At 43.9% G+C, this 144,179-nt stretch overlaps 1 protein-coding gene across 2 annotated transcripts; it reads right to left on the reverse strand.

Moving 5' to 3' along the window:
• Window positions 1-245: 245 nt before the first annotated feature.
• Window positions 246-44,035, reverse strand: RAI2 (retinoic acid induced 2). Of its 2 annotated transcripts, none has more exons than XM_062574317.1 (2): window positions 43,853-44,035; window positions 246-2,970 (listed from the first exon to the last, which is right to left on the reverse strand). In XM_062574317.1, the coding sequence occupies exon 2, from the start codon at window positions 2,863-2,865 to the stop codon at window positions 1,204-1,206; it is 1,662 nt and encodes a 553-aa protein (XP_062430301.1). In that variant the 5' UTR covers window positions 2,866-2,970; window positions 43,853-44,035; the 3' UTR covers window positions 246-1,203. The 2 variants fall into 2 exon arrangements, with proteins under 2 accessions (XP_062430301.1, XP_062430311.1); XM_062574327.1 differs by lacking the exon at window positions 43,853-44,035 and adding an exon at window positions 3,686-3,740.
• Window positions 44,036-144,179: the final 100,144 nt, after the last annotated feature.

Genomic DNA, 144,179 nt, shown 5'->3' on the forward strand with positions numbered 1-144,179 from the left:
CGTTTGTTTGTTTGTTTTAAGACAATACTGGTGCTGTTCTGGTAACATATCCGATGAAATAATAAAAGAAAGCTTTCCCAAGTTCATAGATCTGGCCACAAAAAGGGAGCATCCATCAAAAACCACTCCCTTGCTCTCATGTTTGTTCTTTGAGGGATGTGTTTTTACAAGAAAGCCATGTGAATTTAAAAGCAGACATACAATAATGCATCTCCAGCTTGTTTTCATACACAAGTGCAAAACTGTACCTACCAGAACTTTTATTTTAAGTATACATTCACATTTCTCCATTTATGTGGGTGGCTTGTACACTGTCAAGTAATAGTTACATAGTTCTACTCTTTTATGTGCACTGTTTTCAGCCATCAAAGAAAATTATAAAACTAACAATGAACAACTTCTCCATTTATCTATAGTCAGGCTGGGAAAAATTATGCGATTTTTTTTCCTCCCTCCCCCCTCCTCCCCCGGGGCCACCGAATTCCCCTGACTTTTAGGGTTTTTCTTTTGGAAATAATTGCTAATATTACTTAATATTTTAAAACTGTTTCATATGTGTCTCTAGTAACGCAACTGGCATTAGCTGTGCCCTGGGCTGTACTGCTTGCTGACTCTCAACTTTTACAGATGCTGGCTTAGGCACATCGTTACTGGCGGTTCAGCAGCGCTCTCTGATAGTGCTATTGGACAATATAATTTTTCTTAGCCTGGTGATCTTAACATTTTAGGATCATCACAAATCAGTTGTAGTGCTTTACAGTTTACAGACTTTTGCCAAACCTTTTCCATATAATGAAAACAATTCAGAAATGACAAAAATGCCGCAACCAATGAGCACATACAAACATTTATTTCGAAATTTCCATTCTAACCATTATGAAGAATTACATCATCAAAGCACTTTATGGCAGTGAAAATAGCTCTTACCCTTCGGACGCATCCATTATTCCATTAAAGCTGCAAAATGTGCAATCTGCTTGAAAAATAGGTTGCTTTTTATTCAGTTTTTCATGAAAAGTCAAAATTCGATAACAAAAAAAAAGAAAAAAAGCCCAGCTTATAAGGAATCTACATCTGATCCTCTCCCCCTTCCCCCAAAAATAACTTACAAAGATAGTTTAAAGTTTTAAATGAGTTTAAAACCAAGTGCATCTTTTTATTATTTTTTTTCATAATAATCTTAAAATTCTAAAAACCCATAATTTACTTTCTTGGAAAAAAGGCAGCAAGCCGTTGCTTTTTGATTGGAAGAATATGTATTTCTGGCGAGTTCATTTTCTTTAACTTTACACTCCTGTTTTTTACGGGTTTCCTAAGAGCTTCTGCATTATCCCTAGGCTCCGGCTGGTTCTTCACGTCATAACACTGCAGCACAGAGTCCTGGGGCATGTCCCTTTTGAAGGAAAAGTTTTTAGTGGAGACTCCCGAGAGGCCTTTGATCTTGCCACAGAAAATAGTGGGCACAGCATCTTTGACGGACACTATCACTTTGGCTGTCTGTGACGTGCTTACTATCTCAATATTATTGCCGGCCTTTGGCTCGCAGGCTGTTCGGCCCGCCTGGTCCACCAGCCACTTCTGCTGCTGTCGCAGGAGCTCGGCTGAGCTGTTACCCATGATCCTGCCGTCGACCTTGGCTGAGGTTTCATGTGGTTTGGAAGAGGTGAAGGGGGTTGTCACACTGGAGAGCTTGTCCAGCACGGCACTGTCCAGCATGGAGCCAGAGCAGATGGCACCGGCTGCTTCAGCGTGGCCCCCGCTACTGCCCATCTTGCGGCACGACGCCAACGACAGGTCCAACGCCCCGTCTTCCGGCGGCACCGGCAGGCTGGCCTCGCTGGCCTTGAGCAGGGGCGCCGTCTTCATGGAGAGGTCCAGGGCCTCGTTCTCGTTGCTCATCTTGATGACCGTGTGGCGATTGAGCTGGGAAAACTCACGCTGGTGGATGAAGTCGAAGGGCTTCGATTCCTCTTTCTCCAGGGGGGTCTGGGTGCCTTTGCAGGAATGTGGGGTGAAGAGCGGCGGTTTGGGGTAGTCCGGGGCCACCTTGGCTTCGGCACTGTGAGGCACTGGGATGGGGATGGGGATGGGGATGGGCACCGGGACGGGCAGGGGCACGATCACGGGGTACGGCACCAGCAGAGTGGCCGGCGGGACCAGCGGCGACAGTGGCGAGCTGAAGGCCTGGGGCGGGAGGGATGCGTAGTCGGGGGGCGGCTGGCAGGGGGCAGAGCCCAGGGTGCCCTGCGAAGGAAATAGATCCTGCAGGACGGCGGCGAAGCCAGGCGTCTGAAACACAGGTGGCAGGACGGGCTCCGGGGCTTGGCTGGAAGGCTTCGGATCCAGGAGCTGGGGCTGCCCGACGGGGGTGGAGGAGCCCTGGAAGAGATTGCCATGGAGAGGGTTGGCGGCGCAGGGAGCGCCCGGCGGCAGCACCAGGGGCGAATTCAAATGCTGAAAGACGTGCTGCTCCAGGAGGACGGGCAGCGGGACGGGGCCTTGGGTGGTCATGACGTAGGGCGTGCTGCCGTTGGGCGCCAGCTGCGGCGTGGCACTGCCGGCGACCTGCAGGTGAATGGGCAGCACCACGGGGCTGTCCCCCAGGCAGATGGGCTGCAGCACGGTGGCAGCCACCTTGAGCGCCACCCCGCTCTGCGACTCGGCCGGCGGCGTGAGGATGGACGGAGCCGGCACCGTCACCAGCGGGGAAAGCGCCTTCTTCATCAGGTCCGTCGAGTTGATGTTCCAGGCCTCTGCCGTTATCAGCTGCGCGACCCCGTTTTCGAGTTTGTTGTTGGCGAGCGTGGAAGGTGAGCTGGTAACATCCATGGGCAGGTTTTGGGCATCCTTGTACAGCTCCTCCATTTTGCAGGGCTCGTGAGGCTCCGCAGGCTCCAAGTTTACATTGCTGTCACCAGGACCCGCAGTGGCTCCGTGCTGCCAGAAGCATCTGCACAGACATAATTTGGCCTGCAAAACAGAAACACATTTGAGGCACTGCATAAATCTCCTCCTTAAAATAATATTTGCAATTGCCTTTAAAGACCCTATCACCAAAAAAAACCTGTTAAATGTTTCCACACTTCAGGGTAACGGCTCTATAATACTATACAGTGTATATACATATATGCTGTATATACATACAGCCGTGAGTGTTGTACGAAGAGTTCTGAGGAACTTATATTTAGCCGTAAACACAGATATAATTTAAAAGGACTCGAGAGCTGACTGCAGGCAAAGGGGGGAAAAAAAAACCCTCTCCAGCATGTAGCATAAAACACGGGCTCGGGCAGTCCATTTTACGTTTTTAAACAAAGCTTCACGCAATGACAGTGTATGGCAGAGCCGAGAGACGGTGCGCTGCTTTAACTCAACAAAAGCACAAAAACAAACATTCCTAAAAATAAACCGCTAAGAAATACGTTCCACTGCAGGCAAAGGGTTCTCCGGTCCCCGAAAATAATCACCGGCCCTTTTTTGTCCTTGCAGGCTGCGCTAAAGCCGAGCAGCCCGTCCCCGCGCGCCCTCCCCAGCGCCTCAGGAACCGCCGTTCGCAGGGTAACAAAGGAGCCCGCCGGCGCCGGCGGCACCTTCGGCACCGCCGCTGCTCCGCTCGCCGCGAGAAAAACAGCAAAACGGAACAAAAAACCACCGCCCCCCCCCACCCAGCCCCCCTGACGCTCACCCTGCTCCAGAGCTGGATAAAGACGGGAATATGAGCCAGCCACCTGATTAATGAAAGATACAACGACGAAAAATCAAAGCAACTTTAAATTTACTTTGACAGCCTAATCCTTTATCTTAACTAAGCAAATGTTGGTTTAAAAAAAGAAAGAAAAAGGGCAGAGATCTTTTCCATTCAGCAGCTCCGTGAAATGCTCAGCGTACTTCCTACAATATTCCCCCCCCAACCCCGCCAAAGGCAGCAAATTAATGGTGACGTGCATTCATTTATTTAGCAGGATAAATAATTTCCTCCCCGAGAGCTGCCGTACGCAGAATTTGTCAGGAGGAGCGCCTCGCCGCGTCGCACAAAACGTGCCGCTCCCGAGGTGAGCGGCACATCCTGCGATAACGATCGCCATGGAAACTTGTCCATTTTTAACTCTGTTACCATGGGAAAGCACCCCAAATTTACATTTTTCACCTGCGCGCGGCCGAATGCGCCGGCGGCCGGCGGAAACGCGCCCCTCGCTCAGGCCGGTCGCCGAAATAACCGCGCCGGGGCCGGGAGCGCGGCGCCGAGGCCGAGGCCGCTGCCGTCGCGGCGCTTGCTCGCGCGCCCTGCCTCGCGTGCGCACGCGGCCGCAGGGCCGGCACGGCAACCTGCGACCCAAGGGGGGCATGGGCAGGAAAAAAAAAAAAAAAGAAATAAAGGAACAAAGGCTAAAAAAAAAAAAAAAAGGCCAAGGCAGGGAAGCGGGAAAGCTCAGAGTCTCTCCCGAGACCTGTAAATCCTTGGATTTGGCAGCAAGATGCCACGGCAAGCGCGAGACTACAGAAATGTCGAGAGTTAATAGCTGGGGCTGGTTCGGTACAATTCGAATAATTTATCAGCGCCATTTAATTTTTTGGGGGGGAAAAAAGGATTTTTAAAAGTAAACAGATTAGTCATTTATTTCCCACTCCTGCTGCTGGCCTAAGGAGAATAATTCTTGACTCTTCTCATCTCATGAAATGATCTGAAGGAAATATGCTCCAGTGGGGGCTTGAGGGGTTGCGGTCGCTCCTTTTTCAGCTTTGGCCAAAAGAGAGTACAGGGAGGCAGAGACCCCCCCCCAGCACCGAAAACAGGAAGAAATAAAATCACTTACTCAAAAGGTGACAAGTAATTGAAACAAAAAAAATTTTTTGAGGAATAAAGAGAATAAAGAATAAATGTTTCTAAAAATAAAGACAATGAAGAGACCCCTCAGCAGACTTGAGTTGAAAAAAATAAGCACTGTTATTTCTGTTAATGAACTAAAAAGCCATTTTACACTTATATACCCAAACCTCCCTCTCTTTTAAAAAAAGACACCCATTTTAAAATTTTTCCGTCTCCGCAGCTTACCCTAGTAGCTTCCCTCTGCTAGCTCTCGTAGCACAGGAAAATATTTTGCAAATTAGATTGGCCGGTTTTGACTGTTTTTGTTTGTTTGTTTGGAAAGCGTGAGACCTCCGTGTTTTCCTACAAAATTAATGATCTAGTAGGGACAGGAAATGACCTTCTATTCCCACGATAAACTCGTTTAACGCTGAGAAATAGAAAAATGAAGATGAAAATTACGCTGTGTAAGAGACTTGAGGGATTAGCGTGCTGTATCGACCCACGGACAGACAGACAGACAGCCACAGAAGATGGGAGTATAAAACATAACAAAATCCCCCACTGGTGCTTTAAAAAGCTACTGGGCTGGAGGCAGAGGAAATACCTCCACGAGGGAAAGGCGAGCTCCTCTCTCGTGGGCAGACACCTTGAAGAGATGCCCCGTGGGTTTCTTTTTTTAAGGCATAGCCAAGTGCTGCTTTGCCCGCTGACCGCCACGCATTTCCGGGCCACTTGGCTGGAGGTCCCGCAGCGCCGCGGGAAGGCGGCTGCGCCCCGCCGCCGGCTGGAAGCCATGAAGGGTCGGTGGCTTTTTGTTTTGGTTTCCTCCATCCTTTCCGTCTCGCTAGCGGGAAATAGCACCGGGGCCCCACTTACCTATTTAATATTTAATCTGTTATTTGTTTTAATTGAAGGTAAGTGTACAACACTGAAAAGCCACCTGTTGTGAGTAACGCTGGCTTTCCCACTGGGGTGGTGGTAAGAGTTAACATGGTACTATGCAATGACGTGTGTAACTATACAGGAAACGGTATGTTAGTTATATAGGAGTGCCTCTAAAAGGGAGGTGATAATTTTAGCATTTTTTTTAATGTCCTGCTGATGGCTCTGCAATGAGCCTTTGTCAAATGTGCCTTACCGTGGAGTTGTGTATCTCCACTGTCTCTGACGGTACAAAGTAGGCAACAACCTTCACACCTTGCTTGCTTGTGCGTACCACGGCTTGTATGGCATTACTTACAAAGACTTCAAACTACACTGCATGCACGGGGTCCTGTGCGACCCACGGGCCAAGCTGGCCGCCGCAACGTCGCGCTGGAAACCCCACCGAGACGCATCCAACCTGCTCTGAACGCTCCTGCTGAGACCTGAGTTCCTCTGAAGGCCTTGGAGTCAGGCCTCCCCGCTCAGCGCGGTCTTACCTGCCAAAGCCAGTCTCACCTTTCTGCACGGTTAATAAATAAAACAAGCAGGCAACTATGAGGATGCGTGCTGACCCAGATCAACAATTCGCTTCTCGAATTTCCAGTCAACTCACACATTTAAAATATCTGAGATGACTGACCATTCTGGCTCCTTTTAAGTAGCACCCTCCTCAGATACCAAAGGGAAGAAGAGCAGCCAACTCACTAATAACACTCAAATAACCTTTTCCCCTTTCTTGCACCATTTGCAATGCTGTGTTTGATACTGCCTTGCAAGCCTCGGTGCCAGGCGGTCCCCCGAGGCCTGTGCTCTCCCCCAGGGGTGGCACAGCCGCTCCGGTAGCCTGCGCACAGCAGTGCCAAGGGGTCAGCGGGACCCTCCCAACAACCAGTGCAGGACGGTGACCCCTCCAAAATACAAGCCGATGGAGCTGAGAGACCCAAAGGACACTTACCAAAGCAAGCTGCCTTCCCCCTTGTGGTGGGCTGACAGGTGGACACCGCCTCTGAACATGGGACTGGATGCCACCACAGCCGTGTTTGAAGGGCAGCATGCCAAGAGTTGCACTTCTCAGTCCCTCAGGGCGCACCACTGAAACACCCCAGGCTCTTGCCCTCCCTGCCCACCCCTTGCTCTCCATCATTCCCTTGGGTCAAATATCCAGCAACTAAGGGTTAAGATTTCGGTGGCACCACTCAAAAGGAAGGCGCAACAGGCATCAGGGAGGCAGGCAGCACTTACTTACTCTAGTGCCACCCAAGGCAAGGAGGGAGGGCTACACCCCACATCTTTGCCCCTCGTAGCACTGCACGATGCCCACATTCACCAGGCAACCTACACACCGGCCCCTGCATTACTTTTCATTACGGAAGATGAGACGGATGCTGTTGAAGGGCAGCTAAAATACAAGCATCTCCCTGGACAACCTCAGAAGATGCCACAGGAATAATGACGACCTTAACGCAACAGGTACGCTCTTATTTTCCCAGGCCTACTGCTGCATTATGGATCCTTCCAGAGGCAAACCTATTTGTGTCAAGTCTCCCATCCAGGCTGTTAATCCCTGGGGGGAACCACTAGGAAAGGAAATCATTACAGCAGCACAAAATGGCACGTTATAGATGGTACATTGACAACATGTATACACTGCTTAGGCACAAAGGATGATCGTTCTCAAATGCGCTAGTCTGACTGGCTGATCATGCTTCAGTCTTTTAAATAGTTCAGCTGAGAAATAAAGAGGAGGGCTGCCTACTGCACAGGCTAATCGCCTGCAAAGAGCTGGCTTAGAGTAATATATTTGCTAACTATATTGCTGTTGTCAACAGTCCATAGTTTGCAATCCATGCTGGGGAGGAGAGAACTCACTTTCTTCTCATTTAAAAACAAATCAGGCCAATTTAAAAAAAATCCTGTCACAGAGCCGAAACCAGTGTCTTTACTCCCAAGGGCAATATATACAAGACAGACAATAAATGCTGGGGAAGAAACAGAGCATTTGCCTGATAGATTGCAACCTGCAGTGAATTTTTATACCCAATGTGAAAACCTTACACAAACTACATTTACAGTGGGAACTGTGACGTACCCCACGCTGCAACGGAGGGAGCACGTGCCGCTCATCGTACTGCCCGACGCACTTGCCCTTCCGCCGCTCCACTCGCCACGGTTATCTCCTGTTCTGAAAGCAAGTGCTGCTCACATAGTACGTGATATTACATATAAGTGTGCACTATAAAAAACACGATTACTTTGAAATTATTTGAGATTAATCTGGCTATTCCCGAGCGCTGCCGGCATGCTAGGACAAGCCTTGCAGCGAGTTTCCCAGAGCAACACCTTTCCAATCACGGCGGGTTTTCTACCACGATTTAGTACAAACCCGTCGGAGGAGCAGCAGATTGCTCAGCCTGCAGCAAGCCGCACGTCCGCGCTGAGGCTGAGGTAGGGTACAGAAACATGACGCGCTAAGCCCCGACGTACGAAGGGTGAGTACAGGTTTGCCGGCCGTCATCAGTGCGTTTTGCGAGGCTCCTGCAGTCTCCTCGCAGGCTGCGCTGGCCCGTGGCAGCTTTCCGCTTCACAGTTCCTGCTCCAATAGCGACAACCAGTTACTGCTTTGGAAAATACTCCCAGGCCATTGCCAAAGTACCTTTCTAAACCGCTTCGTGCTTCGGGCAGGGTGCTGAAGTGTCCTGGGGCTGGGAGAGCGGGCGGCCGCGCGCGGGGCGCGTGCCAGGGCCCCCCGGGCGGTCACGGCTGGGAGGCGACGGCCGTGCCGGGGGCACTCCCGGGGACGCCCGCCACTCGCCTGCCGGCCCCGCGACCCCGCCAGCTGCCCGGAGCAGGTCTGAGAAAGGCCGTGTTAAAACAACAGCGGGGAAAAGCCGGGCCTGCTGTAGGGACACCTCCGGCAGCGGCGTCCCCGAGACCGACTACACCTTGACCTCCGTGATGTGCTCACACGTTTAGTTTTCCACTGAGCTCGCAGGAAGAATGTAGGCTCATGCTAGCATTGAAAGACTGCTTAAACTTGAAAAGAAAACTGCGTGATTTTCCTATGGGAAAAAATATTTTAAACCGTTTTTCCTGCCATTAAATATCCCATTTAACTGATTATTTAGTATCGTTTTCAATCAAAACACTGGATTCGCCAGCAAAGAAAAGAAAAATGAGCTGTTTTGAGAACACAGAGCTAAGCAAAACAAACAAGAGAGCCATTGCTTTACAGTAAATTTTAAAAAACATGTATTTTGTTTTCCCAGCAATAGATACACCAATGATAACATGAGGAAAAGGATACCAATTAAATGTAATTGCCAGTCCCACTTCCCCCAAAACCTGAAACAAAAAGCACTCAATGTCAGCCTGATAAAATATTTGCTTCTTTTCCAGTCAAGAGCTTTATTAAACAGTCCTTAAAGCATTTCAGTTCTTACAAAGGATTTCAAAGTTTCGTGTCAGTTAAATGACTTCAAAGCCTCATTAGTTCCACGACAGAGGTTTATTCTCAGCACAGAAACATTCGGCTCACTCATTTCTCCTGACCCATTTCACTGATCCCAGACTCCAAGATATTTTTACTAAAATTCATTTGATCTTTTCCGATATCCAGATGAGAATTTGTATCAATGCTACAAAGGCACTTTGTCCACTGCTCATTCCCTCTCACCTCTGGCTCCTGCGAATCTGTTTTACCCCTTGCTCTAAGGGACAAGAATCCCTCCCAGACCAGTTACCAAGTCTCAGCTGACAGGTTAGTGAGGTGAAGTTAAAACCACTTTATTTTATTTTATATATTTTTTTAAACTGCTACAGCACTTTGGCAGGCAAAATAGCTCACCATGCCCAATTAGACCAATACAGTTTGAACGACCTCATCTGTCTTCTACCTACCCACATGAACAGAGCACTCCTGGGTGCTCCTGGAAGGGTAAAATACCTCCCCCAGTCCAAAACCCATGCACATTGCTGAGATGCCGCTGGCACCATGCAAAAATCGACAGACCCAGCACCTGATCCCAGCCGTTGCTGCGGACCAAGAGCCAGGGTAAACACTGGAAACCTTTTCATACCTCCTCCTCACGACATGCCAGCTCCAGCTAAAAAACACTTTTTCTTGATGAAAACAACACCAGAATAAAGATAACCTCAGTACCGCTGATCGGACTGCCTTTAAGCTTGCCTTACTTTGTAGACCTTCTTTAGACACAAAGGAAGAAAAAGCAAGACCCAGTTTGACTGTATTTCAAAGTCACGGAGGCTAGAATAGCAAATCCTGACACCTCTGTAACTGATCTTAAATCAGTCAGAAGCTAAACTTTCACATAACCTCTCATCGTCCTACTATACCTATCTTCCAGGTTAAATAGGTAAATAACCAGAAGAAAAGCAAAATTAAGCAAGAGATTGCACCTTCCAGCTTGCACCTACAAACATTAATATCTAAGACCACAGACAAGACCATGCACGTGATTACCTATACATACGTGGGCCATCCAGCTTGCCGTGGTAAGCCGCAACGGCCAAGCCCCTCTCCTGCCCGCAGCTTTGAGGCATCAGGCAAGCAGCGGCACTGACAGTGCTACGCTCTCCAGGAAAGGATACGCACACTTCTGGTGCGCCGGACTCCAGCTCCTTCCACATCAGAAAACAGAGCACCAAAAAATTAACTGAATCCAGTTCCAAATGACAAGATGTAGGAACTGAGGACTAAACAGACTTGCCGCTTCTCTTCTCACGTGGGACACGGGCTTCTTGTTTGGAAGTGCAGGCAGACAATAAGACACAGGAGTATCAGGGTGTGATCTGGAGAGCCAAAGGGTAGATTCTTCCCTCCTCGGTGCAAAATGGGGTTACTTAATACTTGCATCCTTCTCCACGGACATTAGTAACCAAATTTCCTTTCAACTTGCCAAATGAAGATGACGTTTTATATTCACAGCCTCAGATTTATTAGACTGACTATCTCGCCCCCATCCCATCACTTTGGTAAACCAAGCTCAACGTTTCATCAGCTACATGACGGCACTAATCCTCAGCAGACAGTACATCCACGTCAAATTTCAAACCTTCCCCGTATAAATACCCCTACATTTTCATCCTTGCAAAATTCATAAGTGGCTGCTGGGATTTTGTCTAACGGAGCAGGAAAAATGTAGGGTTCCTATAACGTGAGGAAAAATACAGCATTTTTTCTTTTAATTTCATATCCTTTCACAAACTCACTTTCATCCTCGTCTACTGTACCGAGCATTTCTTGGTCTCATTTTGAGAGGCAGACAAACGACCTATTCCCTCTGTGGTGCTGTGATGCACGAGATGTCAGCCTTTTGATTGAATTCAAGATAACGTCACGGTGAGATGCAGCATTACAGTGCTGATGGATGTTATGAGAAGACCTCACAAGTTTTCAACATGTTTTCACCCACAGAAACCAATTTTGCCCTCCTAGAAGTCCATATGCTTAACTGTGAAATGTAGATGTCCTCAACCACAAATAATACATAAGTAACAGGAAATGTGAATATCTGTCTCGCTGGACCTAACTGCCCTTGAGTTTCTATCCCCATTCAGTTAATCGGTCCAGGCTACCTATAAAGCCTACACCACGTGCAGATGCACCACAGCCCGCGAGTACTTCCTCTCCAATACTTTTCCCCTTCTGCATCTGACTGTGAGCTCTTCTGGGCAGAGATTGTTTTGGCATGTGATTAGCACAAAGCCGAGACTCCAGCCAGGACTCCAGTTACTGCTGTAATACAAATTAGCTATCAGTTGTGAGTATGGGTATACAGGCACACACACATGCACACACACACACACCTGCAGAGGAGGTACGTAGCTGTTCTCCTTTTCATTCTAGCTGCTTGCTACTAATTGCAGTTTTGTTCCTTCAGTATGCCTGCTCCTACTTTTTTTTATGGGGGGGGGGGTACAATCTACCTTTTTCAGGGTACAAACTCTACGATGTTTCTTTGCTGTCAAAGCATTTACAGGTTTCCTAAGTGTGAACATTATTGTCCAAAATTTAATAAATTGATGCTATATTAATAGAAACCTTCCAGCCAGCTCAAAGGAATTTTCTCCAGCCGGATATCCTGGCTTAGACTGATATGCAGTTCACACTGCACAGAAGTGAACTTATTCTGCACTGTGCTCAGAATATACAATCAAGCAGTAATGCTCTTTGTTACCAGAGATACAGACTCCAACAATTCATAAAAAAGGTTATTTCAGGAAATGTAGGTAGAGCAACTAGCGCTGTGGAAATAGCACTGTTATTGCAGGTAAAAGCAAATACCATTTTCCTGATGCTATGAACCAGTCAACATGAAAACATTTGGCAGATATGTACTGAGAGAGGAAACAAAAACCACGACTACCCACAGTGTTTCATCTAAACCTTTGGAGACCACTGCATTATGAATGCAGTACACCAAATTTTGTTATTATCACTTCCCCTATCTTAATGATGGCTGCATGGTACCAGCACAGAAGTACCCTGCTGAACGATATAGAGTCCCTGACATATTTACTGCAACATTCTTCACAAGCAATTTCCATTGTGATGTGTGCTATTACGTGTTCTGAAAAACTTATGGAAACTGCAGGATATAGAACGACAATTACATCTTTCCCAGATGAGACTACTACATTAATGGATCAGCGTAATCCATCATCATAGATTGCAAGTCCTCTGGGAAATGTCACCAGGCCACTCCAATAAATCTGACTGCTGGATTTTGTATTTGGCTATTCAGTTCAGCCTTAGGAAGGAGTTTAGAAACATGTTCTGCGGTGTGATTATGGCTCAGCTCTCCCAGTTGTTATACATCCATGAAATTCGGGGCTCAGATCTGCATGAAAAGGTTGAAGAGCACAAAGAATTTAAGCCTTATGTTAATTCCATACATTTTCAGTTTTTCAAGGACAGACCACTAAATACATGAATTTTGGTACACAGACTGTAGACCATAAAGCAAGAAAGCTGATTAAACAGCTCCATTCATTTAAGAAAGAAAAAAGAAAAAAAAAATAAAGCAAGAACAAAACTAACAGATAAAAAATACCTATAGGCGGACTGGTGCAGTTCTGACAGAAAAAAAAATTAACTCTGCTCTTTCTTATTCTTCAGGCCACTCCGCACAAGCAGCAGACTGTCTGATATGCAAATGTAAGGTGATGCTCTACTGCAAAAGAGCATCCTTCTCACAGACTCTTCCTTCAGCAAAGCCAAACAAACAACCCACAAATAAAAATCTCCTTGGCTGTACCATGGCCTAGCTTATCCTCCTAATAACAACAGGATAAGACCGGAGGCTGTATTCTCTTGTCTCACACATTAATACAAATACAGGAGCTGTGTAAGAAAAGGCTGAACGGAAGGTCAGTCCCAGAGAAGCCCTTTTGTGAGGCACTTGTGAGCGAGTGGGTATGAGGGCACTTTTGTCTCTCGCACTTTGTGTACACTCCGTTTCAGGCAGCAATGTATTTTCCTGACATGCCATTCTTGTATCTGGAGCTAAGCATTTCCGCGTACAGTACTGGGCGTGGGGAGTTTTAACTGCATTTTGGTGCCCCGGTTTAACCATTTCAAACCTTCTCTTCCCTTAGAAAATGCTGGCCATTACCGGCTGCCTCCTACCCCGAGTTGACTGGAAGAGAAACAGCGACACTGACTTCTTCCCTCGTTCCCGGACATCCGAAGCTAGGGTAGCAAAAGCACAGCCCGTTCCTACCAGGGCACAAACTACTGCAATTCTTACGGCAGCGACTAGCTGCCTATAACCTGAAAGAAACACAGCAGAGCGAGAGAGATTAACAAAACAAAGAGGGAGTAATTTTAATTACATAATAATTGCAGGGAATAAAAAGCGTCTGCAGCCTGTATAAGCCCTAAGAAAGCGTACTCGCTTGTCTTGCCTCAGGCAAATCCATATGTTGGAAGGCATGCTCAGCTATAAAAATCATACCTTTCCTGTAGATAAAAACAGCAGGAGTGCCAGCGAAGTACAAAACACTCGATATTTTTTTAGAGCCGAGTTACAGAAAACAATCGTGCTAACTTAAGAAGTTGCTGTTGGCAAAAGGGGGAGGACTGACGCCACTTGGCCTTGCCCCAAGCCACGCAGTCCCCCCTCCGTACCCTCTGCTCCGACGCATACTGGACCTTTCACTGAGCTACATCAGCTCATTCAGCCCAAACTATCCAAGGCTCTTCTTTGCCTGGGTGATTTCCCTACCAGCCTGAGCACCAGCACCCATCCAGAGCATGCTGTGAAGGGCAAAGCCAGCAGCCGTGGAGGAAGTTTTGGGAAGACCTTTTTGGTGACAGCAACGTGTTAGCCAGGCTCCAGCCACCTTGTGAAGCTTTGCCTTTAGCGGTGCCTCTCTGAAGCAATCAGCATCACCCTCGCTGCCCGCAGTGGGGCTCAGCTCCCGTGCAGGCCTCCCATGAGTGTCCTTCACAGCTCATGATTACAGATGCTCACCTGGCACAGTGGTGGTGAACTGCTCCCTCTGGCAGGGCAGCAAATGCCAGCTGCAGGGCTCTTACTGGTGCCTCTTTGGCTGGTATTATGGCTAAAAGACATCCAAAGTCTGAAATATAAAAGGCACAGCAGGAACAAGCTATTTTGCAACAAGGGTTGCAAAAGAAGCCGAGAGAGCTAAGGAGGCAACCAAGAAAACCTCTGTTTTTACTGCAGGGCTCCCACAAACACAGCCCTGAAGCAGAAGTCTGTGAATGCAGTGAAAGTTGCTGCTCCTACATGTTGATGGATACGTTAATTTGCCAAACCATTGGCTGACCTGAATAAGCATCTGAATAGCAAAAACCAAACCAAGTCAGATAGTTAGCTGTCCCCTGCCTAAGTCGGATAGTTAGCTGTCCCCTGGCTAGCACAAACCCTTTGAGACCCCATCTGAATCTTCCCAAGAAAGGCAGCATGACCCATAGTTGGAGAAATTGAGTAGACCCTTGCTGACCTGGCCTGCTGCAATGGTTACAGTTAAGAAGGCAGGGTACCAAGGCAGTTATGACCAACTGTAAACCATGAGATGAACTTTCTGCTGAGACAGTGAGCATGCTGGAGCCACGGTTAACAAAACTGATAACCAAAATCTTTCCAGTGGGGAATATGGGCCTAGTCCATAATGACTACTCTACATTTTTTTTTTGGCTCCCTCATACACTGACAGCTATGGGGAGATCTCTATTTGGTATACTTCTCAGAAAATACTTTGCACATACTAACTACAGTAATTTTAAAAGCAACACAGCTGGCTGTTGGATGTAGAACTTGCCTTCACTCTGGCAAGGCCACACGGCCAGACCCTCATTTACAAAGTTGACGTGTGTGGCCTTGGATAGCAGGGCCTGGAGACTTCTCAGGTACTTACCTTGCCACCGCCAGGTGGCTTCAATGTTCAGTGTAAATGCTGCTGCAGCACACAGCCAAAGTACAAAAAATCAATAGACTATATTGACTTTTTGTCTGACATTAGCAATTTTATAGCTTAATGCTAACCAGACTATGCAGGAGAGCTTGCTACTACCAAAAATTAATCAAATAGAAAAAAAAAAACTCTAAAGATTCCAAAGTAGCCCAGCATAATAAATGCCTGATAAACCCTTCCCCGTCCTTACAATGATTAAAGTTGAACTTGTATACTGCACCATGCAGGACTTGGTTAAAATAATGATAAGGTTTTGTCTTCCATAGCTTTTCCTCTCCCTTTGCAACTCTGAACAGCTTGAATTTAGCTACAGGGAAATCAGAAAGAAAACTCAAACCCTTAAGTGTTCTTTGAATCCAAGAATCAGGATCCTCAGCTAATGATTTGGTCTGGCACGAACTTTTCCTTATAAACTAGAGGTCAACCACCCAGAGACAGCAGATCAACAGCAGGTTGGAAGCTGCGCCCTGGCTTCGGGCATCAAGTGGGGCCGGGGACTGCAGCAATGCGACAGCTATGGCCCTTGCACCAACCATACAGCCGATGGGGCAGCTCCGCACGCCACGTCTCAGGACATGGGATGCGGGGAGCACACGGCTGACTGTTTTGGTTTAATTGTCTAAACAGGCACTGAGGGATTAGGTCCCATTATGCCTCTCGCTCTAATTACGGGTTGTTTATTATCGGATTGTTCCTGGTAGTGTATATTTCTTCTTTGTGTAAACAGATCTGACATTTTGGTCTAAAAATTCACAAAACTAAAGGAATGGAAATGTCCATGTTTGAGCAAGTTATAGAGTGTGAGAGATGCCATACAGCCCTTTCCACAAACACAGACCTCTGTCCTGCATGGGGACCGTCGGGAGCAGGGTGCCAGCTCCGCAGCGAGCTAGGCACACAAGTGTTAACAGTCACCAACCAACAAAATACCAAGGTCTGGAGGGTTTTTAAAAGCCAGTTATGACTAGGATAATATTTACTACAAAGAGATTTTCGTCAAAGCAGTTTGACTGCGCACACTCCAAAGTTGGAGTAAAGTTGTTATCTGAGTATCCCAGACGCTGCTAATACACACAAAAAAAGGGCAGAAAACTGGGTAAGAGGGGAAAAGCATCCACTTGCAGGCAGAGAAACCCTCAAAGAACACCCGACGAGACTGGGTTCGGATCATGAAGTGAAGCAGTTGACTCCAGTAATTCATCAACCAGGGATAACAGCTTTCTCAGTTAAAATAGCTAGCTGCTCTTTTAGCTCAAGTGCTAGCAGACTGTGTTACGGGGCTGTTGATAACAGCTCTCCTACTGCTGCGCCGGGAGAAGCTGAGAGGAGCGTCAGCTGCCACACGGCAGAACTTGTTTCTATGCCCTGGTCTTGAAGAAGATACCTCAAACGAGTCCCTGAAACGACGAGTACAATCCAGTTTGGCACCGTTCAACCAAAAGTTTTTTGGCCCTAGGATGTGTTTACCTTAATCTGGGTAAACAAAGCAATATGTCCTTGATACAGTCGATGGAAAATGATAGGTGTCACTCAACTGCTGTGACAGTCAGGGTTTCCTCTAGGCATTGGATTTAGATGGATAGCGGGCACCAAGTGGATTGGACTGGGACTGAATCCCACTCACTACGTTAAAATACCTTTAAAGTTGCAAACTCAGGCACTGAGAAGAAAGGAAATGCAATTTCTGTAGTTGCCTATATGATCTTGATTTTATGTGGCTGTATTATGATACATTCTTAAATATACAATTCCTCCTCTTTTTCTAAATGGCCTTTTTTATGCTGCAAAAGGCAAAAAGTTTTTTTTTCCCCCATAGGTATCTTTGTAACTTTAAAATGCCTGCCTCCAAACTAAGTAACACTCTTTACAGGCAGATTTGTATATGCAATTTAAAAGAATTAATTTAGTCTATGAATCTCCTTTTAATGATACAATAGTAAGTTCTACCCCTATAAATCTGTAGAATTTTTTTAGACGATCTCTTGTTGCATCTTACAAAGGCAAGCACACTCTAGTTTTAGTAGTTGAATTTTTAAAATGTGTTTATCTGGGTCACTGCTACTTACAATGTAAGAAGATTTAGTGAATCCAGTTTAGCATCAGTCTGGTGCAAAGGAAAAATTTCTTTAATGAAACCAAGAGAATTATACTGATTGGGGGGGGGGGGAGGATATGATTTTTTTTCACATTTAAGTCTTTAGACTGATTCAAGAGTAAAATGGATATCTCTGTAGATTTCATTTGAAGGGAGTGTAGGGGGTTTTTGGCTTGTCACAAACTACTTAACGTAACTGGCAATTTCAGCTACAGAAAAGAAGTGAGAGCACTGGAAAATCAGGATGATTTTTTAAAGTGATTATATTAAAATCATAAGCCATAAAAGAATTTGATTTCTGATAATGGTGGTCCATTTGACAAGCTGAAGCACAGCTGTTTATATTCCAAATTGCCCAGAGAGACAGTATTTCTTTGCCACGTACTGTTGACTATGGGAAACTCAGGAGAAGGCAACCTGTTCTGCTAGTACTACTCTCATACTTTCATACTTTCCATTAAGAACTAAATAATTTGTAGACAAAAGAAATGAGGGCTATTTAGAAGACAGGAAAAGCACCTAACATAGTCTTTGTGCATTTCTATCGTTCATAGATACTGTTTGGAAAATGCTAAAAAAATTAAGGTGTTTTGGGGGGAAAAAACAAAGAAAAGCTGCCATTGATGCAGGAAATGATGAATGAGGTCGAAAGGCCACTGTGAGATGAAAGTCTACAAGTCTTTGTGACGTGAGACTCGCATCCCTTAGCATCACACTGCCACTCAGGCGATACGGAAATGACTCAGAAGATGAACGTACTTCAAAGATTCACAGATTACTATTTTAGCTGAAGTCAACCCGCTGTGGAGTAGGGACAATCTGCAAGCAGAAGGCTTCCGCTCTGCACCCGCTAGCCACTTCCAGAGGAGTTCAGCCCTCAGAAACAAAAGCTTTCCTCCTCTTTTCCCTTTCCTCTGGTCGAAGAATGAGGGCGGGCAAAGCAATAGCTGTCATTTGCCATTGCTAACCGGCAGTTCCCAGAGGTATGATGCTGCGTGGTGCTTGGAGCTGCCCACGAGGCCCCAAGAGGCCACTGCTGCAAGGGACTTGGGCAGCAATGTGGGATGCTCAGCACCTGCCTTCATCTAGCCCACAATTTCTGCTCCAGAAAGCTAACAATTGCCCTGCAATTACTAGGGTACTGGTGTCACAAAAACATGAGATTACAGGAGTCGTATTACTGTAATCTGTAGCTAATTGTTCCCCAGCTCCAAACAGCAGCAACACAGCGTGGGAAGGGATGAGCATGTAGTTGGTACTTTGATCCTGTTATCAATCTGAGGCTAACAGAGAGTGCAAGAAATGTGAATTATAAAATCTTTCCCATGTCAAAACAAATAGGAAGGATGATAGATTTTCCTCAAATTACCGGGGGGAAGGAAAGGGAAGTCAAAAACTCTAAAAACCCTGAAGTTTTTACTTAAGCTTTTTCATACATGGCAGATGGTTCTTCAGTTGATGAAACGCATCTTTTTTTTTCAGTTCCCCAAATCTATCTACAGCTGATGAACAGTACTCCAGCTATTTACTGCATTTTGTGATCTACAGCTCTAGCTTTTGGCATTCCTATTTGATTACAAGAAGCCAGCTTCTGGCACATTTAGTCATATTGAAGCAGTAGTCAATGGGGCAGTAGAGATCAAGACACTGAATGAGTAATAGACCCTGTATCTGGCCCCTTATTTAGACAGTATTTATTTTATCATACTGTTTTTTTAGAGATTTATCACTTCCTTTACCTTCCTCTAAACACACAGAGGAGAAAATCTGCTTTAAACATGTGATAGGCATAGTTTCCGTCAGGGAGTAAATTTGGGAGTAAAATAAAGAAAAAAAAGAGCTGTTTTTAAGCCAGAGCTGATCATCATGCTGACCAGCGAAAAAAAGTGAACACAAATACTGCTTAATGTATTTATAAGATCAGGCTGCTATGTGATCCTTCAGATGATATGAAATCACTGGAACTCCTTTCCTTAAAAATATGGCTGTAAGAAATAATTAAATAAAGGTTTGGGGTCTGTGCACATAAGCATGACTACTTTTTCCCTCAAGCACCTCAGAAGTCTGCTACTGGTCCTTAAAGAAAAATGTGTTCTGCACTAATATTAGGTCATGCAGGTTGTAAAAGCCCACGTTCAACTTGGTGGGATCTTTGTGCAATAACTTTAGAGACCTGTACTGGATCAATTCCAGAAACGTAGATTCATTTGTAAGTAGCTAAGACACCAGTCCTATTGAGATCAGAAGCAAGTCTCTCAAAAACAAAGCAAGGAGCAGAAAGTGAAGGAAGGAGAAGAGTATACAAAGCCCCTGACATCTGTATTGCAGAACTTCAAGGACCTCTGGGTTGTCTCCAGATCAAAGGACCACTTGATAGCAGTCACTGAACGCCTTCAAGCAGAACAGTACCATTCATCTCATCCTTTGCACATCCTCCCAAGAAAGGTCACTAGGTTGACGCTCTTCATGATTTATTCCTAAGAGTAGCTGTAATGGAAGGAAGTGGTAGCACATGGAGGCCTGGCACTGGTAGAGAGATTTGGGGACCCAGTTGTGGGGACACACATGGCATCTGCCCGAAAAAGAGAAGATGGTGCAGGGTCCAACACATAAACAGATCTAGGCATCAAAGAATCTGAAAAAAATGCATGACTGCTGCAGGAGAAATGGAAGGGAGAATTGAGGAAACAGAGCTGCAGACAGGGGTAAGGTGAGGGATGCTGTAAGGAATAGCTGAAATAGAGAGAGGCAGAAAATTCAGCTGCATCAGGAAGATACACATGGAGCAGCAATAAAAAGGTACTCATTTGTGCAATGTACTTAGCCTGCAAAAGCAAGACCAACTAAGGGATGCCTATTGGTCTTTCTAAAAGAGTAGTCAAATACAGATGAAAAATATCTCTGACCACAACTGAGAAAGTGATGTATCTCCACAGTTTTGAAAAATTACAAAGCTAAAATTACAGAGGCTGAGTTCTCCCTGAGTACAAATATATTGAGGACAACAGTCAAGGCTCTTGAAGAAAAATACGCTAGTTTCTATCTATCGTCACTTCTACATACAAATCTTCTTGTACTTTGTCTTCTAGAAGAGAAATCGCACTGAAGCCATCCGTAAGCAATAACCTGTCTGGATCTGAGCGAAAATCAAGTTCAGATGCATATTGTCATTTACTAAGTCATTAAGAAATTTCTTATCATTGCCTTGAAGCCACAGTTTCCTGTGGCCTACTCAAAACCACTTTGTGCTTCAAATTCTCCAATCAGCAAAATAGTAAAATTGAGTAGAAAATGTGAAGACAGCAAATGTCCCAAGCTTTATGAACAAGGGTTGATGTAATTTAACAGTAGACCTATAGTCTGAGAAACAAAATAACTAAAGCAAACAAAATTAAGTCTAAAAAAAACAAACAAAAACATTCTCAAGCCCAAATTAACATGAACTTGAAACAGCCCAAGAAGAGTCAATACAGATTTACTACTTTGATACAATAAAATTCTTTGGATATTATTGCTTGCTCAGTATAACCATAAAAATTGGAATGGCAAATATTGTACTGTGATTTAGGGACTGAGAGCTTCTCTGATTTCATTGTGCTGGTAAATATAGCAGTTCTGATACCTGCTCTCAGAAAGCTGTTTTCTAAATTCAGATCAATATTCAGATAATCAGAACTGATATTCACCTTCTACAGGAACAACGTGTTTGTATATATCCATGTGTGCTAATGCACATGTGTGCACACCCACCCACACTCCCACTTAAATTCTCTTCTTCCATCTTTAAGGTCATAGGAATATGTGCTAAAAAAACACTGCTGCATCCCAAATCAAGACCTCTGAAATTGCAAGATGCCTAGCCTTTTATGTAAGATCTATTTCTGCTAATTGTAGCCTCCTCTCTCACAAAAATAAATTCAAGCAGAATCGCTCAGTAGAGGTTTAGTTCCACTGCTTGTTATTCCCGATCTATGAAGGTCTAACTCCACAATGGGTTTGCAGTGACGCAATTGACAGATAAATCACTGAAACCCCCAAACATTCAGTCTAACACTTCTGTTAATTCCTTTTTTTTTCTCTCTCTCTCTCTGAGTAGAACACTGTAAATAATTTTTTAACTAATCTTTCCTTTTCGCTCACCGTCCTGCAGGCTTTGCACCAGAAGCACAAAGCAGTGCTCTAACACAGAATTCAGGAACCGGACTCTGTACGTTGTTACCCACAGTGCCCAGGACAGAGGACGTTGACAGGACAGTAAAGGAGGCATGCCAGTACCAGCAAAGGAGAGGAGGGAGAAGTGAGGAGGCACACACGGCCAAAGAGCAACAAGCAACTCCCTCCCCCAGGACACCACTGCAAGGTGGAGCTTCATGTCCCCACTGCCACCTTCACCTTGCATAACTAATCCCTCTTGGCTCTGTCCAAAAATCTTGCCCTCTTTCTTTTTCTCTCTGTTCCCCACATTAGAGTTCCCACTCCAGGGTGGCCATTACATGGGGCCAGGGTCCCAGTGTCTCTGTTTTCTCTGCTCAGCAATACCTCAGAGAACTAAAAGCAGACATAACCATTTAACAAGAAGCAGCACAAAACTGTTTAGGGCTACAGCCAGTGTGACAGCAGTTAACCAGGCCAGCTCTCAGGTGCATGTGGACCTAGGAAGGGAGGTTGACAAAAGAGGCCTTGAGTTACAAGTCTGCAACCCTGCACTGGAATCAGTAACATGCCAAGTATGTAAGAGGAGAGGGGACCACAGTGTACTGTCAATGACATGCTGGCCTATGAGTCATTTGTCTACCTGTCCTCGACAGTAGGCTTGCACAACTCGTGCCCCTGGGAACTGCAGCACTAAGTCTCTAGGGGGACATATCTGGGACATATCTTTTCTCAGCTGAAGGGAAAGGACAGTATCTGGAGAAGGAGTATTGTGTGGATACATTAATGTAAAAAAGATTGAGAGAGGATTATGGAAATTGAGAAAGAAGCTCCAAGGACACACAGCCATACAGTAGAGCAGGCCAAAAGTTAAAGCACCTCTAGGTATGATAAATAAACCAGGCCACATCCGGATTTCTGAAAAGCACTGCAGGAGCTCACAGAGTGATCCTTTACCTTGTCCTCCTCGATCACTGTCACCACAAACAACAACCAGCTCTTATCAGTAGGAACGTCTCTATGAACAAGCGACTTTAGGACACAGTGTCCTTCCCCAGTTCCTTGAACCCTCTAGACAATTTATGACGCTGTCACTCATACATACTCCCTTCTCATTTGCACAGTTCTTTCCTCTAAATTTAATATTTTTATTTTTAAACAAATGTCCTAAAAGCTCTTTTGAGACTGTGATGTTAAGCCATTTTATTGATATTCTGGTTCACTTTTCAAAATATTTGCAGATTATAAGATAAATAGTATTTGCTTTTATCCTTTCTTTGGGAGACAACAGCTTGGTAACTTACACTATCCAGATGAAAATTTACTGTTTTTCATCGGGAAAAGCAGTTCCTCTACAAAATTAGCCTTTGACCCAGTTAGACTTTCATAAGCAAGCAATGAATAAAAAAAAAAAAGAGGAGAGGGATGTTTGCAGTCCTGGTATTGACTTGCACAAACGTTAAAAGGTGTAAGGATAAAAAAAAAAAAAAAATCATCCATATTTTACAGCGTAAAGACCAGGGATGAAAAACTACTGAAAACTTCCCTAATGAAATGTCAAAGCCAACTAGCTTCACTAAGGCTAATCCGCAAATCTTGATGACAGTGCAGATTACCCAGCCTGCTAAACTGGCAAGCATCCAAGGAAGCTCATCTCCCAGGGATTACACCTCCACTGAGGCTCGCCTTAGTCTGAATTATTTGGAAGAACCCCCGAGGAAACAAATTTCAGCTCGCATATTTCATTCCCAGGGCTTTCCCTACACTACTATACTACCAAGTGTTAAAATATCAAGCAACAACAGCGCATATACACACACATACGCAAAGCCCCAAACGTTGACATTGATTATGCAATGGCCAATCACCGACAGATATCAGACAGAAAGCTGTTGACAGATGCTGCAATATAAACCTCCTAAGAACCTTAAGGTTTGGCAAAGAAATCCCTCGTTCTTCATCTACGCTGCCCTAATGCTTGGATCTGAAACGCTCTCAAAATGAAAGATTATTTTTTCCTCACACTGGCAGTCTGTAGAAGATTCTTTTTATAATTCTCTGGGTTGTGCAGCTCCTGAATGTCAGATCCAGCAAATCAAAACATTTTATTGTAATTTCACATTGTTTACTTTTGCAAGCCAGGATCTTGGCAGAGATGAGCGTTTCCTCTAGGGACGAGGAGGATAGGGGCGGGAGGGGGGGGGAAAGGAGGGAGGCATGGAAGGAAGCACATTAATGCAGACTTCCTTATTGTCTGTTTTAATAGGAACACTGGCTGAAATACAAAGGAAAAGCAGCTAAACAGACCTTTGCCACAAATTTAGACACTTTGGAGAATGACTGTGAAGGTGCACCAGGGCCAACCCATGCAGACATCAACAACAGATCGGGGAGCTGGCAGGGCCACAGGAAAGCACCAGTGCCTCCTCACCATCACCTCTTTCTGCCCCCCCCCCCCCCCACACACACACTGTTGCTTCATCAGCAAAATTGGGGAAGACTGTGGGCTCCCCTTTGGGACACAGCAGGCCCAAGGACGGTGGCTGAGGCTGTCCTTGGGCGAGAAGGCAAACTTAGCACCCTGGCTGAGCACTTGGGTGAGCAACTCAAGTTCCGCAACCCCAAGCTGAGGGCAGGTTGCTCACAGAGGAATACAGCACAGCCAGAACGTTTCTTTCACTGAGCTTTACTCTCTTCTTGCTGGCTGAGCACTGGTAAAGGCACAGCATTGCCAGCTGTCAGGAGGCTGTTTCAAGTCTCACACTGTTTTCCTCCAAAAGACCCAGCTCTTGGAGCTTACTGACTACATGGGAGCGGCAGCTCTCCTAGGAAGGAAGAGAAGGAGAGGTTTCTCACACCTAGTCTGCCAGAGAAACTTGAAAGCATCAGCGATTCCAAATACGTTTATTTTTCACTGTGTGGTTTCTAGGGAGATTTGACTCATAATATTCAAATGTTTGGGTTAGCAATATTTAAACTGATGAAACTATTTAACAGCTCTAGGTTGGGGAATCAAGTGTTTGTATTTTAACAAATTACACGGACAACTCTTACATTTATATCGTTTCGTTCTGAACAGGAGCTGCTCTCCCCGTTTGCTGCCATGGGCCTCTGAGCAGTACGTGGGAAATGGATGACGCAAGGAGAATATGCCTGAAAGGGATTTTAGTTATCTAATTTTGCTGCAGATTGTCCGTATCAGGGGCCCAGACCTCCTCACAGTCTTTAAGTGAAGCTTCCTTATGCTGCTTTGGCCTCGACAAAGATTCAGGGCCAGACATCTGAAATGGGTATTATGCCTTTAAGCCATAACCGGACCCGTCCCCGGGGTTGCCCGGCTGTGGGTAGGTAGAAGGGCAAAGGCATGAGACGGCCCTCCGTCGCTGTGTGCTGTCTGGTGAAGCTTGGCAGAACAGAGCCGCAAGCTTTCTGCCAGCCATAACAAATCTCCCTGTCCTTTGGCATCATCTTTTTCTCCCTCTCAAGCTTTGTTTAGGTAGAGAAAGTGGCTCACAAAGACCCTTACACAAACTCATCCCAACAACAATCAAGTTACTATGCAAAATGATTCATTGGTGTTTAAAAATCACACAAACAGGAGCCCTCTCTTATTTTATTACCGACTTTCCACAAGGGCACTGAGGCTGACAATCGCTAATGCTATGTCTGGCACTAACACGCTGTGAATACCTCTCAGCAATAACAACTGATAGCAGAGCTTGGAGCCTACACATCATCCTCCTATTTGTACATAAATTCTTTTTAAAAGGATTTCAGCATCCTCACACTGGTTCTACCCAAGCATTTAGGCTGTTAAAGTCAAGTCAGCCAGACAGAATGGTGCCATACAACTACAAACAACACAGGACAATTTTTTATTACAATACATTGCACTATTATTTCCAAAAGCTCTGACAGTAATACGCAGCGTGTAAAAATATACATGCATCATTAAGAGGTTAGATACTAATTCCTGCAGCTTAATTTTTTCGGAAGGGCCCCAGCCCATTTTTCAATTAAGGCAGGATAATATTATTAATCATAAAAAATTATTGATGTGTAAAATTGTTTCCTTTCTAGCCAGCATTGGCCGGGAAATTTCCGACACCGTGGCTCTGACTTATTCTAACCTAGTCACACTACTGAAGTTGTATCATCCCTTTCAGCAAGGATTAAATCCTGCATCCAACCTCTGCCCACATAGAGAGGCGCAGTCACGGGGAAAACGCGCAGAGGTAGGTGCAGCTCCTGCAGAGGCAGGCCCCTCCGCGGGGCCGCTTGCGGTGCCATCCCCACACCTGCCATGTTTCTACTTCACCGGGCACAGGCTGACAGGAATAAACCTACAGATACAAATAAACTGCATTTGTCCCCAGCTCTCCCTTTTCCCTCACTCCCTTGACTGGTTTCACAGGGCAACCCTGTGCCAGGAGCGTATGTTTTTCATGGGCTCTGGTACAGGCCATGTGTCAGCACCTCCCTAAGGAAAGGGTTGACAAATTTCTCTCCCCTCCATTGTCTTTTAGCGCTAACTTCGGTGCTACAGGGCTCCCCTCGCCTGAGAAAGTCGGTGGTTCTTCGCTTTAATGGTTTTCCCCTTCCTCTGCTACTTGATGGGTCAGTCTGATTCTCACCAACATCACAGGGAACCTCACCTTCAGCTGGGCTACTGAAAGCAGCACGAAGAGAAGAGAAACTGAAAAAAAATCATAAAGCAGAAAGTTCAGACTTATGAAACGTTTCCTTTCCCAGCAGTGAATGGGGGAGACACCCGAGCTCCAGCTCGGCAGGCTCTGGTAAGGCCGCGAGCCAGCTGCTTTTTGCCCTGCCGTCGCTGCACCAGCCCTACCATGCACCACCTCAGCGAGGCCAGGTACATGGCCACACAGCCAGCAGCTTGATGGGATAACAGCCCCCACCCCGTTCCTCTGGCTGCCCAACCTGGGGACCTGCTGCATTGCTCCTGGCCTGAGTGCTCAGGTTTTTCCCTCAGCAGGCTAAAGGCGTGCATTTGGGGGTTTTACTCCTGTACAGAGCACACGCTAGGAGCCACTTGCTTAGATGCAGCCAAAAGCATCTAAGTGAGCAGTATGGTCACCCAGGTCCCTTCCCAGGTGGTGGAGGGACCCCTCCAGGCAAGTTTCTGGGGACAACGGAGTCTCCCCCCGCACCATGGCAAGCTGGCTCCTCGCTGAAGTGCCTGACTTAGTTCAGCGGCACGAATCCAGACCAAACGCCTTGTTTCCAGCCATGTGTCCAACTCGCTTCCCATCTATGGGCACTTTCCCTCCTACACATCGCTATGTTATATATTTCCCGGCTTCTACTGAGATTTCACACTCCCCCGCTTACAGGACCTCCCACGATCAACTCATGGCAGTTATCTCCTTTGCAGCTCAACCTTTGCCCATTGCCTGGAAAACTTTCAGTATCACTCCCGACTTGTGTGCCCCTGCCGTTCATCTCCTCCCTCCCCAGGCTCTCCTAATCCCCTGTCCTGGAAACTGTATCCTCCTAATTTTTTTTCCCATAGTGACCAATCTTCTCACAGCTTCAGATCCTCTTTCTGTTTTTCCCTGCACAATCAGCTGTTCAACACTATTGCAAGTTATCTGCAGCCTTGTGCTGTTAGTTTCCTGACACCACAAGATACTTTCTTATCCAAAGCTGTTTTTGCTTAATGCATAATGACTATATATACATACACCCCCCCACACACACACAAAGCATACACACACACACGGTGTATAAGGGTGGAAGATGGGCATACATATATATAGATAGATAGCTACAGACATAGAAATAAAAGCCCACCTTCCACCATTTTATTAACTTGTATATAAAAAAGGACAAAATGTTTGGTCCATCTTGCAGAATGTCCCCACACCATAGCCATTGCTTCTTGGCAAGTCTGCAGAGGCAAATCAGATAAATAGAAACTGAGTTTCAGTCAAAAAAAATCCCTTCTGACACAAGTCACTCCTATTCACATGACCAGTCTTATTAAGATCAATGAGGACTTGCTAAAGCTGCAGGTCAGCATTTGTGCATGTCTCTTTGCTGAGATATTCAGCATTATTTTTCCTCATGAAAAGGCAAACTAACCCTGTACCACCAAAGCAATAAACATAGTGGGATTAACAGTCAGCAACACAACAAATACCATTTCCAACAGTTCTATATTTAGTAACTACTGATTGACAGCAATTGTTAAAAACAACTGAACTGCAAGAGCGAGATTTTCGTATTATAGATACATACACACGCGTGTGTGTGTGTGTGTGTGTGTGTGTGTGTGTGTGTGTGTGTGTGTATAAATATCACTTCATACAAATCCAAAGTATGCGAGGTTAAAGCTAATAGGCTAGCTTTGTTGAGCATCTCAAAAATCAAATTAACTACAGTCAAATTCATGGCACAACTCAGGGTTCATTTCATTACTATCAGAAAATTCAATCTCTGAAATCTTACAATATTAAGCTAAAGCAATGATCTTTCTGGTAAAATTCTTTCTTTTTTCATTTTAAGGTGAGAAAAAGCTAGTGGGCCCTGTAAAGGTGGGGGTAGGGATTTTTCTGACGGATACTACTGAAACCTTGGCAAACATTCAATCAATTACTTCTATATAAGAAAAAAAAAAGCATCTTTTCAAACAAATGTTTGAAAATACACTAAAATACATTTTGCAGAATAAACTCTGCTTTCTGTATGTATTCCTACATCATGCCTTTTCATGTAAAGATTAAATATACATACACACACACATATATATATATGCATAATCTATATTTAAATTTAAAATACAAATCCATTAGGGAGCTATTTAAATCTACTCATTGCTGTGATAACTAACCATCTTATCTCTGTGTCATACTGTATGTTGAAGAGTCAGAAGTTCAAATAAGATGCCTACATTTAATGCAATGTTTTAATGAATCTGCCTTTTTGGTTTATTTTATAATAAATATTCTTTAACCTTACTACAAGACCTACATGTAGAGTACTCACTGCAATTTCAGCCTTCCTTTTATTCCTTCTCTTCAGGGTTTCCAGCTATGTTTCTCTGCAGGAGTCAAGTGAGGTTTTAATAAGGCAGATGAGGCAGGGCTTCTCAACTGCTTTTGATAGAGGTGAGGTGGTCAGCTCTTTATTGACTTTCTGCAGTACTGCAGCTATGTACCGTACAGACAATCTTGCTTTATGAGCATGCACCAGACAGGAAATGGGCCTGGAAATTTCCAGTCAGTGTTGTTTGATGCACTGTTCAAAAAGCTGCACAACATGCATATAAAGGAAATGAAGGAGAGCCTTTTCTGTTGTTGTTGCTAACCCATCAAACTGCAGTCACTAAACGCATCTAAGAATGACTGTTCAGAAGCCATTTTAAGAATTAACATATTCCAGTAAAATAAAGAAAAACAATATTGATTATTTTGTACATGTCAGAAAGTGCTGCATATCAGAGATCCTTTTTTAATTTTTTTTAAAAGTCTGAAAAATAACATGGAAAGTAGCTGCTAAAGATTTTACAATCCCTTTCTATCTAATCACCCACAGTATATACATGTTGTATACAGTATGCAATTGCACTTGTATACAAATATATTCATAAGGGGATGTGGAAAAAAAAGGAAAGAAATCACAGAACAGCATCATGTACTATTAAGGTTTTATTGATACTAGTACAGAGCAACTGCACTGCTAATTAATGGATACTCACAAACTACACATATCTTTCTAATCAAGTGGCAATAAAAACCATGCAGCATTTTTCACCTACATATATTACTTCTGCTATATTACTTCTGTTTTTTTTCTCCTTTTTTTTTGGGGGGGGGGGGAGGTGGTCTACTGTATATCCTTTCTCCACATTACATGTACCCTGGCAAGATATATTTCTCTGCTTCTAGTTCTAAGCATGGGAATTGGGAGGTGTACATATTCTCTCTCATGGACTGCTCACATAAGGTCAAGCAAGCCACTTTGAGCGAGGTTTGTGATAGCAAACAGGGTCCAAAATATGCAGACAGGAGGTTTTGAAATATCCCCAGAGGTGTGTCCACATATTTGTGCATGAAAATAACTTTTAATACCAGACTTGACATCTCTCTGCGTCTCTTCTTACTCTCTGCCAAATGGGGATAATATCTTTCTGCCTCCAGGGAGCGTAGTGATGGGATGTAGATCAAAGATGGTAAGAAGGTTCAGACACTCTGGTAATGGCAGCCATATAAAAAGCTAAAACAGATTTAGTTACTATGAAAATATCACACATATGTATACACACTTGTGGTTGCTGACTGCATAACAAGTAGAAATCCAAACATCAGCTCACACCTTGAGAAATATTAACTGCAGAACTCCTGTTGTCAAATAATGGAGGAATAAGCTACTTCCCAGCACTTACTGAAGAACTGTATGTGAGTATCAAAGGCTCCATGGTATTTATCATGATTTTACTTCTTTCAGCTAATTGCAAAGCTCTGGGGAATGTGATACTAGAGTTATACACACACAAACACACACATGGACTCAAGAGTCTTTAACACCAGTCTTCCAGCTATTCTGTTACTATCAGAACATACGCCGTTATTTTACAAAGGCCTAACCATATGCTTAAATTCTACTGACCTCAGAGGGTTATAAGGATTTGCTTAACTTTCATTATATGCTTAAGTGTCTTCTCTCAATAGATGTTCTCCTACATAAGATTTAATGTATACTTTAATGTACACTAGTCATTTGTTTTATAGTTACCTGGATAATATGTCTTTCCTTTCTAAGTACTACACTGGGCCACTTATACTGTACGATATTATTTACCAGATATAAATGGAAGGGAACATTAAAAATTGGGGAAGACTTTTCTACTTTTTAAAGTTAGGGATTTGAAGAACATTGACAATGATGGGTAGATGATTTGGTGGCACACTGCTATGTTATTTAAGTGCTCCCAAATTTTTGTCCACTAAATAAACACCAGTGGAAGGCTATATCATAATCTTTAATGGAATGCAATGACATGAAAATAACCCATAGAAGAGAACATTTTCACCCTGTGCTCTGCATTTATATTTGGAATGCAGCTACAGAGAATTGGCGTCATATAAATTAACAGATGTTAACATCTTACAACACATACATTGTTTTAATTTAAAACACTTTGCTGAATTAGGAAGCTAAATGAAAGATAAATGTCCATCTTCTCTTACGAAGAGCTGTCTTGAACAGATCCACTTTTTAACTGTAGTTTCTTCTGTGTCCCACCTGCATGTTCTTATAGCAGTTTGCCTTATTTTTCTGAATGAGATGCTGCTTACCTAGTGGATTCTCACGAACTTCCTCTTCTGATATGAACTGGCGACGGTTTCATTTTAACCCTCTTAACTTGGCAGAATTTGGAGACTGGCCTGGATCTGCTGCAAGTTTGTGCTCTGGGTCTGGTGGGCAATAGATGCTTAGAGTTTCTAAAGATTCATATATAAAATATTGGTTTCATCAAAATTATAGGCAAGCTTCGCTCTTCAGAGCATAACCTCAACAGTCAAAACTATTAATGATTTCTCAAATTTAAGATCTTTTTTCAGCACTTGTTTGAAACACTCCGAGAGAAGGAACAGATTGACATTGTCTTTAGGTCTCTGGTGGTGGCAAAGCATATTATTCTGATTATATTCTGCAGGAGTGCAGTCAAGTACCGTTCCAAGCTGTGGGTCAAAATCTATCCCTAGTCTATGTTCCCAATTCCCACTGGCGTCGATGATGATTTCACCATGGACTGAGAGTAGCAAATGAGTAGAGATATGCTAGCTCCTCAAATAACATGATATGCACAGAATAACTCATTTAAAACTGTTGCACAGATGTCAAAATGTTATTGCTGATTTCTGTCCAGCAGAATGGATGTTTCTTTTCATAGCAGAAGTGTGTCACTCCCAGTAAGGTTAAAGAAAAACTGAGGGACATCTCAGCAAGACAAAAAAACCTATATATGGCATGCTTGTAAATGTAGAATGAAACTCCTGAACGCTGGTTATAGGTCACTCTTTACTCTCCTTATTAGGATTTTCCTGAGGACACACTCATCCATTGCCTCCTTAAAGAATTTCAGAAAAGTACATACAATTTTATATTTAAGTAATTTAATATTTAAGAAATTTAATATTCTATTTAAGTATTTGATCCACAGTAACCAATTCAACACACCGTATATTCTGTAAAAGTCCAACAAAAAGCCTCTAGCTACAGACAACTTAAGGGTCACAACCAAATCTAGATAAAAAATAAGCCTACGTATGTGAGAGTAAGTTGATGTATCCTGCTAGGATTGTTCACCCAGCTGCAGCAAGAGCGTCCCACGGTAGAAGTCAAATTCTTCCTGAAAGAAGGCATTTTCCTATGTCTCCTCTCCCTCTAAATCTGGACTACCTAATCTTTTCACCTGGGCTTACCACCTGGATCACTCGGGGAACCAGTCACCATGACCAACATCTGTCCCCAGCAGCAAGGTGGGACTTCTTTGTGTACATGGGGTGGCATCAATGGAGGCAGCTGACGTAGGAGGTCTTGAAGAAAGGGTGGGGGAAAGACGCAGGAGAGCCACAGGCTGAACAACTTGTCCCAGCAGATCAGAAACTGGCCACCTCTGCCACAAGCCCAAATAGTGAAGATACCCCTTGCTAGCAGAGGTGTCTCTCTGCTAGGGAAGAGTTAGCTAGGAACCGCAATTTTCCACAGGCTTTTTCACATCAGCTGGTCTGTGTGGAAGCAGACCTAGGCTTAATGAGTTCTAATTTGTTTTAAATCCATAGGTTTCTTTTTAATAATTAACCATCCTCATCACTCAGCAAAGTCATTCCTTACCCCTGACTATTTGCTATTAGGAATGAATTCATTGTGAAATATTGTTAAAAGGTGGAAAGCAAGTGACATAATTCAAGTTTTAATTAAAAACGTATATATATCACACAAACCAAGAGCAGGAGAAGGGATCCTAACTGAATAAGCAAAAAGAAAGAAAAGATTTTTTTTTCAGTTATCCATTTTATTCTTCTTACGCTATTTGAATTTTTGCAATTGGTTCCTCTTACTGCATGTACTGTGCCCAGAGTGTATATAACATTTTTCTCTCCGAGATTCCAGGAATACAGAATTTGTCCACATCATTACAGCAAATATTACACATGCTCACACACTAGGGTCCAGGAACTACAATTAACACATTAAGAAATAATAACTGCCAAGGGAGCAACGAAAGATAAACAGCATGTAGCTGATGTAGCAAGAATTCTGGTTGGAAAAGGCCTGTCTCTTGGGTAACAGGCAATAGAGAAAAATCGAAGCACTGTGCAGTCCTGCCCTGCCATTTAGCTAAGAAATCCTGAGAACTGGTTGAACAACTGTTTATACATTAAGTCCTTGAAATTTAATTTCATTAAAAGTATTGCTGGCTTTAAGCTAGATTTTAGTGGAAACTGAAAGCTTGTGTTTACAAAGAAATAACCACTGTGTCCAACTTGAAGGTTTAAATTGATACTGTTTTTGTGATTTAAAAAGTGTCCTGAAATGTAATGTTCTATTTTCTTTTAATAGAAGCCACAAATATTTATTGAATGACTTTTTTTTATCTGCTTGCTGACATCCATTTTGATAATTTGGAATTTTTAGTTAAAGAATTGGAAAGAAATAAGAGTGTCCAAATTTTTCTAAGTGTTTTCAATCAAAAAAAATTTAAGCTTCTGAGCTGTTTAAATTTAAAGCTTCCAGTTTGAAAATGTTTTGTGTAAGTAGTCTGGCAGAAGTGGCAAAACAAAAGATTACAAGAGAATGCCCACCGTTTGGATATTATTCAGATATATATATATATGTATGTATATGTTCACTACTATATATATATATATATATTCATATATATATATATATATATTTTCACTACTGTAACAACAAAAGAAAAAAACGTGGTCCATGCTTCTCCTTTTGGATACCAGCCTGAATTTTGTCACTGCTTTCAGCTAAAACATCAGAAGGCCTTAATACTTTATTTTTCACCAAAATTTGAAGCCAAAGGCAACCACAGCACAAACAAGGTTTACAAAGTGTTTTGTCTCACTTCTTTGCAATCCCATTTCCCACCTTGGGGCTGTAGAGTCACAGAAAATTCAGCAAAAATGCTGTAGTTATAACCCCTTGGCTAAATTCACACAAATCCCTCCAGGGGAAAAGGGAGGCAGAACAGGCCACAAATACGAGGGCAGCGTTAGCAGTTGTGCTAAAACCCACCTTTTGGAGAGAGAATTGAGAATGGAGAGATGCCTGTTATCCATTTGGTGACTCTGGCTCAGTATTTTTGTGAAAGTCACGATCCCGCACACTGCCCTGAAGCATCTCTCATCAGTCAAATAAGACATTTCAGCAAATAACATGGCACTTTGTAAAAACATAATTGTTTTTATTTTCCAATTTTCCATGTTTTGTGTAGAGTGCTGCTGTGTTCAAGTGAACTGAGTAAAAGCATAAACAGTAAGCACCATCTGGAGAACATTCTTCCAGCATGCTGAGAAATAGCAGCCGCCTGTGCTCTACCTGCTATAAATAAATGTCATTAAAAAATGTCCAAAAAATTGTTTGTTCCTATTTGATGGAACTGCAGCCAAATAAATTTTACTTAACCCTGTATTGGGGTGACTACTACCTTTCTAACAAAAAAAAAAAAAAAAAAAAAAAAAGTAAATGTTTGTTTCTCAATCATTTATGTTAATATCAGTATTACTAACAGAGTATCAGTCCCACATATCAACAGCATCAGAGGTTGCAATTTAACTGAGTAACACATGAGTAAGATATTCAAAATCTGATTGCCTTTAAACTGTATCAGATTCACAGCATGGTGATATCCCCAAATCTGCTAGCAAAATGGTTAAAATTATTCTTGCTCTAAACTGACAGTACATCAGTTAGTTAGGAAAAAAATGTTGATTTTTTTCCTACTCTAGCACAAAACCACTCCAATCTTCTCTGCTGCTTTTTTTGAAAAAAAAATAAAAAGAAAATACAGACTAAGTTGGCTGTGGGGTTCTGATGAGGCTATGTGAAGGGTCAATGTTTGCTGTGTTTGTTTAATCACTGCAATTAGAGCTATGCAAATAATGAAATTGTTTGCTCTGGTGGCCAGGCTGAAAAAATTAAAAGGAAATGTTTGGGTTGAGCATTTTAAGAACTATTTTTATTTTCTCTTTTAGTAAAATGAGAAAATAAAAACGTTTTGCTTGTTCTACTCTGAGGACAGTGGCACCTAGAAAAAATAACAAGCTAATCTGAAATGAAAAAAAACATTTTCACACTGAAACAAGATGTTTCAGCATTCTGCATTTTTTCCCTCCTTTTTTTGTTAGAACATTTAGCAAATGTTTTCAGCTCCCTGATCCGGATTCTTAGGAGAGCTTGCTATTTGCTGGAAAGGGGGGGGGGGGGGGGAAAGAGTTTGACCATTTCTTATTCAAATCTCAGACGCATTTTAGGCGTTTGCTTACGGGCAAAGAGTGAGAACTGCAACTTTCTCTCTTTAAGGCATCACTTCCTGTGTTTAGCATTTTTGATGTCAAATGCAGACCCAGAGCTCATGGAATTCAAAGGGAATCTTTCCACTGATTCATTAGGCTCAAGAGTAGCACACTGCTTGCCAAAATGAGCTGGATAGGCATACCAGATAATTACCAAAATAACAGCATTACCTTGTCTCAGTTCTCAACTGCACAGCTATAGCTGACAAATCAAAATTATACTGGCCCAGTTTTGCTGGCCAAAATTTCACCCCAGTGAAACCCATGTGATTTTGAACTGACAGCTAATGAAGCAGATATTTGGCCACTGGTTTTGTAAAGAGGTAGTACTGATCTGAGGAAAGTTACTCAAAAAAAAAAAAAAAGCAACAAGAATAAAAGGACTAAATTCACAGTGACTGTGTTTCAGGGTATTAAAAAAAGGGGGGGGAGGGATGAATTCTGAAGAAATCTGACTCCAGCACCCTGTGCAGTATAGGATGCGAGGTCTCCTCTTGAACACAACATTGCCTTTATCCTGCTAAAAGAGGGTTCAGCTGTTTGCACTGTAATGTTTTCCTTTTTGAAGTGAACACTCCAGCCAGGTTTCAGGTGGAGAGCGAGGTGCAAGCACGTCTCAGGAAGGGAGAATGGCAAAGAGGCTGAAGCTGCCCACAGGCTTGGAAAACCCAACTATCATGGCACTGAGCCCCTCCTAGCCTGCCATTTTAGAAAATGTATCAGTTTTGATCTTTTACAATAGTAACAACTTAAAGTTGTCTTTAAACAGAACCGACTCTGGCATGGTATGGCTGTTCTCAGCATGGCACAGTCTCTGCAGCCTGCAACGTAAGGATGTGCTTTGCTATAAAATTTAGGGCCAAAGAAGTTGTAGGTTGATGCAGGAGGCATCCTCCATCTTCACACTGGCTACTGCCTGGCTGATGAACCACCAACTACCACTGGGAGGAATGACTTGGTTTGAGATTTATTTCTTTTTATTTTTTTGAAACGATGGGTTGGTAAATGTCATGAAGCAATGGGAGTGAATCTGTCTCATGAAATAACATCCACAAAAAACAAAACAAAACAAAACAAACAAACAAAAAACAGGCTCTAGGTCCCTGGAGGAATGGAGTGTCTGTAATTCCCAAGACATAGGGCACATCACAGGGCTAGGTCTGAATCATAATTTGGGGGCAACGCTGGAAATGACAAACAAATCTACAGATGTGGTTCGTTCCTCAAGTTATACTGCTTTCTCCAGAAATCAAAGCTGTTGTCCATTAGTGCATTCACAGAGTAGTTCCTCTGCAGCCTCACTTTCAACTCCGACTAGCCACTGCTCCCACTGGAAGTGGAGGAATCATTTCCATTATATTTTAGTTTTCCGAAGGACTCAATGTGCCAGAAACTGTATGAATACAAATGAGGGTACAGTTCCTTCTCTGACAAAATCATAATCGCAAACACAGCAAGGGCAGGAAATGATAATGTGGTTATGGTTCACATTAGCCATATTTTCCTAATATAAATATTTTAGCTACATTTATTTACAGAGTCCGCTAACACTAGTCAAATGAGAGAGATTTTGCAAAGAGGTACTTACGCTGTCTGGAAATGAAGACATTTGACTACTGAATTTGCCAGGATGATGTTTTGCCTACATGAATTAGATTTGTGTGTTGGGGGGGTGGAATCTTTGTTTTGTTTTTGCCTTTGGTCAAATTCAAACAATATGCAGTAACAAGAAGTAAATGTCATTTTCCTCCCATCCATCTTAATTTGGCATCCATTTTAAAGCTTACCTTTGACCTTTTAAAATGTTAATACACTTAAGCAGATATAAAAAACACAAAGCTCCTGGAAAAATTAATCATAGCCATATCATGATGTTAGTCCAAAATGGAACATCAGTTGTTTTCCTCTCTAATTTTAAGAGGCATTTGTCATACTCAGGAGCAGTAACTACACTACAATTAGCTATTATTTCTTTTACAAATATCTCTGTTAAAATGTTATAACAAAATCCTACCAGCATAAGCAGCACAACTATGAATTCTTTTGTTCCATAACTGCCTAGAATCATAGAAAAGGTCCTAAAAAGGACCTTGAGAAGTTGCCTAATGCATCCTTCTGCCCCAAGGCGGATCAGCTATATCTAAACCATTCCTGACAGGAAATGTTATTTAGACTTCCTTAAAGTAACAGCCTTAAATAGAACAAGGGGAAAAATCGCACAAATCAAAATAGATACAAATATGAAAATACAAAAAGACAAGATACTGGTTTAATTAACCCTGACCTAAGTGACATCTCTCCTACTCCTGACCACTTCAGATTTTTTTAGCAAAAGAGGGCAATGGGTTCAAAACTGGAAACTGTTAATAAAAAAAAAATAATAAAATCCCTTCCTTTTTGAAAAGGATGGGCTACTAGCTTGAAAACTCATTGGAAATTCAGTGGCACCTTTTCTCAAGAAAAGAAATTTCTGAAGTACCAGGTCCCCAAATATTTGGGCCTTTATGCTTCAAAACAAAGAGCTTTTCAGCTCCACCAGCGAACACATAGGAAGCAAGACTGTTGACAAGCCTCTCCAATAACTAACACACACCTAAGAAGTCTGGAGCCTACTCCTGATCAATTGCATTGACCTGCTCTTTCAACCTGACAGCTTCAGAAGCAACTGTCTTTTGAATTGGGAGTGGGAGGCTGTATTACGTCCCCTCAGGACAGTCACTGCAGAGCTCCAGGGAGCCGTGAACGTGAAGATCTGTGAGCACTCAGCCATCCTCTGTTTCAGCTTACTCTCCTCTAGCACTTAACAGCATTCAGGTGTAGAAGTCCCATCAACTTAATAATCTTCTGTAGAAGAGGAAAAGTTACGGTGATGGCCAGAACATATCCGAAAAGACAAGTGATGTCTTCATGGCTGAACATATGCGGGAAGACCCATGACTGCTACATGAGCATACAAAAAAGTCACATAGGGCAAACCTGAACAGCAAACACAAACAAAAGTCACACAGGAATCTGAATGGCAAACCCAAACAAAAGGCAGATGTATCCCCTCCATGCATGGAGATACAATTCCTGGCAACTGCTTTCTTCAGCCTTCCATTACTTTAGTACCAGTATAACCCTACCTTGGCCAGCCAGCCTTCCTTAAACCGAAAAGCTGCTGGGGTACAGTGGTTGGGTGAGACGCGAAACAAAGTCAGGTACCACCAGCTGAGCGAAGAACACCATCCCTTCTAACGGGTCTCGCACGCACAATGAAGAAGAGCAACAAACTTACTGCTTGTTGGGAAAATCCTGACTAAAGAAAAATGTGTTGCCCTTCCTGTTTGCTTTGCAGTAGCCTGGTGTGGATCCAGCTCTATAGCAAACACTCCACCACCAACAAAAGAAAGATGTGTACCCTATACACACACACACACAAAAAAAAAACTTCACATTTGGTTTGTTTTTCACATGTTCTACTCTCACTGCTCTACCGGATCAATGTTCCTCAAATTCTCTTTTTTTCTCCTTTAATCAAAAGGCCACCTAATCATTTCTTTCAGTCCAAGGACTGTTTTGTGCAGTACTGTTGCATAAGTTTTCCCTTACAATATATATATTTTTTAAATCTACTAAGTGCATACACATTTCTCACTTTACCATTCCTGATCCTTTGATGTTTTTTGTTTGCTGGCATGTAAGAGAATGCATGTACGTGGTTGTCACATTTTTTGTAACTGTTTTATTCATCATCTTCTGATATTCATGGACCATAAGTTAAGTAACATTGCTCTAGTTAAATAGTTTATTCACTAAGGATAGATAAATAACGGATGAGCTACAAAAAGTTGCTATTACTTGAAGCAATCACCAAATAACTTGGCCATTTAACCACAGAAGCTTTCTGCTCTCAAAGGTGACAAGTAGCTATGCAATGACTACTATTATTTTCTCAGTAGACTCAGAGAAAATAGGACATTGCAATGAGAAAAAACACAAAAAGAAATTAGCCACTGTTGTCATTAAGGATTCAGAGGCTGAAAAAGAACAGTTGGTGCAATGCAGCTGGAGTGGCTTTTCAGAGTAAAGTGATTATTCTCTGGCCATTAATGAATGATTTTTCACTGGAATGCAAAACCTGCACTCCTCCAAATAGCCTGGCTTTGCTATGAAGACTATGCCATCCAGCAGAGCACGTGAGAGCCACTGCTCTCTTGGCCCTCCTGGTAGCAATCACATTTCTCTGACCTTTGTTTCCATGTCACGATAAAAGCAGAACAATAACTAAAAACTTGAAGCAAATATAGATGCTGGAGTAGAGACTGCTCTTCAGAACCAGGCTGAGTTTGGAGCTGCAGCGTGGGATGTTCAGAGGGGTGCCTGCCTTCATCGACCCCCCTGAAACTCAGCAAGGTGTAGTGCTGACCTAACTTCCTTTGCCTCTTTGGTCCATCAGAGTTTACACTCAAATACTGTGACCACTGATGGTCATTTCTGGGACATTAGGCTTCAGTAGTGCTTCACTGCAGCCTTGCAGGAAAAGCTACGGACATGGCTTATGCTGGAGTTTGTTCAGAGATCTTTGCACTTGCCATGGGGAGGAATCTCCATATCCCCAGTGCAGCTTGCAATTTAACCAAATAGCAGCCAGCTTCCTTCTCCTGTAATAGCTGCACTCTAGCCCACTTGTCACAGTATGCTTTAAAAGTGATGCAAGCAATACAAGAATCAGAAAGCCACAAAGCCAATGGCCTTTTCACATTGTGGAGACCAAAAAGGAAAACAAAACTATCCTAGGGTCTTAGGTTAATTCTTGAGAACAGTTAGCCTCAATATGATGCTTCAAAAAAGTGTTTTCCAAACAACTACATATGCTATGAACTACTTCCAACAGGCTTTTTTGCTAGTATGTGCAGTTTGGCAGGGTCCAGTTACTCGAGCGCTGAGGTTTCCCATGGCATCCTGCTCCCCCTGACAGGAGAAAGGGGCTTCCACCTTGCTCACCCCTATGAAGTTCTGCAAAAACCCACAGACATGATCCTATAAAGGCACCCAACCTACTTCCCCAGCTGCCATACATTAACGGATAGTGTGGATGGACCTGTCTGAAAAAAAAAAGCCAGAACTAACAAGTAACATTAAAATGCTGTTGATAGAGAAGCTTCTGCAAGAGTGGCCACTTTTTCAATTTTGCCCATCCTTTCCAGGGCACTGAGCAACTCGGTAATCTGTGGAACGGATATTCCTGAGGAGAGCTGGGATAGGTTAATGATCCTTGTTAGCCTAGGCACTCTCATAAAGCTAGCTATCTCCTATTTGGAGGTAGAGTCTTCTGGGACAATTTGGGACAGAGGTTAAAAAAAAAAAAAAAGAGAGAGAGAGAGAGAGAGAGAAAGAGAAAAGAAATAAAAGCAGAGAGAGGAATTTTTTTCTCCCTGAAGATAGCACTGTGGGCTAGATAGTAAATTTAAGTAATGCTACCAAGTACTTTACTGTATTGTTATTCTGCAGATGCCATTTCTGGAGGCATGACCCAGTGCAGTGTGATCTCAAAACACAGCAATTCACAGCTAGCATCACACATTGTCAACTGAGTCCTTCCACTAAAAATAAAAAAGCAAGTACCCCATAAATCATTTATCCATCCCAGTTTCATAACAGGAATATTTGTCAGCTCCCATTTTGCTTTTTTCTCTTGCTGACTGCTCCACAAAGCCACCATTTCAGCTGTCTACGCATACAGACCAGTGGGCAAGCTGAGCCAGTACAGCTACTGCATTCTGATTCTCCTGCCTGTAAAGAGAAAGTTAACCAGTCTTTCCCAAAGCCTCTGCAACACTGGCTGCCACAAAGGAGATGCCTCCTGGGTCTGAAAGGCTGAACGGGGGAGCCACAACAAACAAGTAGGCTCAGGTGGAGTAAAGGTGATTATTCTTTACTCAGTAAATATTTTAAGTGGATTTTTTTAAATATATTTTTCATGAGTAGCTCTGAGGCAACCATCGCATGTACTTAGCTACTGTAACAATCACGTGATTTATGTAGAAGTAATTGGGGTTAAACTATCTGCCACATCAAACTCTTCACATTTGGCCCCATCTCTGGAACCTAGAAACATCTGAAATAAATAAAGCCTTGTGTCATTTAACAGGGTCTGGGCTTAATCAGGATCATTCTGATTTTTATGGGAGAAATCTTGTACTGCTACCTTTACATGGCTAGTCCATCACTTGCAAGGTTACCCACTTTTCTTCTTAGTACCTATAGGAAAATATTTCCACTTACACGTTTTTTTTTTTTTTGATAATTCCTCTAACCAGTCAGATGACAACCACTCCTTATCTTTGGCTGTCTTCCACGCTAAAATAAGAATCCTGTTGTCATGCCAAGGGAGCTGCACCCTTCCACCTCCATTTTCTGTTGACTTGCGTACAGCTGGTTACACAGAAATGCCAGAGGTATCGTTTTTTTTCTGGCCATTTTTCTGTTATTTTGTTGTAATTTACCCTCTAGTTATGATTCGTATTTCTAAATCACAGCAGGCCTCTTTTGTGCCATGGATTTTACAAACATCAAATGACAGTCTGTGTCCTGAAGAGCTGATGATATTCAGCCCACCCTCACTTCCTAACTTCCCTCACTTGACGTAGCCTAGCTGAAAGGAGGGCAAGCACACAGCAAAACATCACTCGAGCTGTGCAGGGTGATTTGATTAGCAGCACAGAATGACTGGATTAAAAGAAAGATAGGATTAGAGACTGATGAATTGCAGTGAGGATGCTGCATCTATATTATTGGCTCAAATATTTGAATTTCAGACTATATCCCCTCAGACCAGCTAGGTAAGGTACTACCCCGTCGGACTTCAGACTTCTGTGTGCAAGGCAGTTTGGCAGGGTAGAGGATCTGAGTTAACATCTGAATCGACAGTGCTGGAAATACAAGCCTTTAGCAGGTCACAGGCAAAGAAAATGAGAATGGAGGCAGGGAACGGGTTAAATGATTTGCCCAAACCTACACCATACATTTGTGGCAGCGGCACAAGCCAGATTTTCTAAAGATCAGTTCCCCAAGCAGGAGATGAGCCAGCCCTCTTTGTTACATGCAAACGCATTTTCCCCTGTAATTCACACTGCTGCAGGCTCTCCTCGGCTGCGAGTTTCCAAGCCTGCTCACAGTGAACGCCAGCTTCCCAAAGTTATAGCACCTTCAGCGCTACCTGCTCATCGCACATCATGCCTTTTACATGACTAACTCAGCTGGCTCAGTTCTCAAGCCTGGCCTTATAATACAATCCATGCATGCTGCAAATGCTTATCGCTTGTGTTTCTGGGAGAAAGCTAGCAGGACCCTGGAAAAACCATCCTTCCAGTGATGCGCTGTCAGACCTAGATAGCTCTCGCTGCTGGAAACCCTCCAGAATTGAACGCTCACATGGAAACTCGGCATCACCCTACAGCCGATCCTAGCATTTATCCCTCCCCCACCTCCCGCTTCAAATTTGACTTCAATCATATCACCATGCAAAATAGATTTTACTGTCTCAGTGAGACTCCTATTGGAGCTTCTTGCAGAAATGCTACAAAATTGATCAGAGACTCCAAGGGCAAAATAGCGAGTGTGTATAGATTGAACAGGCAGCCCTTGTAGAGTTGTGCAGGAAAACGTGCATGCTCTTGGCAGCCTGCTGGATGGACCAAGTCCGCACTGTAGTTAGATCCGATTAATCAGGGTCACTCAGATAGTCGTGAAAAGGGAGAAAAGGCTGTCTCAAAATTACACATAGAAAGAAAAATGGGAGTGTGCTAAATTCTCCTTCCTATATTAATGTTACGCCTGGAATACTCCATTCAGTAGCATGTTTGTGAGGAAACATTTATTTCAAATGTTATGTCAATTTGCTAGCAATAAATGACATGACAGGTTGCTAGTAAAAATAAGAATATTTATGCATTAAGTTTTAATGGAAAAGACCTGAAGAACCCTTTGGTAACCAGATACCCTTCTGTTTTAAACAATAATCCTCATACGTATTTTGAATCTTGCATTTTAACTACTTTAAAAACAAAGCTTTCTGATGAGAATAGCATCTGAGAAGACCAATGTAAACAACAGCAAGTAAATCCAGGCAAAAAATAATCTCTGGAAAAGGTGGCTGGTGTGTGTGTGTGTTGGTGGGGGGGGGGGAGGCGGAAAGCTGAATCATTGTATTGCAACTCCTGCACGCAGCACTCGGACCTCGCAGCATCTCCGCCTTGACAGACGCGGAACTTCTCCAGCAAAACGCTGAGGCGCGACGCCCCTCCGCGAGGGTGCCCACGAGCACCCGTGACTCGCAGCCGCGGCACCCCACCGCCTCGGCTAAGCCTCTCCACGCAGATACAAAGGGCGCAGGTGAGGGCGCATCTTCCCGGCGACCTGCGCTGGGGGCCCGAACGGCGACGGCCGAAAGGATCCCTGCCCCAACTTCCCGACGGGGAGACACCCGCACAACCTCCCCTTTAAACACACCCGCGGTTCTTAACCCCCCTCACTCATCAGCTCACAGATCCAGGCACATGAATTGCGCCCCACGGCCGCGCCGCCCCATGGGGAACAATGGCCGGGCGGGGGGCTCCCCGCAGGACACAGCCCCGCCGCTGCCGCCCCCCGGCCCGGCCCGGCCCGGCCCGGCTCGGCCAACCTGTCACCGCGCTGCCGCAGCGCGCCGGGCAGCCCCGTCCCCGCGGCCGGGGAACGATGACGCCGCACGGCCCGCGCGCGTCCGCGGCACCACCACACCGCCCGCCCCGCGCGGCGCAAACCGTCCCCGGCCCCCGCGCCGCCGCCGCCGCCCGGCCGCCGCCGCCTCGCCCCGCCGGCGCCTACCTCCGGCCGCCGGTGGAGGGTGCGGGAGCCCCTAGCTGGGCTCCATGGACCGCTGCTGCTGCTGCTGCTGCTGCTGCTGCTGCTGCTGCTGCCGCTGCCAGGGCGCAGCCGCCGCCCGCGCCTGTCAGCCGCCGCCCCGCGCTGGGGACGAGCCGCCCGCCCTGCCCGGCACCGCGTCCCGCTCCGCTCCGCTCCGCTCCCCCCGCCGGCGGGGCGGGGCGGGGCGGGGGCGGGGCGGGCGCGGCGCCCCCGCCCCCCCCCCCGGCCGCACATGGCGGTGGCGGGAGGGGGGGTGAGGGGGGAGTGTCACGAGCGCCCGCCCCGCCCCGCCCCGCCCCCCGCCCCGCCCCGGGGCTGGGCGCGTGCCTGGGGGCCGCGCGCGCCGGGCGGCAGCCGTTGGGCAGCCGTTGGGGGGTGTGGGGGGGCGGGGGAAGGGGGGGCAAGGGCGCGTGCGGCGGGTGTGGCGGGAGGCGTGTGGCGCCTGTGCGCGTTTCCGTGTGTCCCTGTGCGTACCCTCAATATCCGAGCCTGTAACCACGGAGTGCCGCGTTTAAAATGGTTTTGTCATCGGTTTTGTAGATACCGAATTGCTGTTAAGAGTTGCCAGCAGCTCAGTGGAAGGTGCGGCGCATTACACTAAATCCGTGTCTGGTATTACATAATATGCCCTCAATCGTACCAAAAAAAAAAAAAAAAAAAAAAAAAAAATCGTAATTCCGTCTGGATTTCTGTTGATATTAACAAACTGCTCAAGATTTCCCTTTGCTGTTTAATGTGCATTTCAAAACCTTTGACTGATTCTGGATGAAACAGATTATGATTTAAGAAATACTAAAGCACTCATGACATTGTAGGAATTAGTAAAAAAAAAAAAAATACTTAGTAGGTCATCTGCCTAATCCATCTTCCAAAAGAGGGTAGGAATGTCCCATGTAGTATAATTTATGGTCGTTTGTCTAGTTTTGTTTCAAATGCCCCAAATATGTGGCTTCCTCATTCCTCATAGGAATTTAGGTCAAGCTGCCTGAGAGTGAATTCTGTAGCATCTCAGGATTTAGTATCTTCTACTGTTACTCTCAATTTCTTTTTCCAACAGCACAACAATGTAGATGCAGTTCTTTCTTGCTCATCAACGTGGAAAGATTATGGCGATCTTACCCCAGGTCGAGAACCCACGAGCAAGCGCAGCTAGGAAAATGTCAGCTTAGTGCTCAGCCGCAGCCAAAAGAGTGAGTCAGATGTTAGGAATCATTAGCAAAGCAATGGAGAAGAAAACAGAGATTTTATGCTATGCTATAAATCCATGGTGCATCTGCATCCTGAATACTGTTGTAGCTCTCGTCTCACCATCTCAGAAGGGGCACGGTAGAGCAGGAAACGGTGCAGGGCAGGCTAACAGTAACAACTGATGGTATGAAATGTTTTTCTGATTAGGCATACGCAGCCTGGAAAAGAGACAAATGAGGAGAGATGCGATAGAGGTCCCTAAAGTCATGAGTGGCATGGATGGAGAAGAGGGAGGGACTGCTGTGCATTCCAGTACAAGAGGCAGAGGCCATTAAATGAGGCTGAGTGGGTGGTGGGTTCAACTGACTGTAAGGAGGAGCTTCTTCACTGGAGATACAACTGTGGAGCTCCTTGCCATAGGATGCTCTGAAAGCTACAAGTTTATGTGTGTTCAAGAGGAGACTGGAGAAACTTACACAAGGGAAATCCGCTGAGGGCAGCTAAATCACAGCTTGAAAGAAGTCCCCTAGGCCACAAATGGTTTGAGGCTGGGCTTGTTCTGTTCTTACACTTTTCCTCGTGCATCCATTAATAGCCACTGTATACCTGTCAGTGGTGAATGCAACTCTTTGATCATGTCTGGGTTAATTCTGTGTTGCCCACAATTTTCTTAACACCAATATTCTATAAAATTTTTTACTAAAAATTGTAAGTGGCTTTCTGAAAGATGACAGTAAGCGGAGGAGGCTTGTAAATATGTAGGGGGCAGTTGGGATCATTTGCTACCAATTGGACTGTGTAGGACAGTGGCCAGGACTATTAGGAAGATGTGGTCACTCAACAGTAAAACAGTGTTTTTGAACTGTTGAATTAAAAGTGCAAAAATGCCCTATTTTGGAAGAACAGAGCAGTTAATGTTACAGGATTGTCATCTGTCACAAGAGTATGTAGATTGCATTATAACCTTCTATCAAGAACTGGAAAAGATGTTAAGTGCATTTATTAAGTCACATGTGGACTGATATTTCACTATCTGATGTATCAGCTGTAGGCTGGAACATGCCCAGTTATGGATGAGTCTCTACACACTCTTGGAAAGAGTGGAGAAGATGACATTTGTGGTGATGTCACAAACTCTTAATAGCAAAAGCCTGTTATTCAAAATTACATTTTTAAAAGAAGATGGCTGCTAATTTCAGTGGGAGAATGGTAATGTGGTACAGATGCATTGCACATTATGGAAGTTTGAGGTGTCAAAGCCCATTGGAAAAACCTTCATTATACATTGAGTCACTGAAGAGATGGTTGCAAATAAGTTTCTCTCACTCTTCTAAAATGTGCCAGAAATAATCAAATCTAGCCATGGCCTGGGGACAGTGACCTTAATTTAAAATCAATCAAAAATCCCTCTGTCAATGACAGTTGATTGCCCTGTTCACATCTCAGACTGATGCTCTCACAGGCCTGCCATCACCAACGCTATTACACAAGTGGGCAAGCATTATGTCATCTTCTTGTCTCTCCCTCCTTCCCACTGTCTTTGCAGTCAAGATAACATGGCCTCAAACACTTCTCTGTGTTACTGGGAGAGGAATATTTTTATTCATTTGTTTATAAAACTCCACAGATATGCCTCAATATGCCTGTTTTGTCTATGCAATTTCTCCGGAACCTTCCAGTTTAATAGTTTAAATTTTGATATAATGCCAGAAGAAAGACTTGCTCTGCTCAGGTAGGGAGATAGGCAGGAGGCGAGCAAAATGAAGGAGCCCAAACTACGTACATGAGTAACCTCAGTCAGATGACTCATGGGCACAAATCTTTGTGGGAATGATCCCATTTGCTGTTTTACAACATTCATAACTTAGAACATACTTAGGCACATAAAGGTGGTTACCTTTTGCCATTAGATTTCTACACTGGCATTCAAGCATATGGCACTACTGAACTCCTGTATAAATAAGCTTTGCTGTAAAGTGGGGTGGTTAACATAATTGTTTATACAGAATTTGCATGCACTGTATATATTGCCTATGCGGATAAGCTTACCAAGGACTATTAGTATTTCCTTTTGCAAAGCACATAAAACAGTCAGCTGTATCATTCATCTTTTCCTATTGCCCAATCACATAGAAACATTTTGATCCCATGACAATACTGTACAGTACCAAAATAAGTGCTGTCAGGTGTGATTATTAATATAACAATCCAGGATGCATTACAAGCTCTAAATTGGATTCACAAATCCTGTATAAGCACCCACACTATAAAATTTAGGTAGGGACAATTCACAGGCGGATGCCTGCATACTATCTGTTGTAAACTCCAGAACAATGCAAGAGTGCTCGTAGTACGTAAAATGGAAATTCTGAGCAGGGGCAAGATTTGTAGTGACAGAAGTAATTTCCATTTTTTCTCTAATAACAAATAGACAGTAGGAAGCCCATGGCAGGACTGAACTGAGTACTAAGCAGCTTTAAAATTGGTTAAGGCATTATCTATTATAAGGAAGTTTACAAAGCTCCATCTCCATTATTCGAGTTTTCATGAGGTCATAATCCACTTGACCCTCGTGGTTTATTTCATCACTACTGTCCCTCAGAGGAATTATAACCTTTACCATTACCACTTTCTAAATATATCAAGAGGTTTTAGTGACATTATAATAAATCACCCAGCACAGCTTTGTTGCTGGTAATGTGACCATAGTGCCGTCTGATTCCTGATACAGTGAGTGTCAGCCTGGTGTAGCTGTATTTTTTAACTTACCTTATAAGAAGATCACATGCTAACAGATGTGAAGGTATTTTGGCGTCCCTTTTGCATTTTAAAAATGCCTTTTTCTGAGGTCATCTGAAATTGAAATGCTGACTTTTTAGACATTGTTGCAGGGATCAACCATGAAAAATACAAGCTCAAGAATCCTGAAATCAAGCACCTTGACTTCAGGTGATGCTTCCTCTCACAATTATTTTTCTTTTATATGAAATATATGAGTGTTCATTAGCAATCATACCATAATTTGATTATCCTGAAAGCAATCATTGGGATGAACAATGGTATCAACTAGCTTCATTAGTGTGTGTTTTTTTTTTTTTTAAAGGATAAATCACGGGGAAGCTAGCGAGAATTTTGGATAAAAGTAGTGCATATAATTATGTTTATAGTTTAGTCAGTTTTGCAGCAGGGAATAAGTGGCCAGTCTTTCAAGAGATGTTAGCAATGTCTTAAAGAGAGTTTACTACCTGGAAAATATGCTACTGGAGCCAACTTGTAGTTGCACTTAAAGATCAGACAAGATCAGAACTTGGCTTCAAAACTATTTAGGCAAGGCAAGACATACCTTGTAAAACTATCACTGGGATCCAGTCAAGCTGGATCCAGAAAGCTTTCAGCAGTGCTATTAATCAAGTTTGCTTGTTGTAACTGCTGATTTCCAAAAATGTGTGAGATTCCTTGTAGAACCAATTGCAAAATAAGTTTGCTTATCTGACTGATAAAATATAGGACAGGCCTGGCATATAATAGTGTTTCAGCTCATGTACAGAAAAATACCTCAGACCAAAAAATTCTCACCTGATGAAAGTCTGGATATCTCTCTTTAGGGAAGAAGAGTTCTCTAGCTTTATTTTGCTTTTTTTTTTTCACTGTGTCAGATAGGGATACAGGGGTGCGCTTTGACACACACCTCCTCACCAACCTACAGGGTGTGATGTCTACAGTGTATTAATTTACATCTGAGCTAGTCATTCTTTCCATCCTTTATGGTCAGTGGAGAGAAATAGGCACTTTTAGGATGCAGTTCATTTGACCTTTCTTAGACATCTACTTTAGGAAGAGATAAATCACTCCCCCAAAGTGTCTATGTGTCTCTCTTAACTGTAAAAAGACTAAAGGGCAATTAGTTCAGATTCAGGTATCTATATGGCTATCTACATAAAATTAGATGAATCCCAGTCTGGTTTTCTACAATGCTGCTGTAACAATGGCTGTTGAAATGTTTTGCAAAGGCTTGTATTTATATATCACAAGTATATATAATACCATATTTTTCTCCTGCTCTTACAGTCTTTAATTCTATTTTGAGAAGAGTTATGTTAGCAGGGTCTGCATTTTATCTCAGAATTGATCGGGTTGGCACTCTGTTCAGAACCATCTTGAACTACCTACCAAGAATTGGGCAATTTTTGCACTTTTTCACCCTGTGACTTTCCCCAGATACTTGTTTGATTTAATTTACAGGCAGAGGAAGGGCATATTTTACAGCAAGGAAGTTAGTATGGCATAGTAAACATCTCTCATCGCTGCATATGTCTGGAAAGCAAGGCTGAATACTGTCATACATTTTTTGATTTTTATTTGATCACGAGGCAAGATTTTAAATAATGTTAGTAATGAAAAATCTATGGCCCTGAGAGTTACTGTAATGCTATAAGCACACTAAGCCAGTGTACAGTACATCTCAGAAAAGGCCCAAGGCTCAGATGTCTGTCTCTATGTTCTTGTATTCCCAATAAGCAGTGAATAATGCATTAGTTTTGCTTCAAGCATCCTATTTTGAATATGCTTGAGCCAGAATTATTAGCTTTCATGTAGTATATATTGTTAACTGAGGTCATGCTCTGTGGCCCTCCAGTGCTGTCTCCAGAAGTGCCCTGATAGAGCACACAGAAAGGATTCAGTAGAAATTCTGCTTGTTGGATTTCACCACAAGATCACCCAGGGTTGCCAGGATTAGAGGCCAGATCTGGCTGGAGCCAGTGGAAATCTCCCTACCAACCTCATGGGTCTTTGGCTTAGGCCTAAAATACTTAACAAAACAGGAAGAGGGAACTTCTTCCACCATGATGACATGGGAGGACTTCTACTTTCTCTTCTCAGATTGCATTGTGAAGACCTGTCCTGAGATCACACGTCTCTATACAGAGGCACCCCTGATGTGTGTCTGCTGTTAGGCGGGACACTGTTGAGAACATCTGAAGTTGTGTAATAGCAAGTAATCCCCGAAGCTGTTTGGCAGTTGGCTAAGGTGAGATAGCCTGAAGAGACTTTTGTAAACCCTTAACACCTGCTGAGGGCCATCAGTGCCCCCCTACTGATAATGGCCCCAGTCATCTCCTGAGCAGGAACTTGTTTGAGAAAAAGGCTGCAAAAGTGGCTCCTGGGGATTAGAACATATTCTTGTTTGTTGTAAAGCTATAGCGCTTTCTCCTCCAGGAACTGTGGTGGTGGGTTAAAATGAATAATCTTGCAAGGAGCTATTAGGGAAACGTTATTTAAGACATAGGGTATCATTTGCAAAAGAGTAGGCGTTTACCCGTACATGCACACACATGCGCACATACACACACACACACAGACACACACACACATTCACATCTCTTACTTAAGTTCACATAGCTACCCCTGGTGCAATGCAGCCAGCTGTTAAATCCAAAATAGCAACGAGTGCACATCATACGCCCTCTATATTAACATTTGAAAGGGACAGTTCTTTGGGAGGATGGGAATTTGACAGGATATGAATATATCTGAGACTCTATTAGGCACTAATTCACAGGACTGGCTGAATGAGATGAAGAAGCAATGAGGAGGAGAGAATCTCTTCAAATTTGAGCTGATTGGTAATTTTGATGAAAGCCCTTTGGTCTCATTCAGTGACTGTTAATTACGTCTGGAAATTAACATTTATTTTTCTGTTCAGGAAATGTTGTTCAGCTGCCAATATAGAAAAATTAATTAAATTCTTCCATGGATGAAGGTGAAAGTAGGATCCTAGTACTCAGTGTACATTTTGGCTGTGGATCCAGGAAAGAATAACACAATGAATCCTCTCCTGAAAAGAGCAGTCCAAAGCTTTTCTCTGATGTTTTCCAAGTATAAATGTATCTTCACCCTTTTGGGAACGAGATTGGCATGCGAGGCACTTTTGGTGGAGAAGTGTGGGGGTGGAGGTGCTGCGAAGGGTGGGAGGCCATGACAGTGATGACTGGAGTTAAACTTTTGAAGAAAATTAGGGGAAGTGTCTTGCCCCATGCAAGGAGAATTAGCGATTCAGGACAAGGGCGTCTCTGCTTAAATCAAAAGGAAATCTTCAGTTTGAGCCCACCTATATACAGAGAGTATCACAAAGTTAATTGATTCACAAAAGTGATAACCTGGGCCTCACACTCATAAGTTGTTCACAAACATGATAGCTTCTTCTACCAGTTCTGATTTTTTTGATTGTGGCTCAGCCTCATAAGCTGCTTTTGTCAGCTTTAATGATAGCCTTTTCACTGCTCAGGAGTTTATTTCCAGTATCCACTATTATGCCATTCAGTCCTGCTATGCAGAAACCACCCCCCCAAAAAAAAATAAATAAAAAGAACAATGTTCTAGGGAAGCTCCTTTACATATTTAGTTCAGGCCTTTGAGTTCCTGACTTGTAATGGCAAAATGAACTATCTGGGCATGGTTGATAAAATCAGACAACATCATAAAAGGAAAGGAGTTCTCTGTTACTTGATTTTTTTTTTCTGAAAGGAAGTCTTTGCATTGAATTTTAATGATAGATTAAATAGATGGAAAGTCACTAGGAAGCACAATGGGAAGAGAGATTTCAGGCCACCTCTGTTGCACTACCAGAGAGGAAATGAGGCAGTTCAGAAGAGAGTCAGGAAGGCAGATAGGTCAAATAGGCAGATTTTCCAGAAGCTAACCTCACAGAGAGCAAAACCAGAAGAGAAGCCAGCTGCGATCCATCAAAGCCAACAGGGCCATCACCTCCAAAGCTTGCTTGTGCTCTGCAGTGCATGCCACATGTCTTGCAGAGAGCTGGTCTTGTGTTCCCATCTCCCGCACCCCACTGGAGCAACCAGCTGGCCACTGCCGACCGGTCTTGCCAGGACCATGACAGCTGGGAAGGGAGAGTGATCCTGGTTTGTGTGCCAGCCTTCCTGTCTGCAGCCACCTCAGCCATGGTGCCAGCCCCAGGGCAGGCAAAGGCTGGTCTGTGCACTCAACGGGAGCCCTCAGGACCTGGCAGTGGCCAGGAAAACCCAGGAAAACCAGTGTGGGATCTGGTCTCAGGCTGGTACATTCTTCACATATATGCCAGGATGAGGAATAGGCCAACATAGCAATGAAAAGTGCAACCCTTGGTGACTTGACTTGCTTTTATCTGAAGGAACCCTGAAGACTTGTAGAGGCCTGGGATATACTATAGATTTAGCAGACAGCGATGTTTCCTGCAAGTGGAAGGGTTACCCTTTGAAGGGTCTGTTATGGATGAGATACTGTTGTTCCTTTCGGCTCTTCACTGTTCCCTCCCCATAGGGAAGACGAAGTTACATCTTGACCCACTGGCAAATCTCACACAGGCTACAGATTTTACCTCTAGTCTCCTTTATAGTGTGTTTTGAGATCAATACCTGAAAGCACAGCAGCATACCTGTCTGTTATATTTTGCATAAGCTTTCATGTAAGAGGTTGCTGCCAGCCATTGACAGTGTCTTTTGCTTACAATAAACGTCGAGATTAATAGTTTAGAATCCATTCAGCTGAGTCGGTGCCAGGGAAGGGGATTGAAAATTATGAAAGCAGGCAGCAAAAAGCAAGCAGAGGTGATATGAACAGAGGAGATAGGATGGAAAAGTAAAAGAAACTCATATATAATCCTTTGGTTCAGTGGCCAGTCTCAAAACAAACAAACAAACAAAAAGATTGTGACTACAGAGTCTAACCAGCCCAGCCCCTTCTTTGTAGCCTTTGAAAAAGAAACATGCCACATGCAAAACAAAGATAGCATTTCCAAAGGAAAACATGGAATGTCTCAATTAGGTTCTTATGAGTATTTCCTGTTTCTTTCCCAGCTAACACTGTTTACCAAGCATGACCCAATTTTGCAAACTGTTTCTTCAAAATTGCATTTTTGACAAATTCGTTATTCACCAAAAATATTCCTCCAGCCTAAACTAAAAAAAAAAAAAAAAAAAAAAAAAAAAATCAATTCAATGGACTGGAAAGAGTCCAGTAGACATTGGTTCAGGCCTCGCAAAGCAGCAAATAAATGTTTTCTGCATGCATTCTAGGAGAGCATGAGATTCTTCTGTCCTCCACAGTCTGTGTGTGGAAGAAAGGAAATGAAGAGCTAAAGACATAGAAAAATACCTAGTCAGATTTATTTCATCTTCAGTTAAGAAGGGAAGCTATACCTCCTTCAGCCTTTGGCACTGACATCAGGCTCTCATGATTATAGTTATAAGATCTTTTTTTTCTTTTATGGTACACAGCTCCAAGTGTCATGAAGTTCATTGAAAAGGTAAGTAAATAACTACATATACCAAAAAAAAAAAAAAAAAAAAAAAAAAAAAAAAAAAAGAATGCACAAAGGTGAAATAGAGAATACTGAGGATATCTAAAATTATTCCATCTCATTTAAACTTGCATTTAGCTTGTCTGCCTTCAATTAATCATATTACAGCAAATAGGAACATGGAGGTGCTATGGTATCAGCAAATGTGGTTTTAAGGCTGATGAAGCTAAAATGCTGTGTTTGAAGTCTAATCATGGTGAGTGAGAGAGAAAATGCCTATTAGATATATGTTAGATAAATAGGGTATCCCGTTCCTAAAAACAGTGCTGTTTTTAATACCTAGAAAATTCAGGCTTGAAAACTTGTCTTTTGAAACAGACAGAAAGATATCTAGTGGTACACCTATATACATATATATGTCAATGCTCGCTCCGAAGGAATGGTTCAGACCGAATCAGAGATGCAAATGCACACCCTATTATGTATGCTTCTTGGTATGACTCCCTTTTTACAGTCCAGAATGGTTCACCCTATTATTTGCCTACTTTATCTACTATATTATTTGCCCTTCTTAGAACAGCCCCCGTGCTGTTCTGTAAAGCCCAGAGAACACTGGTCTTCTGCAGTTGTTGGGATTTTGTGAGAGCTCTTGCAAGGGCAGCTAGTAAATGAGTATTCTCTGAGCCTAGCATCCAGTGTCATCATGATTGCTCGAGACATTATTTTATGATGCAAATGCACTCTGACCTCGATAGCATGTGATATATCAAATGTGTAATGTATGCAAAAACGATCCCAATAAGGGAGGAGATAAATAAATTTGTTATAATTTTAATGATATTCAATTTAAATGTCAGTTTTGCTGAGCAATTAGGGTCTGAAGAGAGTGACCTTTGCATAGTGCCCAAATTGTCCTGAGGCATGTTACTTTTCTATGCATTCATTACTGCCTTACATGATAAAGAGTAGCTGGTGTGATCAAGTCCATCATTTGTGTTATGGACTCTTTTGTCTGGGGCACACAAAAAAACTAAGGTAATGCAGATATTTTGCCACTAGACTACTGTGTGAGAAGAAAAGAATATCATTTGCTGAAATGCACTAGGCCAGTTGGCCAGTGACGTATACATTGCCACCTGACAACTGCTCTCACGTGAAATACTTTGCTTGTAAACACACTGTTGTCCACTGTGCTCCACATACGGGGGGAATCAAGTCCCCATGAGTAAGCATTGGTTAAGCAGCTCCTTCTATACACCTTATCCTGGAGGTAGCAAAGGGCTAAATTCATGACCCCAACACACATATATACCACCTCCCAATGCACATGTGTACACAGGCCTGTGCTGAGGACCTCTGCCAGGACAGCAAAGAAGAAAGAGCATCAAACTCTTGCCCACACTGTCGCAGCAGCATGGCCCTTTCCCTTGCTCCTGCAGTTTTCTCTGTGACCAGTGAGGTCTCCAGGGAAGCCAGGGCAGAAGAGCTACAAAATGCATGAATGAGTGGGAGCATCATCATCTCCTTACCTGTCCCCAGTGTTGGCTTCTGCCAGGAGCCCGACAATTTACAGAGGGGGCAGAGCACCTAGCTGTTCTCAGGGCATCGATCCCCTGAATCAGGTTTAAGATATTTTATCTATTTAATCTATTTAGTTTTAATCAGTGAAGTGTGGCACTACTAGTCTCGTCTTATCGGCTACTGCGATTATACAGCAATTCCCAAGGTAGTCTGTTTTGCAGAGAAGTGGCCTGTACAAGCGGCTGTTCCATATGTTGTAGGTGAGGCAGCAAAGGAAAAATAAGACCATGCGAATGAAGACAGCAGCCTTCAACACCCTGCACATCCACTAGTGATGCTGGCAGATGGAGTATATGAACTACACATATCTCAGGTCTAAGGCTGTAAGCTGCACAAAGTGCTACCTTTACAGCTGAGGGATTTTTGCATGCAGCAAAATGTAATTGCACATAGGAAATATTAAAATACAGAACTCTGTTTTGGCAAGGAAGAACAATGCAGTATTGCAGCAATGGACAAGGTCTATATCCAACTGTGCCTTTGTATGCGCTTCCAGAAACGCTGAACATTGTGTGGCATCTGTTAGTTTATAAACAGTGTAACGTACCATGAGAAAGAACAATGGAGTATACAGTCATTTTCCTCTCTTCAGTATTTTGCATTCAATATTTTTTAAAAGTTAAGTGTTTTTAAAAACTCTCAGGTGATCAGAATGAGAGGTCTCCAAGCGTTGAACAGCATGTCTGCAAGGGGCAGCAGCAGGGCTGACCATTTCCATTCTGTCAAGGAAGCTCTTCTCCAGACTGGATGGTCAGCCCTAGCGAGCGTAATTCAGACAACCTCCATACCTAATCCATGCTTGGTTTTATTGCTATAAAGGCTATCAAGCATTGGGCAGATGGCTAATATTTTCTTTCTCTATCAGTCTCTGTTGGATTCAGACCAATGAGGTAAATATAAACAGCCCTGGCTTTCTGTCACCAAAGCCTCCTGCCATCAGCACTCTCAGAGAGGTGTTATTTAAATGAACTAGGAAAGAGGGCATAAGTGAGTAAAACAAATCAATTTGCCACACAAACTGGAGAACTGATCTCTTGAACTGACAGTACTCAATTTTGCCGTCGGTAGTTCACATCCCTGAGGGAATTCAGGTCTGTGTTTACTACATTTCTGTTGTTTGGTGGCTTTGCAGGGTGGGAGAGGTGTTGGAGTGTTTAGGACAGTGTATATTTTAGGCCATCTGGCATGTTTGAGTCACATATGGAGCTCTTGCAACAATAAAAGGTTGGATGGTTGGAGTCCAAATGCAGTGGTCTGATGAAGTCTAGCTATATTTCCATGGTGTGGGTCCATGTCTGAGACCGATTCCAGTGAATCCAGGAAAGATCCAAATAATCAACTGACAGCTTAATAGTGCTTTTGTGCCACTTCTTTCAAATATGTCCATATGTGTGTTTTACTGCTCCCCACTCTTCATTTTCCTTGCACTCTCAGTCTTTTATGGATTAAGCACACTATTGTGGGGCATTAAACCTCAGCATAGGTTAGGTAAGGGTAAATTTATGAATATCTACTGATGTCTCCCCATGAGGAAGATATACTCATGTGACTCTTTTACTATCACTTGTATCTCCCTAGGAAGTAGCATTCAGAGAAGAGGGTCCGGTCCCACCACTGGTGTAAGCTGCCATCACATGGAGATGTGATGGTGCATGTGCTGCAGGACAGAGCCTGCAGTGATCACGGCCCTCACAATCCTTCTGAATCGGCATGCTGTGCATCTTCAGCGCAGCGCTGTGCCTGTTGGCACACTACCTCCCTCATCGCCCTCCTCCACATCCTCGTGGCTGATTTTTCCCAAGCAGTTGCATCACCAGGAGCAGCAGCAGCTCATGGGGTTTGGGCACACTCGACCCTCTTCACTTTGCTGTGGCAATGCACATACTATGGGGTCCACAGAGACATCAGGAGTCTTTGTCAAGAACTCCACTGTGGGTTTTCTCTACTCACAGGGTAGAAAAGGGGGAAAAATGGAGTGGAAGAGGCAGGTTTTAGGTCCCAAAAGGCATACCTCTGGGCTTAACTGTTTAAAACCTTCTCTTTTGAAAAAATCGCTTGTTACAGACCAGAGGAACTCCCAAGTCATCATTCCCAATCAGGAGTGAGATCTTAACCAGAGTGTTCTGTAGTATTAATGGAAAAAAAATCTCCTCTAATCTCCAGCAATATGTTCTAACTCAGGAACATTTGCAGGTAGACAGCAGTCCTGTATTTCATTGGAGAGGTTTTTCATTTTCATGGCTTTCAAGGGCATTTTAGCTTGCTTGTTTCAGATGTCACATGTGTCAGATCCTTTCTTTTTGGGTTTGTTTTTGTTTGCTATACCGAATGTTAGTGCATTGAAATGGGATGGCAATGGCATTATTCTGGCTCTTATTACATCTGAAGCGTCTATGCATCTGTTGTAGAGCAATGATTTCAGCTAGCAGAAAAATGGTAACTTCTATAGATTTCTGGATCATGTGTTAAAAAATGATTTTGAAATATTATCTTGGATTAATGTAGCGCTGCCATAGACAATCTGTGTTTCAATGATCTCTGAAAAGAGATAGGAATAGTTCATAGGGAGTAAACAAACAGGGAGACTGCTAGAAGAGAAAGCATGCAAATTATAGGGAGAGATGCTCCATGCTCTAATTTAAAATATTGAGTCTAGAAAGGCTGAATGAGGGGGTAAGTTCTGATGTAATTCTTCAAGGATATGCATGTTTTACATTTACAACATTTCTGGGAATATTTGGAATTCAGCCTATGTGGCTTTTCAGGTGCAAAATAAATAGAGGTAATATAATAGACTGAATAAAATTAAACAAGGTTAACTTGGAAGAGCCTGGCATTTCTTTCATTTTTTTAATCTGAATTTTTCTAAAAGCATAGGCTTTTGTACAAAAAGGAAAAAGAATCCTTCTCCCCTCCACTGGTGATTTTTCCCAAGCACTTGTGCTTTCCCTGTGCTGCTAGAATAGCTGGAAGACAATTGGAAGTTATTTTTAGACTGACTCACTCTGTAAAGCTGACATTTGTAGGTTAGGCATACCAGTTGCTGACTGCATCTTCTTCTTCATCTTCCTTACATGTTCCCCTTCCAAACAGCCGGGTATTCCCCTCCTCCTTCCCCAGTCTTCCCCTATGAATATCAAAGTACTAAATCCATGTTGTGTCTGCCAATGTTTTCAGTCACGCTGTCTTAAAAGCGTCATTCAAAAGGCAGAGTCGCTTCATGTACGTTGACATGGCTGGAAAAACCTGAAGACAACGGATGTGCTGCAGCACATCAGATCCGCCCTAAGTGGATCCTTTAAAATCCTTTAAAATGTGCAGCTCTTGGGGGAAAACAAGCTAGTGTGGTTTGTTACTCAATGGGATTCATGTACCTGGTGTGTGTGCGCCCTGAGCTTCTCCGAGGTCATCCCTAAATCCCTTCCTTTGCTTGCTGGCACCCAGGAGAAAGCACAACGAGAAGGAAGCTGCCTGCGCCGAGCTCCTCCATGGCCAGGAGGTGGTGGGGACACAGGGAGGCCTCCCCTTGCCCATAGAAAAGAGGATGCCCAGAAAGCCACAATATTTGGCCCACATTTCTCCAGCTTGCCTTCTGTCACTCTTGTTTTATGGCACTACCGAAAATGGAGCAAGAGAGCTATGTTTAAAGGTAAAGTTGCTGGTGTCTCCAGTAGCAGCTGCCTCCGGGGAGCTGTCTGAGAGCAGACTGGGGTACTCCTGGTGCAAACCTGTGAAAAAGAGGAGGATGTGGCAGCAGCCCATTGCGGGCTAGGTGGGAAATCCCTAGGCTGGGTTTGGTTGCTGGCCTGTAGAAATGGAGAATTCGTGGTGTATAATAGACTCCATGCTGCAATTTTTCACCACACTTAAGCCTTAGCACTTAGCAGCATAGTGAATTTAAATCACTGAGCTTTCAACTCTGAACTCTCTGAATCTACTGAATTTATAAAAACACAAAGACCTTCTAAGCCAGAAGAGGAAAGATGGATTGCTAAAATCAGAATTCAATAGCAGATTAGATTATGAAACTGCCATTAACCTACTCTATATTATAATCTCAAATCCTTCTAATATATTTGGCATGCAGCAGTGCAAACATTATTTTCCACTTTAAATTAAGGCTGAACTGAAATCCTTATCCAGTCAACCTCTTTCTTTTCCTGGTGCTTTTGGGGGACTAATTTTAAATTTAATATCTTCATGCAAATTGCAGCATAAATAAATCCAGGCATATAATCTTTTAGGGCAAAATCCATTTTCTCCAGTATAGAGCACACGGGCCTTGTGCCAGGTAAAATCTGGTATGAAGTCTAGTGAAATCCATCTGCAGCCAGCATGTGAAGACAGAGCTGTGCTGTCCATCCCAGTGCAAAGCGGTTGTTACTGTGTTTTATGAGCAAAGGGGTGACCATCGTCCCTCCATATCGTTTGTGTTAAGTTAGTAGGATCGTTTTGCCCTTCTCTGCCCTGCCCATGATAATGCCTATTTCCAACACAATCTGTTTAGGACAACCCCAAAATCTCCTTCCAAAGAGCTGATGATGAGAGGCAGACAAATGCATTGCTGCTGGACCCTCACCTCCTCCCACATAACCCAAGTGCATGAAATATCTGAGAGACACTTGGCTGGTCCTTTACATCAGTGTCACCCTCATTTAACAGAGAACTAGGCCCTTCAGATTTAGGATTGCTTTACCAGAAAGGAGCGCTAGTCTCATCCTACTGAAAAGGAAACTTAGAGCATGATCAAAGCAAGAGCAGCTGGAAGTAGGACTGTTGGGAGAGCAGATCAGTTCAGGGAAAAACACAGCTAAGGTTTAAATAGCCTTCAGAGGGAGGTGTTGCTGAGCGGAGGTGGCCAAGAGGAACAGAGAGCAGCATGGGTTTGGTCAGAGGAAAAGTATTTACAATAATCTCCAAATTTCTGCTTTCTAGTCCTGTGCTGTCATTAGTTCATTGTGCCTTTCCCTCAGTTTGGAAACACCTTCTCTTGAAATAATTAAAGCAAAAAAATTACATTTCTTCTTTTCTTACTCCTCTTCCTTCTGTTGCTATGATGCCAACAAAACTGTTACTAGAAACTCTATGTTTTAATGAGATTTTTATAGTCTCAGCAATTTAGTGCCCTGGGCTGACATAGGAGAGCACAACGTGACAGCAGCAGTGCATCAGCCAAGTCAGTAAACCTGTCCTGGTTCCTGCTTGCAGAAGCCTGAAGCTGTTGTAGCTCTGGCATTTGGAAATATTCAGGCTCGGGAAGTAATGCTGTGCGGAAGTGAGGGAGCCTCTCTTGCTCTTATCTCGACCAGAGAGGAAATCTGAGCACAGCAGTGAGAGGTCAGGTGCCTCTGTTCATTTTTCCAGCAGCAAGCAGTATTGTGCTTGTGCTTAATAAACGTACACCTGTTATCTTATTTCCCAGAAGTGTTCACTGAGGTGCTCGGACCCCACAAGGGCCCGAAAGCATCCTCTGTCTACAACAGCGAAATAATATTGCAAAGGTCGGGCTGATGGGGTCCCTTTCACTCATTACTACCTCCGGTTGCCCAGAAACAAACCTCCTGAAAATTCAGAACCTAAAAGCAGCTACCTGAAAATCAAAAGCAGAAATTAAGAAAGAAGAAAATGTGTTAACCAGTTAATTAAATTATTGATGCTACTTTGTTGATTCTCACCCCATAATCAACATCAGTTTGGCAAAATGTGTTTTCAACAGAAATGATGCTAATTAAATACATCACAGAATAGCTCAGGTAATAATTAGCAAGGGAAAAAGTGTCCATTCGTTGGGATTTTTTTGTCTGCAGCTGATTTATATTTTTGTTTGCCTTTGTCTGCCTTAACCTTAGGCTACCTAAAAAGATTTTCAATAAATGTAATGTCCAGATCTCTCTGGTTTAAAAAGCAGTAGAAACCCGAGATACGACTAGCATTCATTTTCTATTATGCAAATATAACTTCACAGTATGACACATCTGTAAGGCTTCATTTGGTTCCCCCCTGGCACAGTAAGCATCTGCAGCTTTAATGCCTTTGATATACTGTTTTTGATTAGATTAAAGATGATATTTATAGTAATTTCAGTAATGTCATTAACTGTCACTGGAGTATCCTCCAATATTTTGTTTCCTCCATATGTTTTGCAGAAGAGCTAATGAAATTTGACTGTCCTTAGCTTGGGCATAATAGTGTTGTTTGGGAGCAGGGTTACATGGGATCAGCCACTACTAGTCAAGTGAAAACTGACAATCTGGTGGGTTTTGTACACTGTGCACAACAAGCATTCCCTTTGCATCGCTGCAGCAACCCTTCTTTGCCCATCGTTCAAAAGACAAGTTTATCTTTGTTGTAAAGTGACTGCAAATGCATTGCTTCTTCATGCACTCCTTTTGATAATCTCCTTTCCATGTCTGTTCACTGCAAGCAGGCTGCAAAAAAATTAGCCAAGCCGTAGAAACAAATATTCACTAAAGGGTTGTTGCTTGGCTGTCCGGGAGAGGATTCATTCAGTTCTAATTTTTATGCCCCAGTTCTGCAAAGAGAGGTGCGCTCACATAGTCCCACTTGTGCCCAGGACCAAGAGGGTCTTGGCAAAGGGCTCTTCTCATGGGGTCTTGTAGCTGTCATGAGCTCGAGAAAATGCAAGTTTGGTGGTGGATAGCAAAAGGAAAGAGGGCTGAGGAAAGATTGCAGCACTGCTTTGTAGGGTATAAAGGAGGAATGGTCCCTAATAGTGAAGGTGGCATCTAGGCAGCAGTGTGGGTCTAAGCATTGCGTGTGTCTCGTCTTTGCAGGCAGGTCAGGAGGGGTGGAAGTACAAAAGGATGGATGGAGGAGGGACATACAGATGAACAGAAGGAAGGATGAACAGATGGATGGATGGACTGCCAGAATGATGGAAGGATGGAAGGAAGGAAGGACAGATGAATGGAAGGAAGGAAGGAAGAATTAAAGAAAAGAAAGTCACACTGGAGGATAAAACTTACGATCAGTGACTACAGAACAGTATATTAGCAATGACAAGAAAAGTCCTAGGGAATATGATCACAGGCAATAAATACCTGCAGTTTAACAGTTTAAACAAAGGCGGGGAATTATTTATGGTAGGACAGTGAGTGTTGGCCAAAGTTCAAGGAAAGGAAAGCTTAGATTAGGCTTTTTTGGGGGGGAAAGTGCCTGATAGGTAGCAAAATTGGCAGGAGAAGAGGTTGAAGTAAACAGCACATCACTGTGGCCATGTATGATTAAAAAGACCATGGGTTGGAGCTACATGGTGATAGCCCTGAGAGTGGGTAGAGGGAAGCTGGGCATGCTACCAAGAGATTTTCTCTTCTGTTTCTGATCCTGAGCCTCATTTTGCAGAGCACAGACACTTGCAGCTGTCTGAAGGCACTACACTGTGACTGTTCAGTTATTTGTGAGATTAAACACTCCAATTTTGGGACTGTTGTTCTAGCTTCAAGGCACTTAAAGTTCCAAATACACTGTGTTATTTGAAAGAATGTGCATAGTGCTGGCATTTCTGGTTGGCAGTAGGAACACTGGAGTCAAATTATTACTGCAGAATTTTGATGTATAAATATTTGCTCCCCAAGAGTAGGTGGACTTTCCTCTTTTCTCTTTTTAATATGTGTGCGGGACTTTGTTTAAGTAAAAAAGATTGCTTGACTTCACATTAATCTTTCAGAATCATTTCACAGAAAAAATATAATTAATTGTATATACGTATTCCTCAAGAGCATTTAGAGAAAAAAATGGTCATGAAAATATATAGGTAATTTGGAGTACCAGTCTTAACAGTGCATTCTCAAATAGTACATGCTGAATATTTGACATGATTTTAATATGGCTGTAGGCAGAGGTCAGATCAAGCCCCAGTATTTCGCGTAGGCTTTGAGAAAATGAGGGAGAGAAGTCCCTACGATCTGGGCACTCTGGCATGAGGAGCAGCATGGGCACATACTGCCTGGTGCCCTCTCTGGTAGGGACTAGAGATGATGGGCACATCAGACCAGCAGCACGCCAGTCTTATGTGGTGTCATGAGCTTTCCTAGAACAATGTTGTTCTGATCAGTTTAGCCAAAAAGTCATTATTGTTGGGAAATTGCTGTGCTCCATGGTTTAATGCAAGTTTTGCCCCTAACATGAACTGATAAAATCATTTCTGGTTTAAATAGGAATGACATAAGCACATCACACAGCAATATTTGAGCTGCAGTCTCTGCATTTACTCTTGTCACTGTCACATTTCTGCATTTGGTTCTGGTAAATGCTCATCACTCTTGTGTTGTCCCATCAACTCGTAAGGCTTGTCTTTAGAAGCCTCTTGATGTTCATTGCAAAGAGCAGTTAGTGTATACATTTGAGAATAAACCGTTAGTTTGTCTCCAAGTTCTTTAGCTGGGTTGGTGAGCTCTGTGAGCTTCTCACTCTCCGGCAAGTATCCTCGTTATGAAATAAGAGGCTGATTTCCTATTCTTCTTTGCCCAGGTGGCCTCTTAGCACTGATAACTGGAATCCTGCATTCTCTCCTATCACAGGAAGATCTCCAGGCTCAGCGCCAAGTAGTTTAAGCCTCTGTACACATGCAAACATAACTGTGGCTTCTCTTACATGAGCTCATAGATGGTGTGTGATGCCGATAATAAGCTAATATATCTTCATGGCAGTGCTGCATGCTTGTGCTGTGGAGTCAGCTTCCTTACTGTTTTTTTAAAGAAGTTGTTTCTTCTTTCCTTGTGCTTTCCAGTAAACCTCCCTCTTTGCCTCTAGCTGCCAAGAGGAGCAAGTGGTAGCTGCGTTGGGGTGTCCGACTTTGGAAGAGGCTGGATTTGCTCGGTTTAGCTCACGCAGGGCTCAGCTGCCACAACCCCTATGGGACCTTTGGTGAACTCTGCCATATCTCACATGGCGACCACTGCTGTGGGGTGGAGAAAGGTGCGATTTGTGTGCCACTGCCTGCTGAGTGAATGGGGTCGGAGATGAGCTCGCGGAGGCTGGAGCTCTGCCCTCCTCTTTGCTGGGGCAGGTGATGACAGCAAGTGAGCTACTGCACAGCGAATGGGGAAATATCTGCCTTGCTCCCCTGCATAAGAGGTAGCTAGGGAGGAGCTCTGTCCCCTGCTCCTGGCTTGGGTTGTGTGCCTTCCCAGGGGGCTGCTCTTCTTGGCCCCCCTGTGAAAAGACCCCCTGTGCAGTCCAGGACAAGGCAGCAAAAGCATCCAGCTCCGCAGTTGCAAATCACTGCTTGCGGAGCACATCATGTCGGCTCAGAGCGGAAGGAGTTTGACTGATGCGAAAACTGTTGTTTCTGAGAGTTCAACCATGTTTCCAGAGCCAGGCCTTGATTTCTTTGGAGGTGCTGCTCTGAGCTAGAAGCAATACTCTGATCATCGTTATTTTGGTTTGTTTCTTTTACCCAAGGAATACAAGCTTGCTGGGTGACCATAATATAAATGAATTTCTCTGGCTTTATACTAGCATAACTCGAGAGCAAAACATCATCTGGGCTCTGACCAGTCTAAAGGCTACTAGTGATTCTGTTCCAAGAAGCAGTTCCCTTGGGAATGGCATATATTTTTTCAGTCAGACCATAGTCCCCCACCAGAGCTCTGTACAAGAGTAAATAGGGCAACCAGCTCTTTTTCTTTCCCAAAGGCATTTTGCATTTGTGGAAATAAAAGTGTCATTTCAAAATGCAAAATCGAATCCTGCTTATATGCTGTCAAATATAATTGTTCGCTTTTCTGAAAGTTATTCTCCCCTTCCGAATTCTGCTTCAAAAGGTATGCGAAATATACTCATTTTTAATATATACTCATATACATATGAAATATATTCATGTGACTATATTTGCATGTATACTTGTCTTTTGCAAATGGCTAGTGCATTAAATTTGGGAATATTTTAGCTAATTTGTAGGGCACATCATTGCACTCTGTCCATCTGTCTGTCTATTTATCTAAACTGCATGTGTATATCTGCAATTCTAGTCTTGTTTGCTACTGGCTTCCTCCTTGTATTTGTTCTTTTAAACCTCCCAGGTTCTGATTCACTGGCACTTTCTAGCCTGTTTGTTATTCATTTGAATCGCTGAAATACCTATCTCAGGACTCCTTAATTCCTCCCCAAAGCAAACCCTTTTGGGTGGTTCAGCCCTGAAGGCGTAGACTTCTCAACACTGGGCCTGTTTAGCACACCTATTTTCTCAGAAGTAGCTTCCACTTCAGATCAGTCTGTGCATAACCAGAATGATTCATGCATTTCCAATGCACAGCAATGGGAAGAAATACTCATATTAAACATCAGGATTTTGAAATGGGAAGTGTTGATTATTTTCAGATTCCTAAGATCTCCTTCCTGATTAACATCTCATATGGAAGAAGTTTGTGTAAAGCTGATGTTCGCAGGCTCTGGAATATGCAACATCATTCTCCACCAAACAATTCTTGTCAACACCTATAGTCTTTTTCTTTGTTGGACTCTTGGTGAAAATTGTTGGAGCTCATGTGTTAATGTTCTCTCCTCCATTATTCATAAGAAACTGAGTTACAAGTGACAACATACCAAAACATAGTTACAGTTCTTAGTAGATCTTTTAATTTTCTGTATACTTTAAGTATGAATTTCTTTAAGCATGAATTTGCTCTTTTTAAACCAGAGGATGCTTGGCCTAACAATCTCAAAATGCAATTAAAACATAATATAGGGAAATTTTATAGCTATCCACCAGATGTCCTAAAGAATTTCTCTAAGGAATAAACATGTAATCTATTTTCAACATCCTCACAGCTTTCTGGAACATGCAACCTTTTGGGCTGGCAGAATTTACTATCTACTGACGGTAAATATTTTTGGGAAAATTTGAAGAAGTGTCTTTTAACGTTTTTGCTTGTCTTGCTTTCTGAAAGAGCCTGCAAACCACTTTACAGGCCGTACGCGATGTTCCCAGCCACATCAGCTTTGTTTGCTATCAGCAACCCTCAGCTTCTAACCCCTCATCATGTTCCTCATTAGCTGGTGTCACGGGCTGATTTATGACTGTCCCCTTCAGCAAGGCTATCCCACGTCTCAGAGCCCGCTTGGGTAGCACACAATACACTAGGAATATCCAGACTAATCTCTTTGGGAAAGTATTATCACATGTCATCAAGTTGAAGCTCAGTTTGCGATGGCAAAAAACCCTCCTTTGGGGTCCTCTTGGTGGTGCGGGCAGTGCTGGCACACTGCCACCGGACCTTGCCTGCAGACTCACTGGAAGGGCAATCTTCAGGGTTACCCTTTATTCTCTAATAGGTGGATAAAACATAAGCTTTCTAGACTGAGCTGGTCTTTCTGCGCAGCCCGGGGTCTGACGGCTCCCAGCAAAGCCTGCGCGCCGCTTGCTTTTTCCACAGAAGAAGCTGAGCGCTGCAGCTTTGTTCTCACAGTGCCGAAGAGGACTTTTATAGCACATGAGTCATAACTAGAAAACTAGCCGCAGCCAATGTAAACCCCAGCTTGCGCACACTCACATAATCTCACACATTATCTCTCGATCTGGTCAGGAATCAGGATTTTGTAGTTCAAGCATTTGCAGTGCTGGGGGGAGGGAGCAGCACTAAGTGCTTGAACATAGCGCAACATGTTTCGGTTTCCCAGAAAAAGAAAATCCCCTCCAAAATAATTTTTAGAGCTGCCAAGACATCGTGTTTTAGTGTGTTCAACTTCCTTTTTGCTATTGCTTGCACACCAAGACATATTTGTACATGAAAAGGGCAACACAGAAACATCAAAAACGCATAAGTTGGAACTGAATTGAAATGGATGGTTAAAATATTTTCTCATCTGTCAACAGTGATATCAACATTACCCCACAAAACATCTAGCTGCAACTGCTTTTTGATAGAAAACTGTTTGGTCTAAAGAGTATTTGGTTGTTTTTCTCCTGCTAGTCTTTAGTTTCTTTCGTTCTTTTTTTTTTTTTTTTTTTCCTTTTTGGAATCCTATGACAGATGTATGTCTTTGAAATTGTAATAATTTCGGGATGAGCTTCTCATCTGCATGCTACACGTGGCAGCTGCTAGCAGATGAACAACTGGATTTGCATCTTGTGGTCCAAATGTGATGCCACCGTGACCGGATTGGCAGGACGTGCCAAGCGCAGTTAGCCCTCTGGTTTGGAGAGCTCCCACTAAACCCATAGCCTCTTGGCATGTTTTGGCATGTCGCCTACAAATCCACCACCCCAGAAAAGCTCAGGAACCAACAGGCTTCCATTATGATTATCCAAAATCACACTTCCGTGGGAGCCGGCAGCAAACCACTTGTGCCTGTGTAGGCTTGGGATAATTCTGGAGTTAACCTCTTTGCTTGGGCATCCTCGTCTGCAGACTGAGGAATAACAACACACTTCAGAGGGGTGGTAGGCTAAGGATTAAGTGCTATGCTGCTTTGAAGCACTATATACATGCCAAATATTATAATCATCCTAAATGTGAGGCCAGGATAATCCATGTATTTTTGCAGCCTCAGAATCCTATTTGGTTTCATCTGTTTTAATTAACAAATTTAATTTCACATTATTAGGGAAAACAAGAATAAAAAAAATAGAGCTTGAGTATGCTTTATTACAAATTATTGTTATCAGCTGCCCCGCAGGACTCCAGTCGGCACTAAATATGAACAATGGTTAAATTACAGGGGTCATGGAATGAGCACAATCAAAATGCAAAGACTTTTCTTTTACGTGAGACAGGAAGGGAGGGGGGAAAAAAAAAAGAAGAATCCTTGGAACCTCCTTGGAGCCACGAGGACTGCAGAGAAATGTATGAAGTAAACTGTAAAACTGATTACTAGGCTCAAAAAGGCTAACATGCAATTTGTGTTCTTTTTATGTAGATTAAATGCATTCACTGCAGCTCATAGAGCTTAGATGCTCAGCAGGGATTCAGAGGGCTGGGTATCAGTCAACCACAGCCAGCCGCTAAACCACAGGGCAAAATCTGCTATTGTACATTAGAATTGTCACTTAATCTATCTTAATGGGTGAAAAACCCACGGGACAAATGTATATTAAAATCAGCAAGTTAGTTGTAATATTTCGGAAAAGCTGTAAATATTTTTTGAGATAACGCTGTAAAACATTATTAATGAGTCAGAAATCCTCTTGAATGTCTTTACATTTAAGCTCTTGAAAATGCAGCTGCCTAGCAGTCCATGTCTATTGACCGGGAGGAAGCCCAAAGGCATGAAACGCTCGCCGTAAGGCTGTGCATGGAATAAACAAGGCAAAAATCAAGCACGATTTCCTTTGGCGATCTGAAGGAAATTGTGTCTGATCGGTTTCTGGTAAGCACATGAAATGTGCTGCTCAGACTCCTCTGCCTAACTCGGAAAGCCGTGGATGCAGCTACCTGGATATGGGTGCTGGCAATAACTGTAAAAACAGCTTGGAGAAAATTACCCTGACGAAGAGAAAGTAGTGGCTTTCCCATCTACAGCAGAACACAAAAAGCCCAACCTTCTGCTATGCTTTTCCCCAGGATTCGAGGTTATTGGAGACTGAGAAGCAATAACACAACCTAATCCTCAGCCTGAAAAGATTCCTATTTATTTTGCTTATGTCTAGGGTTTCCTAGGCCTGATCTAGCTTCGATTCTCCTGACAGAAGGTCTTCTCCCCCCACTACTTACATCCTATTTAGAGCTAATTGAGCCTGCCTGCCGTCATGAGTCAGAAATAATTACTTTGCCATAATTAGTCTTAAATCAGGATTTTTACACCTGTGCTGAGGGAGGCTGGCCAAAACACCCTGTCATTCCCATATGTGGCCCCCAAATCACTCCATAAGCGAAGGACACAGCCGCTGTACAGAGTGTGGGCACTCACAGGTACGGGCAGAGAGCCAGAGGTGCCTTGCAAACCATGTCTCAATGTTATTTTGGAAAATACTCCCAGAAAAACAAACTCTCCTGAAGTCTTCAAAGTCCATTTCACCTTAACTGGATGTAGGATAGGGTTTTCATTCTATCTGATTGCTGGTCCCCGTCAGGTGCTGTTCTAGGAGAGTCCTTCTAAGTCAGAAAACTGCCTTTTGTGTAACCCTGTGCCCCAAAAGCACAATCCGACTCTGTGGGCTACATGTGAAACTGTGGGGTGGTGGAAATGCACGAGCCATGGGGAGCTATCGAACATTTGTCTTGGTCTTCAAAACACTATTGTTGGCAGGAGTTGGAAAAGCATCCCACCGGCCCTATGAGCTGGCCAATATGCGGTGCTGGACCAGGCAGGAAAAGCTGAGTGACCTTAAAGGCCAAAGTAATAGAAAGCAAATTAAATTCAATAGTATTGAATGCAAGGTCTCGCACTTGGGGACTGAACAAGCATTTCTGACATAAGCTGAAGGTTTGTGTGTCAGAAATTACATGTAGGGCAGAAAAAATCTGGAACTGTTAGTTGGGCACAGGACACCTGTGCGTCACCAGGGCAATGCAGCAATACGAAATGCAAACACTGTTCCAAGATGACTTGGAAAAGATATTTCCAGTGGAGCTGGGGAAACACTAATGCTGTTAATGCCGAGGCAATGCTGTATAGTTCTTGTTACCCACCCATGAAGAAAATTTTCTCTCTTTGGGCTAACAAGCAGCAGCTTCTGGATGATTTTCTCCTATGAGGAACACATACGTATGATCTACCGCATAGTGTAGTTTCTACACTGCAATATATGTCTGCATATATTTGGGGTCTCATACATTTCAGATAGCAGCACATAGCACAAAAATCTCTTTTCTTCACTCATTGTGGAGCCAACCCCATCCTTCAAAGCCATCTCTGTAGGTAGGATATAGGCGCTAGGAGATAAAAAGCCACTTTTGCTGTGTGGACAAGTGGATTGTCAAGCTTCCTTACTTCTCTGCAGTGGTTCAAGTATCTGACACCATCAAGCTGATGTACAGGTTGGTCTGCTGAGTCAGATATGGCCAACAAAGACTGATCAAGGGTGGGGACAGATGCCAGCACAGGACTAGTCAGAAGCAGAGAGAGATGGTTATATGGGTCTGGCCAGGCACCTTTACCTAGGTACGCTACAGCCACGTAATGAAGACAGTCCTAGTCCTAGAGAGCTTGCAGTTTTCCGCTAAGGCTGTCATAATTCTCTGTTTTATTTAGGTAAAAAAAAAATGCTGAGTTGCTTTACTCCTTGTTTTCTGTAACATCCCATTTCCTGCATGCCGTGTTAAAAGCAAGTTTCCAGTTTGATAATTGCACATTATCTATACATAGCATGGCAAGGACACATTTCTTTCATTCAGGCTATCATGTTTTCATTATAACCTCCCAGTCTTTTCCACCTATTGATCATAACCTTCCATGAACAACGAACAGACTATGACCAGTTGTGAAGTCTGATTTCCTCAGTGCTTCCATAAGGTCACTGAATCACATACATCACATATCGACTGCATCTGCTCTGCCATTTAATTTTGTTCAATAGCCCTATCACACATGAAGGTGAAGTATAAATGTCTGCCTCCGTACAAGATCTTGAAGATCGGTCAGAATCATTGTTGTATTTTAACCTTAGAAATCTGTGAAGTCTGCATCCTCCATTCTACTGGGAAATGGGCATTACTGTAATTTATGTTTAATAACTCACTCCTTAGCCCATTGCTACACATCAACGTGTCATGAAAAATATCCTGGGATTATTAGACTACAATATTTTTGTTTCTTATTATGTCGAAGAAGGGAAAGCTCTGAATCACATAAAGGCTTAGGTGGCTTTCAAAACCTTAGCTGTTTTGCAAGAGGTACTGAGTTTCTAAGTCCATTTTTGGAAAAATAATAAAACTGGCATTTCTACTGCACTATTCAAGTATTAAGTATATTTTAAGTGTGGGATTTTCTTCTGCATGTGAAATTTATCTTCCAGACATCACTTCCTTTCCTATCTTAACTAGAAGATGAAACGATAAAAGACCCTGAATTACCCAGTCTGAGATATTCTGGCTAATGTCTCTATTTTAAAAGCCAATATACACAGTGGTATTTACAGCTCTTGCCTGGAGAATGGTTTATCATAATTTTCTTTTATTAAAGCAGTTTGAAGTAAATCTCACTCATTCTCTGAGGACATGAAAGTCCCCAGTGCTAAGGAAATCGCGTGGATTCAGCCTTCCTTCGTCTGTATTGGTGAGGACAATGATCTTCGGGTTGACTAGAATATGTTTCTCTGGGTAAGCCCACTAGCCGCCACCAAGGTCCCTTCAGTTCCCCCAACTTCTGTGTCTTCAGGTCATGGCCATTCTCTTGCCGCTACAGGCCTCCGAGGGTTCACTGGTCTCAGATCAGTTAATAAATGTAACTGTTGAACTACAAGGCATCGCTTGGCTCTGATGGTCAGAAATGCTTCTGGACTGTGTTTCTATGTAATGCGGATAGAAATAATTGACAACAGCTTATATGCACGGCCGCTAGTAACGGATGAAGTAAGCTGCAACAGGTTTGAGAACACAGATGATTCACATTATAGTTCGCTGCTGGTTCTTTGAATTAATAATGCTACAGACTTTAAATGCTATCATATTTTTATATATTGCTACAAATTCACTGCTACCTAATTCTTCATGGTCATTGCTAAATGGTAAATCATGGCCTCTGAGACTTTCTGATCCTGAGAGCGCCAGGCTCTAATGCATGAGCTAAAAGAGAATTAGCTCTTAGCAATACAATCAAAAGCACAAAATTGAATCAATTTGACTTCATCTAAGTAAATTACATGGGTTGTGCTACATTAATGTAAATAAAATATGTACATACCAGATGATGGTGATACTGCAGAGGCCAAATATGTTAGGGAAAAACAAGCAAACCTAGATTAGGAAAGCTTTAAAAATACTATTCAGCTTCTGTATCCTTTTACTGGTAAAGGCAAATGCTTCACTTGCTATGAATCCAGTTATCCATGGCCATAGAAAGCCAAAAAAGCTCCTCTGAAAATTGTGTTTTCAAAAAGAAAGGTCTCTCTTCTTTAAGTCCTTTCCTGGGAGCTCTTCCAAGTCTAAAATGAGCGTCCCTAGGAAAAAGGAAAGCTCTCTTTCCCAGTGACATGGCTCTTTCATCTCTCTCTCTGAAGGATTAAATTTGAACATTGCATGGTCTGATTCTTTGGTTCCCCATACTGTGCCATGCTTATGCTGAAGGCTACCACTGCAAAAAGAGGGACTTTGCACCCAGTTTACACTCCCATATATGGCTGCAGAATGGAAAGCCTTATGCTCATGCTGATGTTTTGTATAAAAAAGCTACTAACTGGTCAAGGACTGCATCTTGCTCATCCTGCTCTCTGGACAGGTCACATTTCTGCAGAAATTCCCACACCTGCAAGAAGGGGGAAAAAAAACCTCTAGCAGGTGGCTGGGTTTTTTGGTGATGGTGGGCTTTCTGTATAAGTTTTTTTTTTTGTTGTTTTGAAATGGTGGCTGTTCAGAGGAATGTTAGAGTAAATCCTGAGAGATGGAATAAAAGTCAGAGGGCAGGGGAAGCTGTTGGGGGTGCAATACAAATTCATTTAGCACATTGCTCTGCAATTTATCACATAGGTTTCACCTCCACATATGTGGTGTGTGTTATATATTTAGGGACAGGGATGAGACACAGCCAGCAAACGGCTTTCCTGTTCTTTGCACTGCCAAGCCGGTTTTATAAACTGGAAGTTATTTACTGACACACAGTATTTCTGCCAGTGAGAGCCAGCCGTGTTTTGACCCGCCGCCTCTCCCCGGGGTAGGGTTATGCTGCAGGAGCTGCATCTCCATGAGAACCACGTCTGAACCAGGCTGCCCCGTGCCAGCCCGATAAGCAGATTGGGAATGCCGGAGCGCTCAAATTCAGCACCTAGTGCTGTGAAAATACCGATCTAAGCATGAAGCAGGGTTTGTGAGCAGCAGAAGGGTGACTGGACTTAGCAATGAGCTGGGAATTTAACTATTTAGTTGATGGTCGTTCACCGTCAGAAGGCCAGGGTGCTGCTCCACAGTGCCCTGGCACTTTCAGTACGTGGGCAGCAAGGCCCCTAACTTGTGAAAGAGGAATACGCTGGGCAAATTCCCACCCCGCTTCTTCTTGGTAATGTCAGCCAGAGGAGCTGATGGGGGCAATGCCCCTCGCTGTGCTGGGGGGTTTTGCAGGTGAGTCACAAGAAGGAGAGCCTCTCGCCACGCAAGCTGCATGGAAACGGGGCCCAAGGGGTGGGCAGAGAGGGCTGAGAAATGGGCTGGGAAGGTGGGGGAACGATAAAAGGACCAGAGTCTGCAGAAAACCAGAAGTCACAGCTCGTATTTGCCTAACCAGCCCCAGATGGCAGAGATTTACAGGTATTGTGGCGGAGGAAACTTTTCAGGAGAAACTTAAAGAAAAGGGAAAAGATAGCTTTGTGAAACCTGAAGGTCACTTCTCCTGCGCACGGAGACATGTATGGAAGTGCGGGAACAAAAGCGGACTGGGAGGCACAAAGGGAAGGAGAAGGTCAACGGCTTCACAAGCTAAAAGCCATCAGAGACGAGAGCCCATCTTCCGACATGACAAATGGCCGCGCAACCTGTTAGGAGCCTCACGCTATTGCAAATGAGCGGCGAGCGGCTCGCAGGTGGCAGCGGGGGCAGCACCGCTGCCTCCTTTCCCCTTGCCTCCTTAAATCGCTGCTCTTAGGGGAAACAAACAAACAAAAGCTTCCTGTTCTCTCATCTATACAGCTTTGTGAAAGCGCTGGCTCCGAATCAGAGGCTTTCGCTGGGCAAAACTTGGTTTCATTGAGCTTCATTTCATTCTCATTTCAATGGGAAATTTTATCAATTTCTTCACTGGAAATTCAGAATGAACTGCCTTTAGGGTATGGCCCATTTTCTGCGTTACTGAACACCACTTGGGTTGTGGTATTGTGCTTAAATCCATCTGTGGCTATATTTATTACAAATTTTTTTCTTTTAGCTTGCTTGAACTCTGAAAGGGGGAAGGTCAACCGATGCAACCTCATAAAATCCCAGTGCAAATGTAGGGATTGTCAAGAAATTTCATCTGTTTAGGATTTCTGGCATTTCAAAAAGAAATATTGATTGTCCTTTTCCCATTTGCCTGGAGCAGGTGAATGGAGAAACTTCTGAAGCAATAATTTATTGTGTCTTTACCGATTCACTGAAGCATTTATGAATATAGCCCAAAGTCGCTTGACATTAGCTGCTTGATGTGTTATCACACTATTTCATACGGAAACTCGGAGAGCAAACTTGGCGCTCTGTTCATAGTCGTAAATGCTACACAGCCCCGTGCGTGGTGAAACAGGCTACCAGAGCGTGCGCCAGGGAGGGTTTCAGCCTTCGTTTAACCCTTTCTGCTGCACGCCTAAGACGTGCCTTGGCACCTGCCTGTGCCACGGAGCGCTCTGGTGTGCTGGGGGGTGAGGCAGGAGTGGCAGCACCCGCAGGCAGCCGTGAAGGCCGGTCCCGAGTTTCCTTTCGCAGACGCTTCAATCGTCAGTCAAAGGGCGGTCGCAGACTGGAAGCTGCGGCTGACGAGACAAAGGGGGAAATTGCTTTAATTACGCTGAGAACAGCGTGATTAAAAGAGGTGAGAGGGGCAGGGGCTCCGGGTGAAGGGCACAGGGAGATTCCTGTCTGTCATGCCTATAAGCAATCCTGCCGTGACATCGCAGTGGCACGCACGCGGCTTTAATTAAATAAGACAGCTAAGCAATTACAGCGCTTAAGTTGGCCAAGTTTTGGAGGAGGTGCTCCCACGGCCTTGAGACTACGGAGCGCTGGTATCTCCTGCAGAGCCGCGGAGGTGCACAGGGCAGGACCAAGCCCATTGCAGGGAAAGGTCCAGCATATGTTGGACACGACCCTGCTCTCTTTCTCCTTGCAGTGACGTTGATTTAGGCCATGGGGTGGAGGCTGCAATGACGACACACAGACACACACACACTTCTCCTTAACAAACTCACTTACTCGCATCATGCTCCAGAGGATCCCAAGAAACTTGGTGCTTAACGAGAGCAGGAATCTTCAAAAATTGCATCCTAAAATCCTGAGCCTACTTATAATGCTAATCATGCCCATTTCAAAACCAAATTACTTCAATCAGAGCACAGTCAGGTTTGAGATGGCAGTACTGAATGTGCAGCAACAAATATCAGTTTGATTTGGTAATTTATGCCCATGTTGAATGGGTGCAAGTCAGCAGGTGAAGCGTAAAGCAAAGGCAGGCTGGCCCACAAACATAAAAGTTTTGTGTTCATTTACACTGGAAAAGCAGTGGAAGAGCCCAGAACAAAACCTAGATCAGTGTCTGAACTTCAGCAGGGAGATCATGCCTTCCCTCTACATAGAGAATATGGATCTGAAATCCTAACTGCTGTTATCAGTTAATTGCAACTATGTAAGATCTGTAGGTCTAAGTAATTTGAGCACAAGAGCAATGAAAGAATGGACAGAAAAGTCCTCTAAACTGTCTTTAAGCACTGGAAAAATCCCTAAAAGATGGGAGAGGGAGTGAGGAATAAAAACAAATGAAAAGAAGATCAAGAAGTCCCTAAAAGTTAATATTGGGCTAATATTTTACAAAGCCAATAGAATGACGCAAGAGGCATTAAACCCGATATCTTGGCATTGAACCCAGGCAAAGCCATAGGAAAGGCTAATAGGGCATGCTATCAGAAAAAATAAAAATAAAAAATGAGAGCGTGATTAATGACAATCACCAACCTTTTATGGGAAATAGTTTTGTCAAATATACTTGATGGAATATTCTTGATAGCATCACATCTCTGGAGGATATAGATAACTGTATTGCCATAAAGTTCCTGAATTTCTGTACTTTGGGGAAAAAGAACACTATGCAAAACTAATGTAGCCCACATTCAAACTGGTTAACTGATAGACTGAAAGAGAAATTAGAAGTAGGGAAGAGTAATCCTACGGAGAGTGGTTGTAGTGGGAGGCTAGTCCTGATCTAATGCTATCTCATACAGGTTTTAGAACCTGGAAAGACCTGTATCTTTGATGACAAGTGCTGAGTGAACCACATATGTTTTCATATATGCCTAGTCACAGCTATGAATTTAGGAACAGAGGAAGTAGATCAGAAGTGTAAGATAGGAGGGTGCATTCTGGAAAGCATTGATGCTAAACAGGCTCAGAAATCACAGGAGATAAATAACTGAAGTCATATGAGATAACTAGTGGAATATGTTGCTTCCGGTGTAACGATTTAGCTGGAGGACCAGAGTGGGATTCAAGAACATCTAAGCAAGCAGAAATAAAAATATGGTATCATCACTGTATACAATGACATTTTCTGTCTGTGAGAGCATTACCGTAATACTGAGTCCTGTCCGGTGTCCAGACATCAGAAGCAGTCAAGATCACTTGGAAAGGTCTAACATCAAGCCACACGCTTTCGCGGTGGAGCCTGCAGAAGAGAGAGATAATTAGTTTACGTGAGAGAAATTTAAGACAAGGCTCGATAAGAATCTCTGAGTCCTGCTCAGAGCTCCCTGATGGCAATGAGCTCCTTAACATGACACAACAGCATTATGAGGTCCAGTGCTTGGAAAAATTAGACACATTCAGAACAGAAATTAGATGTACTCTTTTTCGCAGAGTGTGCCTAACCTCTGGAAAGTATTACCTGGAGATTGGCTTACAGCTCTAGTCCTTAGGCCAGACTGAGAAGCTTTGAGGAGAAATGCTCTTCTGCGAAACAGAATTACAATCTCCCTGCAGATGTTCTGGGGTGGGATTATTTATTATCTCCTTGTAGTTGCAGAAGGGCAGGCTAAACGTCGTGCTGAGGCAGAGCCCGGAGCCCTCTCATTCCTCTTTGAAGCACTGCAGGCTGCAGCTGTGGGCAGTGGGGCAATAACTGTGGAGGCAACGTAGTGCCAGGCCTGGGTGCCAAGAAACAGGGTGAGCAAACAACAGCAGGCACTTTGATGTCGATGACAAAGCACTTTCCACCTCCACTAATAAGACACACTAATGGATGCTGCTACCAGTCTGCTTTTCATCTGGATTAGACAACTGGATGGGCCTGAAAACTGGGAGAGAAAAATGAGATGGATAAATAGTTTTCCTTCCAAAGTCACCTTTGAATATGCAATCAGTTGTGCAAACTCCAAGTGGCATTTCACAAGATAGAGCTGAAAAGCTTGGAAAGAATGAAAACATTTGAGCTCTGTCCTCTCCACCCTCTCTCCCTGCACACACAAATTGCCATTCCAAGTAAAAAATGTTCTATAAAACAGCGTTCCACATCAATGGCCATATTTCCATTACCCTTGGTAGATACGTGGTACTGCCGTGAAAAAGAATTAACCACAAAGTATGGTGCTTTTGCTACACAAAATAGTTTTACTCCATTCATAATATGCTATAATATTAGCAGTAGTATAATATTAGTACGCTGATGTAATATGTATACACCTGGGGATATACAAAATGTGCTCTGGACCTGAGGAATGTGCAGAAACATCCTCCCAAATTTCTCATGACAGAGCCCAGCAAAATAGTTGCTAGTGTAGCATTAATGGGATCCATACCAGAAAAGCTCATTCAAACCACTAGCGGTTTGCAGAGCTGCTTCTCAAATGACTAGTTTGTTGCTTTTCACAAAATAAAAATTCTTGGGTCTATAAGTTATTATCTTATACAAATGCAGTAAAAGAATGGGTAAGAAACCAAGCTACAGAGAGTAACAGCAAACAGACGTGGTAGCATATGATATGCACAGCTCATTTTTAACAGCCCAGTCTTAAAGTGTATCAGTGGTTTTTAATGCTTATTATGATGAACAAAGGCTAAAGCCACAGAGCTTGGTTTTCTCTGGAAAAAACTCCCTGAAGTTCTCACCTAGGAACCTGCTATGCGGTGGGGAGTGACGCCCTGTACTCACGGTCCCCCTGCATTTGGTACTGAATGCAGCGAAGACATCGGCCACGTCCAAGTCCTGCAGAGGGCTGTTGTCCTGAGTACGTGCATGACTGGTGAGCTGTAAGCAGGGCTTTCCATCAGCTGCTAATGAAATAGGGGAGTGGTGATTCCTTTAGGCTAAATTTTCAGTGATTCGAGGGCTTGAAACATGCTGCACTGGAGCAGGCAGAGAGGAGGGCGGATATGGTTGCATCCGAAGAGCATCTCCAAAAAACCGACCCTCATCACAGCGGTGCATCTTAAAAGCACGTCATTCTTTTTCTGTATGTACAGAGACAGATAGTAAAATGTAGGTGTAAACAAGCCCTCGTTGTCTTATTGTCCACAGATAAATACACAATAAGTTCGAAGTAGGGCTGGATTCGTAAAGCAACACACTGCTAATCTGTATTCGGGTCTCAAGCGTATTATCTGTAATTTACAACCAATTTAAATGGCATTAACGGTCTGCCCCTTATGGGAATTTAAATTTGCATCCTACCATTGAATTAAACACTGATTGCATATTTTCTATAGGGGACGTAATGCTCTTTGAAGCTTGTTTTGAATAATAAAGCATCTATTCATGCACATGGTGCAATGTGTTTCTTTGTCCTGAATGTAACTGAAGTAAAATGTGAGTTAAAGGGATTTTTCCTCTAGCCACAGGTTTGTTGATTACCATCTATTTTCATCTATTCAACATTTTAAAAAGGAAAAGAAAAATACAGTAATCTCTTCCTGCATTTGGAGCCTCATTTACCACTCAGCGCTTCCCTGAAAGAGTCTGGGCTGAACAATCAGGAGGTCAAGTTTCAGCCCATCTTTGGAGGAGGAGAGGAGAAAGGAGCACAACAGCCCTCCACCTCCTTCTTCAAAATAAAAATAAAAATACCACAAACAAAAAGCAGAGGGAAGCAGATGACACCACATCTAACCTCCAGGAGAAAGAGCCTGGCGACCTGTCGGGTAGCTGCTCCGTGCACTTGCAGCCCTCACAGGGCAAGAAAGCCACAACAGCAACATGCAGGAGCAAGGAGGCAAATAGGGTAGCACCACAGTGCCAACCTTGTGTTTAATTTATCAGGGAGAAATAATTAAAATAAATAATAAGCAGGTGACTCACTCCTAACTGGATCCAGGAAAAACACCCCACTCCTTCCCATGAGCAGCGCATGCAGAGATCAAATGCTGCACTAATTCTCCTATCCTAGGGCTCAGTTTCAACCCCGGTAGGGAAAAATCTCCCTGGCAGATTTTAAGAGATTTTGTGTTTTCCGAAAGGTGATGTTCTCTTTCAGACATAGGCAGGCCTGCATCTAATGAAGCTGCAGCTGCTTTAATAGCCCTGATATTCATGATTCTGGCATTTACCCAGGAATGACAGAGAAGACAAAACATAGTTGATATCTTTGGCATTTGTGCAGTGATACAAGTAATGGTTTTGGGCGATTGTTTTTATTTTTCAGCATTCCCTGGTTTCTGCTTTCTTGAAAAAAAGGAGGGTCCACCTCTGCAGTTTCCCTTCAATTCTTGGTAGTCTTTAAAAAGCACAGGCTGTACTGGAAAACAGAAAAACAGAAAACAGTTAGCAGTGTTCCCCAGGGCTCAGTCCTGGCTCCCATCCTGTTCAACTTTTCATCAGTGACCTGGATGAGGGGACAGAGTGCCTCCTCAGCAAGTTTGCTGAGGATACCAAGCTGGGAGGAGTGGCTGACACACCTGAGGGCTCTGCTGCCATACAGAGAGACCTGGACAGGCTGGAGACTTGGGCAGAGAGGAACCTCGTGAGGTTCAAGAAGGGCAAGGGCAGGGTCCTGCACCTAGGGAAAAATAACCCCAGGCACCAGTACAAGCTGGGAGCTGACCTGCTGGAGAGCAGCTCTGCAGAGAAAGACCTGGGAGTGCTGGTGGATGACAAGTTGACCATGAGCCAGCAATGTGCCCTTGTGGCCAAGAAGGCCAATGGTCTCCTGGGCTGCATTAGGAAAAGTGTTGCCAGCAGGTCGAGGAAGGTGATCCTGCCCCTCTGCTCAGTCCTGCTGAGGCCTCATCTCAAGTACTGTGTCCAGTTCTGGGCTCCCCAGTACAAGAGAGACATGGAGCTACTGGAGAGAGTCCAGTGTAGGGCTATGAGGATGATCAGAGGGCAGGAGCATCTGCCCTACGATGAACGGCTGCGAAAGCTGGGCCTCTTCAACTTGGGGAAGAGAAGACTGAGGGGGGATTTTATCAATGTGTACAAGTACCTGAAGGGAGGGTGTCAAGGGGATGGGGACAAACTCTTTTCAGTTGTCCTGTGTGACCGGACAAGAGCCAATGGGCAGAAACTGAAGCACTGGAAGTTCTGCCTGAACGTGAGGGGGAATTTCTTCCCTGTGAGAGTGACAGAGCACTGGACCAGGTTGCCCAGAGAGGTTGTGGAGTCTCCTTCTCTGGAGATCTTCAAGGCCCACCTGGATGCAACCCTGTCTAACATGCTCTAGGTGACCCTGCTGAGGAGGGAGGTTGGACTAGATGATCTCCAGAGGCCCCTTCCAATCTTACTGATTCTATGATCCTATGATCTTTACTACAGAAACTGTTGAGGTTGGAAGGGACCTCTGGAGATTATCTAGTCCAACCCTCAGCATATCCCGTACAGGGATTAAACCCACAACCTTGGCATTAGCAGCACCACACTAACCAGCTGAACTAAACCTGCCTCTGACTCTGTGATTCTGTGAAAACTTCATGATGATTTTGTGTCTTTCCCCATCTTAAAAGGTCATTTTACAGTTCTGTGAGGGACAAACACTGCTTAAAAACTAACAACAGCATTTTAGAAAGAGCCGGGTAGGACTGTGGACCATGGCCTTGATCCCACACAGTCTGAGTTGCAGACAGCAGCCCTAGCCATATCTCTGCATTTACCCAGCTGCACACGATTTCCTTATGGGCTCTCTCAGATCTCTGCAGTTATTATCACTCCAGTGCTGCAAAGCTGAGCACCGCCAATGCGCACACAGCAAAGCATCAAAGATTTTGGAGTGGTGCTGCCCACTTTCTGCAGAGGTGGCATGGGCAGGGATCCTCTGCTGACCCCTGAGCGCAGGGGTGCGCTGGAGGCACTGCAGGAGTTGGAACAAGTGCTGTTGTTCTCCATTCCTCAGGGTGCAAGCTCGTGAGCTTTTCTGCAAGGCCCCAAATCCCCTCAGATGAACAAAATGTGGTTTGTCCTTTGCTCGGACACAGCCACCGGGTCCCTAAAGCTCCTTAGCTGAGGAAAGCGAAGCAGGAGTGAGTGACTGGAAGCTGGAGTTGGATAACCTCAGATAAAAAACTGGCAGACTTTTTCGAAACCGTGAAGGGCTTCTAAGCCCTTGGATTAATTTGCAGAAGAGCATGATGGATTGCTAGGTTCTGGTGTCTTCTAACCGAGACGGGATGCTTTGCTCGAAGACCTGCTTTACCAGCCAGGATTTACGGACTGCCGTGGGATAACTAGGTGCCATTTCTATGGAAGACTGGCTTTAGAAGATCTGATGAGCTCTGCTGGCTTTAAGCTGTGTTCGTCTATGAAATTGCCACAACGCTTTACAATGTATTATGAATAAATAAACAAGTGATGGGGCTGAGCTCCCTCAGCAATCCTCCACCTGCTTTCCAGGCCTCTGCAGCGGGAATGTGTGTTTAAAAAAAAAAAAAAAAAAAAAAAAAAAAAAACACAGCAGGACCAAGGTGACAAAGCAGACTCAAACACCACCATCGCCATAGCAACGGTGGCATGAGCCTGACACAGCAGCAGAAACCAAAATACACCCTTGCCCAGAATATCGCCCAAGTTAGGAAATTATGAAATTCTATATTGCACACAGCATGAATGACCAAAATATAAATGGCTTGTGTATTGCTCAATAAAATGGCTAACTGCTATTTAAAAATGGGTTTTCTGCAAATAAATAGGATTTTAATAGTCTGTAAAATCGATTTCCCCTGACACTAACAGCAAAAGAAAAAAAACACCACAATTTGTGTACATACTAGCAGGATGCAATTGTATCTTTGCGGAGAATCTGAAACTATTAATGCACTAATCTTGCATAGACTTTCCAACTGTCCTTTCACCGGGGTTTCTGAGAGCCTGCCAGCGGGGCATTAAGCGACGTGACTAACATCTGTCACATGTGGTTTCCTCCTCCTCTCATCTTCTCTCCAGGGAAGAACTGTGTATGTAGGAGAATGTTTTGTGTTGGACTGACTTTTTTCTCTTTTAATGTACATGCCGGTGTGTGTTTAAATGAGAAAGCTCAGTCCAAAGATATATACTGTGTGCTTAAAGAGAAAAAGATCTCTCAGTCGCTGCCGGGATTTTGTAGCGCAATCTTGGGCGCAAAAGGACTCAGGAAAGTCTCTCTCCGGCCCAGACGAGCGTACAAGAGACAGCTCTCTCAGCTGCGGGGAGGGGATCGTTTCTGCGCATTGTCATTATCTTGGTGCTTTATGGATGTGTTTAAATGATGGGATACAGGGCTGCTTCCCCCTGCCCGAATAGGATCCAGATGTGCGCAGCTGCACCCTGGTGCCTCCACTGAGCTTCAGTGGGTCCGCTGGGTGCAGAGGTCAGGGGATGGGCGCTGCTGGGCACATTGCAGGCATGGCCACGGTGGTGTCTGGGATATGTTCGGCGCTAGTTGAGTAGCGAGATCTCACGGCCAACTGTTTTGTCTTTGGGATGCCAGCACAGCGGGAGGAGGACAGACTTCTATGTCCTTGCACCAGGCTGGTTTCTGAGCTGCTGAGCTGCAGTCTGCTCTATCTAGAGAGCTTCCTCAGTGTCTCCATGCTGGTGTAATGCACATACCTGTGTCCAGCTGGAAGCTACACGCAAAGCCCAGGCCCCTAACAAGAAAAAAAAAAAAAAAGCAAAAAGAAAATTCCCAACAAAACTAGTGCAAGACTAAATAACTTTCCATTGCGGCTCCCCAGAGCTGGGGCCGACCCTGGTGGGTGCTGCCAAAGCCCTGAGGACCAGCTCCTCTCTGCCTGCTGAGCAAGCCAAGGGCACCGCTCCTGCTTGGTGCCACCTGGACGAACCGGGGCAGCTCCTGCCCAGGCACCTGGCCTCCTCCTGGCATCTCCCGCGCCTCCGTTGCCTTTCTGCCTGGCTGCCCTCTCGGCCCAGGCACTGCCCACGCCGGAGCGGCCAAGCTGCTCCTTCCAAGCTTGTTCCATGCTTGCTCAGCCAAAAACCTGTCACATCCTTTTCCCTCCACTAACTAACTGTAAGCACAGATGCTCCCTTTCTCCTTGGGCCTCTCCTCACCTCCTCCTGGAACAGACCCGGTTGCATTCCCCCAGGGCCCATCCTCATCTTTCCAGGCCTTCTTTCCTCCTCGTCTCCACTCCCTCTTGGTCTTCCCACAAAACAAAACTATTTAGAGAAATGCTTGCTGCCAGCAGCTCTTGAGAGGGCTGGACATGAGGTTTTGAGCTCGCAGAGACCGTGCGTGCTGCTCCACCGGGTGCGTATGCAGTTGGCAGTGCGGGAAGGTGCTCCACTACTAATACCATGAATGGTACTAGGCACGCTGGTCTCCCAGTGTCATCAAATGAGCCCAGAACTGCAGTAGATATCTGGTCAAAAAACCAGCAGTCCCCCCCCCCCCAACAAAGTGGAAGAAAAGATGGCTGTAAAGGTAGATTTTTTTTCCATTTCAAATCAGAAAATTGTCAGCCATCAATAGGTGCTATTCATCATACAGTACCTATCCAAAAAACTTTCAGAAAGGGAAGGATAGCAGCAACGTGGTTCCCAGCACAGCCAGTTGTCCAGGCGCAGCTCTCCAGGGCTGTCCTAATTGCTGCTCAGTGATGGAAAAGTGGGTGCTGGCCCCTTCAGCAGTGACTGAGCCACCTAAGGGGCGATTCTGCCGATGCGTCCCCTTGCAGGTAACCCCACCACCCGCAGGAGGATGAGGCAGGCAGCATGCTGGCAAATCCACATGTGACGAGGAGGTATTATCCAGTGTATCTAGCTGCTAAATACCCTCTTTCATAGGATCTTTTTCCCCATGTTACACGCGTGCATTTAAATTGGTTACAAAACAACAAATGCTCTTCATTTTATTTAAGTTCTGCTTCACAACTAGAGGTTGTTCCTCTTTATGTGTCTGACTGAGACAGATCAAATGGGTTTCATCCTGCACCGACAGGGATTTATGTTACGAGGATGCTCGCTACGCTGAGAACAAATCTTACAAGTGTTTGATGGAGGCAATGCGCACAAATGTCTGCAAAAGGACAATAACTTCAAAACATATAAATGCCAAAGATCTTTTTCTGAGATACCTATAGCTTCCTATACATTTAGGATTCATTTTTTGTAAATGCATTAGCTTGAGATGTATTTTTGTTGTAATGAGATTGTAACATATCACTTCTATTTGCGGTTACATCTCAAGCCATCATTGGCAGCAAAATGAAGAAAAGCAGGTCACTAAAGCTGACTTGTAATAATCTCAGTAAGCTCTTACTGGTCACCAAACCTAGCATCTTCAATGCTTTAAACCACTTCCACAATCAATTAATTCTGTGAAATGACTTAAAAAAAATAGATAAACCAGAGGCATTGTCCCTAAGGGGATATAAATTCTTTCAAAGACTCTGCCCTATTCAGAGGCTTACTGCAGAGTATTGCCTCCTCAGAGAGACAAATACTGTGTCCTCTTCAAAGTTATGTAAAGATAATTTCAGCTCTTGGTCAAGGAATTAGGAATCAGCCCATCATAGATGTTTAAGCTGCTTCCACTTCCTTTAAGAAACATCTGCTTCTCAAACAGATTACCCCAGTCAGTAGAAATGCGATTTTTTAATCATCTAGAATGAAAAAAATGGAACATGAGTTGAAGGGGAAGTGAAAAGAGTTGCTTTTCCCTCCTCTGCATGGAGCACAGAAACGCCTGGAAGGAGGCACTCGGTAAAACCCAGCCACCCTTTCTAAGAGAGGGATCTGCTCCGCAGGAATGCAGCTACAGCACAATCCACCCTTTCAACCAGGGGTGGTCAAAACCACTCGGAAATGGAAAAACTTCCAAATGGAGAGTTCTTTAAACCCCTTACAATTGCCCACTTCCTCCTTTTTTTCTCCTCTGTCATGTCAGGCGTTGCCCACTTGTGCTCCTTTGAATTGCCTTTCAGTAGCTGAAGAGAGCACAGTTCATACTGCAGGCAGGCAGATGGGGAAAAGCCAGTGACGATGTCTGCTTTGCGAAGCAGCTTATTGCCACTGACAGTCGGTCAGTGCACAGCGCCTCCTTGGTTTCCAGAAGCTGAGATTTCTTTTGTTCCAGTTGGCAATATAGCTACAGATTTACGAGCTTCTACGTTGTTGTTCCAATTAACGGGCCAGGAAAGAAAGCAGAAAACCAAGGTTTATTTGATTTCCCTTTTCGCGGATCTGAGGGCCAGCCGGCCTAATAAACCTGATGCTATCACAGCGGTTTTGCAGCTGGGGCTGTGGGGCCTCCTGGCTTGCAGGGTGCGGGAATTGGGTGTCCCTCCACCACGCCGGCTCTCCCCATCTGCGGAGGTGCCTCGATGGCAGTGCTGTGCATGTGTGTGAGGCGGGAGAAACAAAAGAAATAACAGATTTCAATATTGCTGGTGGTGCTTTGTGCTTCCTTGGTGAAAATAAGAACCCATGAGGAGGTGCTTTAATCAGCAGTGGAGGAGCATTGATGGAGGTTTTATACTCCATGGCCGGGCGATCGCCAGGCTGGCGCAGAAGAAGGTCAGCCAGGGCAGCAAAGTGGAGAGGCGATGGGAGCCTACAAAACACATGCTCTGGCGTGTGCGGGAGGGAGATGCCAAATCTGCTGCCCACCAGCACTGCCAGCAGTCCTCACCATCCGTTTGGCAAAGCCCTGACCCTCAAATGCTGCTCGGAGGAAGGAAAAAGGCTCGTTTCCCATGTCGGCCTTGGAAAACGAACTTCACTGCTCTTTTCCTGGAGACTTCAAAAGTAAAACAAACCATTACTGAGTATGAAAACCAGGAGCACAAACAAAGCTAGGCCAGCCACTCTCCACCTTTGTACTTTTGAGACAAGAATTCAAAATCACCTCTTAAGTGAGAGTTTAGATTAGAATGTAGAAATCCACATAAAAGGGTTTCTTCTAATGGTATATTGTGCTCCCTATCCTAGGAACAGTTTATTCAGTACTAAAATCAGTATTTTTACTGATAAGGGGAACAAAAGCTATTTATTGAGCTCCAGACACTGAAACATAGTGACCTGACATATTAGATATATAGCAATGGTGTAATATGCAGCCTGCCTTGCAAAGAATTAAGTGGAGAATTTTCTGAACATGCTTGGTTCCTCATTCTTACACCAGAGAGGATAAAAAAGGAAGCAGATACATAACTTATGCATTATATACCTTTCCTTGGGGTTTCCCTTCGTTTAATATTTTTGAACATTTTTGCATTAACGTGCTCAGAACTCAGAGGGAACTTGCTGCAGCATTTATTTTCCAATTATTTTCTCTCTTTGGAGGTTATTCAAAACTTTCGTAATGTATAACATATTGGAAGGACGCATAACCTCAGCGAAAGACCTTTGAGAAGGGAGGAGACAAGAGAATGTTCCTCCTTACCATAAGCTACAAGTAGGGGGTGAAATGTATTTCCTTTCCACTCTGTTCCTTTATGGAGAAGAGAGATAGCGGAGCATTGCTGCCTTTTCTCCCCAGTACACCTCCTCGAGAAAGGTCTTTTTTCATTGGCATCATGGCAAGGATGCTGGCCGGGTTCAGCCCCCTCCTCACCCCTGCTAAGCCACCCCGTGGGGCAACTTGTTCCCCTGTCTGACAGTCCTCATGGGGGAAAAACTTCTCCTTAGAGCCAGTATGACCCTCTCACTTCAACTCAAGTCTGTTGTTTCTCATCCTCCTGCCATGCACAACTGAAGAAAGCTCAGCTGCAGCTCATTGATGCCCTCCGCAAAGGCACGGGGGGGTCTGCTGCTAGGTCCCCCACCCCCCCGAAAGCCATTTCTTCTCCAGGCTGAACAAGCCCAGCTCTCTCAGCCTTGACGTTAAACAGTGCATGGGTGCAAAACACCATTACCACCAAAATATAGTCTATCTGCAGAAACCAGCAGTTACTCTGATATCTCCATCAGCGTTTTTCTAAATTCCACAGTTCCCGAGATAGTTAGAGAAGTAATTTTCAGTTTTCTTCAGCTTGAGCTCCTTTAGTCTTTCAGTCTGTAGCCCCTGCCTCCAAGTTTCCCATCCAGCTAAAAGCCTTCTGCCTTAGACACTGTTTAACAAAAGGAGCACCCTCTTGATTCAATAGCCTGCCAGACCCACAGGGTAGGAACTGCAAATAGGATCATATAATGCAATTCATTAACAGTTTTACATTGACCGAAAGTGTCTGAAAACTCGATTTTAGCCTGGAAATTACTAAGGCAGACTTAAATGGTTGGCTTTTTGAACACATGAAATGACAATCAATCTGCTCTCAACCCCCTCATTATAATCTTATAGAGATAAGGAGGATAACGCACGTAAGGAGGATGGAATAAAGAAAGTATATTGGAAATAATCTTTAATTAAAAACAACAACAACTGAAGTCATGTCAAGTGACCCTCTGGAAATGTATGCAAATATCTGAAAGATGGAAAATGAGACATAGTGGTGGTAAGTGAATGAAGGGAAGTCTTTAAATGGCTTAATAATAGGAACACATTGGGAAGCAGTGAGGTTAATACAGAAATGACATAAAGCTGTGGGGGGTCTTGGACTAGCTTTATTGTGCATACTAATTGGAGGACGTTGAATACCAGATAATAGCTGAAAGATGGGGCTGTGGCTCTGTCAACATCCTCCTGTTCACAAAGGATGATCTGGCAGAATTTAATAGCTTCACAATATCACAGAGAGTGACACTTTAATAGGTAACAAAATGCTGTATTTCAGCACTGTATAAGAGGAAACCACAAGAAAGAGAAAGTGTAAGTAAATTTAACTGGAGGCCAAGCTGACAACCTCCAGAATTGAAAGCAGCACAATTTCCCTGTCCTTTCTCAGCCAAAAAAAGAACCCGAGCACAGCATTTATCTGAAGTGATATTAAAATAAGCTTTAAAATAACAGCAGCAGCAACTGAGACCACAAATGTCTTCTAAGTCTTTTAATACTCATAACCTTGTGCTGACTGAGCCCAAACACTATCTCATTAAAACCTGAGAGTTAAATGGAGTAGGAAAAGGAAGCTGCCCTTACTGATCCTGATTGTCCAAGCCGAAGTAAATGCAGAAATTACACAGATGACAAATGGATTTGCTTTCTCTGTGGTAACACTTTATTAACAATTTCAAAAAATTCACAGTGAAATTAGTAACGCAGGAGAAACCACAGTCTGTGAGTGTGAGCCAAAGCTTTGCAATACTTGATCTCTCAGTTACAATGTAGACTGCTGAGTGAAGAATGAATTTATGAGGAAAGGCACTTTGTGAATAGTTTTCCATATAGCTTATAATATGCCAACACAGAAATACTGTTTATAGAGGTCAAATGGCAGTTTCTGAATGGAAGCTTGATGGGCTTTTGAAAACTTATTCCTTAAAATCAAAGTACGGTGGCTGAGGCAATATTTCTATCATTAATGTCAGACACCTAAGGTAGAAGCCTAGGGTCCTGCAAGGGTCTACGGAGGAGAGCCTGGGCTTTTGGTGTGGCTGCCCCCACACAGGCCTCTAGTGCTGTTCAAGATGCTCTGAAGTATCTGAGGAGGCTGGTGGGCGTGCCACAGGACCTGGGGTCCTGAGCAGTGCAACCTGGACCAGGTAGAACATCTAATGGCACCTCTGACCGCTCTAGGTGCCTCTAGGTGGGCCACTGGCTTGTCCTGGGCTTGGCAATTCATAGTATTATGTTACCTCTCCAGTTTCAGCTATCTTCTCTTTACTACTGGCACTTCTGGGGACCCTAGATGACCTGGACTCAGCTCCACACTCAGACCCCTGCTTTAGGTATTTCCGCGTGAGCTGTCTGTCCAACCTCCCACATGGTCAGTAGGAATTGAGGGTAGGATCTGGTTACCTGAGCACAGCCCCCTCATGCCAGTGGAGATGCTCTAGGGTACCCAAAGCACCTGCAGGAAATCAACAGGTATGGCACAAGGCCAGCTGGAGACCTGCAGCCCTTTGAGCAGCAGCTGGAGGGCTTTAAGGCTACCCTGGCCACCTCAGCTAGCACTAGATGTTTTGGCAACTGCATCCTTGCCAGTACAGTGCCAGAGGCCTGTGCAGAGGACATCTACATTTTGTCAATTGAATTCATCCCCAGGCTGTTTGGTAGATTTGCTGGATGCTCGCTGAGTACCACAGGAGCTTAAAGGTCAGGCTCACACACTGTGAACAAGTTCTAGATGTCGAAGTGGGAAACTGAATCCCATCTTACCCTTTGATCCTACGCACCTTAATTAAATTAATGCAATAGATACTCTTCCTGCCACAGTTTTCTTCTGTGAGTTCCCCTTTCAGTGTCAAAGAACCACATACACTGTTCATTGTGCAATATTTATTTTTTCAAAACACTATGGATGTATGTGTGAACACATGTATACTTGTTGGCAAAATCTCATCAGAGCACCGAGATGTGCATAGTGTGTTGTGCAACTCATCATAAATAAAGAAAAGGCACTAGCCAGCACTTGTCTGAAGAGGCCAAAGCATTTACATCTTTCTCCATCTGCATAATAGGGAAAATCATCTTTTAAGTGATTTTTCCATGAGGTTGCACACAGTGAATCAAAGAGAAGAATACAGCTCAGGTGGCATGGCATTGCAAGCTTGTGACCCCTCATTCATGCTACCTTCTCTGTGCAACTTCACCCTTGAATCTTTATTACCCACTTATTTTTAAGCATCAATTTTTTAACAGTTGCACAGTGTTTTACTTCTGATGGGAATCAGTGAACTGTATGTGCTCAGGGCAGCAAAGAGGAACATTAATAAAGAGTAAATTTATTAGTGAAGGATGTGGCAGGACAGTGTAAAATGCACTTGCTGAGATACTTTGCCATGCAATGAGAAACCATCCAGATAAAGGAGATCAGATATATATCTGCCAAGGCACATTGCTAGGATAAACTGAGCATGTAATCTAAGCAGATGACCCTGCATGGTACTTTTAAAACTATTTCCATTTGTATGAAAGCACAGGAGTCGGATAAGATGTCTGACTGAGCATCTATTTTGCTTAGGCAACATGGCTGTACACAGACCTATAAACACAAGCAGGGACAACATGACAGGACAAGGAGGACTTTTTCAAGGACACACAAGCCCTGACTATACAGGAGCCTACCAAAGTGAAAATCAAGCTCCCTGCCGTACCTGGGATTGTCACATGGCGTATGTGGCACCTAGGCAGTCCCATGCCACTGGGAAGACCTCAGGCAAGTTGGCATTGGGTGTCCACTGCCAGTGACACAGGTTTTGTTCCTCATGTCTGAGGTCTTTGACCTAACCAGGACCTTTGGATATAGTGTAAATTTTGGAGGTGCAATGACTGACAATATACAGGAAGCCATGCAGGATGATTTAACTGTTCCTTCAGGAACTGTTAAACTCTTAAACTCCACAGAACTGGAAAACATCCCACAAAATCCTTGTCACGGGCTTGTCATGAACTGGTACGATTATTGCTTATTATGGAAATAACACTGCTCGTGAAATGCTCTTGCTTTGGCACCCGAGGCTTCCTTCTGCCAAGGAAAGATCCTATTTGTAGTTTCTGTAGCTGGGAACCATCCCACAGGCTCAGGCCTCAGAGTTAAGAACAACACAGGAAAGGAACCAGGCCTGAAGTCTGGCTTTTCTTCCCCAAACCAAGAGGCTGACTCACTCTGTGCCCTTTGCAAGTCACTTGACCTTCTCGTGTCTCGGTCAACTCAGCAGCCAAACTGTGTAACAGGAGGATCTTACTGAGAGCCATATGTTGCTGCTGAGCTGTTTGGGGGAAAATTAAATTAAAGCAATCCACAGCAGTTGTTTTAATGCCATCTCTTGTTTATTTGAAATCTTGGTCTCTAATTACCATTACAACATGGGAAGGTACAAGCGTATGATTTTCAGTAAATTGAGGGACATCCCTGCACTCAGGAACCGCTGCTGCTGGGCAGTACGGATACTTCCAGCCCTAAGAGGACGGGTTTCACTCACTTGAGAGTGAAATCAGAGCAAAGAAGAAAGATTCAGGAAAAATAGTGGGTTTATTTGCTTCAAAATTAAACTAAAAGCAAAAATTGCGATGCACTTCATTACTGTAGAGCTTCTCTTTCTCCAGAAAAACACTTGAGTGAGTACAACTCTCACTAGCCTAAGAGACGTTTAGTTTAAAAACAAGCCTCAAAATCATAGTACCTCATTGCACGAGCATGTTTTCCTCCCATGCTTTTACACTGACGATTCAAGGGAGAATGGGGGACATGGACATGGGGAAGCAACTACTACATCCAGAGAAATGCTTTCCCTCTAATGTTGTTTTATATATGATATTATTTGTTTGTTTGCAGCCATTAGTGCTGAGATATCGTTTGTACAATGCGGCTTTATCTCCTCTCTTTTATTAGCACTGAAGTTTGATTTCTCAGCTAATGTATTTTCCTCCCTTGTTATTCCTGCACTGCCCAATAATAATGATTTATACTGCGGCGAAGGCATCAGGCTCCAGCCGGGATGGTTCAGGTCCTGTGCAGAGCAGAGCTGACAGTGCCGAGCTGCTCTGCCCGGTAAATACAGCTTCTGCCCAAGAGGTGACCTGAACAGAGCAGGCAGAGTTAGGGCGCGACAAGACAGGGGTGCAGAGGAACCAGGAGTCGCAAGAGTCAAGTCGAGGTGAGGACTTCCACCTCCACGTCTCTCCCAGCGGCGTGTGTGGGCTTGTTAGCAAATCCACTTGAGCAGACTTATTCATTTGCATTGATTTATTTGCATTCATTTATTTGCATTTTATTTGACATGTCCCCTCGGCCCGTGCTACGTGGGAAGGTCCCACGGCACCTGGACCCTGCCTGGTGCAATGGGTGACCGCAGGCATGGACTGCAGCCCAGCTCCTGCCACGTGGCCATATCCGTGCCCCGGCCCCCGGGGAAGCGGGCAGTGACATGTGCCCCTCTGCCCCTCCAAACAGAGCGGTGCCAGGGAGCAGGTGCCCTCCTGGGCCACCAGTGCCCGAGTCACATTTTGTTATCAGCTGGGAAGGTTATAAATTTAACTCTTGGGTTTTTTTTTTTGTTTTTTCTGCCCCAAGATCTTGTCCCCTTCATTCAACCCCAGAAGCTCCAGCCCAAGGAAGAGGCACCTCTGTGCAGGCGGCGCCCGGCACCTTTGTCTCGGAGCGGTTTTCTCAACAGCGCTTTCCGGAGGGCGGCCTCTGTCCGGGGTGGGATAAAGGTGCTTCCCTAAACTTGGGAATCACAAAATTCACTGAGCTCATCCCCAGCCAGCCTGTGATGAGGATCGCAGCTGTTCTGTGGGAATGGAGCACGTCAAGTATCCTAGAACTTCAAAGCTGCAAAAGCCAATAGTTTCCTTGGCAAAATCTAGCAGGCAAGACATGACTGTTACTTGCACTGTGCACGTTTCCTAATGCAAAGAACTGGACAACCTCAACTACTGTTTCCAAGAATAGCAAGGGCAAATGAACTGCAAATTACTAAATTCCTTTTATTGCTGGGAGCTACAAAGTAATTTAAATTAGTTTCACTCTAAAGTGAACTGTGGGGCAAGCTGGGAAAATAAAATAAGCGGTGACATTTTAGGGACACATTTTATGATCATTTAAAGAAAATATTTAATTTTGCACCAATATATTTAGTAGTTTTTACAAGGATATATTTGTAAAAGATCTCTACCTTGAATATACACATAGAGCACATTTAAACACACATGTATGCAAGTGTATATATTAACATATAATATAAACTGGATATTTTTCATTCACACAGCACGTAGCCTTTGAGGAGAAATGAATAGTAACATAAGTGAACATATGTTCTTATGGAATATTGGTATTAACATTAGGTCTTGATTACCTAATGCTTTTTTCCTTTTTGTATTTTTTAAGTTCTTATCTGTAGATAGGTTCACTGAGTGTACAGGTAAAATAATGATCTTGTATACTGTTCTAACAGTTTCCTGCTTCAGGAACTACTTTTGGATCCCTGCTGTGGTTTTGATTAATGGCCTACCTGTGACTTCTGCAGATCTGAGCTATGTTACTTCTGCAGGCAATGAAAAGAGACAAAAAATAAGCTACAGCACCTGGCAATGTATCATTATGCCAGGAACAGAGAAATCACAAAGTGCTCTGCCTTTTTACAAAATCAAATACAACAAATAGACACTTTCCCCTCTTACAGCATCAGTGCAAATATAACTCAGTTGTGCTAAGTGCTATTAGCTGTATGAGCTTTGCATGTCACAGCTAGAGCAGACGGATAATAACAATAATAATAATAACAATAATAATGGAAATGTTCATCCTTTCATACCATCACATTTTTTTGGTGAAGGGAGATTAAATCTTCAGCTAGCCAAAAAGCAAATTGTGAGATTTGTCCCCTTTTCAAATAACGGATCAGCAACCCGAAACACTGAATGCAATACAGGGTTGCAGAAAGCTTTCAGTCAAGTGGAGATGACTTCTTCATGGTACAAGGCACTTTCTGTGACCTCAATGTCCTAAATGTAAGGCAATATAGCATTAGTGTCATAGAAATGAGGCTGCTGTGGGGTGAACGGGTGAAGAGAGCAAGGATATAATTTCAGAGAAACATTTGGGGTGGTAATGGTGGCAAGGAACCACCTGCGCTTTGTTGGCAAGTTTTGTGTGTGTGTATTCTGTTTCTCTGCTTTTGTTTCTGGGGCTTTGGACTGTGCAATTTCTGTGTTTCTTCTCCCAGTGCAGCTCTCACATCCCCTTTCTGTGGTACCCAGCAGCAGGAAAGCGGAGATGGAAGTGGGAGATGGGTAAGTGCCATCAAGTATTTCTCCTGGGTGGCAAACTGGCAAAATATCCCATTATGAAAGTAAACTTGAATGAAGTAGAGATGATGCCAGGAGGTAAATGTCAGCACCTGGGTAAGGCTCAGGATGGCTTCCATGGCTGTCTGGGAAGATACAATCAGAGAGTGGGGAGTTTGTGCTAGGCCATCTCTTTTGAGAAGTTGGATGGAGGCCTGGCTAATGTCATTAGGGGACAGAGAGCAGAGAGGGTCACAGCTTTATCCCTTGCCTCAGTCCCCAGGGCTGCTGAGCACCCAGAAGAGCTGCAGATGAGATGCTCCCTTCCAGCTAATGCATAAAGCCCAAGGAGACCAAAGAAAGCTCGGCAGATTTTCAGTGCCTGGAAGAAGCATCCAGAACTCTGAAAAACCATCGTCCCATTGCAGATGTGCTCCTGAGGGATGGAGGTGCGTACAGTGAACCGCAGCATGCGCAACAGCCTGATCCTGCCTCCTTTGCTGACCTCTCTTGTGTTATTTTCACTCCTTTACAGCAGGACCAAGTCTCCTACCCCTGCCTCCTCTGAGTCAGAGGTTGGCCTCTAGAGCTTGTAAGTTTATCTATTGCTTTGTCTGCCAGAAAAAGCCTTGATTTTAGCCTACTGAGACATGGCATCCTCCCTCTCTGGCTGAGGAGCATGTTGGGAATATTATGGGGGGAACAATGACCCCTCAGGCAGGATATTTATCTTCCAACACCTCCAGGTGTGACTGGCCCTATGAACACAGCAGCCACTGATGGCTACAGAAAGACCGTGAGAGAGAGCTCCTATGTAGTCTCTGTTTTCCTTGGCTAGTGCATAGTGATAGTGATGGTCCCTGTGTTGTGAAAAAATGAACATTTTAAGAAGAAGTAAGACTAGAAGACCATGCAGTGACCTTCTGGAACAGAATCAGAAGTTTCCTGAGTTAGGACCAAACAAAGGAAGAGAGCATAGGGCACCACGCTCTGGATCCATTATATTCGCAGACAGAGGGGTTCTTGGCTCATTGTGCTATTATGTATCATCATCATCATCACCATCATCATACACAGAGGGAGAGAGCCTCAATTTTTTGCCATGGAACCCCAGGCACATGTCCTGAGTAAGAAGCTCATGAAGTAGCCCAGCACCAGAGATGAAAGAGCATAGGGAGACATATATGGCGAGACTGGGAGAAAGATATCAGGAACTGGGAACCCCATGTGAGGAGGCAGAGGCACTGGGATTAATTTTAAGAAAAGGAAGCTGATTTTATTTTAGTTGCTCGACTAAAAAGCAAGTGGAAAGAAAAAGTGGGGAGACTTGGGAAGGAATATTATTTTTGCAAGTATATATTAGTCTTGTGCATCAACTGCCATAAAACTGGGGTAAGACTTGTGATAGAAAAACAGTGTAAAAGAGACCTTTTCCTTCTTCCTGAATGTACCTGGTCCACATGCAGATAGTTAGCTGAGATAGCTGTATCATGAATGGTAATATTGACCCAGCTGAGCAAAAGGCAGCCTTCATTCAGCAACACAGAAAACACTTCAGGGATAAGAGAGAAATGAGAAAAAAATAGCAGAAATGTATTGGTGTGTCCTCAGGGCACAGTGCTTCTCCTAAGCCTGCTCTCACCTCCATCAAGACTCACCACTGTGTCCAGTGCTGTGCTTGTAGGCATTTCTCTGCTTGCAGCTTTGCAATAAGGAAGCTTTATTTTGCTCTTTTTAGGTTAATGAGGTAATAGCAAGGAGTGGAGATTATGTATATTTTTGTCTCAAGAAATATTTCTGATATATAAATTGTGCAGGCCAAGGTCCTGCAGGTTTCCTCACACATGACTAGAGGTAGCAAATTCCTTACGTTTTTCTGCAAGCCTTGGCCAGAAGCACGGAGCCTTTGAAGTCCCTCAGAACTGGCTGCCCAGACAATCTTGTCACTGAAAGAGTCAAATTGCACCTTACTAAACTTGGACTGAGTTCAACAACCTACGAGAAACTGGACTGATACAAGGGAGCTATTTCAAAGACCAGCCAGTTTCTGATAATTGCAAGTTGAAGTTGTGGTAGTGACTGCAGAGCTGGAAAATGCCATGTTACAATTTCAATGTCCTCATCCATCTCTCTTCTGTATATTAGATGATTCAAATTTAGGCTATAGATCTTTTTCAAAAACCTGGGGGTGCAAGTTTGCTTTGTGTGTGTCTGCACACAATGTCCCTAATTTAAATTCCAGCTGCAAATGTCAATCAAAATATATAGGAGAGTTACAGCGTGTTTAAGACTGAGGAAAATTATTCTGCAGTGAGTAAATCCAGCTGCAAATCAGGAGAGGAGGCAATCAGAGAGCACTATTTCCAGTCGAAACAGAGCCTTCGGATCTGAGAAGAATGGAGGGATGACAATGAGTAATTTGCCTGATGGATTGAGTCTCCTGTTACTACCTGTGGATACTGAGAGAGTGGCTTCTAGTTCCTGCAAATATATTCAATTATCTGGATTATATTGCAAATCTTTAATTCAGTGGTTCGACTGATACCAAACACTGTTCTGCAGGTGCTTAATATTTGAGAGCTGCAAGCTAGTCATGATTAGGCAGAAATCATAGGACATACTGTTTCTGATCCCCAGATTCTTGGCACAGTGATACTCCAGTGTGAATTGTCATCCCTGCCAAATGCAAGATTCATTTTTCTCTAGTCCTCAGGCACGTTCTTAAAATTCAGTTTCCACAAATGGCCATGCCAGAAAAATTCTGTTATGTGAATGCACAACATGCAAAAGCAGAAGAAACCATGACTTGTGTGACTTGAAGAAATCAGGGAGTTATTTATAGAAATTCCTTTTATAGGATGTACTACATCTTGTATTAATACATTTTGATTATGTTTACACAGTATTAAACAGTGTTACTGCTGTGTAGCCATGCTTCTGAATGGAGGGCAGGTAATTCTGGAAGCAGGGAAGTAAGGGAAAGCCCGAGAGATCGGAAAGAGTTAAGGAGTTAATAGGAGGTTCAGTTGTTCCTAGTGCGACTGAGGTATTGCTTGTTTGCTCTCTGTAATCGTTCTGCTGCACTCATCCCCCTTTGGGTTGCTGTATTTGCAGGCCAGGGAGAGGCAGGTTCTTGCTGCTCGGCTTTGTGGAGCGAGCAGTGAGCCGGGCTGATTCGCAAGGCTGAGCTTGCTGCTGGGCTCTGTTTTTGATGAAGTCCTCTTTTTGCTATTACTGGATTTTATTTTCATGCCCAGTTCACCCTGTAATTAAGCACGGAGAAGCCTGAGCAGCGAGGAAGGAGCTCCTCGACCATGTGGGGCTGCCTCGTTGGGGCTCTGGTGCCCGATGCCAGGCAAAGCTGAGGTCTGGTGGGGCACATGCAGCAAGGTGCCTTCGTGGGGTTAAAACAGGTTAGACAAAAACAAGAGGTTGCCCTGAAAGGGTGGTCTGGAAAGGTTACAGACGGAGGAGGTCTTTCGGTCACTGCTTCCCTACTGAGCTGCTGTGCTTTGCTTCTGATTTTGAATTTCATTACAAGACCATAAAGATAAATATAAAAGCAGGCTCATATTAGGCTGAGCAAAGAAAAAGAAAGCAGGATTTTTTTTTTATTTTTTTTTTTTTTATTTAAGGTACCAACCAAAGCAGAGTGTCTAATTCCTCTTGCCCTTTTGGGGCTCCAGCACCAACCAAGCTATCTCAGCACAGTTGTTGACACCTATTGAAGCAAAAATGCATGAAGTAATCTTTCTGAAGGTCACAGTGACCTCACTGCCTTAGCACAAAATTCTCACTTAAGCTGGGATTTCTGGCACATCCTCATTTGTAGCTAGGGAGCCAGGCATTTTGCTCGATACAGACGTGATCTTCCACTGGCTTTGCTCATCCCCAGCCTGTCTTGGCTGTGCCAGAGGTACAGTTGGGATGAAAAATGGCTGCTGATCAGACAAAGTGAATTCAAGGACAAAGCTCAGGGAAAATGCTGAAAAATTGCTGCATCACTTTTGAACAAAGTGGAACCAAATCATGCTTTCCTTCTTCCCAAATTAAATAGGAGCAGTTGCAAAGAAGTGAATGAAACACATTTTTGCTAGAGTGAGGAAACTGGTACAGCAAATAAAGGGTGATTTCCAAAAGAGTCTAGCGATTTTGAACTGTAATGAAACCTAGGGTACCTAACCTCCACACAGGTTATTGCAAAAATGTCCTTGTAATACATTCCTCCAATTGCAGTAGAAGTGCGAACAGCTACAAAATTTGACATCTTAAAACTTGGCTTCAACACAAATTTTCCCTTAAAAGAAAGATTCATTTTGAATGCAGTGTAATAATTCTGATGCTAACATAAGGGTTGGAGTGAGTCTCTCCACTGACACGGTTTCCCACCCTCCTGCATCTCTCTTGGTATATACCCTGAATAATGAGCCCTGAAGCACGTATGCAGCTCTTTACCTTAGAAAAGAAGCATTTCAACAAGTTACATGCAAAAAGTAGGGTATTGTGTGGTGTTGCTGATTGTGATAAAACCCCACCTAAGCAACAAGCAAATATAATGTAACTGGAGGATATACAGTTGTTTAATATTACTTCATACAATGAAGAGGCCAAATTAAATTGAAGCAAGAGCAAAATAGGCTCGCGAAAGGGAGCATAGCATGAACTAACATGAACAATAAATGCAGCGATGAAGGCCGCATGCACACCTTCGTAAAAAGGAGCTCTTTGCATGGAGTACAGTATGGAGGGCAGTAAAAATGCTCTGCTGCAGTAGCAAGTCAAGACCCGCCTTACCAATAGGCCAGGCCTCCTGAATGTCAGAGCCAGCCTTGGGGGTACTATGTCTACCAGGGTCCCAGGACAAGGCAGGAGGGCTTTGTTCAGGGAACCTGGCAAAAATACCAATCTTGCTAATCAAAATGTTATTTTCCAGATAACAAATCACCAATGTCACTGCAGGTACGTCTGCTGCCTAAGCATATTGGTGCAAATACACCTGCCGGTAGCAACGTAGGTTCTGCTCATCAGGATAAAATAAATGCCCCCTTAGATCATGTGAGGTTTCTCCATGGAGTCTGGTGGAATGCAGCTGAGATCTGAACAGCCTGGAAAAAAGAGCCTTGTAGAACTTGTTATGAGGAGTGTCCCAGAAAGTGAAACCCAGGCATTTTCAAAATGTATGATTTGGTTCTGAAGTGCTCAGGAGATCTCACATTTTTTTTTTCTATGCTCAAATTAATTTGTCAAACCAATTAACAGAAGAATTCCCCCACCAAAGCCATTAATTCTGGTGACCATAGAACCATACTCATGAGTTAAACTGAACTGTTAAGACGACATTCTTTTTACAGAAGAAGAAGACTTTCCACAATTACAGCCAAAAACTATACTGGAAGGGAGCTGAGGCACCTTGTCAGCAAAATCCTCTTTTTTTTTTTGGTTAAAAAGAAAAAATCTTACCAGCCACATTAATTAACATGCAATGAAGCTAGAAAGGCTGCCAAAGCATCTACAGTAGCACAGTGAACGGTTAGAAAACTTAGACAAGAACTTAGTGTTCCTGCCTCGTCATGTTTCTTTCCGCCACGTAGGTGGACGGGCTGAAATGGGCTGCGTGACCTCCTTCTGTCAGAAACTATTATTCATGTTATGCCACTAATGCCCCTGGCTAGCTTGTCTGCCAAATCCTACATTAAAAAAAAAAAAAAAAAAAAAAAAAAAAGTCGTGTGGGTCCCTTTCATCTCTGAGGGCTGGTCGCTGCCACAAGCCCCACCAAAGCCGCAGTAACCTCAGTGCTGGGTGACTGGCTGGCATGGGCCAGCCCTGAGGTCCCCTGTGGCGGTCACAGTGGCGACAGCAGTGGGAATCGCAGTGGGGATCGCAGCAGGGATTGCAGTGGGAATCGCAGTGCAGACTGCAGCGGGAACTGCAGCCAAGATCACAGCGGGGATTGCAGCTGGAACTGCAGTGGGAATTGTAGTGGGAATCACAGCGGGGCTTGCAGAGGGGCTTGCAGCAGAGATCGCAACCATGGCAGGGCTGCGGGGCTCCTGGAAATGCAGCCCTAGTGGCTGCCGGTCTGGCGTGCCAACATGGTGAAAGACAAGGGTGGGGGTTGTCTCCAGAAGTGTTTAGGTGATTTCCTCCACATTCAGGATGCTCAGAGGAGCACAGGAGATCAGGCAGCATGACCCTGTGCCGTTGCCTCCTCGGGCTGGGGGAACCATATGACTTATTACAGCATCTTCAGTCCGGAGTCGGTGAAGCCAGAGTGTCCCCAGACACCAACGTGTGCACCAGTCATGCCTGGGCTGGTGGGACACCTGGGCAGGTTTGTGTGGCACCTGTGAGCCCCCCGAGGGCAGTGCCGGAGCGGTGCCAGGCAGCTCCCAAGGAGGCAGCCCCTCCGCGCTGGTCGCTGACCGGCTTGGGCCACGCTTGCGGCTGGCCCTGAACGCCTGCCCTCACTTTAGCTACTGTCTCGTAGTCTGCATAAGCACTAATAAATCATCTAAAATTAAGGCTGGCTACAGTTAAGCCTCTCATTAAGTACTGTATGTATGGGAAGTGGGGTCAGGGCGGCCTTTTAAAGGGTGGTTAGGTTGGTTATGTTACCCCATGGTGGAGATTCATATTCTGAACCGGAGTTAAAAGCAGACTTTGCTCAACGGCAGGGAAGTTTATGGTCTGTTATGGCATTTTGCGAAATGAAATACAGGCCTAAGTGTGGGGAAGAGATAACTTCAGGTGTTGCAGCCTTTCGGGAGAGCAGAGGACTCCTACCTTGAGTCGTTAGCACACTCCCAGTATTCCCAGTAATGATACGTTTATCTTGTTTTCATTTGGGCTCTGAATCAGGAAAGTAATAAAAAAAATAACTCTTCTAAGTGTTCTTGTACTTTGTGTGTGTTTTTACAGGAATTTACAGACACCTGAAAAGGATATTTGCAAAATGACCTATGATCCTTAACCTGCGGTACACACAATAAATCTGCCACCTTAACCATTGCCAGCCTTTTTGAATGAATGGCTGCATTATAACAGCACATGTGTACAGCTACGGGGCTGTATATCTTATTGGACCTCATTCTCCCATCAACATCTAAAAATAAAAGAAAACCTATATGCAACTATCTACATAAAAATTCTCTCACTGCGATTTGGCTATCCCCTTCTCCCTCACCCTTCTACATGCTGACTGATGGCTTTATTATACAAGGGACAGTAATAAACATCTTAAATAAGCCAACGAACCTCTTCTCTAACTCATGGATACCTCCTTGGAGGCACCAGGTATGATTAACAGAAGAGAAATGACTTATTTTTTCCTAGTTATTCCTAGTGTTAATGAACTAGCAGATAATCAAGACATAGACTTGGACAGGAGAGATTCCTGATTCATATTTGCACACCAAAACAGACTTTCAATGGAAGCAGAAATCAGGTAGCATCTCTAAAGGGAAGGATGTTGCTAACCACTTTGGGTTTAGGATAATGTTATATGAATAACTGCCTTTTGGTTCAACAGATGACCTAAAGAAGAAGTTAAAAAGAATCAGATCAATCTGAAATAATTTTCATTTATTTTCCTCATCAAAGTACAAACAAGAACGGCAATTTCTCCTTTTGGCCTAAGGACCTAAACTAGAACATTCTGATTTTGGCTTATGTCATAAAATCCAGGGAAATTAAGGGATAGATTCACAAAACTGCCTGCAAAAATTCCCTTGTGCCCTAGTCCAGCACAGAGAGCAGCTGATAGATCAGAAACTTGGCTTCAAATCTACCTTCAGCCTGAGAGGATTCAACCCAATTTCCAGAACTATGATATGACCATGGGGCTGCAGGGTACTATAGAATGAGCTCAGCCTTTTTTGCAAAAGATGTTTTGCATTAGTGGCATGAAAATTCCAGAAAAGGAAGAACTTTATAAATTATTGGTTAGGCTCCTCTGAGATGGAGAAGACCTTGGGAGATTGGCCAAGAAATAATAATGATTTGTCCACTGATGGTACTGTCACTGTCCTCGCTGTATTATTCAGTACATTTATCTGTTCCCTTTATTCCACAAAACTGGCAATACAGTGTGCCTGTGTTTCCTTTTGCTGAGTTGAGGTCCCTTTCATTAACTCCGATTTCCTAGTCTGGCTACATATCTGATGAGATAATGTTCAGCTATGCCCATACTCTTCTCACACATACTCGGGGATACACTGGATGACCTGTAGTTCTCTCAGCTTTCAAGTGCTATAAAACTATAGTGAAGAACAGATCATAAAAAGGAAAATAGAAGGTCCCTGCCATCTTGGAGTGTTGCATTTTTGTTTGACCTCATTGGACTGTTATGGTGAAAGTTTTAATTTGGGCAAAATCGTGAGATAAGATTTTAACATTTTAATTCCCCCAAAAAATCAATATGGAAATTGTAGAGTTTTTTGAAACATTCAAAACATTTTCCTTGGATACTACTGATGATTTTGTTTTGGCTACCTAAATATTTTGCATATTTTAGTATAAAAAGTATTAATCACCTTGAAGTGCAAGACTTTAACATAGCTGAAGCACAAACAACTGACCACAAATGATCACAATTTTTCAAAATGCAATGTTTCAACATTTTCTGTTAAAAAAAAATGATGGAAATAGTCCATGTTTCCTATGATACAGTTTGCTTTATACAAAATCTGCATGTTGTGACAAGAAACTATGCAACTAAATTTTTCGACCAGCTGTCAAGGTCAGGCTGGTTTCCCAGCAAACTCTATGAAGGAAGAAATCCAAGAAGCAAGTGCACAAACAAACGCTGCCTATACTGACTGGGACCTTTAGAAGGTTCAGCCATAGCACTGAAAAAATATCTTTACGCTAGGTCTGGGCTTCTGGTGCAGCAAAGGGCTCGCCGGACCCTACGCATATGCTTAAAATACCACGGGGATACTATAATTGCGGCTGTCGTTAGGAGGAGAAGGCTGACAGCTCAGGAAAAGCAGCCTGTTGGGAAAGCCCTGCCTGGCTGCAGTGGGCTCCCTTGGCACCTCGCGGGCCCTTCTGCAAAGGAGGTCCCAGGGGAGTAATGTAGCCGCGTCACCTCGGCCCTTTGCCACCCGGAGGACTGCTCTGGCCCCTGGCGCTGGCCGTATGGCGGAGGTGCACCAAACGGTGGGGTGCGGTGCGGGACCGAGCAGTCCTGGATTTGGGGAATAGCCCCCTTCCTTCTTTTGTATGGTAAGCTGGTCGCTTGTGGAATGAAATAGGAGAAAGGAGAAAGTGGAAGGTCCCGTGGCGCCACCTTGGCTTGCTGCGGTGTATCTTTTGGGTCTGCTTTCAGTTTGTCTGTGCCGCAGTGAAGGTCACAATAAGTCACATACGAACAGTGACACCCAAAATGCCCTTTTCAGACAGATACCCCTTTCTTCTGCAGCAAGTGCTCTCACCGCTGGTTGTGGGCCATCTTGAGAAGAAGCAGTATCCAGTCTCTCTCTCTCTCTTTTTCCATATTTTAAACAGCCAGTTTAGTTCTGCTTTAGTTCAAAAGCTCCACAAGCAGCAAACACGTTATGAAGCCGCACTGCTTTCTCTCCAGCCCTTGTTCTAGGTAAGACCATAAGAGAATTCCCTTTCCAGCAGAGAGAAATTACACTTAAGAAATTCTCTCTGAACTTTAAGGGAAGAGGAGCTGACATCGCTCCTTGAGAGAAGGGAAGTGGGCAAAGAAATGAGGACAAAAGTGTACTGGAAAACAAGATGGAGGAAGAGCTCGATGGGCTTCTCTCAGCTCTCTCACGGAGCAAGTTTGCCTGAGCGTCCCCATGCAAAGGAAATGCTACCAATGAGGATTTCCCGCCGTGCGCTGCACAGACGTGCTGCACTGGGCACCTCGGCATGGCTCTGATTTAAGGCACCTGCACAGGCCCTCTGCAAGGGAGGCTCACGAACGCATGATAAATGTCCCTGCTGTGCGGAGCTCACCGTGGTGCACCACGGAGGTGATTTATGTGCATGGCGTGGCCGTTCGTCCAGCGTTTCTGGATGACCAGCATGGCCGTAACACCACTGGGACTGCCTGAAAAATATCCTCAGATTCTGTCTACACAACGTTTCCAGGAAGACAAAGAGCCATGTCCAGGGAAAGGCAACAGCCCTGCGGTCCTGGTGTCACCTTCATGCTGTGGACGCCTTGTGGGCACCTGGTCCAGCAGCTTGTTCTTGCATGAATGGTTCACTGAAACCACCAAAGAGCCCACACGGAGCTGCTGACTGCAGGATTTACACCCCATGTGCTTTTTCTTTCCTGGCTCAGGGCATGTGTAACTCACTCGCAAGCGTGGTTTGACAATGGCAAGCAGAAGAAACAGCTCCTGGCCAGCTGCCGTTACCTTGCAGGGCCTCAGCCGCCCTCCCAGACGGGGATGTGGCAGTGCCCAACGCCACCGTCGCCGCAGCGGCCAGCCGCAGCGAGCCCTCGCCCTGCCAGCAGCGCCGAAAGGCTTTTGATAGCCAGGGCTTTAAAATGCTATGGGGTCCCGGCTCTGAGTGCTTGAGGATGTATTGCTATTTATAATCGTCGCGTGGATGATTCACAGCTTCGCACTTATGCCATTAAAGGGAGCATTAGCGCCGGGACCCTTTATGCAGCAACATTAGCAAAGGCTGAAAAACACTCCTCAGAAGGGGCTCCGTCCCCTCCCCTTGACGGCAAAATGGTCTCTTACGCCAACCCCAGGCATTTCAATTACCATACCCCAGCGTTTCTGCCTCTTTCCCTAACCCATAAAAATCACAGCCAATAAACACGAATCACCACGCGAAGGAATCGGTGCTCTCCTCTCGCTTTCATATACTTGCCCACGCTTTGAAGAAACCTGGAGAGCTCCCCATATCTGTGGTGCCCAGACTGCCCGGTCCTAGGCAAGGATTAGCCGTGTACGCACTGGGAACAATCTGCTCCGAGTTTGCTCCAACATGGTTTTTATCCCTCTAAATCATGCTCAGCCATTTGACCTGACAGCAGGCTAATACATGACCTGTTTCGGGGGCAGAGGGTGGCAAAGAGGATGGGGAAGAGCGGGAGGTTTCCTTGCTTTCTTGTTTAAAAGAGAACATACTGCTTACATCTCGGAGGGGATTTCCTTTAGTTTCTTTTTCTCAGCGGAGTATTTCTTCATATTTGATCTGTCCTTTGCCAAAGACAGACCTCTCCCAAAGACGTGAATATTTTAAGATGCCAAGATAATTGCAGGGATTTTAAGGCTCTGTAAGGAGAAGCTTAAGCAGGAACTATCAGGGGAGGAAGGCAGAACCGGCTGAAAATGCATGCAATTCCTGCAAATAGAAGGCAGGTAGCTGGCTTAAATCACGGGAGACACTGCTAAGGGAAGAGAGGACCCAAGTCCTTGAGCGCCCTTGGGTGCAGCATGTCCTTCGCCCCTCGGCCGGGCAGGCGGCGAGGCCGGCGTGCAGGCAGCGGGGAGGTGCTGTGTCAGCGCCTGCCCCTCCAGCCCTTCTTTTTCCCCGTTTCTGCATTTTCCCCCAGTGCAGCTTGAGGACCATGGCCGGAGCAGCGCGGGCACTCTGGGAGAATAAAACAAAAGTAGCTTTTCATTTGGGACTCTTCTGGAAAGCAGTAGCACTTTAAAAATTTCAAAGTGGTGCGTGGGAGTTCGGCATGTGACTCCCATTAAAGCCGGTATGAGTCATGTGGCAAACAACCCCCCCTCGAACACTTTGAAGATATACTTCAATTTATGTTTTTCTGATCCCAGTTAAGAAAAAAAAAAAGAAAGAAAGAAAGAAAGAAAACTATTGTAGAAGAGGACTTCAAGGACGGCTTTTCAAGAGTGATTCTCTTTCCTTATTTGCTCCTAGACATAAATCACGGTGGGGAGGAAGCGCAATCAGTTAGTGGCTGTTTGATTACGGCGGAGCACTGCCCGGATAACGCAAAAAGCAGCGTGTGAAAAACAAGCGTTGATGAAAATGGTACATTAATTATTTATTAAGCCTGGCACAAAAGCACTGACTGTGAAGAAACCTGGCTGAACTTCAACAGGACTGAGCGCTTTCCACGAAATAATATATATATATATATATATATATATATAAAAAGCTGAAGTAGCCCGAGTAACTGCGTCCGGCAGGGCCGGGGGGTTGTGCCGCGCTGCCGGGGCTGGGGGCACCCTGGCCATGGTGTACAGCATCCCTACAGCCGGCGCTACGTGGCCTCCCCTCCCGCAGCCTCTCTGCCCAGAAGCACATTAGAAGACCCGCATTTACACGGGACCTGGTGCCCTCATTTAGAGGGTGGGCCAGGCTCCCCATGAAACAAGCACACACCGTGCTTTTCCCGGTTTTCTGCGACTCAGGGAAGAGAACTGAACCTCAAATCTCCCTTTCCGGCAGCAACAGCTGCTGATGGACCCCTGGCCCCACCACAGGCAGACTAGAGCGAAGCTCGGTGGCCCTCAGCCCTCGAACAGAAACGGGGCCAAGGACTCGCCAGGGCCCCGCTGCAGGTGCTGCAAACCTTTCCCAAAGAAACTGCTCCGGATCCATTCGTTTCCTTGTAAACTGGGTTTCAATTAAGCGGCATCTTCCAACAGGAGTAAAACGCGACCAGAAGTTGTCCGTCCATTTTTCGGACCAGCTCTGCCCGTGGTACATGCACTAAAACGGTCCCACAAACTCCGTCTCTGCCCGTGAAAATCTATTCAGGGAAGAGCTCTTCGTTACAAGGGTGCCAGGAGGGACCAGCAGCCCAGGCTCTCCTTTCTGCTGCAACGCCATGTCAACAGCAGCGATTTTAAACAGGGCTCCCAGGTAAACGTCTTCATCTAATTGGTCTCAACACCCGTATCTTGATACCCCTCAAGAAACACATGCAATAGCTATCTTAAAAAAATATTTTTGAATCTTATTAGCCCCTAAGGAGCCTCTATAAAAGGGGATGAAAGATTAGATTTATCACTGCAGCAGCATAATGGCAACTCGATGAGTATTAAATAACTACAATAGAAGTAGGCAAGATTATTCTGATGAATAGCATGTTCAAAAAATACAAAATTCAGTTTCCAGTGAGACCTATTCACTTACTGGAGTTAAATTCAATGGATAAATGGAGAAAAAATGGAGTGAGAAATGTCTTGATATTTTCTTGGTGTTTGATTTTGACAGTTTCAGAATAAGGTGTTTCAACTCATTATTTGGAGAGGATGTTTTTATTCTAAAATTTGCCTGAATCAAGAAATACTGAAACAACACATTATATATTATCCCAAACCAAAGTGTATTTTTTTATTTAATTACTGAACTGTTGAAAAAAAAATCCATTCTGATAAGGTTGAGCAAAATCAAGGTTGATAAGTGGCCAGATAATGCCTTTTCCTCATGTTCCTGCCTGGCCTAAATAAAATGGTTTCAGGAAATTAAAAACCTCCATAATAGCCTAAATGCTTCTCTGCACTCACCTCCTCTAACATTTATTCTTCATTTTATCTTTGCTTGTCCTTGTCTCACTTTTCATCTTTTTATAAAATACATTTTATTCCCAAGACAGAGTGCACAAGACTTTAATGATGAGCGGTTGAAAGATGACATCCAAAGAAAGCTGCAGTACTGCACTACAGCTGATTCACTAGGATGCCTTGGATTAGGTTGGATGCAATTTTCCTCGCTAGTGAAATGCATCTGTCTAGAAAGTAAATGTCTTTGCCTCGGGTGTCAGTGTAGCTTCTACCTTTATTTCTAGATCAGAAGAATTCGAGAGGCAAAAGCAAGAGGAATGGACTTGCATTTTCCCATCCCAGTTAAATTGCTTTGATCATCTAACTTCCCAACTATTTCCATGACAACAGGTTATAGACTGACACTTTTTTTCCCCCTCCACTGGAAGTGAATTTATAAACCAAGAATTTATGAAGTTTTGTTGTTAGGAGGTGCATCAGGATGAGACAGGCGTGCCACACGCTTCTGAAATAACTCCTGCCTGGCTGTCAAGAGAATTTGGGTACGTTGTGAAATACTGCACTTAACATTCATACTGCCACCGGGTTGCTGAATATCACCCACTCCCGCTGGATCCCTGCCCTGTAAATCACTCACTGTATCCTCGCTTTTATGCTTTTGTTGTTTTATTGCTTTACTTTAGACACTAGCTGTTGCAACTGAATCCGTTAAAAGTTTCCTTATCGCATCCCACCCGTGCAGGGGAAACGCGGGGGCGTCCCGCTCCCCGCCGGGCATCGTGTGGCGGTGGTGGCAGCGGCTCGCAGCACCTTCGCCCATGGGCGCGACGTGCCCCAGCGGTGCGGGAGCAAGGAGGCGGCCACGCAGCCAGGCTCCTGAGGCCGGGAGCAGCTCGTCTCAGCTGTAGCTCTCCCGTGAGTGCCCGCAGCGGGGCGGCTGGCGCAGAGCGAGGATAGCAGGAGGCAGAGCTCGGCCGGCTGCAGGCAGTGTGCGAGAACGCCCTCTGAGTTCAGCTCTGTCCTTGGCAGCTGCGACCCTGTGATGCTAATCTGAGGGCAAATGCTTTACAGTAAAGGAAATAAAAGAACATTAAAAGCCAGCCACTCTGGGCAGTGTGCTGGAGCTTGGTTAGCCCGCTTCTCCGCAAGTCACCTTGGTGTTTGCTCAGCTACAAGGAGAAATGGCTCAAGGCGCGGGCACGCGGGTGCGTGCGCGGGGAAAACGTGCCCGCCCTTGGGGAGGCGCGTGGCCACCCTTCGAAGCCCTGGCAGAGTTTGCAGGTGGGTGAGTTCACAAGAATGATTGCTGCGAGCCGAAGGAGAGGTTAACGCGCTGCCGCTTCACCCCTGAAAACCTGGGTACCGCTTCTGGTTATGTCACAAGTAAAAAGTTAGATTTTTTCCGATACGGAGAAAAATTACCGAGACCTTTAATGAGTCCATAAAAACATTAGAATAGCGTTAGTCACTCTCTTTTTAGTAACTGTTAGGCTTGTACATTCTCTTAATGGAAGCGCAACCAGAGAAAAGTGCTTCCTCGTGAAGAATAACGAGGAAATGGCTGCTAAAAGGGAAATAGCCGAGGATGTGCAAATGTTGCTGGCTCCTCCATCCGTGTGAAGAAATGGGACAGTCAGAGGAGCGTGAACTACCGGACAGAGGAGACTTGAACAGCAAGGGCATAGTGGAGACACAGGCAAGACACTTTTTTAGGATTATTGGATGTTTCTGTACTCTAATTTTTCCTCTGAAAAACAACAACCCTCAACTAACTGAAGGAAAAAACATTTTATAAGATCTTCTCTTACTGGCCCAATAAAGGCTCATTACCTTTGGTAGGTTTATTTCTAGCTGGTTACATTAATGTTAGGGAAGTTGGAGTCTCTCCTTAGCATGAATTGCTAGATGAAGGTAAGAATCATACTGCTAAAATCGAAGGGTGTTTTTTTAAAAAGATACTGTAACAGCCTACCTCAGAAAGAGTGGCTTACATCCAGAGATATCACACTAAAGGAGATCCTCTAAACTGCTTCCTGCATCTTATTTCATATATAAGGGAGGAGGAAATCTCAGCAGGCCTCTTCCTGCCTCCTTCATGAGGACAGGTGCCGACGGTGGACTGTGGACGGTGGTAGCTCTGACATTGTTGGATCTGCTGCTCAACTGTCACCTGAACCCCTCAGGTGCCCTCCACTGGCATTTCCACCAGATCCCAGGTGCTTTTGCTGATCATACCTGTCCAGTCTGAAGGATACATCCACAATAGAGGAGCCTGCCACTTTTTGGAGCATTTGCACTGCAAAAAGGCTGCACATGGCCCAGTTAGACCCGCAGCGCTGCACAGCAGCTATGCAGGAAAGGTTCACAGTGCCCGGGGAGCAGGGAGAAGCAGGATGCAGTGGTATCGCCACAGTCAGGGCAGGAGGGTTGGTAAGGAAAACAAGCAGGTATTGGGCTCTCTTAAGATCACAAACAAAAAGGAGACACAGAAGTAGTCAGGGTCTCCTTGAGGAAGAGGAAAAACAGAAGGATGGCAACAGGAGAAAAGGAGGAAGAGAAGGGGGCATGGAGACTGAAGGGAGCAGAACAAGCATCTTTGAGGTGTCTCAGCATTGTGACATGCAGGATGCTGCCAAGTACTGGCTAGCCAGAGACACCCGACCCCTTGGAGCTCACCAGCATCTATCTGATCCTGCATGTCGCACACGTGCTGGCACATAAGGGAATGGTCCTTGCCTTAGATAACATGATATCCTGGCCCAAGCCTTGTGTCTTGGCAGTGCGCAATGGAAAAGGAGTACCCAGGTGCTCAGTCATGCAGCACTGCCCCCCTGTGCCCTGGGAGCCATGGAGAGCATGGCACCAGCAGGGATCCCAGCAGGAATTCATAAGGCACACATGCTGCACCCAGTCCTAGGTGAAAAGGCTCCCCTGAGTGCACCAGCATCTTCTGAGGCTCAGCTGCACCAGGATTCATGCATGTGCTGGTGTGCTCTGTGGCACTGGGGCACTGACAGTGATCTGTGCACTCCTCACAAGGTGCCCAGCTCACCAGCCTTGGACCCGGAGCCAGGTGACCCACAGCAGCAGCACGGGTGCCTCGTGCACCTGCACTGCGCTCACCCAATGTGCATGTCTCCTAAGGAAAGCTCCAGCTTCATTAGCAGGGCTGACCAGCCTCTCTCTCCAACCATTTGGCTGTTTCTATCCATCACACCAATAGTACAGGAGTTATTCAAGCAGTAGGGGCCTCATGCACGCATCTAGCCCTGCACAACACCCCTGGTGGAAGTTGCAGTGCTACACAGTGGCTGGCAGGCAGCGAGCCACTCAGGCTGTACACAGCACAGCAGAGCAATACCTGCGAATCTTTTAAACTCTGGCCCCGGGTTCTTGCACTCACACAGAGAAGTGGGATAAGCACAGCACGCCACAAACAATTAAATGGAGGTGGAGGAGAGAAAAGCACCGCACTGCTCCAGAGCAGTCAGCAAGCAGATGGCTCGCTCAGCTTGCTTCGAAACGAAGCTCCAAAGTGCCGAGGAAGGCCAAAAATCCACTTTCCTGGGGGCTGGGCTTTTGAAACCTACGCTATCTACATGGCTGTGGCATAAATCTTAGACTTGCTAACTTTCCCCACTTCCAGCCCAAGATCTGCCTCCTTCGCTTACTCGAGAGCTGGAGAAAGCCCTGCACGCCACCCCTAGATACGGAGCCCGGTCACCACATCCCATCTGCTGCAGTGAATCAGCAAAATCCATCAGTATTTCCCTGCAGGAATCTGGCACCGGCTAATAGGATGAGTTGACAGCTGAACCTGTTATTCCCCACCACAAGAATAATAAGCTTGCTTTTTAACAATGCTTTTCAGTGGAAAGTTTCCCCAAGCACTTCACAAACCTAGCAGAAAGTGTGGAAAAGGGACCGCTCCTGCCAAAACCTGAAGCACTGCCATTCTGTTCTGGAGAAAAGCAACTGCTAAATAAGGAAGAGAAACAACACGGATCCTTTCAGGAAGCAAAAACAAATGGCTGGAGGAATGTGGAAAGACATACTGGAAACTTAGCTAGAGTTAATTTGAAAAAAAGCTGCGGATATGTAACTATCTTGGCTTTAATTTTCTTTTTAAAGGCTTCTTTTTGTTGTTTGTCTGCTACTCATAACCAAGCTCCTGCTTCTTTGAAAAACAATCAGCTAAGTGACTTCCATCTTTATTTAAAAAAACTCCAACCAACCAACCAAAGAATATTTGGATCACTTAGATGTCTTCAAGGCAGCAGGGTAGCAGGGTTGGACAAGCGCTGCACGAGGTACACAAGCACGTTGTTGGAGCAATCCCAAACCCATTAGTAATTATCTTAAAGAAGGCACAGAGGAACGAGGGAATTGGGGAGGCTGGGGGAAGGACACCCCCTACAGTCAGGATTCAGGTCCAGATTACAGCTTCTGACTGTAGGTCTCTGCATCTGGGCTGGGTGCCTAAACTCCCATTTTCATCAGAGGGGACCCATTGGATGGAGGGCAGGGAGCAATGTGGCTCACACCAAAGTAGATGCCAGTGACAGCTCAGTTGAATAGCTTCCTTCAGTTATTGACTAGAGTCTAAGCCCAGATACCTAATGCCATTTGGGACTTGCTGAGGTGTCCAAGTATTCGTACAGCGCTTACAAACATGATCCATCGCCAAGGGTACCTTTCTGGAGTATGGCTGGAGGCCAGGGGCACTCGGCAGCCGTGTGTAGCCAGCTGACTCCCACCTCAGTTTGCCACTGGAATGACAGAATCACAGAATGGTTGAGGTTGGAAAGGACCTCGGGAGATCATCTAGTCCAACGCCCCTGCTCAAGCAGGGTCACCTAGAGCACACTGCACAGGATTGCGTCCAGGTGGGTTTTGAATATCTCCAAGGAAGGAGACTCCACTACCTCTCTGGGCAACCTCTTCTAGTGCTCATTCACCCTCATAGTAAAGAATTTTTTCTTCATGTTCAGGCAGAACTTCTTGAGTTTCAGTTTGTGCCTGTTACCTCTTGTCCTATTGCTGGGCACCACTGAAAAGAATCTGGCCCTGTCCTCTTTACACCCTCCCTTCAGATACTTAGGCACATTGATAAGATCCCCCCTCAGTTTTTTCTCCAGCCTGAAGAGTCCCAGCTTTTACTGTCTCTCCTCATGAGAGATGCTCCAGTCCCTTACTTAATCATCTTAGCAGCGCTCTGCTGGACTTGCTTGGAGTGCAGAAACCTAGCTGACTTGCAGGCACCACAGTGCACACAGTTAAGCGTCTCCTGTCCAACTGCTCCACAGCACTGTTAAAATCAGAAGCAGAATAATCTAAATGAAAGGCCCTACTAGCAGGAAAGAGAAAGGAAAATCTAGACTTAAAATGCTCATTTATGTAGGCTGGCTTGAGCCCCAAGTAGGAGGACACAGAGACACTAGTGAGATGTGACGGAGCAGCAATTACTACAAATGTCTCTGAGTCTGCAGATGGTGCCTGTATTTCCACTAGAAAGAATTTTTCTCTATTTTCCATCTATTTACCAGTGAATTTATTAACAATAATATCTCATTGCATCTGGTAGGAGTCATGGGGGTTTTTTTAGTCAGAATACTGCTCGTGGATCTGTAATGCTCCAGGAAGAGTCACGTGAAAACACATATTGAATGCATTTTTGCATTTCCTAGAGATTATCAGATTATGGTTATCAAATCACTGGTTATGATTTAATTATTTTTCATTATCTGAGCTGCAGAGTTCTTGAACCTGAGAAACCCACTCCTTCAAAAATTAAACAAAAATAAATTGTTGAAAAATGGTATCCTCCATAAATATTTCTAGAAACCATTCTGGAAAAAAATGGTCTGTGGCCTCTCCCCTTCCAATAAAAAAGAAATAAGCTTTACTGTTAAAGAAGAAATTTCTCATATAAAATGCCAAGTTCCTTCTGAGGAAGGCGTTTTATCCCAAAATGCAGTGGGTTTCCACACTTCTGTGTACTTTTTTTCTTATTTCTGTAAGACCCCTCCTTTAATAGTGCAGTAAATACGTACCTGGGAAAGGCTATTTAACAACTGCCAAAATGTCAAAGTATGTTTCTGCAAAACAAAGAGATTTGTAACGAAATGTGTATTCTACCTTCTATTTCAAATTCTCCATTAACATATTCAAATATTTAAACTAATCCCAAGGAAGAAGGGAATCAGAGATTAGATGTATCAAATTAATTGACTGGTATAAAACAAAGACTACACTGAAAAAGATCCCTGTCACGTGCTGCTTTGTATGCCTGCTTAGCTTGTGTAAATAGTTACAGATGCAACTAAATAGCCTAAAATATTACCAACCAATAGCAACAGTGCAATAGGAAGCATCCTCAGAGATACCGGTTTGAGATGACATCTTATTTGGAAACTGCCTGCTTTGGATTTTCTAGAATCATGTAAATGTAGGCTTAGCTTAAACCTCAGGAGGTCAACTAATTTTAATCCACCTTCCTGTCCTCAGGCAGGAGTGAACATACTTACATTACTGATAGATGTTTGCCTTGTACAGCCCTAAAAACCTCCACAGTCAGTCTCAGTAGCCCATGCTGGTTCTTAAAAATCATTACATTTAACCTAAATCACTCCTGTTGCAATTTAAGCAGATAATTTCTTGTCTTGCCTTTGGCCATGGTGAAGAAATGAACAATATGCTACCTGTAGCAAGCTTATACACATTTGATGACTCTCTAGACATCCTTATCTTCCCTTCAGTTTTCCCTTTCAGGGAACAAACCAATGCAATCCTTTTCTTCCTTCCCCCTTTTCACCCATCCACCCATCCATCCATTCTGTATATCCCAGATGCCCACAACTGTCATTTTTGTCCTTTGTGTTCTCTTTAAGGTATCCATATCTTTCTTTACCTGAAGCTCCTGAGCCTGGAGACAGTAATCCAACCGAGGCGTTGCCACAGAGAGCGATAATGACCTCCTTTGTCATGTACTAACAGGACTGTCACTACTAAGAGGATTTTTTTTTCCATAACAGCATCACACTATAATGCACAGATCACTTACCATGGATTTGATTTTTTTTTCTCCTGCAGGTGCAGTATTTTTATTTGACGTTGCTCAACACTATCTATCAATTTTAAATAAGTTTTCAAAAGATGTGCATCTCCATTGCAAGAGCACCATTTAGCCCACGTCTCCCTAATATTCTTATGAGTATGATGTTCAAAAAAAACCCCATAAAATCCACACCTATCACAGCTATTGCACATCTGCAATACCACTGACCCTGCCAAAAAGGGCCAGTGGGTAAGTTTCATATGTTTCATGCTCAGGAGAGGTATGATGATTTGCCTTTCATCCCCTAGGTTTTCCTCTGCTCTAGTATCTCTCTGGGTATGACTTAAGCCAAGTGAAGTGTTCCAGAGGAAAACTATCCATGCATTGGTTTAAGGGCACTCATGAAAGATGCTAAAGAGCTGGGTTTAAACCCTTATTCCAGATCAGTGAAACTGGGGACCTGAATGCTGTTTTAATGGGAGTCAGCCATCTCCCTAGTCTGAGATAAGCGTATGAGCAGTCTAGAAGAAACATGTAGCTCCATTTTTTTCTTTGTGTTCAGTGCATGTCTGGCTGCCTACACAGTAGCTCTGAAGAGATTCTCTTCAGGATCCTTTGTTCTCCATTCTTCTTGAAGAAAGAGTTTGGTACTTGGTTTATGACTGAAGAATGCTGTTAAAAGCCTGCTGGTTGGTACTTGAATGCCTTGGGCACTGTTGGATACCACAGAGCTGTAGTAAAGCACAAACACAACTGACACTAGTACATGTATAAAAGAACATAAAAGCTATTAGACAAGCTATGAAAGATGGATGAAATATCTATAAAGATTAATTTACGTATTATTCTAATAAATAAAGCTTTGTCTGACACAAGACTATCAAACACTCCCATTTCAAATACCTTGAAGAAATTCATGCTAGGAATAGAAACACATGAGAAACTTAACCCAGAGACACGGGAATACAATGACCCTTTGGCAAAGAATCAACCAAGTACATCTGGGGAAAAGCAAATTCCTAGGCAAGATCAATACTTGTGTATTGTTTACCTACCATCACCATCATTTCTAATTGTGCTTACAACATTTTGACCGAGGTAGATTTCTTAAGAGATAGCTTTAAAAAGTGATTCCTCGGGAGAGCGTGCTGTCAAGGCCACTTTCTGCTGAGTTAGGAAACACTGGATTGTAAGAGAATATTGAAAGCTGGGTATATGTAGATCATCTGAAAGAGAGGGGAGCTATAGCAGGCATTGCAAAGTAGGATTATATGTTTCAGGAAGAGAGAAGTGACAAAAAGAGACTTTAGTGGAAGAAAGTGTCTAAGGTAAAGCATGATTCTTTTATCACCTTCTGAATGTCAGTGAAATCCCCAGAGCATTCAGTTTGTCACATGCATCTTCAAATTAATTTTTTGTTCTGGATTTAAAAAAATCCAGTCTTTTAGGAAGATGACATTAACCAAGTACTCAAAAACAGAGGCAAGCTCTGAAGTACAGTTTTGTACTGCAGTCTTGTCGGACTCAAATCTGACTCCTATTAAAGTCAAGCTAGCAGTTACTTTAATGGGAATTGAATCCAGATCATACAGAATAAGGACTGTAAAGTGAGGGCTGTTCAGTGCAGCCAAGCAGTTTAGCTTTATCAGGCTCACGGGCACTCTTTAGGTGTACTGTGGCAGTGAGGCGTTAGACAGAAAAGCCGTGGGCTTGCTGCTATAGCAGGGCAGGGAATTAGCTTACCCAGCCCATTAGGTCTGAGATGGCTGCATCAAATGAACTCTCCCATCACCTGCCTTCTTCCCCTCCCCTGAAATTGATAGCCACCTAAGCATAAAAAATATTGTTATGGAGACAGAAACATTATGACTCAGCCCCTGGCGGCACCTATCTTCCCTTATGGTATAAAGTGCCTTGACACTCACTTACATGAGACACCCACTAAAATCAGATGATGTGAATTCTATCCTTTGTGATTTCTCTTAGATTTTCAATTAAATCTGTTGGTACTTCACAGTCTAATAAAGTTTAATGGACCCTTTCCACTGACGCCAAAGGTTTGGTGCGGGCCACAGACTAGCCTATCCCACTGAGATGCCACACAATGCTTCAAGTTGAAGCCACTTTGGAAAGACATTCACTGCAAAAGTGGCTGGCGCAGTCCAAGGTTGTACATCCTGCATACTGGCAGTGACAGCCCTCTCAGGAAAGCCTGCAACAGCAAAGGTATTAGGGCACACACAGCACTAAGGATAGGGGAGACCAAAGTTCAAGGCCTTTCTTCACTTGATCGAAACAAGAGATGCAAAACAAAGAGAAGCGAAATCATGCAACTGCACCAAGCTCTAGATTGTAATTGCAATGGCACATTAAATACCCCTCTCACATAGATTTAGGTGACAGTTCAAACCATATTACACCTGCTGTTCCTTCAGGTACTCTGTGGACTAGCTGGCTTAGATTGGCTGTGGCACAGCTGTCTCTATAGCTCACTCCATTGCTCCAGCAAGCAATGATGTTAGTCTCTTATGCCAGTGCCCTAGACTGGACTTCTGGTTATTCCGGAGCCCTTCCGTGGTTTGGGCCAGAAATCGCATATGCAAAACAGCAGTTTTCACCCCATATCTTTCACTTCTCTAACACAAACCTCTGTGTCAGAAAACGACCATCTGGATTTCCCTAGAGATGCTTGGGAACAGCACTGATAGCTTAACGCAAACATTATTTCAGCTGTTGCTAACAGAGGATGCCTTTTAAATTTGGGGGATAGGGGCTTGTTTTTTTAAGTAGCCTTTAGAGGGTATTGCCCCAGTCCAGATTGCTATCAAGACAAGTGCTCCATCCCTTACTTTGTTCCCTTCATCACTTTGTTTCAGAGAAACACAGGAGCTGGCCACAGACCTGGCTCCAATCTTCCCAACAACCCCCCAGAAGCAGGGAAGGACCAAGGAGAGGAGGCAGAGGTGCTGGCTGACTGCTCTAGGGGCCTCCTGCAAGATGGTGGATGGCTTTAGGCACTGCCAAGAGGCTTGTTTGAGCAGTCCAGGAGGGACTGTACTCATATTGCCATCCTTGCAGAGATGCCCAGGAGGTTTGCTTTTTTCCTTTAACTGTGAGTTGAGTGTTAACGTTGTTGTCTGCTAATGAACTGTATCTTTTTTAATCTTGCAGATGCCTGGAGATGTAAAGTTGCTCCTTATACTGCTCCCAGATGAATAGGTCTGTAAGTGGTTACTTCCTTAGCACTTTATATTCCTCAGAAACCAGTTATTTTTATTTCAGAAGCTGTTTATCCTAGAAAGCCTTTCCTAGCTCAGAACTGTACCTGGAAGCACCAGTAGTCTAAATTACGAATGATCAAATTGATTAGTTTTGCAAAATATGAGACCCGAAATGAAGCAAGGTGGAAGCTTTTATTGTCTTGACTGCTTTAAATCCTAAATGTTTCCCTTTAAGACTGCTTCACAATAAATACTTTTTTTAAAAATGAATCCCAGTGATGTCTTGTGCATTGCTATAATTTTATCAGACTGGCCTAAAACATTTTTCTTTTTCTCCTTGAAAGGCTTATATGGATGTTCAAGGTATTTGATCTTTGGGAAGGATGATTTGGGAGACCATCTGATCTAATTGGCCAGGCACTAGGCTGGGACTCTAAAGACTCAGGTGCTAATCTCCATTCTGTGACCTTGGGCAAATCATTTCATCTTCCTGCACTTCTTTCCTACCTTTTATCTCCCTTTAACACTCTTAATTAAGCTGGAGTGCTACAGATAATACAGATAATAACCAATTCTTCTCTTTCATGAATTAGACATGCTCTTTCTAAAATGCCACAGAGGTTGGACTGTGGTGAATGTGTGCAATTACTTTTAGTAAAGACAGTGGTTGTTGCACACAACCTCCTTGGATTCATATGAGCATCTGGATTAATTATATCCTGTCTTCAGTAATCCTCTAGAGAATGAAAATAATGAAGGGTAAATACCTTTTATTAATACAATTATGGAGCATAATATGAAAAAAGCTGAATGCATCATACATTTCAGTAACTACTTAATGGAATACAAGGATGCAGCTAGAGCAAATACACTTCCTTCAGTACGTTCCCTGCTGGCTTTCTGCCGACAGGCCCTCTTATAGGCAGGCCCAACCTTCCCTGGTCACTCGCAGCACTGTCCTCACAGCGTTGCCACCAGAGAGTAGTTGCATCCAGTAGGTCTTGTGAGACTGAGAACATGCAGCGAGGAGCTTGAACTGAGTGGCAAGAGAGCTGGCTGTGATGCTTCAGACATGAGGGAGGACTGGGCCCTGCGGGTGTCCCAGAGGACCCTGTAGTCTCTGTAAGCAGCCATGATGAGCTTCAAATTTTGGAGGGCCTGAGGCAATGATTCAGTGGCTAAGGATGTGTCTGTGAAAGTCACTCTGCCATGATTAGGAAAGTAAAACTTCCAGTGGAAAATAATACCCCAGTTAAGCACTATTACTGCCTGAAGTAAACAGAGATATCTTTGTATTGGAAAAAAAAATCAGTGGGAGAAATCTCAGCTGTAAAAGCCATCTAGATGCACACAGTGGATCACAGCAGTCTGAGCATGAAGGAATGTGATGAAAGGTGTATTTTGCTTTCAAACAGATAAGGTAGGTGAAAAGTAAAAAAATCCGGAGTCCTATTAATGCAGCACCAGCACGTTTAAAGATCACAGCAATCAAAGCATTCTCTGAGCCCCCCAACAATGTTAATTGAGCCTACTGCAGAGCCACACCACCAATGGTCTGGGTGGTCTTTCCTTAATGCTGGTTCTTAGACAGACAATGTACAATACATTGTTATTACTTAAGAATAACTTTAACAGCACTTTAAGGGGCCACTTATGTAGGAAAGAAATGAGAAAAGGATGCATTGTCTGCAAGAAAGGCTCTTGAATGTAGGGAAAGTTCAGTCCCATCTTCAGTTTTGTGCTGCTCTGCTCTTTCATTCACTGAATGCAATTCACTGGACACAATTTGCTAGGAATAGCTACAATTTAAAATATTTTAAGGAATGGCTGGATTTTCACCCTCAGAGGAATTTTTAGGACATAATATGTTTTTTGGACTACAAAATATTCTCTGTCTGCTTCTCATCCTTCTGGTGATAAGAGAGAGAAATTAATGTATTTTGCAAATTGAGGGTTTTATCTTTTATTCTCTCCCTTTCAGCTCATATATTTTTAGAAGCTAAAGCACTGCAAGGTGAGAAATATACAACCAGCATCAAACTCTGCCCTTTGAGTTGGAGGACTGGACTAGATGATCTCCAGAGGTGCCTTCCAGCCTCAACTACTCCGATTCTCTGAAAAAGTGCACAATCTTGCTGAAAAACAGGTCCTCCACTTCTGCTATCCAAATGTCATCACTATTCCCATGTGACTGAAGCACATTAGACTCCTTGCCCAGCCATCTCTGGGGGAAAATATTGTGCATCTCTACCACATAACCTACTGTGCTGCTCTTTGCTTACTTCTTGGCTTCCTATTGTCTGAGCAGCTACTGAGGGGAAAAAGAATTAGCATTAAGCCAGAATTGGCTTAAATACTGCATAAGGGTGTCAAATGGGCCTTAAAAGTGGTGCTGACATCTAACTCTATCCATTTCCATGCGTGCCCATATTTCACACCCTGAGTGCTGTATATTACACTGGGAGTACTGGCTTTTATTTTCTGAGAAGCACATGTCCCCTTATCTGTTTATTGATATATAAACTTCATGTTCATTGCATTTTTATTTTCAGCTCAGTTAAATAAAGTGTAGTCCCCAGTGAAATACTCAGAGTCTGAACTGATAACTCCTTATGGATGCTGTCACAGCCTTCTGAAGCTGGGTGAGGAGGGCTGCCCTGGCATGTGCTTCTCTCCTTTCTGCAAAAGACAGGCCTGCTTTGTGCTAGTGCTCAGCTGTCTGCTTCCCTGCCCACATCTAGGCACCCAGCCTCTTCTCATTATCCTTCTTGGTCTCTGTAACCCTCCAGTGCTCGTTTTCCAGGTATCTCACTCTCTAAATTGCTGAGGCTTTGTGGTCCTCAGGGGCAAGCTACTTCCCTGCCAGAAGGATAATATGTGTTCACACACTATCATTTTCTTCCTTAGTCTATGCTGTTATCCTTGTCAAATATGTGTGCACACACACACACACGCACACACACACAGAGCTTTGGAAGGCAAACTTAAGATCAAACACTGAATTCACATCAAAGAAAACAAAAGGTCCTTTAAAGAGCTATCAAAACTAAGTTGAACTGAATATGTGTCAAGGAACAGTTAAGGTATCCAAATAATCTCATTTCTTAACACTATGTATCCCAGGCAAACTGCTCTGTGCATTGCAGCAGTGCCTACAGGCCTCCTCAACCAGGGGAAGGCTCTGCACAGGCACACACCCAACAGCTGCACAAAATGGCCCTATACTTTTTGACAAGCGTTTCTTACCTGCATTTGCCTTGCAGAAGAAAGACTAGACCTCCTTCTCCCCCTTCCTAGCTCATCACGAACTAAGTTGTGCTCACCCTCATCCAATCCCAACTCCTAGAGCAGTGAGGCCAGGTAGGGCCTACTGAGCCCTTCATTAACCCTTCTGCATGTCTACATATGCCATAAAAGACCCTCACATTGCTCACACAAGCTTCTTTCCATGATGCTAGGCTACCAAATGTTTTATCTACCAGTAAGCAAAAAAGGGCATTTCTGGCAACATTGCACCCCATCGGAAGTGGTGGGGTTACCTGCATCAGAGAGGGTGAGGCCTGGGACTTGTCTATACCTTCGCATTCCCAGGGATGCTACAACCACCCTATGAGGCACAGGGGATGGTTGTGCTTTTTTCCCCCCTGTGAGCAGCACTTGCCATCTCTTGAGGAAGCTCACAGTCCACAGTGACAAGTGAACCAAACCGTGATCACACTGCCATTTGCTGCCCCTAGCTAGCATCTCTGCCTCTCTATAGTGTCTCTGTAGGACTGTCAGACCACTGCTCCTGCAGCTTAATATCAAGGACTGGTAAGCAGCAAAGCTCAGCACCCTTGCATTTCAACCTCATGCAGGTTCAAGAGAGGCAGTAAAAGTATGATCTTGCAAAAGATCCTTATCTCAAGAGGGAAACCTGGAGGTACTAACGAACTGTGTCAGACGTGTGTCACAGCCCTCATCAAATGTCCGAGGCCATTTCTCTGATGACTATCAGTTTCTGTGATGATGCAGAGCATGTCCAAAGAGCTGCCAGAGGATGCAAGCCCTGCCACAAATTGACAGGAGCAAATTTTCTCAATCATGGTCCACCTGGCTGTGGACCCAGGTGGGGTCCCAAACAGGGTTATGCAGGACATGGGAAAGACCTGTCACAGACTCCTGCTGTTCAAAAGGCCACTGTATAGAGGTCCTTGTGACTTACATGCAACCTATTTGTCCTCAAGTAGTCCTCTGTAGCATGGTAATGCTCAGCATGTAGCACTCTGAGATGTGGCAGAGCATTCACGATATGTCTGATGAGAGAAGACCAGTCTCTGTCAGTAGGAACAAAAAAAATATGCAGTGTCAAGTCTTTTGTTTACTCACTAGATTTCAGCCTACTCTGCTTCATACTGCTTTTGCTGACTAGATTCTGGCCCATCTGAGGACCACATACAGGCAGGCCCCACAGAAGAAAAAAGCAAGGAAGAGCCACCTAAATATGCGGCCACATGCAGATGCTGACACCTATTGCCGGTAAATCTTTTCTGCCCAGGCATTGATGGCATGAAAACACTGAACACAGCAAACGCAAAAGCTCCTTTCCTGCTCAGTGAAATTCATGTCTGCTAGAAAAACGAGGCCTCAGCAGTCAGCTTAAGCCATAGCAGCTGGAGGCCTGCATCAGCTTACCCCAGGGCTGAAGACCAAAGTGCAACCATTTTTGTAGAACTCTTCTCCAAGATATGCTCCATGCACTTCACCTTCCAGAAGGACAAGGGCACAACTGTTTTGTTATCTGTCATTAACTGTTTTCGTGCTCTCACAAACAAACAGGCAATAATCCTCATATAACCCACAGGAATAGATGAATGCATTATTTTGTTTTGAAACTGAACCCAATTGAGCCCTGTAAAGACAGGGTAAGTAACTTAGAAGAGGTCAGTGAAGTTATGCCAAACATACACTGTGTAATTGATTTCCAGATTTGGTTCACTATCTGTATTACCAAAGAACAAAGGAGGCAAAAGACTTAAAATATGATGTGTGACATAAATATTTCTCAATGGGATACTTTTAAAAATTTTCTGTAAGGCATCATCTGCTCTTTAAGCCTTGCCTATTGTTTCATTTTCAGAATTTATAGCCCAAATAATAACCAGATTTTCTTTCTTTTAGAAATATCCACCCAGGTTTTCAGACAGTTGGCTATCAATCTACGGAAGGAACATTGAAGAGATGGTTCACCCAACCAAGGCCTCAAGAGATAAGAAGGTAACACTACACATTAGTCCTAAACACTCTTGAAAGCCACTATCCCTCCAAAGATCCATTTACTTCCCAGTGTAGAAACAGCTTCTTGTTAGCTGGCAAAATTCATTCCCACCACTTGCATAGCACTTCCTGCTGTCCCTTTCTCACTTCTTAAGAAAACTACGATGGAACAAAATAGCTTTTGAGGCCACAGTTGATTGCCATCCCCAGATGCTTTACATTCAACATGCCATCTGTGTTTTGTTTTCTTGTTAAGAGGGTTTTGTAACAGTTTTTATTATCTACTGTAAGTAGAAACAACAGCAGGAAATCATGCAGTGCAAAACAAGTATAGTGAGTGATTTGGCTTCACAATCACTGGTCATCAATCTTTCACTTGAAATCTCTCCATTGCAAGTCTTTTCCATCCTTACTTGCATGTGTATGTTTGAAAGACAGAGAGCGTGAGTGTGAGGCAAAAGAATATATCTGGAAGAGAGGCCAGAAATAGGTGAAAAGATCTCGAAAAAATTAAGGCATTGCAGGGTTTAATGTATTTGCAAACATAGATATCATTTGCACACAAAAGGCCAATTAGTTAACTCATTGCTCATTTTCCTTCAGCAAACACAGTACTTTTCTACATCTTTGGTTAGCCCAATAAATTATCTGACTATCCTATGTACTTTGTCCTGTGCTCTCAGCAATTTGATTAACAGCATCATTGATTAATAGTGATTAGTTTAACCAGTGGAGTTAACCTCAGAATTAATGTGTGGTCAGTAATTTAAGTGACTAGTGAAAAAAAAACCCACCATGATTGCTGTCTTGCAGCCTATCTCTCATTAAACATTCCATTTGTAGCTTTCTGCTTTCTGTACACATCCACTGCCTCATATGAACTCCAGTTTCAGTGTCTGTACTTTTCTATACACTAAGTGGAGGGAAAAGGGGGAAGCAAAAAGGATTATGATATCTTAGTATATGGTTATTGTAAAATTGCACTCCCTGCATACCATGGAATAGGAAATCTCATTTTCAAGGACTCCCTGGGGGGTTGAGATAAACTACAAAAGTCACAACTTGTCATAATTAAACAGTCATGCCCATTACACACAAAGGAAATTATGCACATTTATCTAGGTCATTGAAACATTCATATGGCAATACTATACATGAATGTCCATTAATATCCTGTAAGAATTTAGTGAAGGCATTCTCCCAGAAGCAATGCAAGGCTCCCTCAGATGAAGATGCCGTAATAGCAAGGAGGAGAAAGAGGGGGAGGGATAGGAATGGTAAATATATTTCCAGCAGGAATGCAAAAGTGCTTAGATGGATATACCCACCATTCTCTCTCAGCCAAGTAAAGCAGAAATACTTTAACTGGATAAGCTTTTCATGTCATCCTTCTATATGGTTATGAAGCAACAGTAATGCGAGTGGTTTAAAAACACAGGTAAACAGCATTGTTCTTCTAATGAAATTTGGGTTGTTGAAGTTGGTACCTCTGAAAATTACTGCCATCTCTTCTCTCAGATTTTATTTGGAATATCTATTTGCTATGGGTTTATGTATGTGTATTGATAAATAAGAGACTATTTTCCTGTAGATACCATGATGGCCATCTGTATTCCCTTTCATTCCTGATGTCTTCAAGATAGAAGTACAGTAATCTCACCTTGCTCTCTGGTGATATTCTCTTCTTCTTCCTAGAAGTCAAAAATGTATTTTTCCCCATTAAAAAATAGCAAGGATTGTTAGAAAAGCCACGAGTTTGGCGCTAGCATCTCCTGGGGAATTAATGGCCAGGTGTCGCTAATAGCTCTCAGCTTTGCGTCAACACTCCAAGTCACTCCTAATCCCCAGGACAGGCTCTGCTCTTTATTGCTTAATTAAAGCACAAACAGCTCCATGAAAATATCACTGATGGTCTGATTCAAGTCCACAAAAGAAGGGAAAATACAAGAGTTAAGGGTTAAAAAAAAAATCCCAGAAAGACTAACACACAGCCATCTGTGTAAGTAGGCTTTGTTTTACAGCAAACACTGCTAATAGAAATGGATGAAAATACATATTTTTTAAGAATCTGATTTGTAGATGCTTTGCAGCTAAAAAACCTGTACCTGTGTTCATTTGCTTTTACTTCTAGATTATGTTTTACATTATTTACAGGGATTTGGGCTGCTGCCAAGTATGTGACAACTCTTGTATGGGAAAGTGGCATGAATTTTAAGAATGAATGAGTAGTCCCCCAAGTGTTTGTGCCAGAAGCACCTCATTCACTAGTGGTGTTTGTTTTTTTTCTTGTATAAGATGTTTTATTCATCCAATGAAAAAAAAAATCTTACTATATGACCCAAGAAATTTGCAATACATACAGAGTCATCAGCTAGGAGAATCCACAGTCTTGACATTCTATCAAACTGTAGGGTAAAAGTTGCAGCCAATAAACATGTTCAGAGGAAATCAGTAGTAAGTCATCAACAATTTTTTTAATCCAAAAGGAAGGAAATTTATGATAAAACTTGAGGTAATTCCACTTGCTCTTTCTTTCAACGGGCTTTTCAAATTCTAAAGTGTACAATAGTTTGGCATTTGAAGAAGTATCCCTTCACTAGCTCCAGAAGTGGAAAGCTCTGCCTAAAGAAGAGGGATTCAAGAAACCTGAATTAAATTAATTATGTGGGCTTATTCTTGTAGATTCAAACTTTATTGTTTGAAAGATCCAGGGGTGATGTTTGTGAATATCTATAAATCTTTCTGCATGGACAAAGCAGTCCAAATTAAGCCCAATGCTCTGTTTAAAATACAGGGCTTGCAGCGTACATCTGACTGTAGGAGAAATTTCCAGACCTGCACTAGTAAGACCTATGTCTGGATGTAGATTCAAACACATGATTTTGCTTAGGACACTTTGTTCCAGCTGCCAAAGAAGGAATTTTATTCATTAGTTATTTGTGAATCTGGATATACACCAGATATAGTTCCCCAGTAAGTAGGAACATGAGCTTTATAACTTTTATAGAAAACGAGTGCTAAAACAGAATTCAAAAGATTGTTTACACTGCATTAGAACAACCTTTCCTTCCCAAATTAGCAAATTACTCCAGACTAAGTCACAGGATATCAGTGAAAATATAACATTATTTTGCAAGGTGTTTATCAATTGAAAAAACAGAGCTGGACCCATCAGTATTTTGAACATATTTGGAAGATGTGCCATACCTATTAGCTAAGCTATTACCAGAGTCACTGTGCTTCTGCTAAACTGCCTCAAAAGGCTCACATACAATGCATCCTGTTTCCTCTGAAAAAATACTTAAACTGACTTTTGCTAATCCTCCTGACCATACAGAGTGGACTCAGTCAGGCCAGGAAGCAGAATCAATTTAATGTGAATTATATTAGCTCTTGCAACCCAGACATCCAGCTCAGCATTTGGAAAGTGAGAGGGGGGAGAGAAAGTCAGAAGGTTTTTGCAGTTATCCTGGTAACAAAATCTGTGTAAACTTCATACCAACAATAACATCAAAAACAAAGAGCTTCTACTGAGCTAGTCATTTTGCTGTGTATGTGTGTGTATGGAACTGGAAACACAAGTTTTATCAGTTCATATATAGCAGACATTAAAGATTTTGCATGTGTAGATTCAAACGTTTTGAGAGATTTTTTTGCTTCATTTCTTTCAGTCAATTCTACTTTTAGCTTTTTTTAGCCTGATACTGCAAAGTACACCACACCCTTGCACTATAAATTATTATTCATAATAGGCTTGCTTTTGAAGAGATACCTATCTAAATGTGGCAGTGTGTATTCAGCAGTCAACTGTTTAATTAATTGGAAATTGTTAATAGCCACCTGGAACCAGAAGCTTTTTGCAACTTACCCTATATGGCTACATTTCATAAATGGGAAACAATTGTTATTTTGCACAAATAATACCCCAGTAATAGTCAGTTAGGAAAAAGATAGTGCCCTCTTACTCTCATTATTTCCTAAGTATGATGTGTTAGGTGTTCATCTTATGTATGTATGTGTCAACAGAAAAATAAAGTTATGAGTGTAGCGTGACTGGGCATATCTACACTTCATGGAATCTATTTAGCCTAGATAACAGGAGGAGTGAAAGGATAGTGTACAGGCTTCAGCATAGCTCAGCAACCCAACTGTGTGCCTTCCACAGACTTGTCAGCAGGGGCTGAAGCCTGTTCCACCACATCTTTTCTAATATTGTACATCTTTATAATTACACCTTTATTTTGTTACGTGGGAAAAAAAAAGAGAAAGCCTGGTTTTATTCTGGTGAGCCAAGAGATTAGGAAACAACACCTCCTGTCTCTTCTTTCTTTTAAATCAAGATATGTATTGATTGGATTTCCTGGAGGCAACGTGACAGAAGTAGGTCTTCAGGAAGGAAGGCATAAAATCATGTAAATAGTAAGAGGACAGTCACTTCCCTGAGGAAGGCTGTACCACATCATAAGGGCCATGGACAGAAAGGGCACAAGGGTGACTATTAGGGCACTGACACCCAGGCAGCTGCGTTCAGGCATCCCAGCAGGGTGGAGGCCCTGGATGGGCAATGTAACTCAGAAATACAACATGCAGGACAGAGTAGAGCAGTGCAGAATTTCAAAAGTGAAAATAAGGCAATTAATGGGGAAGGCAACTGAGAAGAGTCACAGAGAAGATGACTAGGTTGGAGGATGACAAGAGACAGGCTGTCTCCCCACAGCATATTGTCCAGGCTGGAAGGGGCAGACTGCAGGGACAGCAAGGCTGTGACTGAGGTGGCCCAGGGATAAATGTGCAGCTCTTGAGCACAGCTCTGTAGATTGCTGTAGAAGAGACTCCTAGTCCACTGAGTTTCTATTTTCCAACAGCATCCCCTGAAAGTTAACATGCACTTACAACAGACACACTTACATGCCTTCATACATCTTCGAGTTTTTTACTTCTATCTCTGTAAAATCAGCGTTCAAAATACTGAGCAGCTGTAACTGAGAGTTCAGCAGACCTAAATCTTTCATGAAATACCAACAAAATAACTGTAAATTTCAATCTTAAAATGCCCTGCTCCAAAATGAACACAATATTTAATCTTACTTTTTTTTCAGGACACACATCATTAACTGCTAATCAACTCAAGCTTCAGAAATCCCCGAACAGTCTTCTCAGTTTTCAAAAATGTAGTCAAGAAACAAAGTACTTTTTATCCCACTCTTGGTAACAGTAACAGGTCCCAGTAACAGGTCCCAGAGGTGTCCAGGTGCAGACGACATCACCATACTGCACACCGAACCATGCTGCGCTGGATATACGTTGCCCGTGTTTTATAGGACTTGCTCAGAGCCGTCTAGGTTGACAAACATAACTGCTCTGTAGCACATGGTGTTACATGGACCTTGGCTGTCAATTAGGCAGGGCCTGGGGAAGTCGAGCCAAGAAGTCACCAGAGCTGACTCCCGTGAAGTCTCAGCAGGCGGATGTGGACTTGGCAGGGGCAGCGTGCTGCGCAGCTGCTCCAGCTGGGTGGGTGGCAGATGAGGGCTTGCTCTGTGGAGCAAGCTTAGCTGTAGCATCGGGCACAGAGCAGATCCCTGTTGCTGGAAATTTTTATTTCCCTGTTGCAATCTAACTGGGGAACGGTTCTTTTGTGTGTAGAGGCTGAGCTCACCCGCCCACACTGCGGTGCCCATGTTTCTAAGGGTGGGGGCTACTATTTAATTAGCCTGGTGGAACGCACAGTGCATCTCCACACAATGGGAGAATGCTGCTTTGTTAAGAACTATGTTCACAGAGGCTGACAGAATTGGTGGATTCCTTCTCAGTGCAATATCTCTACTGGGGAGTTTCTGACCCGGTTTCTGGAGCCTCAGGTCCCTAAGTAAGTGCACTGTACATGTCCTTGCTGTCTTGGGTCTGCAGGGTCTTGCTCCAGAGTCTTTTTCCCATCTTCCTGATTTGTAATGGATATCTATGCAGCATTAACACAGTCTGGAAAGCAGGCAGGCTTCTTTTTGAGTCACAGCAGCTCACATTGGCTACCTGTGACCTTGGCTACTTCCCTCTTCCTCATCTTCCTCCTCCTGTCTTCTTTCCCCTTCCTTTTTGTTCTACAACTGTTATTGCAGGAGACTACTGATAAAGATGCAGACTCTGGAGTCAAAATATGGTACAATCCCTTCCACCAGGTGCAAGGAGCCTCAGATTGTCTCTGTGTGAGATAACTGCAGGATTAGATATGCAGGAGGAGCACAGTACTGGGGCATTCATGCTGGCAAAAAGAAACTCCCCCAGCTCCAGAAGCAGGTTTGGAGCACTAGCCTTCCTTCTGCCCTCATGTTAATGTATCTTGCCTAGAGGGCTCAGCTGGCTAGACAGCACTTGCATATGAGCTGGCAAACCTGTGCTTCTCCATATGGTTGAATTAGCTCAGGTCTTCAGGACCTCAGGCATCTCTGTACCAGAGTACTTGGAGTAGATGCGCCATCCCTGCCATTCTGCTCTTGGCCTGGTCTCCCATGGCTTGTGTCTCATCTGACATATTATCCCTCTGCCTCCTCCTAGCAATGGTTATGTTGCACTGCTAAGGGCACCCGCCCTGCAAGGGGTCCCTAGCCCAAGTGCGATGCACTCTCCTGCATCCACACTGCTCTAGATTTGCTCCGTCTGCAGTAAACTCAGTCAGTACTACGTAACATACTGATCTGTTCACCATCATTATTACTGGTACTGGTGGTAGAGGCAATCTGCACAAAATAACAAGAAAACTGTGTTATACCACTCCAGAGTAACCGTTTTCTAGCCTGACTCCAAGGAGGATATGGATGTGGCATGTGGAAGTTTTAAGGGTGCCAAGCCTGCTGGGATGGTGCTGGAGGACTGTGCAGCAGGGTCAAACCCCTTTTGGGCTGCTCTAGACTGCACTACCTCTGGCCTGGCTCCTGAGTTTAGTCCCAGAAAGTATGAGCTGGTTTACTCCAGATGAGAATCAGACTGCAAACTGGCAAGCATACAACATGTCCTAGGCTCTTGACTGTGGGCTCAGATGAAGGAGACAGACTATTGAACCTGCACCTCCAGGTTCAACTCTGCATCTCTGTGCCAAACGTTTCCCCAATATTAATACATGCTGTGTTGCTCTGTTTGGAGGTGGGAGCAGGTTTTGAGGTAAATGGGACCCAAAAAATTAATGATCTGGATGATTAGTACCAGGTACTTAAACTGAAACTTCATTTGAAGGAGGAGCTAGTGGTGGGCTCTGGAGGGTTGTGCTAGTTCTGCTGAAGAGAACTGCCTGATGTGTAGCCTATTTTTGTGTTGGTCCATGCCTCTTAGCTCCAGGCTAGAGGACATTACCATAGCTAGGTTTTACTTTTCCATTCTGGAGGGACCTCTTAATGAGAAGGCTTTGCCTCATAGATATCCCCTCTTCTGTTTCTGACTCATTCTGGTGTAAGAGAAATAAGGATATGGCCCAAAGGGACTAATCATATAAATAAGATTTTAGGATCTGACTCTGAAGTAATAAGTGAAAGACTAGCAATTTCGTATTATGAAACCCCAGCTGCATGAACTCTCAACTCAGTCTAGTGCCTCTACCAGCTTCCAGCTGGCTATCAGAAATCATTTCCACTTCAGTGAAACCAATGTTAAAACTTCCCCTTAATCCTTTTCCAAACCATGCCCACACATTCTAACTGTATTTATTTTTACTACAATTCAGCAGAAAAGGCAGTCTGACGTCATTCTAGGAAAAGTACAGAATGCATTAGAACAATTCTGCTTCAGATTCGCCCTTTTTTTAGCCCCTTTAAGATTTGTCGGTCTGCCCAGCGCTATCAAAGCACCAGTCCCTGCTGCCTGTCCAGCCAGATCCACCCAGAACATGAGCAGGGTGACTGCCCACCATGGCACAAGGGCAGGGAGCATAAAAACACGAATAAAAATGGCATAGAATGGAAAAAGAAGCATATTTCACAGGTTTTACCACCCATTTTGCTGAGATTTGTGAGATACGGTTATGGCTGGGCCTTCTCACCTTTTGACTATGTTACAGTTCATTCATCATGAGAAGATGGAAGATATCCAAGGGGTGGGTTTTTCTGAGTTGTGTTTATTCTTGTGTTCGCTAGTTGGCCCACACTTTCTGAAGAGGGAGAAGTAAATTCTCCACTGCCTTCGTCCTGCAAGGGCTGATTAATGACATTCGAGCTGTCCAGAGCGAGCATGCTCACGGGTAGACCTGGAAAGAAACGTTGCCCAGGTTGGGTGCACGTGTGCCTGGGACGCGCAGGTAAAGAGGGCCCTTGGCTGTCGCAGCGTCCTTCCCTGAGGGTGCTCGTGGCACCCTGGGGCACTTTCTCCTGGCACTGCCTACACCTCAGCAGCCAGCACAAACTCCACGTCTCCTCTTGCACCCCAAAACCAGCTTATTTTCCTTAAAATTTATGGATGATGCTGCAATTTGCTGTGGGATGTTTGCTCCAGAAATGGCAATGTGTTCGGCAGGGGAAATCTTATCTATTTATAGTTAAGCTATGGAAACCGTAGGGATGGTTCAGATGAAAGGGGCTATATATAGCAAACGCCAGTTGTTACCTTGCTGTTTAAACCAACTTTTCTTCCACATCACTTGTTTCCATTTTTTTTTTCTCAAGTGGGTCAGCATGCTTATTGGCCGCTTTCAGTGTTTCGATATTATAGATTTGAAACGATCAGAGATGGTGTGTGTGTGTGGGGGAGGCTGCTCTCCTTGAAGGTGCCTGGGGTGATTACAGGGAAAACAGGGCTGTGTGAGGGACCGAGAGCAAAACAAGCCTTTGGGGAACCCGCTGGGGAGGTTCCCCAGGTGGAGAGGCAAATCTAGCGGTGCCTGGGGGGAGCGCCCCACAGCCATGGCGGGGAGAGGGCGCGAGGCCCCTGCGCGACATGCCGGGGGTGGGGGGAAGTGCTGAGGGAGCGCACCTGCTGGGGACGGCCATCCTTATTAATATAACAGCGTTGCAGTGCCCCCCTCCCGCCTGCGCTTCCCCTCGGAGTTATTAATTTCGCCGAGGCGCTGCGGCTGGAGAGGGCAGGAGATGAGGGGAGAGGGCCGAGGCCAGGGCGCAGACCCCGCGCGCACCGGGCGGCGCAGGGGGGTTGTGGAGCAGGCCCCCAACGGTTGCCCCGTTGCCTGGCAACCGTGGAGGCTGGGAGCGGGGGGGAAGGGGCGGGTGGCGGCAAAAGCGCGCTGCTCTCTTCACTGCAGGTTTTATTAAATATATATATGTATATATATATATTATTTCTCTCTGCTAGTGGTGTCACTGCTACAGGGGAAGCCTCGAAGGCCTCTGCACTGCCATGCCGCAGGGCCAGGGCTGCTGCTGGAGTCCGGCGGTGGCAGGGAGAGATGTAAAAATCACCGTTCGTGCACGGCTTGTCGAACTGGCTGCTTCCCGTCTGCATCCGCAGAAGGAACGGCGAGCTGCGAGTGATCACCGGGATTAAAAGGAACGATGCTGAAAACCTCCAGGAGCGCAAGGGGGCTGAGGATGGTGAAACCGCTGCCCAGCGGCCACGAGCCCCCCAGGGGTGAGGGAGCAAACCCTGCGGTGCCCTGGCGGGGAGGGAAGGGGATGGGGCCGAAATAACCATGCAAGTCAAATTCAGTGCATCTCATACACATGGAAAAATGAACGTCATTTGCCGGGATGAGGTGAATTATGTTCTCCAGAGCTCCAAGGGAAGACAGAGCAAAGGTGAGCTTTGGGAAGCACAGTGCTTTGCTACCCCTGTAATTTCATTTCGTCCTCTCAAAGGGCAGGATATGCAAAAGAGAAAGCAGACTGCAAGGGCCCGAGCACCACGCAACATCCAATGCGGCGGGGAGAGGCAGCAGGGTCCAGGGGATGAATCAAAGTCCAGGCTTCCTGCAGCAACATGGGCCAGAAAGCAGTTCCCTGGGGCCGGGGAGCATTTACTTCCCTGCTGGATTACATTATTTTAACACACCTTTGGTAAGTACTTTAGCCCAACCGAAGGAAAGCAGCACAGTGCTGGATCCCGTGGCTAATCCACACATTTCCCTTAGGAAACAAAGGGACAGCAAAAGCAAATTGAATTCTGCACTTTGCTAAAACAGGGACCCGCCAGCTTCTGTGCTTTGAACCAAAATTGTGTTCTGCTCATATGTGAAATGCCTACTCCACCTCGACAGCAAAGATGAGTCTATTTTGGTGCTGAAGACTTTGAATTCAAGTACTTTACAGGAGGTTGATCACTCAATACACATCAAAGGTCATGTGTTTGTGGTAGCATTAATGTTGCACACTCACTGTGCAGCCGATTCCATTAAATTAGTAAAACCCTTTTATTCCCAGAGTCCTCCTGCCCCCAATGTCTTTATCTAGCTTCATCTTCATAAGCCTGGGAGGATGACAGAAGAAAGATTTCTTTTTCTTCTCTTAAAGCTGTAATTTCCTCTCTTTAGAAGATAACTGACTTCAACCTCTTCAGACGAACATTAGATAGAAAGGTATTAAGCGCTGTAAAAATTCACATGCTATGCCAGCGCTCTGAAGTTACTCGTGTGTCACCAAAGACAGAGGTTCAGACCAATAGCTGCTTATTGGATGCAGTTATGGAAAAGATTAAACCACTCCTCAGCTTCTGCAGAAGTACGTCATTCCACCCAGATTTGTTGACCACAGTCATTCAGAGATAAGTGATGACTGTGTGTGGGACACCCTGAAGCGTGTAGGGCTTCAGAAGCTTCTAGGCTTGGAGCTCTTTGCAAATCTGGCTCATTTAGACTGCTAGAAATGGAAGCACTCAAAATCATAAGTCACTTTTGAGAAGTTTGGCCATCCCTATGCATGATGATAAATCAGTGTCAGTATATCCTGGAATGCCAAACTTTTGTTTTCTTAAAATCTAGGTCACAAATGGTAGGTTTTTTTTCCAACTTGTTTTAGCTGATCCACATTTTTTCTTTCTTTTTTTTTTGGGGGGGGGGGGAGGGAGGGAGAGCAGAAGTGTGTCAAAATAAGCAAGCTTCTCTTCAGGGGGTTAACTAGATGCCTAGAATTGGAGACCTATTTGCAAGAAAGAAGTGTGATACTGTGGCAAAGTTGCCTGTGGAGAAGAAGAGTAAACCATGAATACTCATATCATTGCTGACCTTTTTTATAAAGGCTATAAAAAATCCTTCAGATCCTTCTTTTTCATAAACCAGTGCCCCTTTCCCAAAACAATGACCTGAAATAATTCAGCCTCATTCTTATGTCAGACTAGCATTGCTCTGCACAGAAACTGAAACAGTTACTGCTCGTGATGGTGTGGGAATGGAAGCACAACAGTATGACACTCTCTCAGAAATGGCTGTAGGGCCATGCCACCTGCAGGGTTTTCTGTACTGCCGCTCAGGTTGGCATAACTTTGTAGTTATGCTGCCAGCAGGCTCTTCTGCCAACTGAAGCACAGCCCGATTCCAAAGATGTGCTACAGCTCACGCTTGAGAATTGCAATGATTTTCTGCAAAGTCTATTGAAGGATCAATGGCTTTTTAAGAATAGTATTGTTTCTGCTGAGTGTAGCAATCTGATATTTCCCAGTGCTCGGAGCAGATTCCTCCTCACCACCCTCATTATCTATACCGCCATTAGCTACAAAGTAGTGTCTCACTAATAACTGGCTTTAGCTTATTACTATGAAATTATTCTTCTATGCCATATGCCATCTATATTCCTCTTCCAAAAACGTGCTAGGGACTCCATTAGCGACATCCGCTGTTTATTGGGATCACAGCAAGCAGATATTGCTTGAAATGTTCCTATTCACTTGGGCATACCATGTTAGTATTCAGGACAAACTTCAAAACAAACAAAGAAATAAAGAGAAAACAACAGTAGGGAAAGAGTGCTCCCTTTATTCATGTATTTTATTGACAGCTTGACAAATGCAACTCCATCCATGATGAGCTGGTCTGAGGGGAACAGACACCAAACCAAGGGCACTAAGTATTAAACAGGAATTTCCCCATGCTTATTTTCCCGTGCCTCAACCTTGCTAAAACATTTAAAAGGTCATAAATAAAAGCAAAGTCATAACCACTGTTACGCTGTAAGAGTCAATATCTACTGGGCAATAAGGAGCACAAAGAAATAAAAGGGATTCAATGCCAGGAAATTTAAAGGGGCGGTATTTGAAAATTGTGACTCGAAGAAAAGGCTTCAGTTCTGACACTAATGCAACAACCAGCCACTCAAGAGAATAGTCCATTTTAAAACCCAGGAGGGTTCTTCCTCCTGTAAAGGACGACGGGAGCCATGCTGATTTACACTGTAGTCCCCGGTTAGAAGAAACAAACAGATTAATTCCATTGCAATGTTGTAAGGACAGCTTTTCCCCACCCTATTCTTCTCTGGCCAGTTTCCAGGAGGAAATTAGTGTGAGGATTATTGATGCTATCTGACTCCTATAAATGCTTATGGAAAAAGAGTGCAACCATAAAGAAGGGAACCAAAAGCAGGACAAGACCTGAATAAAGCAGGTAGGGACTGAGAAGCAAATCTGGGTGGCAGACTATAGTTAATATGTGAATTCTTTTTAAAGACATATATATATACAGGCATATATATATATATAGGCGGACAGACACACATGTGCATCCACATATTTATATGCACATTTAAAAAAGACACACTGAAGGAAGCTAACTGTAAGCTAACAAAGGTTAGAGTGATATGCTGTTCACACACACACTCCGAACAGAGTTTCCTGTACTCGAGGCCCTGATGTGGTGAACACATATTTCCTGAAGGTGTTTCATGCATAAAACATACTTCTCCATGCTTGGCACACACATTTATACGCCACACTTTATTTGCAAACTTCTGCTCACCCAGAGGCAAGTATTGTCTTCTTCAGGACAAGTGATAGAGCAGGCTAGTCTTTAGGCTCCTCCCAACTCTTTCAGCACAGTTTACGTGGTTCATAGGCAAGGTTGTTTTAAGCCATTGTAGATCTCCATTGCCCAGCCTGCAGTTGGCTGGCCACTGGATAAGCTTTGGCAAGAGCAGAGCAACCTGACAGCTGCTTAGCTGCTTACAGAGCCAGAATAACCATTTTGGTAGCTAAGTAGGCATAGAGGAGTTTGGATTATGTCTCATTTCTTCCAAATGACTTGTCCACCACCTCTCTATCCCCTTATTTCCAGGAACTACAGGACTGATAATAAATGGCCAAAACTCTTCCAAGGAGTCCTCCATCCTGAAATAAAATCATATTGCCAAGCAGCATGAACATATAGTCAGAAAGGGGATCAAAAACAGGGCTTTATTTTTATGCATTATCAACCATTGTGGTAAAGGATTTGCAAGTGCATTTTGTGCCTGAGACGGTAAGCTCTATGGGAGCCTTCAGTACATACTGGAATGGCAGATTATGTCCTGTGAATAAGTTCTGCAGCTTTATCTGGATATAAAGATGAAATCCTGTGCATGTTTTCTATCATTCTCTGCATGCATATAGGAAGATGCATATATCTAGCTTAATCTAAAAATTAAGTGCCCAGTCTAAACTAAGACACTCCCTCACTGGACACTAATGACCCCCCTAGACAATGAACAGAAACAGACACCTCCAGAAGGTGGTTCAGATCCCCTCAAACAGGCACTCACCTAGGAGGTGCTTTCTCTCCTCCCATTAACAACAGAAGCTATTAAATATAACTATCCTAGCTGCCCAGCTTTCAGATGGCTAGAGTTTGAAAAGATGAATTCCGTTCACAGTATAGAATTTTTGTATTTGTTTTCTTGTTTTTTGTGAAAAATGGATACCTATTATAACCAGGCATCCGAAAGCATACACAGACTGTACAAGAACAGACTTACTGTGTGAAGCTAAGGCAGCTCAAGCCTCCTTCCTCCACATTAGCGCTGGCCAAGGTGCCCATCACATGCTGTTCCACTGCCACAGCACTTGGCATTGAGGGGCTGTGACCACCCTACATTGGGCTGCAGACCTGGCTACAGAGACTGGGATGTTTTCCTGGCCTGTATGAACTGTCTCAAGGTCTGCCCCAGAGACGGTAGCCTTCTTATTTTGAAATATTTTCTTCTTACGTCTTGGTTTTGCAATAAATCAAATTTTTGGACTGCTATCTCAATCCTTCAACATTAAACAATTCATTTTAGCTTTTGGCTTTTATGATCAATGGAAAGCTCTTAATCAAAGCTGCCAGCAGTATGCTTTTATTTAAGGCTCACAGTGATTAATGAAAATGCATATGATCTCAGTTGTGCTAATTCTTGCTAGCTATGCCGAGCATTCACAACAGTCAGGGAAGGTGACCGGCTTTAGCCTGCTTTGTGCATCACCAGTGGAACTGCTGACTAAATCCCATTGACAGGGCTGCATTCTCAGCCCCATACCGACCCCATGGTGGCGAATGCAAACACCAACCTAGGACCATGGGCTGCAGGGCTGTAAGCGAACCCAGGATCTGGCCCGAAGGGAATCTACATTACTAAAGGTGAGTCAATAACCCCCCAGAAGAAGCCAGGCTGGCAACCTGAGCCCAAGGTAAGTTTGCACGGCTGAGTGAGAACAAAAAGAAGTGTCCTTTCTTTATTTTTTTATTGAATGGGATCAATTTGTATATACCCATGGAAATCAGTGAGAGAGTAGAACTATGGAACCTCATAAGAGACAGAGCACATTGCGTGAGTCCACTTCTGCCAGCTCATGGGGCAGGCAATACTAGTAGTACTAGTAGGGTGCACTCACTATAACCAAAACCAGCAATGACTAAGCAGCTCAGAATAATATAACAGCTCTTCTCTATATTCTTGAAAGAGAAAATTCCAATTTAAATTACAACTTTGTGATAGATGGGGTACATCAGTAAGGAGGCACAATCAAGGGCAGAGTAAAGATTTCCTTGCCATTCCCTGGAGGAGATGATGGTGAACAGGGCTGATCCTGCAATGGAGAAACCCAAGATGAGTCAGAACACAAGTCCATATACAGATCTTGCAGTTGAAATCAACTCCTGATGGCATTTGACATGTCAAAATCTATTCTGGAAAGATAAGAAAAAGGACCTATGTCCTGATGCTGATCTTTGAGGGTGAAATATACATTTGGAACCACTGTGTTTGTGGGTACGGTCAGGAACATCTGTTGAGGCATTATCAGATTAAATCTGAGCACTTTGGTATGCCAGTGCACAAAGTTTTGTATTGTGCTACTGTATTTCCAAGGAGGAAAACACTGTCCTTCACTGTTAGGGGTCTATCACCTCTGTGGAACTTGGCCTCATTAAAAAAAAAAAAAAAAAAAAAAAAAAGAGAGAGAGAGAATTTGAAAAAAGAATATAAGAATATCTAAAAAATTATATATGTATTTATGAATGGAACAGCATAACAGCATTCTGGTTTCCACTCAGAAATAATAGTAGTAGTAGTAATAATAATACCATACAAGATATTGAGCAAAATCAGGGGAAAAAGCTTTAGAAATAAATTGCTAGGTAGCTGTAAGACATGAGCAGATTCCATGCTATCATTCCGTGAAGCTGCCATGTAGATTGATCTGAAAAAACGGCAAGTCTAGGAAACAAAAAGCTTCCGAAGAGAGTAAGAATAGGTCTACAGTGTGAGAAAAGATGCAGCTGAATAGTAGTCAATACTGATAGTGATTTGGGTGTGTTTGATAGTGCCAAAAAAATATTTGTTTACCTTATTCTGTCCACTGACATCATAGATCAAAGAGAAAAAAAGTAGCACTAGTAATTTTCAGAGAAGATTTTTCCATCAGGAGAGATGATAATCAAGCATGTGCATAAAGGTGTAAGAATTATGCATGAAGACCCATGCTAGTAACTTTTTGATAAGAGAAATAGTCTAATGGATATAAGGATGCCTTGCAATTAAGTTGTTAAAGCAAAGAGACAGGAAAATAATTCTCTTTTGAAAACAGCTGGGCCATTGATTCATTGTGTAACTGTGGGTAAGTCCTGGGACTTCTTTGCATCTTAGTCATTCCAGCTGTTCAACTGGATGAAAGCAGAATGGATCACAGTATGCTCCAATGCTCAATATGCTGCAGATGCTGCTGCTGAAAGAAGCATTCCTGGCTAAATAAGCTCACAATGCAAAACCAAAAGAAACCAGGGATAGCTGAGAACACCAAACAGTGTCAACAGTGTTTGTGTTGTCTCTTGACTCCTTTGTGCTGTCTTAGATCTTCATGGTCATATTATCCTATAGCTCAAAGTGCACTGGGCTGTATTAGATTGGATTTAAGACCCACTATATTTTAGAGGTATTCTTTATAGTAAATACCATATATATCTCCACGTAAAACAATGTGAAACTGAATTAGTTTATTGTACACATAGCCCCAGAATGTTGTATACATATTCAAACCTGCAAACATACTACTGCTTAGAACAATCTTGAAATGGTTAATCAAGAGATAAATTATTCCTATCACAAAATATTTTTGCACGTTGGAATCACTGAAATAGCACGATGACACATATATTTTAAAGTAAATCCCTCTTCAAGGAAGAATATCTGTAAAAGTAATAAATAATGTCTGTACTAAACTAAAGCGCAGAGTAGACAGAAATATAGGTTAAAAATCTTATAAAGCATTGCTGGCTTTGGGACCCAATTCATCACAGCATTTAATTGCATACAGGTCCTTTCATCCTGATGCAGAAAAGCACTAATGCATATATTTAATTGCCATGATGACTAAAGACCTAAATAGAAATGAGATTACTCATTTTTAACATTCTTACTAGTTCTTCATGTTAAGTAGATATTTAATATTTCATGTTTTACTGAGTTGGATCTAGGCTCTAAATTTATTAACAGAAAAATTTTAAGATTCTACAGGAAATTTCAAGCACCTTCCTGAGAAGGGTTGGAGTTTCTTAGCTTCTGAAAACATCATGTAATTCTTGAAGATCCTCTGGGCTATGGTTGGAGAGCACACTGTTACACTGATTTTTAATGACACTTTTGAGGTCACTCTGAACTGTAGCAAATGGAATCACTTCTGTCTAATCACCTGCTCAGCGATGTATCAGTATCAATCAAGTTTTCAGTGTGCACGTCCTACATCACAGACTTGTAGCTTCTTCTTCCAGGACCACTTGATGAAAGACTTCAGTGAGTGAATGGGCACTGGAGAACTGATACCCACTTATCTCAGGAGATTAGCTTTTATCTCAGCAGCATGAAAAAAACACATTGCCAAGGCAGAGTGGAGTAATTTGCACCGCCATTGTCCTGTGCTTGTGAGGTAGGAAAAACGTAAGCAACACCAGCGCAGAAATCAATGGGGCACCCACATTTTGGTTACTGTATGCAGTTCTGGTTGGTCCTTTCCAGAAGGAATATAGAGGAAAGAGAGGATACCGAAAAGGGTGAAGTCAGTGATCAGAAACACAGGGCTTCCTCCATATGAAGAAAGACTAAAGAGACAAAGACCCTGCTGTCAACCTTCAGCAGTCACAAAGATGACACGGGCAGTCTATGCCTGAGGTCTATATATTACCACAGATTGCAAAGGGGAAGGTGAGCAGGGGGCAATTTTGTTCTCTTACCACAAGCGTTAGGAGGCACCCTGCGAAATCAGCAGGCACCAGATTTGAAAACCAACATACAGAGGCGGGTTTCACACTGTGTGTAATTACAGCTGTGCAATTCATTGCCTTAAATGTTTCAGAGCAACTGAAAAGGGGATTCGAGATGTTTGTGGGGAAGAGTTGTAGGGGTAGACTGTTAAACTGTATTCCAAATACAACCCCTGGCTTGGGAAATCTTATAATAGCTGGCTTGTAGAGACTGAAAAGGTGTACAAAAGGGAAGTGTCATACGCCATTAGCCCCCCCCCCTTTTTTTTTGCATACTCTTTTCTTCCGTATCTGCTTCCATCCACTGTAGATTAGGTGATCCTGCTCATCTTGAACTAGATGAACCTTCGGTCTGCTACAATATTTCTGGGAGTGGGTGAGGTCATGCTCTTATGCACCCCTTAGGTGGAAAGGGACCCTACTGCCATTTCTGCATCTTGTGACCCAGGGTAAATTGCTCCAAGAAATGGTAAGAGGTGGGGTTAATCCCATTAACTCCTCTTCTTTTATAAAGCTGCTACTAAACGAAGCTCTGGTTCTTCTGGAAACAATCTCCCCACAGGAAAAAAACCACTATTGTATGCTCTGTGGCTTACTTGCCTTGTCTTAAGATGGAACTTGGCCAACTCATTGCCAGTTTGATGGAAAAACAGTTTACATTACCAAGAGCAACTAAATTAGCATGTTGCAGTCCCTGACTATGGTGACTTTGAGGAGGAAATTTGGTATCACTGACAGAGGGTCTAAGTGTCTGCCCATAGCGGACATCATTGAGTCTTATATATGGCTTTCCACATACAGTTAGGTCTGAGAAGACTGTTGTCATTGTAGATGCTTTCTACTCAGAAAAGCCACCATCTGTTAGCGTTTTTTTTCTGGGCCCAAAACACAGGAGTTCTATGTGTGTTAAGGAGCATTTTATTAATGACGCAGCAGCCATAGCAACAACAATATTTGAGTTGGTTCAACAGAGAAACAGAGACTTGAAATAGGAAAATATATTATTAAATCAACCCAATTATTAAATTCTTGTCCAAGTGATAATGCATTAATTTCAAGGGGAGGGCAAAAAATGTGGCTTCAGTTTTATGCAATGGGAGATGAGGGGGGGAGGGAAGGAAGTGACTTAACAAGTGCAGTGGTTTGTTTGCAGAGTGCACTACAATCTGATTTGAAGTCTCCATGCCAACTTGGTTTCCTGCTCCTGCAACTGCTTCATTAACCCCTTCCCCCGTTTAAGAGATGAGTATTTTGTGCTCTGCTGAACTGTTAAAGCACAGGACATGAGACATCATGACTGAGCAGACTTAGCCTGTTCTTCCCATTGCTCAGCCTTGCTCTGAAGGAGTGTTATGCTGAGAGCTGTTGACATTAAACCTGAACATATTTCACTGGCTGTTGCTGTGTGGGTGGCTGAAGCAGGCTTCTAACTGTGGATTTCAAGAATAAGCTTTGGGGAAGCCCTCCTCTGATCACAAACAGCGACTGCAAACTCTGCCTGCAATTCAAGCACATAAAAGGTGATTTGCTCGGGTAGTGCTGAAGGGTCACATTTTCAAGCGCATGGCACCTACAGTCAGAATGAGACTTTTCTCAAAGAAATCAGTTCCCATGGATGCACCTAAGGAAGTAACAGCCAAGCTTTCAGCAGTGCAGGTTTTCACAAGAGTTGAGCAGGAAAAGAGCCAGACCTGGCCTCTTTTGGCCCCTGAAAGCTCAGACAACGCTCAGAAGAAACTATTCTGTTTATTCCAAAAGCCTGGGTTCAGATCTGAGGAGATGCCTAAAAGGGACCAGATGTCTTGAATCTCTGGCAATGTCTGTGCATGTTGTGCCAGCCAGGACGTTCTGGCCTTATCTACATGGTAGCACAATGCAAGAAGCGTCTCCAAAGCATCAGTTGCTGGTCCTGTTAATGTAATGCTTCCCACCCCCTCCACTGGTGTCACATTTTTTTCCCCCAAGAGCAATGCATGTACAGTATTCCCTGTGCTGACATGAGAAAAAAACATTTAAATCCCCTGAAGACAGAATGAATGGCACAGGAGCTCTCTAAAATGCTAGCAGTTGTTCTTTGGCAATTACACTAACAGGACTTTGTAACAGAAAGAGAAGCTCAATGAAATATATTCTCATTAATTGCTCTGTCCCTATCTGAAAGGAACAACAAAACCTTTCCATGTTGTGGGGTTTATGTTCTTCATGCTGCAATGTTCCTAGATGATACGACTTGCAACAGGGAAGAAGCGGCTTAAGCTTGCTGGTTGGCCTGGAGGGCCATATTTCAGGAAGTATTACTGCAGGCATTCCACACTCGAAGAAAGTGTGGTAAGGCCCTTAAGCTCACAACACTGTATTTAACAGCCTGCGTTCTTTCCCAGTGTCACCTTTCATTTTAATATGCAAAATTTTCTATCCAAATAGCATTACTGAAGAGAAGCATAACAGATAACAGAATGCTATTGTGGACTTAGTCCTCCCGGGTTAAAAGAAAGCACAAAAGGCTTAGAAACAAACATACACATGGAAAAGGAGTAATCTCCCTCCTCTGTTTCAATTAAGTAAACATTGGCAATCAGTATCATGAAAAACAGCAATATGAGAGTCAGTAGGAGAGAGTGAGGAAATTCTTTCTGCCCATAAAGCTGAGGGTAATATGGACAGAGGTCAGAGCTTAGTGGTATCCATGCATGGACACACGGCATACGTACATTACCAAGCAGGAAGGTGTTGGTAGATGGAGCAGCGGGGTTAATCACATGGCTCTGGAATGGGGCAGAATTTGCCATGAGCTGGCAATGGGCTAGCAAGTTGGAGTGGAGAGTGAGCACATGGCAGCTCCTAACTCTAGATCTGTTTTAGGGGGCTGGAGGGGAGGAGAATCTGTCTTCCTGAGTCAGGCATTGGCAGTGTGGCTCCCAGAAGGAGCGAGCAGAGAGCAAAGCTTGTTGGAGGCAGCCAGGCTGCGATTTTAACAGTGCCTTTCTGCCCTGATAGACTAAATCATCCCTGTCACTGTCCTGGACAGCAACATTTATAAACATGGTGTGGAAAGGAGAAGGTCACTAGAAGGGCTGCTGCGCTGCCTCAGGATGTCAGTACTGCAGCATCAGGACTGCAGCAGGACCTCATCTCCCCGTGTGGCTGTGGCCACATGTCCCCACTGCTGACTTGTCCCACAACCAATAGATATTGTAACTTAGTGGGCTATCATGATAAAGGTCTTCAGATAGAAAGCCCTATTTGCTGCCACTGAGCTTCAGGTCCCAAAAGCAAGGGATTTAAATCCCAGAAGAAGTAACAGCCTTTTGTGCGACTGCTTTTATGGCAGGATGGTGCAGCTCTAGGTATGCCTTACAGAAATTGCTAGCAATCATGGATCTGTGGAGTGCAGAGATCTACTCCAACCCAAGGGAGGCATGTGTAGTTGCAGCATTTCTCACCACAGATGGTCAGGGGGCTTTGAAGCTGATGTATATTTTTTCTCTCCAAAATACATATTCACTAAACATCCACTACGCAGAGAATGCTTTAAAAGAAATACATACCTTTATTTTGCCTGTAAATCTCACTTCTTCATATGAGCTTTTGTCTGTCTGAACTAGCTAGACTGCCAATGTTTTCAGACAGG

Source organism: Rhea pennata, chromosome 1 (assembly GCF_028389875.1).
Source record: "Rhea pennata isolate bPtePen1 chromosome 1, bPtePen1.pri, whole genome shotgun sequence".
Lineage (NCBI taxonomy): Eukaryota > Metazoa > Chordata > Aves > Rheiformes > Rheidae > Rhea > Rhea pennata.

What these genes read in the sequence shown, in the direction of transcription:
- RAI2 (XM_062574317.1), bottom strand. Translation starts at nt 2,865, where the DNA reads ATGGAGGAGCTGTACAAGGATGCCCAAAACCTGCCCATGGATGTTACC.